The 144,179-nt window shown below is 36.1% G+C and overlaps 4 protein-coding genes across 4 annotated transcripts; 1 reads left to right on the top strand and 3 right to left on the bottom strand.

Annotated features, from left to right (window-relative positions):
* Positions 1–11,420: 11,420 nt before the first annotated feature.
* On the top strand, positions 11,421–12,490 carry LOC128988829 (aggrecan core protein-like). Its single transcript, XM_054410512.1, has one exon. It carries the CDS (start codon positions 11,421–11,423, stop codon positions 12,333–12,335), a length of 915 nt encoding a protein of 304 aa, XP_054266487.1. The 3' UTR covers positions 12,336–12,490.
* A 6,139-nt stretch (positions 12,491–18,629) lies between these two features.
* On the bottom strand, positions 18,630–56,904 carry LOC128989158 (uncharacterized). Its single transcript, XM_054411026.1, has 16 exons — positions 56,040–56,904; positions 39,670–39,785; positions 38,458–38,646; positions 35,732–36,016; positions 34,750–34,924; positions 33,509–34,430; positions 32,981–33,210; positions 31,774–31,944; positions 29,471–29,633; positions 28,338–28,448; positions 27,550–27,623; positions 26,848–26,981; positions 26,399–26,590; positions 23,479–23,628; positions 22,256–22,370; positions 18,630–21,764 (listed from the first exon to the last, which is right to left on the bottom strand). Exons 1-16 carry the CDS (start codon positions 56,902–56,904, stop codon positions 18,778–18,780), a joined length of 6,879 nt encoding a protein of 2,292 aa, XP_054267001.1. The 3' UTR covers positions 18,630–18,777.
* A 10,350-nt stretch (positions 56,905–67,254) lies between these two features.
* LOC128988595 (telomere-associated protein RIF1) lies at positions 67,255–128,988 on the bottom strand. The gene is made up of 21 exons (XM_054410016.1): positions 128,879–128,988; positions 127,305–127,344; positions 125,508–125,789; positions 124,179–124,326; positions 122,227–122,397; positions 121,121–121,400; positions 115,460–115,691; positions 114,041–114,154; positions 105,292–105,457; positions 104,582–104,783; positions 100,346–100,581; positions 97,419–97,543; positions 95,773–95,905; positions 95,009–95,148; positions 91,086–94,346; positions 83,625–83,769; positions 80,552–80,654; positions 79,854–80,013; positions 71,362–71,497; positions 70,499–70,583; positions 67,255–68,020 (listed from the first exon to the last, which is right to left on the bottom strand). Exons 2-21 carry the CDS (start codon positions 127,307–127,309, stop codon positions 67,644–67,646), a joined length of 6,501 nt encoding a protein of 2,166 aa, XP_054265991.1. The 5' UTR covers positions 127,310–127,344; positions 128,879–128,988; the 3' UTR covers positions 67,255–67,643.
* Positions 128,989–136,050: 7,062 nt separating this feature from the next.
* On the bottom strand, positions 136,051–137,271 carry LOC128989157 (uncharacterized). The gene has a single exon (XM_054411025.1). The coding sequence runs from the start codon at positions 137,269–137,271 to the stop codon at positions 136,051–136,053; it is 1,221 nt and encodes a 406-aa protein (XP_054267000.1).
* Positions 137,272–144,179: the final 6,908 nt, after the last annotated feature.

Below are 144,179 nucleotides of genomic sequence, written 5' to 3'. Positions count from 1 at the left end.
CACCTGGACCACACGCACCTCCCAAAACACTGCCCATCTCCCGCCCCAATACACAATAGCTCACTGAAGTAGCACAATCTAATTGCCCAAGTACACAGGGATTTGGCTGGATGTTAGCTTTCAAAATTATTTCCTTTTGGATCCTTGCAGACCATAAGAAAGCTGGACTATGAAGCCTAGAAATTGTTCATAGGTGGATACAGCATAAGTCAGTGCAAAAAGCTAGATTCAAAAACACTACCCGTTATGTCCTTCCATAATACACAATAGCTCACTGGAGGAATATAGCCGAGTCTAAATCTATTTGCTCAAGTACAAAAACGATTTTTTGTTTTTATTATGATTGTTTATCATTATATTGCTATACTACCCAAAATTATTTCATTCCAAATTATTTTCGCTATCTTTTGGAACCGTTATGATTAAGCTAAGAATAATTTACTTTGCATGTTGACTTTTGAGTTCTATGGGAAACATAGTTCAGTTGTATTTAAGGATAAAACGGTGGATTATTTCAACTGTCATAATGCCATAACTGATAGGCATGCATATACAATCTTTACTTATTTTAGTTATTCGTGGTGATTCGGTTTTGCAAACAAATTTGAATATTAAGAATAATACATGTGCTAAATGCTATTTGGCCTAGATGTCTGTCTGACAATGTATTGTGAGCAGTGACCATCGCCGGTACCGAAGGGTTGACATGGACGGTCAGCTCCAGTTACACCTCTGGCCACCCTAGAAGGACTACATTGGGCGGCAAAAAACTCGCCGGTGGCCGCGGGTGATTATGTCGTCAATGTAGTGAGAGAGACTGCAGTCTCCTCCAGTGGTCCAGAGTGACCTAGTCTCGACACTGTATCAGTTGTGATCTCTCCGGTGAGTTGTCCAGTGATCCTAGTCTCTAGACTGTATCACTTGTGATCTCTCCGGTGAGTTGTCCAGTGATCCTAGTCTCTGGACTGTATCACTTGTGATCTCTCCGGTGAGTTGTCCAGTGATCCTAGTCTCTAGACTGTATCACTTGTGATCTCTCCGGTGAGTTGTCCAGTGATCCTAGTCTCTAGACTGTATCACTTGTGATCTCTCCGGTGAGTTGTCCAGTGATCCTAGTCTCTAGACTGTATCACTTGTGATCTCTCCGGTGAGTTGTCCAGTGATCCTAGTCTCTAGACTGTATCACTTGTGATCTCTCCGGTGAGTTGTCCAGTGATCCTAGTCTCTGGACTGTATCACTTGTGATCTCTCCGGTGAGTTGTCCAGTGATCCTAGTCTCTAGACTGTATCACTTGTGATCCCTCCGGTGAGTTGTCCAGTGATCCTAGTCTCTGGACTGTATCACTTGTGATCTCTCCGGTGAGTTGTCCAGTGATCCTAGTCTCTAGACTGTATCAGTTGTGATCTCTCCGGTGAGTTGTCCAGTGATCCTAGTCTCTAGACTGTATCACTTGTGATCTCTCCGGTGAGTTGTCCAGTGATCCTAGTCTCTAGACTGTGTCACTTGTGATCTCTCCTGTGAGTTGTCCAGTGATCCTAGTCTCTAGACTGCGTCACTTCCAATGATAACTACGTAGTAACGACTTCTCCAGTGAGTCGTCTCTTATGACGAGGATCAGAATGATCCTTGCTCCTCTTGGTACTGTGTCATTTCATGTGCCTTTTGATAATTTCACCATCTAAATTTACAAGCTACGTAGTCTCTAGTCTTGTGGAACTGTCACACATCCTCTGAAATTGTCTTACCTATGGAGTGTAGGACTTTCGGCCTGGGGTGATTATGAGGAACTTACCCTCCGCAAAAAACAATATAGAGCATGGGTAGCTCTGAGTCTGTTGTCCCCGAAAGATTCCCTATAGGTTAATTTAAAAGGTTTTGTGGGTATAAGGAAGTAGGGAAGGGGACACCGTCACAGGATCCAGTGCTGCAGATTCTTTAGCTACCGGTATGTGTAATTAGATCACTTATTGCTTAACCTTCTCACAAGGGATAGTGCCTCCGTTCTTCTTTCTTGAGCGACTCCTACCTTGTGGAAATTGTGTCATTCACTGTTAGCCTGTCACATGTGTGATGTCTTTACCCATACTTCAGATTGATCGAGAGTCGAATCTCATGTAGCTGTGCCATAGTATCAGAATGGAAAATAACTCTTTGGATTTTCTCACTTGGGATGATGTCTCCACCTGTGGTTCAGAGTGATCTTTGCCTATTTTATGTTACAAAACTGGGTCGTTTACTGTAAGACCGTCTCACTTGTGTTTAACAATACAAACTCTAGTATTGTTAAACTTCGTTATGATATTATTAATTTTTAACATTGTCTTCACCTTTGGTTCAAAGTGATCCTAGACTCACTTGTCTTGTAGGACTTTGTCATTTAGGTACTTTTTAGACTGTCTCATTTCTGATAACCTCTCCAACGATAGTACAAAGTTATCCAGTCAGTAGTTTTAAAACTGTGTGGCTTGTTTCACCTCGCCTCGGGTGTTTTCAACTAAAGACAATAACAACTTAATCTCTAGTGATATGGAACTGAGTCACTTAATCCGTGAGTATGATAATTCTGAATCCACGAGGTACATATATGAAAGCTTTCCGTCTGAGACAGCTTGACAAGCTTTTCGAAAAGAAACAGAATTGTTTAGGTAAGAGGAGGGTTTGATAGTTCAAACATTTTTGCTTATTTTTCTAAGAACCAATAATTGATATGTTTTTCACATTTTCCCTACAGTGTCAATACCAAGACAGTAGACAGGGCGAGTGTACGGTGCGCGGCGGCGTTGACACCTAAGACGATGTGACTGCCCAGCCGGCCGGCAAACGGTCGTGCACAGTAGACGAATTCCCCCTCCTGAAATTAGTAAGACGATACTTCACGAAAAAACAAAAAGTTAATCCAGTTTTTCCTCTGGCGTGTCTGTTGACTAAAGATCTCAATTTACACCCTTGATCACATTGGGACTCGGGGACAAGCTCTTACACTGGTCATCTCACAGGTTTTAGATAACACTCTCTTTGTACCACTTGTGTCACCTAGGTGTAACATGAAAACAGCACTTATGAGAGACCCGTCAAGACTCTCGATTATGTTTGCTAAGGTGTAAAATGTTGAATATACGTAAGAACATACTATAGTCTTCACAAGTGGTCCATAGTAGCCTAGTTCCTAGTCTTGTGGAACTGTGTCATTTTCTATAAAACATCAATTTTGATTATGTTTCCGGAATGGTCACTAAGTGATAATGGGTCAAACTCAGTGATAGTTTCGTTTGCATTATGAAACTGTGCCATTCATGACAGTTTCGCCCTTTTTCTAAACCACTGGTGTAACCCAAGCCACACATAAAAACTACGTAAGCTCATGATAAAATCGTCAAAAACCTTAGGTCCATTTTTTTTCAAAATCTTTTGTGAAAAGAGGAATATACCTATGCAAATATAATAGTCTTCACGAGAGTAACCTAGTTTCTAGTCTGGTGGATCCCTGACACATTCTACGAAACTGTATCACTTTTGATAACTCTGGGGTAGTTTCTTGTGATGAGGGGTCCAGAGTTGACCCATCTCTTTTGCATTGTGGAACTGTTTAATCTCTGACATTTTCGAACTTTTGATCAAGGCTCCACCATTTCCTAAAGTGTACCACTTGAGTCACCTAAGTGCTATAAATAAGTCTGATGATGATAAAACTACGGATCGCGTCAACTTCCGCAAGGACATGAAAAATTAATATAGCAGCAAAAAAACACCGTAACAGAAACGAAAAAAGTTCTACATTCATCCGTCATAAGATTGACTGACGGTTCTGTATTTTAATCTGTGTATTATTCCACATCGCCCTCAATTTGATCAGATCCCTGCAGTGAACTGTTACGACGACGGGGTTGCCATCATCCCCTACAATGACACCGTTATTCATCCTTCATCCCCCAAACGCATTCCTTCCTTGTTTTCATTTCCAGAGAATTCCTCTTGTCAGAGGGTGTATTTATTCTGGCGGGAGCTCGTCACAGACTAATCCCATTAGCCCGACGTCACAACAGTCAGTCAGCTGATGTCTGGCTGAGCTCATTTGTCAAACCCTTCAACAGTCTTGTGGGTAGCACGAGACATGATCATTTCCTAGTTTGTTCTGGACGAGTCTTCATTTGCAGTTATGGTCACGTGTTTTTGTAGGAGTTGAGTACACTTGTCAAACAACGTTGCTGGTCTTGTGTTTAAAGTAATCGAACCTCTTTACTTCACTCTCTTTGCAGAAAATCCATTTGTAGTTGATAGGAGTCTATAAGCCTACATCTTTCCGGAGTGGAAGTCATTAACGGAAGTCCTTCAATAGAAAGTAGTGGCTCCTTGCCTACGTTTGAAGATAATTCCAGAAATCTCCATGAACAAAATACAGTATTAAACTTTTAAGTTTATTTCAATGTCTTGTAGTTGATTTTAATTGTGTTTTCTTAATTCGATGCAACCTGAAAGTGGTGCTGCAGGTTAATGATTTTATTGTAATCCTGTATTGTGATTTTACAGGAAATTTGCACTGCGAAATTTACTCCCAATCTGAGGTCTGCTCTCTACAATCCTGTCTTTCTAACTGTATTTTAATTGTGTGCTTATAAATAAACAATTAGAGCCAGACAGAAAAGTTCAAGTCTAATTCCCTTGAGCTTAACTATCATAACGCCCTAAAACTGTCCGGGGTTGGATTGAATTGTTATTCAATCTGTATTTGCCTGTCTGTTTACTTGCCTATATAATTTTTACTAGATAGTGGTGAGCAGTTAGGTGGTGACATGGAAGGGAGTCACTTAAATTCATGGTGAGGGTTAATATGAATTGTTGTTATTAATCTTTAATACACATCTCACAAAAAAAATATTTTGCTTAAATAATGTGACCTTTCAATTACGTTCTATAGTGGTTTTAAATTCCATATAATGTTATTTTAATCCGTTAAGAAATTTATCTGGATCTTAATATTTTTAACATTTTCTAGAGTCTTCACATAAATCAAAATGTACTCCCCTCTGAAATCTTACTGTTTTACACCTGATCACCCCCAGACTGTTGAAGGTCCTCATCCCGATGGGTGTCAATACAAGGCATAAATCAAGGGTTGTCCCCTCGGCCGGAAACTTATTCACGGAGGACAATCGTGGCTAGGGGTGGTTGTGACACACCACTGATTGTCTGACAATCTCAACAATCACACGAAAAGCTGCTAATGATTGTAACATATCGCACAATGACGTTGCGCACCTGTATTGTGCCACCTGACAAATGCCGTGGCGCCTTCAATGTACTTTTTATTGAGACATGAAATTATTTTCTGATTCGATTGTCGATTCTGAAGATCCATCGAGGGAAAGTCCTTCAAAGGAGGGTGGCTTCTGAAGTAGTGGCAATAAATCAGTTGCAGTGGTCTTGGATATTGAGACTTGATAAAACTATTTAGGATTGTTAATCCTGGAGATTTATCGAGGTATAGAAAGTTCTTCAGGGTGGCTTCTAAAGTACTGTAGTGACGATAAATCAGAATGAATGACAAGATTCGATAGTTTTTTTATAATATAGCTGAAGAGAAAAGTGACAACATTAAAAATATCTTCCTCGAAATATCAATTTGACTCGTTCAAATGTTAAATTGGCTTATACATTTTTTTCTCAAGAAAAGAACATTCTTCTTTTTCATGTAACATTATTTACCTAGACGTCATCTCATATGTGGAAGTATTCTAGTTGAAAAGGCCTTTAATAAGTATAAATTGTGCTTTTACCAATTTTACGCATACTTGTCTTGATTTAAAAACAAAAACAATTATTTGGTACTTTTTCAATTTCAATACCGAAAATTAAATTATTAAGAATATTCAATGATCAAAGTATTGACGCGATTATGAATTTTAAACATGTTTCACAACCATCCTTCAAATTTCGTATAATTTCTTATCTAGATAAATAATAATGGTGATTAACAAATAAATTTTGTGACCATATACCACTGATATTGTTTCTTACTGCGATATTTGCCATGTTTCAAAGAGTTTATGCTACCGTTGAACACTAATCGTAAAACAATACTTTCACCACATAATAACGTATTGTAATTCAGTTTCCTAGAATTTTAGAACTCAAACATCGAAAGGTAATTGGGTAAGTACTTTACCCAACTGTATCAGCTTTGAAACTCCACTCGATACAACAATGTAAACATTATTGTTGAGCTCTTGGCGAGACAGCTGATCCTTTGTCAACTATGCCACTAGGTCACAACAATGTGGTCGGTTGTAAGTATTCTTGTGCATTGTTTCTACCCCGTACAACATCCCCTCTATCACAACACCCTAACACTCCCACTATTAAAGTACTATTGATGTCATTGATATACAAAGCCTATTTTACAGCTAATGCCGAAAGTGCCTCAAACGTTTTGAAGAGTATTTTTTTGTCTTCTACATTAGCTTGCTGATACTGAAAAGACCCAGTTTTGCTGATAATCTTGGATTATACTATAGTCTGTATGCAGGAAGGTGTCTCCTGACCCTACGTCTGCCTATGGCTGGTCCGGGCCTTAAACTATTAACCAGTCCCCAAGTAGGGTCAGGAGACAGGTTCCATCATACTGAGTATAAAGTTTGGTACTCGCCATTGCGTAAGTACCTTCGAATATTTATATGAGTAGACCTTATATTCCAAAGTTAAAGCTGTATCCAATTTTAGAATACAAATTTACGTGGTTGAGTTGTGCCTCAAAAAGCGCTGATGTCGACTACGGAGTTTTCAGCTTCTTCAACGTCTCAACAAGTTAAACTGAAAAGACAAACTATTTGTAAACTATATCAACTATCATTGTTACAGAATCAAAGGAGAAAACGACATTTTAACAATAGTAGACTCCCTTACACAAAGATCTTTCCATTATGTTCTGTTATAATAAAAAATGGTTACAGCTTTCCCATATTGATATCCACGCTTAGTATTCAAATTGAATTATTTTCCCACCAGTGACACAAATACAGCTATAGTCCGTATGATGGGACTTGTCTCTTGGCCCTCCGTCTACCTGGGACTGACCTGGACCTCCACTAACCAGTCCGCAGGTAGACGGAGGGTCAGGAGACATGTTCCACCATACAGACTATAGCTACACTTACTGAGAGCTTACATCTCAGCTCTATCCTTACACCAATCAAACATCAAACCGTGAAACTTATCAATAACTTTGGTCAAGGTGGCTACTGAATTAGCGTTGATCTGTTCAGTAATTATAAGGGCGGCATCTCTCAGACGCAAGGGATGGTACAAGCCCGTACTGACAAATCGGAGCCTACCCCACCCTGTTATTAAAACTTCCATCCTGCATAAAGGGTGTTCCTTTACTGACTTGCAAAATTCAATTTCTCCCAAAGTTAATAAAAACCCAACTCATCTGTGGTAATCGATAGTTCGATCGGTAAGAGAATTTATCAAACTCGCACTGCTTGTCCGCCCATAAGCCTTTTCTCATGCGTTTGAATGAATGCAACCAATAACACTCAACATATATTGGTTTTTGTATTTTTTATCGTTGGCGGCTTCTTTATAAGCCAAGCTTTATTCATGATCTGATCTAAGTTGGTATGATTTTTTTTTATAATTTTTTTCGTCATACTGCAGCTTAAAGCTGTTTTCAATACTTAAGTTGAACCGCATTTTGAAGTACCTAGTTGTTGTTATCAAAGGTAAAAAAACCATCTAGAATAGGTGTAATATGTTTGGATTTCTGAAGAAAATTGTCTAGATTGATAATAGTATAGCTCATCACTAGAGCATCTGCAGAGCGCCAGTTTAGCTGGTAGCAATTTATCGTAAACTATGGATGAAAGTGTTGTTTTGTAAGTCAAATTTTCTTAAGAATGGTGCAGTGTGAAAATAGTGTTCGTCGCACGAGTAAAGATGTTTTTTTCTACCTCTGTGTCATTCATTTAGTTAAACTCTTCTTCCAGAAACGATTCACATTAATCCTTAGATTCAAGATAAACAATTTCACGCGATTACAAGTGTTACATAAATTACTTCATAGTACAAAAGACTATGGTAAGCGGGGTAAAATGTAAAAGCCAACTAAAGCTCGTGTTGCGTAAGCCTAAGAATGCTTTTCTAAAAATAAAGTAGACTGTATGAGGGGGATATTGAGATTAAATTTTGGTCACAGAATTGTTATGGAATTTTGGTTTTTAACACCAATTGAGTTAATTATATTGCCACAAAAATGCAGTTCTTGGATTGGAGCTTGGAGGAAGACTCGTTTCGGCTTTCTTAGGCTATAAAAAGTAAACATAACCAAAAACTGCATGAGAGTATGTGTAAATATGGCCGTGTCTCTTCTGATGAATGATAGCTTCTTCAAACAGTTTTCACAGTTCAAAGTTTCACACATACACATAAAACAAAATAAGAGGAGAAAAGAATTAAACTGTTACACAAAACGACAAATATAAGGAAGATAAAAGCACCGTTTTTTAAAGTGAATGTTTACGTTTATAAATTTGTATTGTTGTATTGTTGGGCCCGGAATCGTGTAATCTACCTCCCTCACTCTGTCACACTGATGTGAGCTGACTAAATAAACTCAATTGTATTATTTTTGTCCATTGTCTTTTAGTATGTTGTTAAGATCATAGGTGTAAAATTTGTATTCTGGATTTATCTACTGCAGTGGTTTCAATGTATACCTGTTGATATAAGCAAATATAATTATTATGTATGCACATGACATAAACATCTTCAGTTTCTATGATTTATGCCCAATATTACGTCCTGAGTTGGCTTTCATTCTTTTGACATTAGGAGCCCCAAATAGCCAAAACTCAAGATCGTGAGGTGGTCCAAGTGAATGCCTCAAATTTCCACAGTTTTGTCCAATAATTGTTTTTAAATTGGTCAAAACTCGAACTGGGGAGGTCCGGGAATTGTTCGCAGCTTTGATTGGCTCATTTCGATCAGCGGAAGTGATTCCAAAATCTCAAGAGATGCCCGTCACTTATCACCTGAAGAGGCCTGAGCCCCCACAGGAGCTGGTGTTTCACCAAACACGTGGTTCTAAATGTTCTCTAAACTTGTAAAAACATACAGAGGTAATAGTTGAACCAAACATTCTTAAGATTAAAACAATAGCTATACTTTTATCATTTTCATATGTGCTTTAAGTTCACATTGGCATTTTTACGATTTTTCCTAGGGAATGGTCCAAACCCTGGTTACAGAGCATCATCAATTGGTAGCCCAATGACAAATTACATCTGGTCCAGAATTGGCTTGAAGTCAAACTAGTGACTTTCAGATTTTGTAATAATAAAATTGTGCAATACTCCTGAAACACATTTTTCATTTTGCATCAATGTATATTTACCAACTGATCACGTTGAACAAGAACTAAACAATGTGTCAATCTACTGAGTTTACTATGAATAGATTTCAAGACGCCCACGTTTAAAATACAAACTCCAATCCACCTGATGCATTTAGATTTATAACACTGTGACGAATTCCCATTTCATATTTCTAAACCTCAACTCTTGGGCTATTAACAATATTAATCCAATTAAAAACCATTTTGGGTCTATAGATCTGGATCGATCTGTTTTTCTAATGATCCGCCCATCGAATCAAAGCGTAGCGAGATTTGATCAAATGATCAATATCATCTCGATCAATCAGGCGGCGCGGTTCTCGCACAATAGCCTGCAGTTGTGGGAAACCGGGTTTTTACTTTTGCTTTTATAATCGGACAAATCTATTTGAGCTCCGCCACACACGGAGAAGATTGTCGCCGAAAATCATTAAAGCGTGTCGCGAAATGGCGGATTAGAAGGGGTGCAATCTTGTAGAATTGCTTGAACCCTCCCGGCGAAAAAGGTTTTTTTACCGTTTGCGAGCCGTCTGCTGCGTGAGTATCAAAACTATTACTGAATATAATTTTGGATTATTACACCAAATACTATGTGACAGATTTATCGTAATTAGTAGGAACTGTATTTTTTACATTGCTTTGATTCGTTCTGACCACAGCACAGTTTTTACACTTTAAGTTTTTTCTGTGGATCTTAAGTTTTACAAAAGGTCTCTACTTAACTTGTTCGAATGATTTATAGCCATGACCAACTTACCTAATGATAAAAAATACAAAGGACGCCTATGTAAAATTTTAAGGAGATAAAAATAAGAGCATTTTCTATTTTACGGGTTCACTATCTGCAATTAAAATAGTTTTACCCTGTTGCACAATACAAAAACTACATGTATTTTCTAATATTTTTCATGGTTTGTCATTGATTAAACTTTGTAGTTTTTTTACAGCCATCCTGTTATATTTTTAACCCTTAAATTTTAATATCTACAAAATTTTCTGATTCAAAACTCTTTAAAAAATATTGATTCAAAGGGGCCGTTTTAAGCTTTGAAAAATGTTTACCCTGAAGTAAACATTTTATATTACCATTTTAAAATCCCCCTGTTTTAATGAATTCAATAGATTGAAACACTGTTCAGATTGAGACTTGACACACGACCGACGCGCGTCTACATGTCTCTAGTCAAAAATTAAAGTAGGTCTACCGCGCATTTATGTGTTTTAATTGTCGATTTGTAAGTGTAACGTTTGTGTATGTCTCAAAAACGTCATGAGGCACCTGTAATGGGGATGTTCAAGAATTTATATTAGGATTGTAGATGGCGATATGATTTCGCCGAAAGGATAAAACAAGATTGACCGGTTGACACAGGTGATTTAACCTTTTATTATTGTCACACCGATCCGTAACAACAAAAAACACCAACAATTAAAATCGAAAATATGTTGTAAAGTAAAGCAATTAAACCCACTTAACTAACGATATTTATCATAAACTTCCCTGTTCTAGTTCCTAAACTACACTATAAAACGTCCCCGCGGGTGATGAGGACCCAAGACCCCAGGCGGTGGTCAACTGATGACAGGACCCGTGGCGACGACGGCCATCAACAGTGCGTTACTACCGATAAAGCCGCTCCTTCTTTGAAAATGGCTCCCTTTAAGTTGTAATGTCTATTCTTCCACTCTAACATAAAGGACGGTAAAGATCGTTCCAAAGAGTGTATTCTTGCTGTAGGTGAATAAAATACACACTTTGAAACGGTTTTTGAAATCGTTGTTTTATTTGCAAATCGTTCATTTATCAAAGAGACGAATCAAAGAGATTTTTTTAAGGAGATTAACCCACAAACTAGTATATGTAACACGACTATCATTCAAAGCAACGAGGCGTGGCGATGGATTACACCGGTATGGGATCAGGAAGCGCCTGCATTGCATTGACCAACATACAGAGTTATGTGACTGAAACTGTATAAAACCCACCAGACTCTAGATACCAGACACACTCGTCTGTAGACATCAGCGGAGATGAAGCGTCTTCTAGTCTTGTTGTTGGTGACTGCTGTCTTCGCCGAGGAGAAGAAGATAGAAGACAAGAAAGAAGAGAAGAAACATGACAAGAGAGGAATAGAAGACTTCGGTGGACACGAGTTCAGTGTTGGAGACTTGGGTGGTCATGGTTTTGGAGGTCATGGTTTTGGGGGACATGACTTTGGGGGCCATGACTTCGGGGGCCATGACTTTGGGGGCCATGACTTCAGCGACCATCACCACCACGAGGTGAAGACCATCACGATAGAGAAGGAGGTGAAGGTGCCATACCCGGTCCACGTGGAGAAGAAGGTACCTTACCCTGTCAAGGTGCACGTCGAGAGGCCGGTCCCCTACCCTGTGGAGAAACCTTACCCTGTGACTGTGGAGAAGAAAGTGCCTTACCCGGTCAAGGAGTACATCCCTAAGCCATACCCAGTCGAGAAGAAGATTCCTTACCCCGTCAAGGTGCCAGTTGAAAAGCCAGTCCCCTATCCTGTGGAGAAGCCTTACCCCGTCTACGTGGAGAAGAAGGTGCCCTACCCTGTAGAGAAACACATCCCTTACCCGGTCAAGGTGCATGTCCCCCGGCCTGTCCCCTATCACGTTCCTGTTGTCAAACACGTGCCTTACCCCGTCGAGAAGAAAGTTCCTTATCCCGTCAAGGTGCCAGTCGAGAAGCCAGTCCCCTACCCTGTGGAGAAGCCTTACCCCGTCTACGTAGAGAAGAAGGTTCCCTACCCGGTGGAGAAGGAGGTGCCGTATCCAGTCAAGGTTCCGGTTCATATCCCAGTCCATGTCCACGAGCATCATGAGCATTTGGGACATCACTTCGGAGGACATAATTTTGAAGGTCACCAGGAGGAACATAAACATCACTTCGGGGAAGATCTCCATAGTCATGGGTTCTAATTTTGTTAACCCATTCTATACAAATTGAACATATTGATAAGTCTAGTGATTTATTTGCCAGGAAATAAATCGTATAGGCTACAGTTCTCTTTGTTGTACATTATACTTTTGTTACATAGTTTGTATCATAAATGTAAATCACTGTACAAATAAACATTCGCTTTTAAAATCGATATGCATTTTTTTACTCAGCCTTACGTTTAAGTAGTAATACTTTTGAAACGATTAAAAAAATACTCGATCTTTCCAGGATTTGAACATTGTTAAACACACACGTTTTAAAGTTTTCTCTGACATCTTTGTACAGTCAAAGAACGAAAGATTTGGTCACTCATGGCCGTTGTTTTGAAATGAAATGAAATGGCTGTTGTTTTGTTTAAAATACAGTGGAACCTCGATAACAAGACTCTCATGAGGATTATTGAATAGTACTTGTTATTAAGATTAACTTCTTATCGAGGTTTGCAATAACATGTGATTAGGGCTCAATAAGTTCAAGATAATTTGAAAATGACACTTGTTATCAAGTTATCAAGGGTGGTTTGTTATTGAGGGTCTTGTTAGCAAACTCCACTGTACTACACTTCCCATCAAAAAATTGAAAAACTACGGTATCTCCAAGGGGGTTTTTCGCCACTTGGTTTAGCTCACGTTTACTAACCTACCTCTAAGAGGAAACATAAGTTGGGGTAATGAGTGGTGGTGACAAGGATGGGTTATTTACTGCTAGGCTTGTTTGTCCTTTGGCCGTTTCCGTCGGTTGATTGAATTTAAGTTATTGCAGTTCTTTTGGGCAAACAGTGATCGCGTGAGAGGCCCACCCAGCTTGGGTGATTTGTCCACATAAAAACATTGTTCCTCGCGCCGGCGCCGCCCACATAACAAGATGTGTCTTCCCACAGTAGCGATTTAGGGGTTGGAGAAAGTACGGAGAGTTTGCAGATAGGATATTTATTTGTTTTGTGTATGTTCTTGTGGAAGGGAGGTAACAATAGAAAGTACAGTTGTTTCAGGGACAGATCTTGTTGGTACAAAAGGTTTTACAAAAAAAGGAGCCTTACTTTCAAAAACGAGATCTGGTTGTTTAAAAGTATGTTTGGTTTGTTATTTATTATCTTAAAGACAGTTTGGTTTGAGAACAACAGGTATACAAACGAATTTATCAAATACAAATGTCCAGTGGATATTCGCCGTTTTGGTGTCATGTCTTTTTACGTTGTTATGATGTAAGTTTTACGCTCGTTAAATGTTCTAAAAAAAGGATTAGTAAATCATGTATTAGGCCCTAATATACGTGTATTATTCCCGTGGTATTTGCTTATCATAATCTTTTACTAGAATATTTTTAGTCATGTGGACATTTTTATGTTCAATCAATAGCAAATCCAACTTAGCAATTATTCAAAGATTTCAGTCAAAGGCGCTGCGAAGAATAGTTGATGCTTCGTGGTTTGTCTCGAATCAAACAATCCATAAAGATTTAAAAATACCTACAGTGATTGAAGAAATAACGAGAATTAGCAAGAAATATCAAGAAAAACTCGAAACCCACCAGAACAATTCAGCCGTTAACTTGCTGGACAATAGTGAATTTCCCAACAGACTAAAAATTGTGAAAGTTCTTTAACTCCCATACCGATTTGCATAGTTTTAGTTACATGATATGACTATTTATTTTTCCAAGATCTTTCACTGGGGAGATTCTTGGTCAAGTAATTTACTTATATTATGCCTTTTAGTAATTGTTCACAGTTGTACTGAACAGATTGTAAAATAAAATAAAGTTAAAAAAAGTCATGTGGACAAATATTTTGTTACTATATGTACGCTACTTTAAAGACCGTATGAAGGGTTTTATCTTCTACAAATCAAATGCCATATACTACAGAGTATGATTTTTCAAAACGAGGACGCATGGTGCATCTCTTAGAAGATTGTAAAACTCTTTCATTGATGTAATGCCCGACAGTTTAACAATCGTTGTTGTTGCTATGACCACAATAGTTAGAAGAACAATGACCTCATACTTATCTTAGTTTACTTTTAATTTAGCCCTACTATTAGTACTATTGTAGTACAACAATATAACTACCGTTAAGAATATACTAGTCACAACTTGCTATTTTTGTTACATAGCATAATAAATAAATCCTAAATCACTGTACAAATGAACATCTACTTCATTGAACTCATTGCATTTTTAAAGATTTTAGCTCTCGTGTGAAACTGAATCCAAAACAAAGTTTTAATTTCAAATTAGAGGTCAAAAATAAAATATGTGCTCATAATCAAAATGTTTGCTTTACAGCATCAAAAATCAACAATAACACAATCTATAAGAGTCGTTTTCCCCGTTTAAGAAATTTATATAATTTAAAACTAATAATTGTATTTCCTATTGTGTGCCTAATTTTTATTTCTTTGGTGTTGATTCCGTTTGATCCTGCCGCTGAAGAGAAGGGTTGTTGTTGGATTGTTTATCTTATCTAGGCTGTTTAAAGCGCACTACCCTAATTGGGGGCTGAGCACCTGCAAGGGTAGAGTGGTCAGTCGGGATCAGAGGGACGATGGTATCTCCTGTAATAACACATCCTCCAGCATAATTACTATTGAGGTATCAGTTGTGTTTACCGTTTACTAATTGGGTGTGAAAAGCTTCGTGATCATCAACACCTAACATTCCATCTAGGGAAGTTCGTTTGGGTAAAAATGGTTCTGATAAAGTATGAATGTAGGTAAAGTAGACATCTCTCTACGGGCCCTACTATTGATTAGTATACTCCTTTTTTCATATAATATATCACCATCTTGGATTGTGTTGTTGTTTGAAGACGATTTTAAGGTTAGTTCTGTTCAGTTTATGTTGTGTGTGATCATACATATGTAATGCTATGTTTCCTAAATGCTCGAGGCCTGTGATTTGTTAAATGATTACTGTGCATTTTTTTGTAGATTGCAATGTAATGCAATAGGAATACCCAGGATTAGAATTAAGTTACTTGGAACTTGTATTATTTTGTGTCCAGATTCAGGTCAATTCTTAATAATAAAGAAATATTATTGAATATCCGCTTTGATTTCTCATTCTCATCTACAGTAAAAGATGTTTCTTCTGGAACTGTAGCATTACTTCAGGCTAGACATAGAGGGCTGAGGCATTAACACATATATAAAATCCAAGGGCAGTCTAGACCTATATTCTGGGGGGGTCACCAGGCCTGGGAGATATGGAATAACCCCCCCCCCCCCAGCAAAGGAGTGGGGTTATACAATATTTGGGGGGGTCATGCCTCCCCCTAGGACCACCCTTGATAAAATCCATTGGTGAATAGTGACTGACCTTTGAAATTGAAGTCCCAAACTTAGCACAAGACCAGCTCACTCCCCCACTGTGAAACATGTAGAGTTCTGTTTCCTATTAAAGTCTACATTTTTTTTTTACTTTTTCAATTTTTCTACAAAATATAACATTCTAATTGAAAACTACCTAATGATTGTCTTGATTATAGCCTTTCTTCAAAAAAGTAATGGCTGTTCTTGAAGTAATAATTGAAGTTTTACCTAAGTCTTCAAGTCAGAAGTTTAAATTTGCCAAGGTCAATTATAAAACTTCAGTTCATCCCTAATAATTAAGTTGTATACAGGATTCCCAAAAATTCCAGGAACTGCAGTTTATTTACTGAACCATTGCATGTAATAGTGCAGTAGAAATAATCGAAAATATAGCTTAAGGTGGAACTAATTGCAACACAAATGATTCTTGCTGTGAATGGTAGGTAGTATGCCTCTAATCAACATACTAAAAATATACATCCGTACTGTGGCGCAAAATACGTTTTTTGACCGCCATCTTGAAAAAAGTGTCAAAATTTTAATATTCGTAAAAATAACTTTTTGGGTATCAAATTATAGGAAATTTAATGCTGAAAGATGTTATAATAGTGGTTATAAGCACTATTTAGAAATACGATCGTAGTACAAAACACCCCCGCCACAGCAAACCTGCAGACTAAACGAATTTCCATTTGTCTTAATTGATTTTCAATTAAATCTAGTAATTCAGTTTTAAAAATCTTTGTACAACTAAATCTAGAGTTCTATTGGACCGATTTTATAACCTAATGGGTCATTGGAAAGGAATTCGTGTAGATTTTCAAATAATTATTAAAGTTTGATTTTTTAAGATTTGCTAGGTGAAACCCGTCAACGTCGACAATTATCTTAGGTACTGTTGAGTTTGCAAGTAAGATCTTTTAACTATAAATCGATGATAGATAACTCCATTTTTAAACAATTTGGGTCGTTTATAATTTAGCAGTGTGCTTTAGGTACGTCCAATCTCAATAATCAATAATTCTAATGGAATCTGGTACTTCACTGAAGATTTTTAGATAAAAACATATAGGATAATGTAACTGCTGGAATACATTTTTAATTTAAGTAAAAATTGAAAAAAATCCAATTTAATTGTTTTCGTAGGGTTATACATTTGATAGATTAATTATGACAAATATGTGCTTGCATAGCTTTGAGACCAAAATTATGAAAATCGGTCTGGTAGAAGAGCCAAACGAACTCGAAAAACACAAATTTAACTCCCGTAAGTAATGTACAGGGAGGCAGTTTGTGCATAGCTCAAAATATACGTCAAAATGAGTGCTGATGCTTAATAGCAAATCTATGGTGTGTCTATAGCTTTAGTTTAAAGCCGAATTTACACTATGTAGCAAAACCTGCAATATAACTTTTGCTATATAAATTGCTTTATAACTTTTGCTGTATGAAAAATTTACAAACAATTTTAGTGATTCTGGTGCTCGTGCTATATGTTATATGTAGCACAACCTCATTCGCATTCCGTATCGAAATGTGCGCTGAAGAGACATTGTTCGTGGCAGCTATCGTGGTGATCTTGGAAGTCAGAGAGAGAGACAGACAGGAGCGAAGATTTTAGCAAGTTTTAGGTTTGACCGCTTCTTGCTTCGAGAAATAAGTACAGTGTAGCAGATTTATTACGGGACCTTAATGATTATGAATACCCTGACAATCCATAATAAAACGCTAAATAAGGCGACGGTAACTTCAAAAACGTTTTACGTATGATCACAACGCCGGTTGTCCACGGAACAGTTTAATTAAGTTTATAATATCAATAGCCCCGATAATATCATCCCGATCCTAGGCATTGCCACTTTCCGTTTCCAGTCCATCCATTGTAAACAAAGATCGCTGAGCAAAACCGTTCAGCGCTACATATAGCAGATGCTAGACGAAAAATATATGTATATCATTGCTACATATGGCAGTGTTAGATGTAGCACGTATTTCTTTTGATATTTACCGACTCCCGATGGATAGCACAATTTTAGCTATATATATCAGGATCTGCTACATATAGCAGTGTTATATAGCACTTTTGTAAAGTTACTTTTTCTACTTCTAGCAAATGTTATATAACATTGCTAGATGTTACACAAATCTGCAATGTAGCAGGTTTAGCTACATAGTGTCAAAATTATTAACTTAGTGGCAAATTAAAAACTTTTCCTAAAAAATAGCTCTCATTTCACATAGACATATTTCCATGCTTAAAATTCTGAGGGTCTGATAGGGTAAATGGTGGGATGCAAAATCCCTTGTGATTGTATCACAAAACAACTTATCTAAATGAAGAGTAACATGGCATTTTGATTATATGAGGGGACAATGCATAGCAAGCCCACTCTTTATAAAACCCTTTCAAAACTCAATACCTACTCCTATAAAACCTTATAATTTAGATTATAAAAGGTATAATGTTACCTGGATCTGCCAGAGTAATCCAAAGGCTGTCTGTCGAGACTACGCGTTTCGAAGCATTAATAGCTTCATCATCAGGTCTTCAAGAACACTTATCACTCATCAGAGGTTGTAAAATAAATATAATTTTTACAAACATACATACGAAAAATAGTAGGCCTACGAACCGCGTGTGCGCATGTCATGAAAAACCTGTCTAAGTGCGCGCACGCGGTTCGTAGGCCTACTATTTTTCGTATGTATGTTTGTAAAAATTATATTTATTTGACAACCTCTGATGAGTGATAAGTGTTCTTGAAGACCTGATGATGAAGCTATTAATGCTTCGAAACGCGTAGTCTCGACAGACAGCCTTTGGATTACTCTGGCAGATCCAGGTAACATTATACCTTTTATAATCTAAAAACAGTAATCCTGAGACAAGAAACAACATGAAGTTATAATTTAGTACTGTAGACTAAGACAATTCACAACAAGGTAAACATATACAGTGTATATTAATAAATTAATTCTTTACTTACTAAAACTGCTATATAAAATAGTTGGTTACACACTTATTCCCTGTATAAAACAACAATTAATCTCAAATATACACATATTGAATCAACATTAAACATTATCATTCCATCCATACAATTACTAATCACTTAGGCTTAAATATCCTTTTAGGATTCCTTATCCAACTTCCTGAAGTTGTCTGGTCCTTCTTGTGAAGAACTGGAGATGAAGGACAACTCTTACTGGAGGACGGCAACGTATCCGAATTTTTATTTCTTTTATTTATATCGACGACCAAACTTTGCCGGCATAGTGTTGAAACAGTATTGAGCTTAGCATTTTCTTTGTCTTTGTGTCTTTTTAACCGAGCTTTCCTAAACCTTGATAATATCCCGGACTTTGATTTGGGTATGGCACCTTGATCACTATTGTCTACATCACTTCCGCCAAAAACTCTTGTGCTTGCAGCAGAGTCTATGTTGATCATGCCGGCGCTGGCACTCTTCACCAGCAAAGCGCCTTCTTGATCGCGTGACTGGTCTTTACCACTGACCAATATCATCGGTACATTCTCGTAGCTTGACTCACTTCCACAACTTATCTGACTTAACCTACTTTTAGAATCTGTCCAAGGCATTCGATCACTTTGCGATGAAGTGTCCGGAGTACTTGGTGCAGATTGTCCGGGTTGTTTTGATCGAACACAACCTCTCGATAAAAATTCCTCTTTTGCTTTCTTAATTTTTAAGGCTCTTAGTCTAGTTGATTCAGGACTACTGTCCAAAGGATATATCGTGTTATCATCAAGAAGTGTTGTAGGTATAGGAGGTATATGTGGTAATTTCATTTTTTCACGTTCAAAATCAACATTTTTACAACTACCCTTACCATGTTTCTCTGGATCGTTCTGTTCAAGAGGTCTCGGTTGTGTTTTATTTTGCAATACTGTAGAAATTGAGTAATCTTTTTGTAAACTTACATCAGAGTTGTTTATATTGCGTTTAGGAGGTAGAGGGGACATGGATTTTATAGCCCCTACACTTGAAGATTTTAAAATACCGTGAGTAACTTGAGATGAGCCTTTAGCTTCTGATCTATCGTTTATGCTATCGTTAGAACATTCTTTCTCAAAAGGCCTTATGTAACCGGCACTTGCTGACTTCTGCACTTGCCCTAAAGCAGCATAAGGATAGAAATCTGCTTTTGAACTTGATTGAAAAGCTTTCTTCACTTCTTCTTGGTACCTTTCCATTTGAGATCGTATTCTACGTTCTGCAATCGGAGATCTCCAGGCTACAGGGGATTGGCCTCCACTATCTGGTGATTTTGTACCCGTAAGCTCTTGACTCTCGTGCACCTTTTGATTGTATTTTGCTATCATCATTCGTATACTGGGTGCCGTTTCTTTCATGACTTTCATTTCTCTCCTGACAGTCAATGGAGAAATTGGAGGAAACCCTGCTTCGGATCGAAGTTTTAAACTCGAAGGTATTGTACCTTCCTTACGTATAGATCTGCTGTTTTCTACAGATTCACTTGAAGAGCTGTTCTTCCTACATTGCTCTCTCAGTGAAAACGTGTCTAATGAGTTATTATCAGCTTTTTCTTCAGTATTAGAATTTAATGCTGAATCGTTTGGCTTATTTGTTCTACTGGTACTGAGATCCTCCGCTTTACTTTGTAAAACGTTTTGTTTTTGTTCCTGTGGTTTAGAATCTTGCTTACTCTCGCTGGTTTCTAATTTATCAACATTCTCCTTTTCTGCCACTTTTTCTTTGCTGCGAAGTTGAATCGCCCTTCTCTGAAGAGCAGGAGATGCTGACTGTGCTCTAACTTGTTTAATGATCCAACATGGTGGCATTATAAAATCAAACTTGGGTTTGTCTTCGTTCTTATTTTTATTGTCACATTGTTTCTCTTTATTACTTTCTTCAGAGTCAGGTTTATTACTTGTACTATCTCTTCTGCATTTACTCCTTTCAATACTATCTTGATTTTCACTGCCAATTTTTACTTCATCGTTGTTTTTTTTAATACCTTCGTGATTATCAGATACATTTATCGATGTGATGTCAAGAGAAGTACTTGGAACTGGATCTTCAACGACATAGCTAATAACAGAGGAAGCTTCTCCTTTACTGTCTTTCCGAACTGGGGAAAATATTTTTCTCGTTGTAGGCACAAACACATTCACCGCCATTTCTTGATTGGGAACTAAATCTTCACTTTCAGCATTGCAGCAAAAGTTGTATGTTAAACACTTACTATCATTTAGGTTCTTACTCTCCTTTGGATTCTTTGTGCTTTTTTTTAATCTACGTGAAACACACTTTGGGCTGTGTAATGGTTTTATACTTCCTTCTGCGGTATCCTCCATACCTACATTAATACTTAATTCTTCTTTATTTCCTAAAGAATTATTCACATTTTCAGTTTCTTTTGGTAATGATTTCCCTTTTACAGTAGATTTTCTGTAACGTTCTTCATAATTGATGCACTTTTTACTTGCACATGAATCAAAGAGTCCTGTGCCACTTACTTCATCTTCATCGCTGTTTTCCTCTTTACTATCCGTTCTGCTTCTTCTTCGTTCAAGTAATCCAGAATTATGCCTACTTCTCTTGTACTTTTTCACAGTGGTATTTTCTTGAACATTTTCTGATTCAAGATTCTCGATAGGTTTACAAGTGGAAGGTGCCCCTTTCTTTGTGGAATCAATGTCAGAATCTGTATCATCAGAATCAGATAAAACATATCCAGACTTTTTCTTAAATCGTTTCTCTCTAGAATCTTCCCTAAAATAAGTCTTCAGAGGGTAAGTAAACTCAACCACACTCTCAGTAACATGAGGTTTTTTTAATTCCTCACCATCTTTGTCGTCATTTTTAGTAGCTTCAACGTCACACTCGCCTTTAGTTAGTGTTTCAAGACTTAATGGCTGTTCTTCAACTGGGGGTGCTTCATTTCCTTCTTCTTCAGAAACTTTTGATTTTGAGGATTCACCAATAATCACACCATCAGATGTACTTTTCTTTCTAATACTGAAGACAAATGTTGTCTCTACTTCAGGACTTTCTGGGCTGATGACATTCAAGATTTTCTTCCGCGCAAATACAGGTTGAGTGTTCATCTCTAAAACAAAAAGGAAAGTAAAATGATAATGGAGATTAAATATAGATTCGTTTATAGTAAACTAGTAATAAATAAGCAATGACTAACCAAACTAGAATATATTCAGGACAAAATAAATCATAAGTTATTGTCAACCAAACATTTTTTGCTTAGCTACAGAATTGTTGTTGTTTTTGGGGTTAAACCATTTTGTATTACAGTATTATGTATTGATAACTAGAGCTAGTAGAACACTCACAATAGCACTCACTCAGCAATAGTTCTTCCACCTTTGGCTCATCAATGTTAATATGTCTAATATTACAACAAGCAAAATTATTAAAAATTGATTACTCTTCAATAAATGAATGGATTTTGATGAATATTGGTGCTCAGGGGCTTTACAAAAAGAAAATTTAAAGAAAAATCATAGCCCCAAGTATCTTACACAATCAAATGGAATTACAATAACACCTTCTATTCCCCCAATCGGTTTACTCATGTTAGTTTACCTGGGGTGGGCGTAAGAGAACCCAGACAAGACTTGAGCTCCTGTAGTTTGTTAGTCAGGATGACAGGCAGTTCAGTCAAATCTTCAGAGTTGGTACAGGGAAATACTTCTGGTACCTAGAAATAGAGTAAGCTAATAATACAAATATTATAAACATTAGAAACTTCAAATGACGGTCTGTGAAGTGTAAAAAACATGATAAATATGAAGCCAATATTTAATTACCAACACAAAAGGCATATATCATTCACATGGATGCCTGTAAGATGGTCATGCCCCCCAATGAGAAAACTATATTTTAAATCCACTAAGGTCTGTAAGGTTACAAACAGACTGTGGTGACAAATAAGCTTGTTCCAAATCTTTTTAAGGATTATTGAGGGCTTTTAGACAGCCAAAACTCATTTTTAATGTGTTTTTCATAAACCTTTTAGTGGAGGAGGGCCTTTTCTTTAAACCCCTGACACTGATACTGGTTCACTTCAAACACGATACCGGTTTTCCTTCCTGATGAAAATTCCTGTTGGTGCCCATGATATTGTACATGTGTATTGTGTCTCTGTGTGTTTGTTTTTAGTTCCATCTTGTATATTAGAATCGTCAATGTTAGGTGGTATGGCACCAAGTAGTCGGTTCATAACGTCGGTAAAAACAAGCTGAAAACAATTGAGTGAAACTTTAACTATGGATGCCGGATGGTACTAGATATTCCAGCCATTCCCAGATGTACGGTAGTCAGCTTTAAAATAACATGGACTTTGTTGAATTGAACCATTGACAGAGTGTGCTGATGAAGGTTATTGGTTTCTGTCAAATCCTTCAACTTTTAGCGGATCAAACTAAAAGGGCAAATTATTGAAAGCTATAGCAATGTTTATATCTCATCAACTATCAAAGTAAGCCCAATTTTCTTAGGTTAAGCGTGTGTAATGGACCAGGTGTGGGTGTAGGGGCTATTAAGCGTTGACTTTAGTCAAAACTAGACATTCAACCCCCATGTTTTTGTAGTTAGTTTTAGAATTGTAATGGGGGTAGTAACAAAAATCAGGGAGGCCATAGACTTTTAGGCTATAGCACAGTCTGTGAGTGGTTCATTCATCTATGGTCTTGTTCATTTAAGATTCCTTGTCAATAGTTTTAACTTATCATTAACTATTATCATATTATGAGAACACTATTGATACATTGTTGAGCACTAGTGATGTATACTTGACGCAGACTTACCCCAACGGCTGCTACAGAGTCTGTGGAGAACCAGTGCTGATGCAGCCGCAGCTTCTGCATGCTAGGAGCTCGGCTGCTGGAGTTGAGTGCCTTCCTGAGCAGAGATATCTCTTGGTTCCTCTCACCAACTGCATGTTCCAGCTTCTCTGCCTAGGACAATCATGCATCTTTGTACAGGTTTGTAGAAAGTGGTTTGTTAAAAACAGTGAATTGTTATGTTTGAAACAAATATATTAGTACGGTAGACTTTACCGCTCTTTTGTTATCTGGACCATGTTGACGATCAAGTGCCAAGATGCTGTGTGTCATTCTGTGTGGTATAATCATGCGCATCAGCAGGTAAGTGCTGCACCAGTCTCTACTTGGAAGATATGTGCCAGACTTAAGACATCTGAACTTCTATGTACTATCTGATTGTCTCAGCGGTCTACCACACATTTTTTCAATAATAAACCAAACCTAATAATCTCTCTGTGTGGTTGCAAAGTTTAAAATCTGCGATTTCAATGAAAAACAAACTTAAAACTATGAATAGGTTTGACAATTGAGTGGAGCGAGCGAAGCTCTTATACGTCGACTCTTATGCATTTTGTAATACGCAAACTCCTCCTAGACGGCTGAATCAATCGTTTTCAAATTTTGCATGGTGAAAAAGACCATATCGGTGAGTGCCAACATCTATATGTCGTTAAAAAAGTGTCTCAGGAATCTGCCCCACTGGGTCTCAAAGTTTCAATGTAATCCTTATGAAAGCAGTATTTGACACATAAACAAAGACATATGATCAGCTGTTGACTTTTGAATGCTGTAGATAAAGAAATAGCTGATAGCATTATTCCACAGATATTAGAACAGAAACGGTATGGATCATAAATATAATCAAATGACGGCACTAGCTTGAGGTCCGTGACGTAGGAAGTGGTGAAGAAAGTAGTGAAGGTGAGCAGTCTGGAGTGTGGAAACTGTTTATGACGATAAGATTTAGGTATCTGCATTCCTAAAATTCTATGGGAAGGGAGGAAAACAGGTCCGCAGTGTAGTAAGTGGTGAAGGAAGTAGTCAAGGCGAGCTGTCCGGAGTGTGGAAACTGTTTATGACGATTAGATTAAGGTATCTACAATCCTAAAATGCTATGAGAAGGGAGGGAAACAGGTCCGCGATGTAGGAAGTGGTGAAGGAAGTAGTCAAGGCGAGCTGTCCGGAGTGTGGGAACTGTTTATGACAATTGGATTAAGGTATCTGCAATCCTAAAATGCTATGGGATGGGAGGTAAACAGATCCATGACGTAGGAAGTGGTGAAGGAAGTAGTAAATGCGAGCAGTCCAGAGTGTGGGAACTTTTTATGACGATTGGATTAAGGTATCTGCAATCCTAAAGTGCCGGAGTGTGGGAACTGTTTATGGCGATTAGATTAATGTATCTAAAATACTAAAATGCTATGGAAAGTGATGAAAACAGGTCCACGATGTAGGAAGTGGCTTAGGAAGTAGTAAAGTATGAGCATAGTGTGAGAATCGTCTGTGGCAGTTAGATTAACGTATCTTTAATCCTAAAATGCTTTGAGAAGGGAAGGAAACAGGCCCCACGACGTAGGAAATGGTGAAGGAAGTAGTAAAGGCTGGCAGTGCAGAGGGGGGGAACCGTTTGGGCAGTTAGATAAATGTATCTAATACTTAAATGCTTTAAGAAGAGAAGAAAACAGGTCTATGACGTAGGAAATCGTGAAGGAAGTAGTAAGGCTTGAAGTGCAGAGTGTGGGAACTGTCTTTGGCAATTACATTACTGTATCTGCAATCCTAAAATGCTATGGGAAGAGAGGGAAACAGGTCCACAACGTAGGGGGTGGTGAAGGAAGTAGTAAAGGTGGGCAGTGTTGAGTTTGGGAATGGATTAATATATCTGCAATGTTAAAATGCTATGGGAAGAGACTGTAGACTGTAGGTTAAAATGATTACGAAGCACGAATCGATACATATTTTCGATACATGCAATCGTTTACAATAGAAATTTACAACTGAGTCGACAACAGCTGATTTTTACTTCATAGAGGCTAAAAACGATTTTTACTCCCTAAAGACGGAGAAAACATACTGCTATAGTACAGTAGTATGTTTTCTGTGCTAAAGAGTAAAAATGCTACTTTAGACCCGCAACGCATGCATTAAAAACCACTAGTTTTTACTGCAATATGACAAAAACAATATAATATGAACCCTTGATGACTCCACTGAATTTTGTGGATGCCTCTGCGAACGCCATCTAGTTTTTAAACACAATTGCAATACTGTAGATTTGTTTTCAAATTTTCTGCGTTTTGACCTTTTTGTTTATCCAACCTTGCCGAGGCCGATTCCAGTTGGATAGTAGGGATTTTTTAAATAATAAAAACTGTGATTAAAAAAATAGCATTTGACAAGATAGGGACATGCAATCTAATAGGGAGGAACCATCCTCAGAAAATTTCACTTTTTGAATTTTTTGACGGAAGTATTTAGGGTTCAAACATCAAAAGAGAAAAGACACAACATTGTTTTATCCAAGGTTTCAAAATTAGAAGCATAAATTAAAAAAATATTCTCTGAGAGCTCTTTCCTAGTAGACTAGCCAGTATGTGCTTAAATATAAGCAAAGTCAGGCTGCAATTGCTTTTTGGCAACTTAAATATATCCCTGTTAAAGGATCTCTTTGTGTTTCCTTTTTTTTACTAATAACAAGTTTACTTTCTCAAACAATAAAACAAACGTTGACAATTTGAAGACTGTAATTTTTTTATAATTTTAATACTTGGTCGACTACCACTCTTTCTTTATAGTGACAACTCCAGACTAATTTCATATGATGAGAGAAAAATTCAGGAAACCCAGTTTTTAATTTAAAACCAAAAAAATATTGAGTTCTCAATAGTTATAATATAATCACCAGTTGTATCAGTTGACTTGTCAACTCCTGCACATGAGAGTATGAGTCCGGTTGTCCGTCAGAGTTGTCTTGCGGTTGTTTGTTGTCAGTCTCGGTTGTCCCTGTCGCAATGTTGTCTTGCAGTTGCTTCACTTTGCCCACCAGATCTTGTGCTATCAGGGCTTGTTGCTCACTGTGCTCTACAAAAGAGTGCTAAAATCAAAGAAAAAAGTTATTTCATAGCATCACTCTTTTAGGAGATCAATACCTATCTAGAGTTAACATATGTTAAGTTTAGGTGGTCCAAAAAATGTATTGAAAAACTCCAACATTATTTGCAAAATAAAAATGGAAATTTATGCTCCTGAACTTATAACTCCTATTACTTTTGCTGGATGAAGATCAACAATCTAATCAAGAATTTTTGAAGTTATCAAGACCTTTTCTTCGTCTTATATAGCATCACTCACCTGTAGAGTTACCTCTTCTTCAAGTAGTTCCTTTTGTTGTGACTCCAGTTCTAGTAGTTTCTCTTTTATATTGTCCACATTGTGTTCTTGTTCTGGGGTTATTCCCTCTTGAGCCTCATCACTGACCAATGTTCCTAAGAGAAAAAATTATCAATGTTTCTTTATCAGTACAGCTTGATTACAGTTGTTCTTAAAATTTAATTCCAACAGGAAAATTATGATTTTGTTTAAATCCAAAAGAAGAAAACAATAATTTACCACAACCATTCATTTTGGTTATTTCCTTGCTTTTGTTTGCATTGCCTACATGAACAGGCCTGAGACCCATGTAGGTAGGGAAGTGTAAGGTTGAAGGCTGAAGGAGTTGATCTATGTCTCAAGCAAGGGACACATGCAAGTCTTGGCTGTTGGTTAAACCGGTAAAAATGCATTTTTTTCAGTGCTATTGAGTTAGACAGTCAATAAGTAAAACTTCCAAGAAGATAACACTCTGAAACTAACTTCTCATAATAATGTGTCTAATCAAGGTTTGTTATACTTTGTGCAGTTAAAGAATCCACTGTGGGATTAAAATGGAATTTGATTTGGAAAGTACTTTAGTCAAGGGGCTCTGTCATCTTTAATTTAATTTAGGATCTACTGGATGAACTGTTTTTCATTTTTGTTTACTATTTGTCTATGGTCTAATTATAGAGAACTCACCTAGATGTTGTCTATGGATTCTTTCAGTAGTATGAAGTTTGTCTTCTACATCATCTATTTTATTCTCCAATTCTCTGTAAAAGAAATAATGTAAGAAGAACAGAGATTTTATTTAGACTGGGATATTACAAGAAGTTTATATTGACACCTAGATCCAAATTCACTGTAGCTTTTGTATTGCAGGCCACAAAGCTTATAACAATCCGTGGATGTTTGATGTAAGCATCAGAAGAAGATGTGATGTACACAAAACATTCGTTTTTTACTTTTTTTGATCGGTTGAAAAATATTTGTACCTATTCTTATTACCTTATAACCGGTTCTTCTTCTTTTACCCCACGTGGGATTGATGGCGTCATTAAAAACATGAAAACACTTGACTATTCTATTATAGATAGATAGGTTCTATTGACACTTCTATTAGATTACTCATTAAACAAAAAAAATTATACATTATATATTATTTTATGTCTATTGATTTTTTTATACTCAAGTGCTCATACTAAACACAGAACTCGGTTTTTCATGTCGTCCTTGAAGAGGAATAAATTAAATTGCTTTGGATTACAACTTAAGAACATTTGATTTACAATTTTGTTAATGGTACAAACCATATTATTGAATCATTCCCATAAATGTAATCTTCATATAAAAAATACTACACATTTAATAGCTTTGGTTCCATACCACTCATAAACTCGAGAGCTGACATTTATTCTGATAACATGATAAAGCTCTTACTAACATATATTGTAATTTATTATTGTTTACTCTATGTAAGAACACACCTGCATATATCCTCCTTCCTCTGCAGTTTGTCCAGGAGGGATATGTTCTCATGGAGCAGTTCTATGCTGGACTGAGTAGGAACTCCAAATCTGAGGTCTCGGTCACTGTCACTGCCACAACACTACCGATCACGCATACATCTCAAACCACACTGAGCTATTGTATCAGTCCAATAGTGTTGATAGTTAAGAGAGTTATACATAAATTAAGGTCTCCAAAAAGGGCTTCTGTTAAGACCAAGTGAGCTATTTCAAATTTGACGCCAGTGCTGTAAACTAAAAACCTGACTTAATCCTACTACTCTATGCCAGTTTCCCACCCCTGTGGTACTTAGCTTTCCGTAGTAGCCAAAAACGATGTGAAGTAAAATCAACATATTGCCAAGAGTGAATCTTGTTGCGAGGTTAGTTTTCACAGACGAGATTCATACTTGAGGGTTGTGCTAATTATCCCTAAAGCCGCGTTTACACAAGGCTAGTTGGCGGGCAGGTTACCTGCCTCAAGTAACTTGAAATCAGAGGCATGTAACCTGCTCCATAACCTGCCTGCTCTACTGGCCTCGTGTAACTGCGGCTCTAAGTTGTTTTCGGCTTCTATGTCAAGAATCGTTGCAAACAGGTGAAAACCGGCTGGAGTAACCGTGGATGAGGTAAAGAACATGATGTTCTTCTCAGATTTAAAATGGCCTTCTAGGTTGCAGCGAGCGGTTCAATAGAGGCCCTTACAGACAACCCTCGTACAAAGAGTGTAAACAAAAATTGAGGTTTAGGGAATGCTTGCAAAATAAATTTTCCTCTTCAAAAGAAAACTCTACCAACCTTTAACCCTTCTTACAAAGTCTTCATTAAGTTATCCTGTTTTAAACATGGTGGCTTATAACCCACACTCTGTTTTCTAAAGATGTTTAAGCTAGCCATAACCTAACATATTTCTGATATTGATGCATAAGGGTTGGATATTAAAATGAATGCATCTTAAGAGGTATCATCATTCATTGTTTTACTCTTTGATGTTTCTGTTTTCAACCAGGTGTTTTGTTTTTAACCTTGAATGTGTAAAGTTTAAAAGTAACAATGAATGTTACTGATTTAGTGGTACCTAACTAAATGAAATATGATTACTATGACAATACCTGCCACTGGAGTCTATAAGACGAGTGACTTCTGACGGAGCGTAGCAGTACACCGGAGTTTGACACTCCACAGCTGGAGTATAAGGTAGCGGAGCAGCTGTCTCTTCCACTACATCCTCAATATCCACAATAACTGCTTGCGGTTCTCCCATCTCCAATGAATCTAGGTAGATAGGTTTGACAGATAAAATATGTGAGTCTAAATGATTGCATGGTCTATAGTTCGGCCGCTTAGAAAACAACCTGCGCGCTAATGCTAAACCAATGCTGGAGGAGGTCGCTTTCTAAGCGGCCGAACTATAGTAATTTCATGACTGTTTTTTTCTGAATTTTTCAAATTTATCGACAGTTATCTATAAGTTTATCTATAGCTGAAGATGTTTTGCATTCAGGAAATTAACTTATTTAATTTATTTATCAGACATTCAACTCTTTAAGGATTGATGGACCATACCCATTCCCTACTTACCGGTAAACTGATATTATTGAGTCTTTACCGTCAAATTTGCAAATGGGTATGTTAAAGCATTGACTTTTGGATTCCAAGGTAGACGCATCTCTTTGGATCAGGTGTTCCATTTTACGATCAAGTAGGACGCAGTTGAATGAGCCAGAAAATGAGTTACTATCGCGACAGTAATAGTTTTTCTCTTAGTTTTTGATACTAAAAGCTTATATGATATCAAATATGCTATAGGTTAGTGAGTTTACCTATTAGTCCTGGTTTTGGCCAGAAAGTTGGTGTATACAATTTAAAGCGGTAATTGGCCTGTAGTAGTTCTGTTTGGCCTGTTTATTAATGACTTCCCAGAATACCTTGAGGAGTACATCAGCAAGATGGTCATGTATGCAGACAACACTGTGCTGCTTACAGCAAATAGAAACATAGATCAACTAGAGGTAAATACCTATATAGCTTTCAATATGACACAGGACTACTGTATGAAAAATGACTTAGTCCTCAATGAAAGTAAGACCAAGCAAATTACTTTTGTAAAAAAAAGTCTACAGTATCTGAAATGCCCAACCTGACAGCAGCTGAAGAAATTAAACATCTAGGTGTCATAATTGATGAAAATTTATCCTGGGATCGTCATGTAGCTTTTGTCTATGCCAAAAACTCGGGCCAGCTCGCTTTGCCATAAAACGAATCAAAGAGACTAGTACCCCTGAGGCAACGAGGACTGCATTCCATACATTGTTTGAAAGCCATATACGCTATGGTATCACTGTCTGGGGTGGATCCACTATGGACAATCTTAACCGGGTCCTGGTTATGCAAAAAAGGGCTATCAGAATAATAGCAGGCATAAGTAAAGAACAAAGCTGTAGAGATGCCTTCAAAAACCTGAACATCCTGACGGTGACTTCCATCTACATCCTAGAAACTGTTTTTACTGTGTAACCAAAGACCCGCCTAAACAAAGAGATATACATGAATACAACACCAGATATGCAGGAAACTACGTGCTGCCTGGCCACAGAACAGCAATGTTTGAAAAGAAACCACTGTATGCAGGAGTGAAGATGCTTAACAAATTACCAGACCACTTGAAAATTGGAGGCCCGTTGCTGATGAAGAGGAAGCTACGGAGATGGCTGGTAAACAAAGCTTTCTACACCCTAAATGAGTTCTTTCCATGGCAAGACCACACACAACACCAAAGAGGCTTTTCCATTTCACTTTGTATCTGTAAAATTTGACGCTGTAACATTTCTTGATGAAATTGTAATAAAGAAATTGTCTATTGTCTATTGTCTATTGACAGGAGAGCTCTACACTCGATCCTAGGCTAAATTAAACTACCGTACAGTCATACAACCCTAAGAAGACACTTTGCAGATGGGGTCAAAACGCTGTACAAGCCACAAAGTAAACGTTGGGTCTGCCTTATACTCGACCACTCTCCTGGCACTAATCGACTTAGTGGGGCCATGCACACAGAAGGTTACTGTCAGGGGTGCAAGAAGAGTAAGTCTCCGGTAGCTGGTGATTAGGTGGCAAAACCAATGTTTTGGAAAGGCTCTTTTCTGCCATAATCAACCCTTTTCTCTATCATCCTGCACCGGGAACAAGTAGGTTTGTTTGATTGTAGGTTTGTTGATCGGTGCTGTAGTTGTAAATTTTCAAGTGTGGAAGCTCACAATTGTTGAGAAAAAACACGGGTCACCTTTTGATGTATAGGTTCTTTCTTTCCGCTCCACTACACCACTAACTACATAACTTTTATTCGGCCACAGCTTCAATGTGCTAATGGAATGTCTCGTTCTATCTATGCTTAATGATAAACGAGTCTACTTACTTCTAAGTGTGCAATTCAGCTGGTTGTTCTCCAGTTGTTCCATATGATTCAGTGACAGACTGGATGGCTGATGAGTTAATGTACTTTGGTTTGCGGTCATTGCTACAATGTCCACAACACTACCCATGGACTTAGACCTAGTCAGGAGTGAGCCGATGCTTGCCATTCCATCTAGACAAAGTGTAGAATAAGTCAGGGCTGCTTTAGTAAATGGACTCAGAGAGTAAATATATTCGGTTTTAGGTTTGTGTGGGGCGCAATGAAGAGAAAACTTCCCTGAGAGGGAGGCGTAGAGGGACGAAACTATCTCTTGGGCCCATAGCACATCTCATGCAAACTGCTGGCCTGGATCAAGTTTAAAATAGAATATAATATAGAATTAAACTTGAAAGATTGTACAAATGGCCAAAGCAGTTAAGAGTAAGTAAGTACTTGGGAGATTGCATTGTTGTAAATTACTTTTATGAGTTTAACTAAAATATTACTAGCTACTGTGACTCAGTAAATGTAAAGTTGAACTTTTACAAATTAAGTTTGTTTTTTACAGAAATTAATTTACAGTGATCCATGGATTTTGCCATATTCAATCACTTCTCCCCTAACTTCTATGGTGTAAAAAAGGCCTACAATGTACACTAATACCAAAAATTAAAAACGTCTTCACTAATGCACTGATGTATAAAACACTGGTTTCCTAAACTCAATGAATTAAATTAAGGTGCATGTGGTTGATGAATCTGTTATTGAAATTGGATACTCCGGCATCTCAACTGTCGTTAACCTGATAGAACATCTACAATCATAAATCAACTATACTGCATGTACTTTATCTTAGACACAAGTGTTATCAGATAATTCCCATTTTATAAAAATTACAATAGACAAAAGATCACAATTTATGTTGTCATGATTCAAATCTAGGTATGTGTAAGTCTACAAATTGTTTACATTGCATCCCCCTTGTGCTTGGTGAAATTCTTAGCCATGTAGATAAAAATTATTCTTATAACACAAATTGGGTGTTTTGCTAGCCTAGTGGTTAGCGAGTTCGATGCAGGAGGGACTTGTTCAATTCCCAGTACATCCACAAACCTTTAATTGGTTTGGACCACTTTCCGTTAAAAGTGTTAATGTTAATACTTAACTAGTTGTGACTTAAAATAAAAATGCCACTGGTGTGGAAAAAATACTAAAAGTCAATACTTGCCTATGCTAGATTCTTGCGTGCTGGTTGCTGAGCCGGGGGGTTGATATCCAGGATCTAGGAGTGCAAAAGTTGACGCCTCTGGACCAATGCCTTTGGCCTTCTCCCACTCATACAACTTGCGAGTAAACTTTTGTGAGATTCCTTCGAACCTAAATAAGCCAGTGGATGTCGGAATTAGGATCTCTTGCTTCTTCAAGTTCGCGCCTATTGCTTTTCTTAGTGTTTCTAGTCTGAAACAGAGGAATATTCTACTAGAGATCGGGAGATAAAGTACTTTTAGCAGCCTAAAGCTTAAAGTATGGCATGTTAAAATTATTTAAAGCTTTAAATCCTTTTATCTATCAACTGGTAGCCCCTCTATATATTCACATAAACCTAAAGAACTTACAGAAATTATCAGGATAAAGTATTGAAGGAATTATATGTCTCATTATTTAATAAATATGTTAAGAACGGATCCATAGAAAGGTATGGTTAGGTACTGTTAACACAAACATATAACAACAATTCATATAAATATATTCTTACCTTGCCTCTCTCTCCAAATATTTGTCCCTTTCTCTCTCCAACCGTTGTTTCTCCCGCTCTATCTTGTGAAGCTCCTTCTCCAACCAAGCGAGTTCTTTGACTTCATGATGTGATTTTGATTTTTGAATTTTCAGTTGAAAGCCAAAGTCAGAACCCTTCTTGCTGATTGGGCTGGTTTGTGATTTTCCACTTTTGTGCTCGCTGCAGTCTCTTCTAGATGAAGCTGGGCTTGGAGTTTTATTCCCTGCACAGTCTGTTTCTATATGTCCTTGCTTCAGTCGCTCCCATTCTTGTAGTTTCTTGTAGAAATCATCAGGAAGATCAGCTGGTGGAGTAGCAATACTGGAGATTCCCACATCACTTTTAGAAGATACAACTCCTGGCCGCCAAAGCTGCCATTCTGTGATCTTCTTTTTGAACTGAGGTTGTGAAATATTAACAATGTCGGGCGTTTGAGGAACTTGAGTAGATTTAATCTTTTCCCATTCCTCTAGCTTTTTCTTGAAGTCTGGGCTGAGATTTTCTTCGCCAAGTTGCTGCAAAGTAACAGATTCTCTGTGCTTGGATGTGCTCGGGCTTTTCATCTTCTCCCACTCTTCCATCTTCTTCCGGAACCCTTTGTCATGAGGAGAATCGTCCCCGACGCTGGAAGTTCCGCTGGAGAATCCACTTCCTCCAACTCTGGTACTGCAAGGAGGAGTTCCGGGACTGCCACTGCTCTTCATTCTCTCCCACTCACATAGCTTCTTGTGGAACTCCTGACTGAGCTTCAACTGCAATTCCTCATAGTTTCTCTGGATCTCTGCCTGAATGTTGTCGTGTTTCATGTATGCTTCGCCGACCTCCTCAGATGCATCTGGGAACACATCGTCGTCCCTAGTGCTGTCGTCCATGAACTCCCCACTGCTTAGTTCATCAGACTCTGAAAACAAAATAATTTGTACCCTCCTATAATTAACTATCCTTCAACTAATAATGGATTTGAATACATACGCTGTTTTTAAATTAGTCAAACTTTAGCCATCCTTGAATCCAACAAGGTTTAGTAAAAATGACATGATGCTAAGCTACTCTAGCTTTTCTATAACTATACAATATGAGTACCTTCATTATCTTGGCTTTCAAAACAAAACGAGTATTCAGTTAATATAGTAAATTTTACTAACTTAAGGTAAGTCAACTGTAGAGGTTATTGTTAATCGACTACCGTACATTTTATTGATTTTATAAAGTCGTCTTACCAATGTCGTAAGTGAAGTTAGCAGACTTAACAGGACTGGATGGAACTGAGCTACTTCCCCTCAGAAGACAGTCCTCACTTTGAGCTCCTGATGTTAGAAATGCATTTTTCACTTTTGACCATTTAGACAATCTCCGTGGAGTGGGAGGCGAGGTGCCTGCACTGCCGCCAGATATCTGTAAATATTTTTTTGAAACTTGAGAACATTCTTTTGCCATCTTTATCATCAAAATCTACTCATTTTAATCTGCCTCATTGGGGGAAAAAATATTAGAGTGAAGGATGGGTGTAGAATGTCGTGAGATGATCTTTGTAGCTTTGTTACTGACTTATCATCATATTAGTTGTTACATTAGCCAACATAGTTTGTTAAAGTCCAATGATGGATGAGTCCAGTTTTCAACCATCAAAAAGCTATTGACTTTTCTCAGGATCAATACGGGAACCTCAGGAGACTGTAATTGACAAGTACTGTATTATATCGGTTTGTTTCTCCCCGAAGAAAATGAAAGTCAATAATGGACTGTTGCATGTGATCCGTGTAAAACATCTTAGATTTACAACATTCAATAACAATTTTTTTCAGCATGGGAAGGTGTTCTTCATTGTTATATACAAAGGTATAAACAAGGCCACATTTTAAAACTCTGTTCCCTATAACCTATTGCTAAAATAACTTCAATAACTGAATCTTTAAGACAGTGGTTCAAAATGTTGAGCTAAATAGTAATAAAAAATTAAGATAGTAAGATAATATTCATTAAGATATTATCGATTGAAATACCAAGCATTTCTTTAGTTGTTGCTGACTAAAACATGTTGATTTCTTATCCAGAACCATTGAAATGATAAATCATATTGACTTTGATAGAATATGATGTTCAGTAGACTCGTAGGGACAAAACTTTTTTCGCCATCATATGAAAGAAATATACCCCAATATTTCATGAAAATATCAACCACAAACTCAATACACAAAGTACCTTTCTAGGCACATGATCACTCTTATCCCGCAGCCCGCCTTCTTCAGGTCTTCCTTTCACTGAGGTTTTAAGATGTCTCTCGTCTGTCTGAGGACTAGGAGGAGGTTTAGTCGAGACTTTGGTCGCTGTCGATGCCACACTCTCCGGTTCATTTCCACTGTGCAACTCCTCCGTTGATGGCAGGGTGATTGTCAGCATAGGAGCAAGCTTCCGCTTCAATGTTTTGTCATAAGTCCTTCCTAGAACGTCTGTCTCGGTCCCCTCTAAGCTGTGGTCACATGTTATCTGAGGGATGAATAAGATTTTGTAATAAATAGTTTGTAGGCATTTATCAAATATTACTAATTTTTTAAAAATCATGGTAAATTATAAGGATCTTTCTCCACTCTGTATGGGATGTTTTTAAATGTTTTAGAAGTATACCGGGGAACTGAGCAATGGCTAAGTATAGTTTATTTATTTTGATTGTAAAAGCTATATAAAGAAAACTCACGTTTTTCATTTACTACTAATTTTGGCTTTTTTTATTTAAGTTTCAGTGGAATTTTAATTTATAATGATGGAAATTTTAACCTGGCAATCCACAACACATTAATTTATTTTACAGTCGATGGTTTAGATTCTAATGTACATCAAATAAATATAATATTATTAAATATTTATTTCAATGTTAAACCAAAGTTTGCTAACAATTGCCTCAGTACTTGAAGAATTAAATTTTGGTAGGAAAGAGCCAAGTAAAATAATCAGTATTTGATCAGAACTATTTTCCTTTTTTATATTGATGGATGTTAGCCTCCGGATTACTGTATAATACTTAAAGTTGTTTAGATACTTGTATTTAAGTAATCCAATTCATGCTTTATGGTGCAACCGGTTTCAACTCTGCCGAGTCATCAGGCTTGCAAGGATATAAAGTTGTCACTTATTTGAAGGTAGTCATAGTTTTTTTTTTTTTTTTTTTTTTTTTTTTACGAATAAACACTTATCACAAACATTGAACACTGACATTTAACATTTAAAAAACACACACAAAATTACTGAGAACACAGTCTAGGCTTCACATCCGGCCAGTACGTATCGCTCACCTTCTCAGTAATTTTGTGTGTGATTTTTAAATGTTAAACGTCAGTGCTCAAGTTTCAATGTTCGTAATAAGTGTTTATTAGTTTTTTTTTTTTTACTATGACGACCTTCAAATGAAGTGACAACTTATATCCTTGCAAGCCTGAATATGACTCCAGGGAGTTGAAACCGGTTGCACCATAAAGCAATGCATTGGATTACTTAAATGCAGGTATCTAAACCACTTTAAGTATTTTCCTTTATGTCTAGTTATCTTCAGAGTAATCTTTGCTCAATAGTAACAACTGATTTTTCCCCTTTGTACTGTATATTGTAATTTGCTAGTAAACTGTGGGTGGCTTTATTGTTTTAAACACATGTTACAAGTCTTTTGTTTACAATTTTCTTGTTATTTTGTTCAACCAACATAATTACTTGGCAACTTATAAGGCCAATGTTAAATTTTTTTATTTGAAATGACTTGTGTATTGAAATATGATTACGAATTTTCCTGACGTAGTGGCTGTTGCCAATCTCCGTTATAAGCCAATCTAGGGCTATAAGTCCCTAATAAGTCAAAATCCTTCCACTGGATTTTGAGATAGACAGACAGACATACAGACATAAAGACATCAGAAAAACAGACATAGCTGGTATTAGAGTATAGGATTGGCTTAAAACATTACTTAATGTCATTATAGTTATGTGTCATTAATTTATCAATATTAAATGCCTTTTGAATGCTATTTTCATGAATAAAGTCTCTAAAATACCACAAAGACTGCATTGACCAATAGTTTTTACTTACCTAGCATCAAATAACAACAAACCTATTTGATTTAATTCATATGAAACATGTACATGTCTAAACTGCACAGTATACTGACCAGAGCATGACTTTTCAAACAAAACCAAATAATGGACCAGTGTTTATAGGTTAACAGATAAGCTTATCTGTATTTGTGCAATTTTCTCTGATGGCAGGCAACTCTTCATCGTTGGCCTTGCTTTCAACAAATGACTCTGGCCAGAGGAACAGCTGATCTTGGCTGACTGAGCCAATATGAAAGTTATCATGTCATCATTGTACTTCGCAATCTGCTGTGTTAATAGTGAATTGAATCAAAATCAAATGAGCAGCCTGTTCCAGGTTTTTTTGCTCTTTTATATGGTACCTTTATTTTATAATATCCAAATGTTTATTTATTGTTAGATTAGTAACAGTGTTACTATAAAAATGTACAAAAAAATTGTTATAGCCTGACATTGACATTGACACTATTTGTGTATGTACATGCAATATGAATAAAGATTTTTGATTCTGATTATAAAACAACAATGAATGTAAAATCTTAAAAGCAAAATGATATTCACCTAAACAATTAGTATTCCAAAGTCAATGACTTTTGGAATTAGATGGAAAAATCCCATTGCTGTTTTTACCTGGAGCACATGTGCCAGGCCAGGATATTTCAATTTTGGTAAAACTCAAAGCACTACTCCCCAAAAACCCCATCCCAAAAATCTCACAAGGGATAAGGGATTTTGTCAAAGAAAAAAGAACATTTAAAAAACTAAAATCTCAACCTTAAATCATGAACACGCTGTTGTTTCCGCATCCTATAGGCCTAAATCTAATTTAATCTCTTGTGCTTCTTTACCTCAGAATCATGGTACAGTGCATCTTGAGTGTGCATCTCCCCAGCTGATATACCACTTTTTGTATCCTCTTCCACATCACTATCTCCCTTCTTTTTCTTCACACTTCCTGTCCGTGTTTGTATGATATCCTTCATCTTTCCCCATGGAGTTTTCATTCCTTTGTGCCCTGATTGGCCACTTTTATGCTCCTGAAAGTGTAAAACTAAGCTAATCAAAGTAATCCACTTGATTTAATATGCAACTAGTCATGTTTTTTTTATTTTTTTAAGTTTTTTTCTTTCAATTATTATACCCATGAAATTTTTTTATAGGTCAATTTTAAAAGTTTGAGTTTGATAAAGACCTTTTTGGAGCATTTATATTTTGTATGACTTCTTCATCAAACCACCAGAAATAAAGCTGTAAAACAAAATCTTCTATAAGAGTAACCACAACTTTTTTGTTAATATTAATATACAGTCAAAAATAGAACCACAAATGTGAAGATCTCCTCTTCACATAGCTCAATCTAACAAGCTTAACCTTTGAATTTCAGCTTTTCCCATGATCTGAAGTTTGTACAATCGACTTGGAAGAGCCCTCAAAGGGCATACATTGACTAGAAGATTCATAGTCTGATTCACAAAGACTGATGATGACTATCGATTGATGTTGTCTTTAAGGTACTGCACATGTGTTTCCTGAGTTGTGCCAAATAAATGACAATTGTCAGTGATTCGACTAGCACTCTTGTCAGTGGTAGTTCCAAGGGGGGAAGGGCAGCTAAAGCCCTCCTTGCTTAAAAAAATAAACTTAAACATATATTTCGTCCAAAAAACGTAACGATAGGTTTTTGGATACATTTCTAGACATTAAAAAAATGGCTTTTAGAAAGTCACCAAATGGCTTCAGAAAGTCTACAAATGGCTTTAAAAATGCCAAACTTTCCTAGGGAGGACACCCGGACCACCCTCCTTTATTGGGGGGTTTCTCACAATCCTAAGCCCTCGGTAGCCCCTCCTCTTGACAAGGTCTAAAGCCACCACTGACTCGTGTTATCTCTAAGCTATTTTAACTGTCTAGCAAGAGTAAAAATGTTTACTAAAAATAAATAAATTTAATATTCATTCTAAAGATGGGCGAAGACTTTAGCTTTAAAAAGCACTATATACTGCAACTATTCAACTCTGTGAACTATTTACCTTCAATAAACATCTACAAAATATAATTACCTTTCCTGCCTCACTGTGATCCAGAAGTTCCCCTGTCATCATATGAGCCTCGCCATCCAAAGATTTACTCCTCTTAGTGTCCAAAAACTCTCTCTGGAATGTACACTCTTGCAGCCCTGAACAAACAGAACCGATAACATTACTTCCACTCTATGAGCATAAGTCAGTGGTTTAGATTAGAAGTTTGTTATAATGGGAGACTGTGTTTAAATATTTAACTCTAAGGCTTAGCATTGAGTTAATATGCTGAACAGGATTTTCGCTGTATGTTTTAGCGAATTTCCCATATAGGGAATAAGCTATTACCGTAGTACTCATGGTAATACCTGGACGCGGGACCGATTTTTTTTTTCGTTTTGAGGTCCCTAGAGGCCAAAAACACCATTCGTTCAAATTCATATATATATATATATTTATATATTTATATATATATATATATATGTGTCCGTTAGCACGATAACTCAAGCAAAAATGATCCGATTTTGATGAAATTTGGTACAAACGTGTAAACCTATGTTTATTCGAACGAGTTCGCGATCCAGCATGATCGGATCATGGGAACGGGGGTTTATGGGGGGTTTTATGGGGTAAAAATAGGTTTTTCCCATTTTTGACCCAAAAAACATAAAATTTTGCAATTTCTTTCCAAACCATTTTGTAGAGCTTAAAAAAACAAATAATTTAGTATATTGAAGCGTTATTATGCGCCTAATGGTAACGGAGAAAATTCCAAAAAATTGTAAATTTAAAATTCCCATGTTATTCTTATGGAGAATAAGTAAACTGTTGTAGTTTGCTTGTTTATGAAGATATTTTGATCAAATTTGGAAAATGTTTTTATTTCTTACTAACTATTAACATTTTACAAAAAAAAACAGTTTTACCCTCCCTGATGCAGCAAACCTAAGTACTTGTTAAACTAATTCTATTTAAATCGGGAATAAATGTTATATTTTTAAGTAGACATTTCAGTGTACATCCAATCAGTCAAATGGAAATTCGCTTAGTCTGCAGGTTTGCTGCGGCGGGGGTATTTAATATTTCTGTCTAGCTAAAAGTTATACTACTACATGTAGCTTCTGGCCGATAAAGTCTGCATTTTTCTGTACTCTTTGAACTTCATCTGTTATCCCATTAGGTAATTGACATTTGTTATCATAAATAAGCAAAAGACTAATTTTCAGTATCTTAATGAAATCATTTGTCTTAAACTACTCATAGTAGATCAAATTCCTTTTCTGTACTCCTTTGCTATGAAGAGCTGACTCAGTTTGGTAACCATGTGGCTGCATTGCTTAATTTTGTAGTTTTTTATATTTTTTTATGTCCACTTTTTAGCTAAAATATTTTCCCTGGCCCAGATCAATTTGAATGCATTACCCTTCTATAGTGGCAAAATGGATAATGTGAAACTTCCTATTAATCTTAAATACAAAAATGTTTTTTTTTTTTAATAACTAGCTACCTTACTCTCTGTTCGCTATACCATTAGGAATATGGAAGTGTCCCTGAACATTAGGTTGAACCTGATTTTTGGAGGAACGCAGCAGAATGGCGTTTTAGTACCTCTCTTTCAGAAAAATAAAAATATGGCATAAATAGGTACTAATCACATTAAATAGGTTATAGTTTTGGCACCTCATTTTTTACAAATCGAGCACTGGGTGCAACACATTATGATCAGGGGCTCTCCCATATTTCTATACTCTGCTCACCAAATTAAGACGGTTTAAAGGAAGGTATCCTGGCTTTCCCACCACTTTTTATATTATCGTACTTATCAGCTGTCGGCTGTTATTAAAAGCAAAGGTGAGGTGGAGGGGATGCAATTAATTGCTTCCCCTCAAACCACCTAAATTTTGCGAACGGAGTACAAGGGCATACAAGTCTGAAATGTATAGTTTTTAAATAAAGATAACTGAGTACATATCATCAATTTTAAATTGATTGTTTAAATCTTCCTACTGTGTGTTTTAGGACACTAAGATTCAAAACCATGCTTTTTATTTTTTTCTGCCACTGTAGCCTGTAAACACTACTCTAACACTACATCAGTCCAGCCTGTATTTCCAACACTACACTAAAAATAACACTAACAAGATCCCTCTCAACACTAAACACTAATCCGTTAGTGTTGAACTTTTGTTTGTTTGGCTTAGACAACCGACAATATCTGTGTAATGGGCCTGAAAGGTTGAGTTGTGTTTACAGAATTCTACCACCTCACATGCTGTACAGCTGTAGCATGTAACCGCATGTATGCTGTGGAATGGGTACACAATGTTGCTCACAAAAATTGATACTGATAAACTTTCATTAGTTTCACAAAAGGGCACACAATTTCGGGACTTAGTGTTAAAATGTTGCTATGAAGAATCAACCGTATCATTTGGTCTAAGAATCTGTACTCGCACCACCTTAAAAATTACATAGATGCACACAATTTGCTGTAATTAGAAAAGCTCATGGCCATAGTGTCATGTGGTATGACAAACCTACTAATTAGTCTATACAATTTGAAGATAAAACTCTTTTATATAGGTAGTTCTATACTAATAATGTTGTAGGTAATATTTTTTTGGGAAGTGTCCCATCAAGACATTTCGTTCAAGTATGTGGTTGATAGGTGTGCAGCTTATGGTTTTCTCAAAAGTTCATGTTGCTTAGCTTTACAGAGAGTGACTGTATCATAGCACTGAAAAATTGTAAAGTCATGATTCATCAATGATAAGGTAACCGATCAATTAAACATACCTTTGTCAGGTGTACTGCACAGTTTTGTTGTTTTTGCAATGTCTGTGTCAATCTTTCACGCGGTCATTGTCGGTATAACACAAACCTCTTTCACCACCCTAAAAACCCCATTGTTGTTTGTAAAAAATTTTACTAAGTTAACACTTATTTGTCGCCTCACAATTTGTTTGCTTAATGAATAATTTCTGACTTCAGTGAGAAAAATTGTGGTTCTATCCCTGGCACATCCACAAAAAATTGAGATGTTTGAACTCTTTTCCCTTGAAATAATTTGTGATTATTTAAATCGAACTAGCATACACAATAAAGAGAAAAGGTTGAATAATTATTTTCTTCCACCCGTACAAGGTATTGTTATAATATGCTTGATTAATTATATGTCTCATTTAATGTTCTCTACACATGTTCTTAACAGTCTCACTATTGTACAGTTTCATTATTGGGTGCGGATTGTACACAATTCACCTCAAGTTAGAGTTTCAATGTATTGTTTTACTGACATTTGGAATGTGTAGAGTGCCCTAGTTGGAAGTTCAGTCCAAATCTATTTTAAAACGTAAACAGTTTATCTTTGGCAGTGCTCATTCCTCCCAAAAGATATCTTGAAATTACATTCTTTACTGTAAAATCAATTTCATTTAAGTTTGACTTCACAAACAATCAAAATATCATGATTTTAAACACTTTTTTTCTTCAGCTACAAAGCATTGTTCATGAGAAAACATGATACTAGTCTTGCATCTTCATTGTTCTTTGCTCTCTCCTCTCTCTTTTCCATTCATACTTGGTCATTTTCATATTAAATTGCAAGAGCTCAAATTACACAAATTACCGTACACAAATTGGCACAATTCTTTTAGAGAATTACCAAATGTATTGGAAATAAGCTATTAATTTAGGTCTCATAGTAAGACCTGGACCTGGGACCGATTTGCTTTTTGTTTTGGGATCCTCAGAGGCCAAAAACACCATCCGTTCAGATTCAAATATGCTGGATGCAACCAGGACCAATCTTTACAGCAAATATATAAACACAAGTAGAGTAAATTGCATGGAAATTGGCTGGTAGAGATTGTAACATCTGATTACAACACCTATTTTATTCAAATGAAATTTGGCAACATATCATCGGACAATTACATTAAATAGGTTCACGCTAACACTTTTGTTCAGCTTCCCATTCCGGGGGTTAAAAAATGGAGAAAAATTTTACATAGAGATGGAATGTTTGGTACCAATAGTCAAGAGGGTATTAGTGCAGAGAATGACATTTTGACAGTATCACACTATTGAGAGGTTCTTCAACTATTTCCTATTTCAATAAATAAACAGCTTCAGCTGTTCTATAGAGATGATATGTCTACTTCAATATCCCAAAGACAATAGTACGACACATACCTCGACACAATTCTCGGTCAAAAATATTATGGTCAATGGTTAAACCATACAACAATGTATGTCAATTACACATGTTGCTGCACACTCCCACGTGCTAGTAACTAGTAGCGACTTGTGACGGCGCTGTCACTTCTCGGAAGACAGCGAGGCACATTTTGAGCAGTTTTTATCACCTCGTGCCAGTAAATATGTTACCCACGGAGCTTGTAGTTCTGGCACTCGTCTTGCACACCTCTCGGACAGATATAAACGCAACCTTGCGGACATTAGCATAGAGCATTAGCACCGCCACTTAGAGACACTTCTGTGAATTGTGAATTAAATCTTCTTCGAACCAGTTAAATTAATTGGAATCCACAGTGTTGTCATTGTGGAAACTCAGCTATGGAGTCAAAGTTCTATCAACTGTTTTGGCCTGATTAAGGCTGTTATCCTACTAATATTATAAATGAGAAAGTTTGGATGTATGGATGTATGGATGTATGTTTGTGACAAGTGAACGCGAAAAATACTGGTCGGATTGGGCTGAAATTTGGCATGATGATAGCTCACATTCCCGATTAACATATAGGCATATTCTTATTTCAAAAATCCTTTCGGGCTCCGCCCCAGTGGCTCTGGAGTTTCCCAGGTTAACCTTATGAGAAATGGAATTATTGAATCTTAACAGCTGTTTCAATTAAACAAGTTGGTTCTGTCATAGACTAATCAACACAAGGGAGTATAAGGGAGTACAACTAAGGGAGTATGTTTTATCTATGGTTCTGTTCTATGATGTTCAATAGCATTAAAGTTACTAGGATTACCAACAGGGTGCAGCACTATTATTTCTTTTACATTTATGACAACAGCTAATTTGCAACCAAAAGGTGAGTGAGCGTAGCGAACGAACTTCAACCTGGAGGCGAGTTAGCGTAGCGAACGAGCTAACCTGAAGGCAAGTGAGCGTAGCGAACGAGCTCCAACCTAAAGGTGAGTGAGCGTAGCGAACGAGCTCCAACCCAAAGGTGAGTGAGCGTAGCGAACAAACTTCAACCAGGACGTGATTGAGCCATGCGAATGAGATAATCTTGAAAATTAAGAAGTTAAACGGGGCAAAGCCCTCGGGTTACAGCTAGTTTATTATATGTTTGACACCAATGGTTTTTAAGAAGAAAGTGTGTTATTTTGAGAATGCTTCAAATCATTTTAGCTATGCCTCTAATACTCGAATATTTGTTGGTCAAATATTATAAACCAACCTTTATACCAAGCCAAACAGAAAGGGCAACATTATGTAAACTATTGCACCTTTTGCGTTGCGCATGAATAGAATGAGATTTTAATACTCATCAATTTATTGAAATACACCACCTTAGGTGGTACTTTAACTCAAATATGAGTGAAGGATGAGTGTAGAATAGTGTGTGATCTGTGTAGCTTTGTTACTGACTAAAATCAGCGGTTTCATCAGTCAGAATCATTTATTTAAAGCAAAAAATTATCACGTACATTTGGGTCCAGTGTGGAACCATCAAAAAGCTACTATGACTTAATTGTCGAACCGGCAACCTTTTGACGAGCTACCCAGCCATCATAGAATGAAAAACCAAAAGATATAGAAGGTCTGTGAAAAAGCTCATTCTATGAGACGTGAATTCAATTTAAAAACTCATAGTAACTTTTATACGACTTCAACTATCTCCTGAGTACAAAAATAGGGTATAAAAAAGAATTTTTGACTGTTGCATACTCTGTGACCGGCTCATTCATCCACGTTAAGATTCTTTCATAGCATCTCCACGTTTTTTTTTTTATTTTTTTAATTTTTTAAAATTTGAATTGTGATTTTCTCATATAAAGCCCACAAAACAATAGAATAATTGGATTTTAACGAACTGGCTCAAACGACCTTTGATTAAAATGTTGCATACCTATCATGGTCCTTTTGAGTCTTATCAGAATGGTACAACCTCCAAAAATTTGTTAATTACGATTAAAAAAAAAACAGCTTTAACATTTTCATATAGGTACTGCAGATTGGATATCAACTTGAGTATCCAAAATTACATATTCAGCCTCGGTATATACAATGTTGAAGTTTCACACACCAATCTTCAGAGATTAAGCAACAGAAATACTAGGCCATTTCTGCGAAGGCCACAAACAATATAATCCAAACAAATGTGTGAACTCTGCATGAAAATAGTAGCAGTCTAAATAACCGGGCATCTGGTCAAACGAGAATATTCATATATAAATAGATAGAGTCAATAGCCAAACCACTGCTTGTAATCACTAGCATAAACAAAAACAAAACTTTCTTCTGATTCAAGTTCTACCACTTATCAAGAAATTTGTGGATTGTAAACATACAGGTTTTATGGAAACAAACTTTTGTTGGCTCAAAGTTTACTCATTACCAGACTTAATCTTAGAATACATGATACCATCATGAAGTGTGCATTAATAACCTTTATTGACATTAAAGTAGGATTTTTTTAGATACAATTTTCTACTAGAAGAATATACATGAAGGAAATCCAATTGGGATTTTTTACTGGCAACCCGAAGAGACTTAAGCTAAGCATTTAATTAACCTGATGACAATATATAACACAAATTATAATAGCCTTAGTTTAATTAGAAACTAGCGTCCAGTGGTCGAAAACTCGACCAAAAATATGTAAATATGACTTCTCTATTTTCACCCAACGCTGTAAATAAAACATGTGATTCAAATTCCTTCCATTTGTTTTTATTTTTATTTTTCTGTTTCAATTTTGTTTGTTATTCCGTCAACAGCATGGCAACCCATAAGGCCGATGTTAAGTGTTTTTAATCTTAAATTCATTTTTGTGCTTATTTTTGAGCATATTTTAATTTCATTTATAAAGGGATTCTACGCATCTACAGGAAAATATCCTTCTACAGGCAGTTAGTTTTAGTTACACAGTTTAAAATTGGGGTAATAAACCAACATTAATGGTAACTTTTAGTGTAGATAAAATAAAATAATGTTTAAAGATTTTTCATATAACTCTTTGGTACTTCAGTATTAAACGGAGGCCACATTTTGTCAGCGCGCTGCGGCGGTTATGTTAGGTTGGGTTATCATAATAGAAAGTATCGTTCGATTCATAACGAAGCGAGGAAAGTCCTACACACATAATATTTACGATAACCCAATCTAACATAACCGCCGCAGCGCGCTGACAAAATGTGGCCTCCGTTTAATACTGAAGTACCAATTCTTTTATATTTCTTGAATAAAGTTTATTTTGATTGATTGAATACCTTGATCCTATTTTTTACATTCTTACTAAAGTTTTAAAGTATGTAGGCCTACATAAAGTATTAAGTAAGTACCAACAGTTTTGTTAAATTATGAGGTAGGTATGAAACATATCTAGGTTCAGGTCTTGTTTTAAAGACACCAAAGGCATGATTACCGATGTAGGCCTACTCAGCCCAACCTCAAATTTCGTAGGTAATATAAAATATAAAAAGCAATGATGACCATTTTAAAAGATTTTACTTAAACGCTTTATATAAATTAGCACTGACATAAATACGTTTCTACACATTAGAGAGCGTGAGGTTGAGTGAACTGGAGATGAAATGAGCCAAAGTGGAGAGGAAACAACAGAAGAGTTTATAGTTAGGAATAGAACTGGACTCAAACATCAACTGACTGGACAGTGGAACAATAACTATGAAACAGCCACTGACAATGGGAATAGCGGACTGAACATACTTCTGTTATTAGTACAAGAACATTTAAGCAGGTCAACAGGTGAATGATATTGCGCAAACCTTAACTTGCACAAAACTAAACTACATAATTTATGCATATGAATAAGGCTCCTCCTAAAGCAGCACCAGTACCACAAAGCATAGAAGAAGCTTAAGGATTTGAAACATTTTTGCTATACAATGAATGATGAATAATACTCATGAATGCCTCTTCAATAAAATGTTGAATAAACTCATCCCATTTTTATGAGGATGTTGGTAAGTCAGTCAATAAGCATACGTTTGGTTTATTGGCTGTAAAAAAGTGTAAGTCACCCACTATCAAATGTACTAAACTGTATTACGTATCTAGAAATATTGAAATATACCCATTAGATTTTCAATGAATGGAAAACAACTGAATTTCACTCCGTCTAAGAAAATTAAGATTTTTGCAAAGGAGGTGTTTAGTCAGCTGTGTGTTAATTTCATTTAGTTGTTGAAGCAGTTCTGCTAAAATAGTTACAGGGGGTTTTTGGACATGTTTTAGCTGCCGTTTTTCAAGTTTTAAGTTTTTCTCAATATAATTGTTTCTGTATAACATATTGATATAAAAAAAGTTAGTTGACTAACGAATTTTTTATCGGAGCAACCAGAAAATTTGTAACTTTTTTAATATTTCTTTTATTCTTTAACTTTTGGACATAAAAACATTAAATAGGCCTATGGTCAGTTGTTGTTTGTCACATTTCATCAAGTTCAATAAACGTGTAATATTTCTCAATGAATGAGGCCAGATAAAATGAAGTAACAAACGCGGTTTATAAAAACATCCAACCAAATCTCATATCAATCTAAAAGAGTAACCTGTTTTCAATTGCTCTTCATTTTTTCAAACAAAGAACTTTTTAAAAACTTATCTGTAAATACTTTTGAATATCTCAAAATTTTGGTAAAAAAGAAATATGCCTGTAGCTTGTTGTTGTTTTGTCACCTCGTGTCAAGTTCAAAAACCATTTATTATCAATCTAATATCAATCTAAAAGAGTAACCTGTTTTCAATTGCTCTTCGTTTTTTTCAAACAAAAAACTTTTTAAAAATTTAACTTTAAATATTTTTGAATATCTCAAAATTTTGGTAAAAAAGAAATATGCCTGTAGCTTGTTGTTGTTTTGTCACCTTGTGCAAAGTTCAAAAACCATTTAATAGTCGTCAATGAATGAGGCCACAAGTATCTACTGTTGATTTGCCGCATGTTGGCCTCTCGCCACGGACCTTCTTCTCCGCCACCTCCTGCTATTTATCACCGTTCCCCTTAATTCTATTCTCCCCCCGACCAAGACTGATGTATGATAACAGAGCCAAGAGATGAATGAACCATACCATATGGACTACACAGCATTTTCTTTGTGTAAAAGATATTATGTGTGGGCTAAATCAAAATTTCGTGAGAGCCAGAGAATTGAGTACAACAGAAAATGAGCCAAAGTGTGTAAGTTGAGTCAGTTCCCGACTACCTTTCGATATTTTAAAGTTAATTACTAAATATATAATTTCTGACAACTATTTAAAAAATCGTGACAGAAAATATTTTTTGCTTTCATACAAATATAGCATAGCATCAATATGGTAGTTCTAGACTTAAATCCACAAATACAGTTTCAGTGTATGTAATATTATACCCCCGTCGCAACAAACCGGTTGACTATTATTACTAGGCTACACTTAATGTTAAATTCCCTCCTTTAGTTGAATAAAACGTCTTAGTTTCCTTTGACTATGACCGTGTTTGGAATGTTAGCCTATACATATATACTTACACCTTTCGAAAGTCATAGCCGGTTGGTAAAAACACTGTTTAGGTTTGAACAATTATTTTTCGGAAAATTTGGATCTGAAAAAATATCAGGCATCGCATACTCTGATTCTACTTCGGTAACATTTTCGTGCATTATTTTCATAACGGTATCGTTATTGGTTATGCATTTCTTACCTTATTATTTTAAAATGTTCACGTACCCAAAACAATTCTGCCAAGTGGTCATCAACTTCGCTATACAAGGAGAACATGTTTAAACGTGTAATATTTCGTTAAGCAAACTTTCTGTTTTATAAAGATAAAGTCTCGACTGTCTTGTCACAGTTCGTTCTCGCCAATTACTGATGTGTTTATTTATAAAAACTCGAACATGAGGTTCTCTCAGCTCGTCTCGCTACTCCAATGTTCTGCATTGCGGAACTGAAGGCTACAAAATATTCTATTTATGCTAAAATAGTATTTTGCCCGGGTTTTATTGGGGGTTTTAGGCTATTCATTGCCTGAGTGAATTTATTGTTTCCTAATGCTTCGTCTTAAAATTGAACTCACTAATCGAGTTTAACCAGTTTGACTGGCTTTCTATAAATCCTGTAAATATTTCGATAATTTATACGTTGGGCAGGCTGTAAATTTTACCTCAAAATACAATAACTACGTCATCACGTATAAAAAAACTAAAATGTTAAACAATTATTGTGATTATAGGTGTTGAGGGTATTTTGATTCTCCACGCCCCTATTGGACCTGAATTGGTGGTCGAATTACTATAGAAATTGATGTGTGTTTACCGTCGTGTAATGTTTACAGTATAGTGTGATCATGTAGAAGTGTTAAAAGAAGTACTATTTGTTCGATTCCTTGTAACAATAACGGTGCGCTGGTGCGCAGCATCGCTACAAAAGGCCAGGCAAGGTGTCGAAAAGTAAGTAAGTGGAAGGCACTGTTCCGAAAATAATTCAACTATAAGGCACTACTCTGAAAAGTGTGCTACTCTAAGGCACTGTTCCGAAATGAATGCGACTCTAAGGTCTGCTCTGAAGGGCACTGCTACATAAATATTGCGACTTAATTTCACTATTCCTAAAAACTGTGACACTTGGACATTGCTTCGAAAAGAATGCGACTCTAGGATCGATATTGTTCCGAAAATAATGAAACTCTAGGACTTTATTTTATACATGTTTCGAAAAGAACGTGACTCTAGGACATTGTTTCGAATGGAATGCAACTCCGAACTCTAGGACATTGTTCCGAAAATAATGCAACTTTAGGGCATTGTCCCGAAAAGAACGTGACTCTAAAGCCCTATTCCGATAATGTACTAGGACACTGCTATGAAAGAACGTACATGGTCAGGCTCTTCTCCGAAAGTTACCGAAACTATGCAACAACGGAAAGTGTCGTTTGGTAGAGGCCGACGCCGACGCGCCACCTGTGCTATATAAATCTCACATCTGCAGCGAACGACGATCTCACCTACAGATAGATGCCGTTAATCGCACCATTACACTCTCAGGATGTATAACTCTTAAACATTGAAACTTTATCAGGTGTTTATCAACTTTGCTAATTTTAGGTTTTAACGGTGCTTCAGAGGTTACATCATGAATCAGGTTAAAGTACAGTGTAGTTTAGACTACGACCTAAGGTTGTGACAAGGTGGGATAACACGAGTAAAACTATTGTAAATAATTAGAGAATCATTAAACACATTAACCTGTCAAACCTATGCACCACTTTTAACCCAGTAACCTTGTTATAAAAATCAGGGTCTACCTTTCATGAAATGGGGTAGTAGGTTTCTTTTTTTAAGTTGTGAGTAATATTACCAAGATGTTAAATATAAATTTTCGACCTCGGCGACCTTCCGACCTCCAAAAAGCTAAAAAATCTGTGGAATTTCGCACTATTTGTACGTTTGTGTGATTTTGACCCTGAAGCATCAATTTTTCATAAAGAACAAAATTATATAATCATTTTTGAAGTACATTAAATTACCTACCGTTTAAGACCAAAATAGTTATTACAGGCCTAATAGTTTTCAAGATACGACTCAGCAAACAACGGCTAAAATTATACAATTTTGAACTTTCCTAAAGTTTGGCTAAAGTTAACCTTAAAGCATACTTTTTTTCATTATTTTTCATTAAAACAACCATAATTACTTTAAAAATACATTAAACTACTCACAATTTAAGAATAAAATGGTGATTATAGGCCTAACACATTGAGAAATATGCCTCTTCAAGGTTCCTAAAATCTTCCATAAATGCTTGTATTTTAAGATTCAAGCTATTTAATTTGGTCAAACTTTATAAAAGAACCATAATAAGAAATAAACAAATTCATATCATTTCAACATTAGATTGTTTTATAAAAAAACTGTTAAAATGGAAACAAATATATTGTATCTATCTACATAAACACACACGCACACTGTTACACTAAATGGTTCTCGTGGATAGAACCTTTGTTTCCCTTGTCTGTGATAGAACACAGGCCTGTGTAGAACGGTATTTATTGTATTTTTATTGTCGCGGGAGCCGGTTGGAGAACACTGAGGGTGATCGCATCTGTGATTTAGATGATCCTTGTACCATTGGAATGGCCTCTCTCGTTTTGCGAAGTGGGAAATCGCGACCGCAGCAAACCATCACGAATACAGGACGTCACCGCAATCACAAGAAATCATCACGGCTATTGCCGCGATATGGAAGTCATCACGAATCTCGCCACGATTGAGATACGATCAGAGATATGGCCACAATCACAAATAGGCCTATAGTCATGGATGCTGAGATAATCGCAGGAGATTATCGCGGATGTTGCCGCGATTGTGTAAGACGCGAATAACGTGAGTGCAATTATTATGGCATTGCCACCACCGCAAGTAACGATCACACACGGCTATATATATATTTTTTGTTTTTAAGAGGTTGGTGGCCTTGTAGTGAATTTTCCATATAGGGAATAAGCTATTACCGTAGTACGAACGGGTAAGACGTACTCATGGTAAGACCTGGACAACCCACGACGCGAGTTAGGACGAACCCACGGATGGATTTGAGCAAGGGCCTTTCATACGCCTTGGCCACACACCACCTTGTATTATAGCCTAAGTCCTCGCCACCCTAGGTTGAGGCAGCCCAAGGCCGCACGGCGTATATCTAGTGTGGCCTTTGGCTGCCTCAACTTGGGTGGCGAGGACGAGAGGATGCTATGAGAGGAGTTATGGTAGAGAAAACTCTCGAGTACGAACCCATTTCAGATATCCCACCAAAATCGTAAACCTTCCATAATTCCCTTACAAAAACATTTTGTAACACAGTTCTTTGACGACTTCTGTAGACATTTTGAACTAGTCAAAGCAACATAAAAATGTATCCTAGTGCAAAAATTAAAAGTGACACATTTTAAATAAATAACGTAAGTGGAAACATGCCTAGTGTATATTAAAAATTTTATGATTGAAATATAAAATGTATCCTCGCTACTTATGAAATGCATAGCAAATACCATGTTATTCTATCAGTTCTTCTTGTCGTGTATCTGTTATAAAGGTACTTGACGGAATTTTTGTGAGCGCCCCAGGAAATAATTCTCGTGTTCTAACCATTAGATCACACCCCCACGTACGATAAATTTATGCACAAACTAACTAAAATCTAAATACCTCTGTGGAGAAAACTAGAAATGAACGTTTTGCCACATTGACCCCTCGAAAGGGTTGTACACCGTCAGCCTCGCAAGGCTATCGTGGACGTAGAGCCTCGCAAGGCCGGTCTGGAGTATTAATAAACCTGGTACTGTGTCTGAATTCTGCTTTATGCTGCAATAAATCATCGTGTACTTTGCTACAGATCTGCTCTTTAATTTAGAACGCAATTATTGTGCAAAAGCCATGGCAAAACATCGGGAAAGAGTTGAAACGTGTTTAAAGACATACGAGAACCATTACTGTTTATTTATTTGCGTGTGTAATTTATTGGATACAAGATTTGTCTTTGAGTGATGGTGGTATTTCCATTGTTAGTACTTCAGTACTAATTACTATGTAGGTTTTAAATTTCTTATATTCGACGCCTGCACTCCAGAGTGAGCATTTTTTAAATATTAAAAGTAAAGATTACTGAATGAAAGAAATGAGAGCTTTGTTAATGACCAAAATTTGCTGGTTTTTTAGTAAGTGCCAAATATTTAGACCATGTAACTTCAACCTGGATGCGAGTTAGCGTAGCGAACGAGCAAACCTGAAGACAAATGAGCGCAGCGAACGAGCTCCAACCTAAAGGTGAGTAAGCGTAGCAAACATTAGGACAGGACGACGTCTGTTGGGCCAGCTAGTGAAGAAATACATATTCATTCTTCAGTTTGTGGTGAATTCTCCATAAACTGAAAGCTATTTGGATAAATTGCAGGATGTAACTTAAGGGGGTTCCCTACCTCGAACTGTTTTCAATTTTCTGCGACCCTGGTAAGTTTAGTTGGAACTACAAGACGACAAAATATTCCCTAGGATTGCTGTCTGCTGGTCCATTTAACATTATTGTGGTCCCTCCGCGAGACAGTAGTTTCGATAAAGGCCGCTAGAGTCCGTCAGAATCATAGCACTTTTCGCCGTGCAAGGTTTTACGCGGTTTCATTTTGCACATACAAAAAATAATCTTTTCTTGAAACTAAAAGTGACTTGATATTTTTAGTTAAATTTCGCACTAATATTGCTTTATTAAAAATCGATAATTTCATAAAAAGATATTATTATTTAACTGTAAAGTTCACTAACTTTGACAAGTCGTTGCCCTTGATTGCGTAAGCATAGACATTTTTTAAAAAGCAAACTTAGTAGAACCACTCTTTATGTACAAAATGGTGTTTGGTTCACAATTTAAATGTTAAAACTAGAATCGCTATATGATACCGCGCGAAGCGGTTTTCTGACGTTTTTCGGCGGGGGTAGGGAACCCTCTTAAGGTCTAAAAAACTTCGTTTGATAGGTAAGCTGCAATTGGTGGAGGCTTTTGAAATCCACTAAATATTACTGTATCTGTCATAGAACACTGGTTATTTAATCTTAATTAGGAAAGAGGGGCTAGGGGCTTAATATGTTTAGGTTGGCGGCCACTTTTCACTCGTACACATAGGTTACAGGTCTCCTCGTGAGCGTAGCAAGCAGAGTCGATGCCGTACACCGTGGCAAGGCCCTGCAGCATTGCTACCTTAGACGGTAATGGCATAAGACGTGATTTTGTGTGGATATTTCTTGACACCCTACTTTCTAAACAACAGCAACTAAACAACATAACAACACAACAACCCAAAAACAACAAAACGTTATTTTTTGTGCATAATAAGCATAATGAATAAGAATATTGTATTCCTTGAAGAGATGCTTGCAAGAAGTACGGCGGGATATTCTTAAGGCTGCTCTTAGGGCTTTTTTTCTGTAGACGGGAGACGTACTTTATTAAATATGGAATTAGAGCATTTTTGTCTTATTGCAGTTTAGATGGAATTTGAAATTGATGAAAAGGTAGAAAAAGAAAAGCTGAATTTATTTTATATTTAAACTGATGAAATAGGGCTGTAGTAAACCCGGTTAACTATAGTTTGTGTTCGGTATACCCAACAGTATTAAGGCACAGTTATAAATTAGAATAAGAATACGAATAGTTTATTGTCATTGACCATGTATAGAAGGAATAGGCATTGTCAAGTTACATCAGAGTAAAAACAAGTATAAAATTGACCTACATAGCGTAAGCTACTGTTGTCACAAATTAAAATCCGTGTAAAGATATTTGTCTGGTACGGGATTTGGATCGCTGACAAACATTCGTTTTTGGTACATGCATTCAATTGGTGTATTGTGCCAATACAAATTGCTTGAATAAAAATTAAAATTGCGTTTCAAAGAATTTTGGCCGTCGTTGCGTTCCTACCGAGTTCTGGCATTGCATTTGATGGAGCTGATTTCATTTCAACATATTTGTAGTACAAAACTTATCATGTAAGCAGTGCACGACTGAATATTCTTCGACCTAACATTATCTAAGATGCCATCTAGTTTATTTACTTGTTTGAAAAAATATATTTTTCAAATCTAGCTCAATTAATTCGTGTTGACACATCATTAATTAATTCACATTACATAGTTTACGTCCTTTAAGCAATGTCTGTTTCAAAATAATGTCCAGAATGTTTTTAGATCGCGATCGCAGCTAGAAAAATGATGAGAAGAAAAACAACCAAACGAAGTGTTTTGTATAAATGTAGACTCGTGGCGTTTAAGGTAAAAACTGCAACATAAGCGAGCAGGGTGTCGTGAATGTTTTATTTATTATGGCAAGCGCTTTGTTACTCAGTAAACATAGGTTGATTATATTTCCAGATGAAACAACCACCCAAAATATAAACTAGAAAGCATTAATCGTGCATCACAGTTAAATATGTCGTTTTCTTGTTAGTTGCCCTCTGTTCTTGGTAGGTTAAGTATTTTGGTACTGATGGGAATTGGACAAGTATCTCGGTAGGTACCACATTCGTAGCGAAATGCCTAACAGTGACTAAAATACAAAAACCCTCAAGAAACAGCTAAAAAGGTTACTCAGTATAAAAGACCTCCAAACTAAATTAAAATGTAAATCGTCCAAGTAGGCCTAATTTAAAAGTTACGTTGCGTCTAACCTGCGTCCTCCAGGTCCTCGTCCGAGGTTGACGCCGAGGACATGAGCTGCGCGGAGTCTGCGGGGCTGGATGAGTCGCTGAAGGTCTGTGGAACCCTGAGGAACCTCACGTCGTCCGCCGTGCCTAGGCCGCTGTCCTGGGACTTTGCCTCTGGAAGGACTCCGTTGGACGCCTTCTCCCAGCGGAACGCTTCTTTCACTTTGGTCCACTTGGACACTTTAGACTTGGATGATCGGGGATCGAACTCGTGAGCGCGGTACTGACCCGTCGTCTTGAGCAGTTCCTCGACACCAACCGACCTACTTCTCTCCCTTGTGCTCTTCATGAACGTTTGTCGGATCCCATAATGCGACGATTTGCACTTCGTGCTCCTTTTGCTTCTGTGTTTCTCCTCAATTTCCTCATGTTCCTTCTGAGGCATATCTTCGTGAGCGATGTTTTCTAGATATTTCACTCTTTCTTGCAGCTTTGAGTTTTGTATCCTCAACTGCCCCAGGTGTTCCATGAGGCGGTACAGGTTATCCAGATGTTCAAGTCCACCGGACGCCTCTGACGTTGATCTTTTCAACGCATATCTTGATTTGTTATACTCTTCAACTTTCTCGTTAGACATCGCCGGGAGACTTTTGATGTAGTCTAAAAACGCGTCTTCTTCCTCGATCGCCTTGCTTATTCTTTGATCCGCCGACTTTTCTTCCGTGATTTTGCTCTCTTTCGATCTTCTTCTCGCTCCTCTGCGCACATCTGTGTCCAGCTCTGAGGAAGAGCTAGCTCGAGACTCGACTGATTTGGAACGTTTTCGCTCATCTTTTGTATTTTTTTGTTCGGGAGGAATCTCTTTGTCCGTATCAACCACACCATCCATCTCAAAAATATAAATTAATCTGAGATTGTGAAAATACTTCTAGTATTCATCGCAACCAACACTGCTAATAAAGGGCAGAAAATCGCAACTTTTTAACACTTCACATAGCTAAACAAATGGCCTAATGGATTGGTGATTTCGAAACTTTTCTAACTTGAAACTTATGTAACACCAACGATCGCGCACTCGTCTAGTATTCCACACAAGATTGACACAGTGGCACCGATGATGTATAAACACGGCACGGAAACGACGACGCGGCGCAACGACGCTGTTCAGAATAGTCCGGTCGCCGCCCCTCCACCTTGGCAAGCGTCCCGACGCTGTCCGAGACGTCCACTAAACTCGCGCACGCGCACACACCCACACACACAGACCGAGAAAAACTCACGGAAGGATGGGCGGGTCAAATTTTCTGACTATACCAGTAGGAATGAAAACTGAAAACGGCCCTCGATTCTTGCTTAACACAATTTGTTTGTCTAAATTTGTGTTCGTTTTAAGACTTAATCTCCCTCCTGTACGTTAAAACACCCGTCTATGTCTGCGGGTATGCAAAAAGGCTTTAGAATTTCGATTCAAGCCATAACCCTTCAAAAACAGAATAGGTTATTTCTTCACTAGGGGGTAGAGTCACTTTTTCGACCCGAGCGCAAGTTTTGACGACGGTGGTGAAGCCGAGGTCGGAAAATGAGCTAAGGTTTAAGACTTTTTTTGCTAGTGTGATGAACTATCTATATATTAATTTGAAACTGTTTTTCTTTGTGACAGCTAATTTGAGAGAACGGCTGGGCGTAGAAACTCGGTAGAGGTGTCTAAAGAAAGGGCTTGGTCTGTAGATGAGCCATCAAAAGAGAAACGAGGTAAATTCCCTTGGGGCCCTGCCCCAGTGGCCTTTAAATTCCCATCCCATATTATTCTTATGGGGGGAAAACGGGGTTTTGTCACAGCTAATTTGAGAGAACGGCTGGGCGTAGAAACTCGGTAGAGGTCTCTAAAAAAAGGTCTTGGTCTGTTTCCCTTGGGGCTCTGCCCCAGAGGCATATAAAGTCACCTCAGCAGATTTGTTTACATTATGACCATATGTATAATTTTACACTATTTTTAGTCAACTTTAGGCTGCCTTTATTGAGTATATTCAAGAAATTCACAATAGTAGTTTGTAGGAAATTTTATTCTCTTTCAGAATACCACCTTCCACTTTGGTCGATTTCCTCGCCGTTTCAAAGTTATTTGCAAAAACGTTAAGCAACCTCCAGGTTTATAGTAGTGAGAAAATACTGAATTAAAGATGTTGTTGTTAAATTTTGTACAATTAAATCTACAGTTCTACTGAACCGATTTTATTAATTAATAGGTCATTGGATAGCCTAATTTGTGAATATTTGCAAATAATTATGAAAGTACTGTTGAGGTTGCAAGCAAGATCGTTTGGCTATAAATCAATGATAAATAACTCAATTTTTTGAACAATTTGTGTTCGTCGTGATTTAGCTGCGTGCTTTAATGAAATGGAAGCTGGTATTTCAATGAGGATTCTTAGGTTAAAACAAATAGAATAACGTAATTAGAATTAAGTAAATGTATCTAAAACTAAATTCCAAATCCAAGATATAATCAAATTTATATTTTCTGATTGAGCGATACAGTATCTTGAACTTAACTGATTAAAACTATCAATATCTCAAGTGAAAGCCTTTGAAGTATTTTAAGACCAAGACATATAAAATAACTTAAATAAAAATAGAGTTAAGTATCATTGATTGCAGATAGGTACTAAAACTATTGTATTTATTGTTGATTCGTGATTCAGCAGTGTGCTTTAGGTAGTCCGATCTTAATCAATAGCTCAAATGAAGGCTGGTATTTCACTTAAGGTGTTTAGACCAAAATGTATAATGTAATTAGAACTGCTGGAATACATCTTTCATTGAAGAGAAAACAAATTCTTTCGTCGATTAATACATTAGATAAATTAATGATGACGCTTGATGACAAATATGTGCTTGCATAGCATTATTTTAAGACCAAAATTATGAAAATCGGGCAGGTAGAAGAGCCCTACTGTAAACCATCGCCCGCTTGCGAAACATTGAACTCGGAAAAACCAAAATTTAACTCCCATAAGAAATGTACAGGGAGGCAGTTTGTTCATAACTCGAATCATACGTCAAAATGAATGCCGATGCTTGATGGTAAATCTGCGCAACGTCCATACCTTTAGTTTAAGGCCAAAATTGTGAAAATCGGTCGGGTAGAAGAGCTAAACCGCCTCGGAAAAGAAAAACCAATTATTTTTATAGATGGCAATAATTGGTTTACCAGTATGCATAATCTAATCATACGAAACATGTGTTAATAATTCAACAGCTTATTGTTATCTAATTAATTTTTCTTTGATTAAATGTTGTTGTTAACAATTTGCATCTATGTTTAAAGTGTGTTCCTTATGATAAATGTGTGATTCTAATGTTATGCGCTTAAACTGTACCATTAATATTAGTGAGTAAAGTGGTGTATGGATTTCATAACCATTACTTTACTAGAGACCGTTGTATTTAACCACAACGGGCACTGTTGCAAGTTTGAGATATTTGAAATCTGTTTGCGGCAACCTTCTTAGATATGAGGACAACAATTATTATGCTCAATTTGGAAAATTTTGCCCTTAGGGGCAGCGGGTGTAAGGGGTAGCTCTAAAATTTCAAATGACAAAAATAGTGAAGTTTTGTATCATTTTACAGGTCTTGACGAAACATAACAATTGACATAAAGAAAACCAAAATCAGCCCACTAATAACAAAATGGTGCCTTAAAACGTTTCAAATAAATGATACTGGCTAGTGAAACAGCTGATCTTTAGTCAGTAACAAAGCTACACAGATCATCTCACACCATTCTAGGCCTACACTCATACTTCATTCATATTTGGGTTAAAATTCATACGCACCTAGGTGGCGTCCCCATCTCAATGATTGATAATTGATAATTGAATTGAAATCCAAATTCAACTCGATTTCAGAAACCATGGGGATGGATGAAAAATTAACTTGCACCCCCTTTAACTTTTTAATTATTTGAGATATTTGAAATTGGTTTGCGGCAACTTGTTTGGATATGTAGGGATACAAAAAGTATGGTCAATTTTAAAAATTTTGCCATTAAGGATAGCAGGGGTAGGGGGTAGCTCAAATAGCAAATTTTCAAATAGCAAGTATGGTCGAGTTTGGTATCATTTTACAGGTCTTGACAAAACATAACAGTTAATATAAAGAAAATAGAAATCGAAATATTATTAACAAAATGGCAGCTAAAAATGATTAAGACAATGTTTATTAAAAGTTATTTTGAACAGCCATTTTGTTATCAATGATCCGATTTCTATTTTCTTTATTTTAATAGTTATGTTTCGTCAAGACCTATAAAATAATACCAAACTCGACTGTACTTGCTGTTTGAAAATTTTGAGCTACTCCTTACCTCCGCTAACCCTAAGGGCAACATTTTTAAAACTGGCCATAATTATCGCATCCCTTCATATCTAAGAAGGTTGCCGCAAACAGATTTCAAATACCCCGAATGGTTGAAAAGTTAAGGGGGGGGGGGGGTGTAAGTTACTTTTCAGCCACCCTGTATATACTTGTATACTGATTACCATATTTTTAATTAAATTTTTTCAACTTAATAAATGCTACCGCTTAGAGACGGCGAAATAGAGGAAAAGGAAAAATAATTAAGTTGCCTTCATTATCTGCTACACAACCCACATACACCACTGTCTAGCACGAAGTATTGGATTGATGCAGGCGTTTTTGGACCATACAACATACAACGATATACAACACTCCCAACATATAGGTGTCCCCGACCTCTCTGTATCAAAGACTACCTAACTAAAGTATAATGTTCAAAATTCTTGTTAGGAGATACTTAGTACAGAGCAATTAGCCAAAAAACTTCCTAACCTCAACATCTAAAGTGAAAGCTTTCCGCGCTATTGTTCAATGAATAGTGCCCGCTGCCCATACTGTACCGGTGTGTACCGTATTGTAAAATAAGCACCATTTTTTAAGCGTTGGGTTTGTGGGCGAGGGAAGAGGGTTAAAGTATAAGATTATCTGTAGTTTTTGTTTTGTATTAAATATTTTGATAGCCATGTGGTCTTAGGACAAAAATAATAGAGGATTAATTTTAAAGAAGATTGATATTATAAGTGAAGGTTCCAGAGTTCGTTTAAACATGAACATTTGTAATGCTTTTTAAGTCCCGGGACAGCCACATATCTTGGAACAAAGTCACAATACATAAACAAATCATTAAACTATGTTCTCGTTTCGTGGCTAGCAACACATACAATTGGTTTGTGCTATTCCTAAATAGGTCTTCTAATTAAGAAAATATGAATAGGTTTTATTTAAATATTGAAAGTTTTAAAACTTACTATGGTAGGTAATCATTGAATTACAAATTCTGTTATTACAAATTCCTAACGTTTTACTCAGATTTAAGGATTTATTCAACTACCTTTCAAGCAACTACATATTGATAAAACCTCTTTGATGCTATTCTTTATCCAATAGCCAATTCAAGTTTTCAAGAAAGCGTCCATCGTCTGCCGATCTTCCCTACTTTTCACAACATATAAAAAATTGGCAAACTCCAACGATCCCATGTTTCAGGTTAGAGTTATAATTAGTCCTATCATTTATCGATACAAGTGTATAGACAACAATGAATTTGGTTGAATGATTTGCAATAACAATCAATTATTAAATTTCCCCTGGTATAATATTTTGACGCCCCCCTGGGACCACCCTTTGCGATCAAGAAAATACTTTGTTTAACATTTTACTTCACCTTGGTTACAACAAAATATAGCAGAAACAGAAAACTTTTTGAACAAAGAATGATAAATAAGTTACCTAGCAACAAAATTCATATTTGAAATGAACTTCAAACAAGTCAAAAGCTCTCTGTATCGTGAGTAATATAATAAGAAATTGAAGAGTAAAACTGTAATTAGAAACATGTAGATTAGTTTTATCACGTTTTATCATATCCTAAGCTTTGCATGAATTAATTATGATGCCAACAGATACGGAAGTCTACCCCTCATACCATTTTTAGTGTAGTTTGATTAGCCATATAAGTTTCATGTTCAAGATTTCAAATGTTTTTTCTTTCTGATTGAGATAGGCAAATCCTAAAATTATTGAATGAGTTTAAATGCAATTTAAAAAATGTACAATACGTCAAATTGATTCATAAGGAAAAACAATTACCTTCTGATTCATTTTAGGTTTATTACTGAACACTTTTGGTTGTTTCATGACTTGATAGTTCCAAGCTCTAAAATTCACTAAACTTGCAAACATGAACACGTTTCAAAATTACATGAAGGAATGTAGTTTGCATTTAATCAATAAGTTTTGAAAACTACTATACATAAGTAAATCTGAAGTTGACTATTATTATATTGAATCAAACATTTGAGTTTGAAATTGTTTATACACTAAAGTTATCAATAGCTAAATAATTGTATTTACTATTTTGGAAAACCATATGTTTATTTGTTGTTAATTTACATAGGGTACACTTCCATATCACTTTACATAAAATCAGTACTTTAGACTTTAGCCTATACTAATTAATTGGCAGATTCGATTTTGAATGGACAGTTATAGATTTAACCTCCAGTATCCAATAATCAATGATTTAACTGAGATCCGATGAGAAATGTTTTGCTAATACAAAACCAAATTTTAAACTTCTTTAATAATGATTTATATATATCCTAAATAAAAATGATTTTGAATGAAATTAACACAATGTTACAAGTTTTTAATACGTGCTAAGTATTTTTTAAGTAGCTCAGTGTCTCTGATGAAATAAAAACAGCAATAAGACCAAGGTAAGTCTGTTTAATTATTTATAGGCCAATTTTATGATGCAAAAAATATTAGAAGGTACCAAATATTATTACTTCGTTGTTTTAAAGCTAATGTGCCTAACATAAAATAACAATTTTAAGAATCATTTACTTGAAGTGGTTGAAGTGTAAATGTTATTTGTATATTGATTAGGATGGTCCTCATGTTTTGTATATGCTCAAATACTTTTTTCACAAGCAATAACAAAATTAAAAGAGACAAACTTTGAAAAATAATCCAGAAATAAACAAAATATTGCCAGTAAATGTTGGTTATGAGGTTTAACCTTACAAAATACTGGTAGTCAGAATTTAAATAACTGCAAACAAAGGAACACTAACTTTAAACTACATTGGGTTAAAATATGTACATAAGGTGGCATCCCCATATCAATTATTGATAATACAAGATTACACACATCAAGATGTATTAAAATTACACAGGGATATCTGATGGAGCATGTTGTAAAATTGGAATCTAGGATCTCTATTCAACAAAAAATATTTTTAAATCTTATATTTTATTGAAGATAAAACAAAAGAATAAAGTATATAATATTACTGCTTTTGATTGTTCAATAGCACAAAATCCTATGAAGGAGCAGTAACCAGAGTGATCATGTAAATAACAATATTTCTCACACATGTTTCCGTTCTGGTACGTCATATATTACCAATCAACCTATTAAAACACATTTATCAATTTAACGCATGGTTTAATTGAAACTGTATCCTTTTCACAACATTAGCTTATGCAAGTGGCAGAAATTTTGTTACGAAATCCCTTATTTATAAGGAAAATACTTTAAAATATTCGTAACTACTTAATCATACTCGTTAGGTACTTTTATTGACACAGCCTAATACTTTGAAATAAAATAAGTACCTAGTGTTATCTTATTGAAAACAATATTCTCATGTTTATTTTTATCTTGTGTTTCAGATTGTTTGAGAGGAGAGTAAACCTACAACTTATAGCCATGTTATCTACCTTTTAGCAACTGTTCAATAATCTTCAAAAGACTCTCAACACACACACACAAACTACACCAGGGTGGTCCAAAGGACATTTTGCCGGTTTCCTCTCAGAGTCTTTTACAGGACTCATTGGAGACTTGTGACGTGTCAGCCTGTCCCATGCTGTTACTTAATTTGACAAATCCTAAATGTTTTCAATGCAATCATCTCATATCCCTAAAAACTTCAGACCTTGTTACTCAATGAATATTCTCAGATTTTCTTCACATGTTATTTTGCGACTCGCTTGTCTTGACCCGTAGTCTTCAGATCACCTTGCAACCTCCCTGTGACATCTGTCACCGAGACAAACTACACATAGTTGGGTGAAGGAGTTACCCTGGGCTTACGAGCCTGGTCAACATACTTCAAGACCCATTACACCTCAGAATAGTAGTTTGTTCACTCCTCGTGTGTGGACCAGAAATGTTCTAGGTGTCAGACGAGGCAACTCAACACAGTTCACACTCCGCTTTAACAAAGTATTAATGTCGACATGGCTGCAGATTTATAAAGGCCTTATCACTCTGAATTGAGTCAGAAGAGTGGATAGAAAACTTTGGACACGACCCTACAACAGGTAGCTTTCCATGGTTATTTTGGTAGTGCTGGTGTTTAAGAAATAATGTTGTTATATTTCTAGGGAGAAATAAAAATGATAATAAAAAAATGTTGTTGTTTATGTAAAACACTGTCAATGACTAATTGTAAATATTTTTTTACTGTATTTTTTGGAGAAAATAAAATATTCTTATTCTTATTCTTATTCTTAAAAATGTTAAAAAGTAAAAACTTACAGATAATCAGTAAAAATTTATGAAATGTCTTTCTACATCTCACAGTAGTGTAATTAAAAATACAGCCATCAATAGTGAATGGGTGAAACCAAATGCAATGTTCTTTCAAGAAATGATTACTCATTTATTGTAAAGACAAGTAAAATTGAATTTGTCAATAAGAATGGTATCAATAGGAAAATATCCCTATAGTCCCTACAATAACAACTCTTATACTAATTGATAAAACATAATCCTCACTTAAACATGTTTTTTTTTCTTCTAGACAAGCAACAAGAATCAACTTTCAAATTTCTTGCAGCTTCTGAGCAAACTGTCAGAGAACAACTCATCCAGTTCACCATTCTCCATAGGATTCCCAAATTAAATCAGGTAAATACTCTACATAAAAATACCTTAGTTTGGTAATGTATCAGTCTCTATTTCTTTCTGTGGTGATGGGTAAGTGGCAACATTTCTAATATTTAGTTAACCAGCATAAAAACTTGTAACATTGTGATGATTCATCTTAAAGAATATATTTGTATTATCTAAATTGTCCTATTAGTCAAAGGCACAGTGTTAATACTAAACAAGATTTAAGTTTGTTAATAATTGTAATGGAGAAGAAAAGTATGATAAGCAGGAACGCAACCTGAGGTGATAAATACTGACCACCTGCAGTCTGGACTTAAACTCCTCGGTTTAGTGGCAACTGTTACTGACCAATTCCACAAGTCTCTTAAGCACTCATTTTCAATTTTTTCAGGGGGGGAACCCCAGATCACCCTCCTCTTCTGGGGGGGGGGGTATGGAACCCCCCAGCCCCCCCCCCCCCCCAGGAATACAGGTCTAGGACCGCCCTTGTATCTGCGTTTTTAATTGATACCCAATGAGCTCAAATATGGTTGTACTGTAGTACCTTTGACCAATGACAGTACCTTAAAATAGGATTTCTCCCTCGCACGTACAGTAAATAAAATGATTATTTTTACAATTTGGTATGTTAGTATTTTTAATGAAACCGTCTAATCAAAATATTACAACAGTAGATGTTAATTACCAACTTAAGTTTTACTTTAGATGCCCTCATAACTAGAAATTTAACAAAACAGGCTAAAACTTTTTGTCATATTATAATTATTTGCAGCACTAAGTTACAGTATTTACAAAATATCAATTCATAACAAGCCGTTAACAAATATCCCCGACGCAGCAAACCTGCACACTTTTCCATTTCCATTTGCCTGATTATATTTTCAATTAAATCTAATTCAATAACATTAGGTTTAACGAGTACCTATGTTTGCAGGTACAGGGTAGGTAACCAAGTGTGTTTTTTAGTAAAATATTAATAGCTTAGTATAAAATAAATAAATTTGCCAAGTGTGATCAAAATCTTACTAATATTATATTTGTGTTATGACTCTATACAAATTGTACATTTCTGTAAAGGGAATTAAATTTAAATCCTTTTTGTCTCTTATAGCTATTTTATAAATCCTATAGTTTTTGAGTTAGTAAGCTTTGAAAAATTAAAATGGCCACCATTTTGAAATTAATTATACAAAGTAGAAACATGATGCTTTGCAAAAGAATAGTTCCGATCAGTCATCATACCAAGTTTGAAGTGTGTGCCTCAAGTTGTTCCAAAGTTATGGGAAGTTATGTAAAAAATAAATACACACCGACAGACGAAAAACAAAGCGTAATAGGGCATATGTTTATATGATATTTTTTGTTTGGTTTTGACCTAAGACATGTGACCACAGAGTTTCGGGAGAGAGTTTTGAAACACCCTTTATATAAATTTGAACATTGGTGTTTTTGGCCTCTGGGCCAGAGGCCAAAAACACCATATGTTCAAATTCATATAAAGGGTGTTTCAAAACTCTCTGGTCACATGTCTTAGGTCAAAACCAAACACTGGGGACATCAAAACAAAAAGTTAATCATTCCCGGGTCCAGGTCTTACCATGAAACATACAGTAATAGCTTATTCCCAACATTTGAAATTCACTAATAAAAATATTTTTTTGAAAAATCAAAATGAACAGGTAATTTTTGAGTTATTTTTAAGTGATATTTTAGTTTTCTTTGGTCCAAGGATTTTACCGTTAAGGCACAGTACTCGATAGTGTGTTCGGTGACACTCTGTATAACACTCCACTTCTCTCATGACAGAGTGGTGAGCAATACAAAGTTTATACCAACATCATATTTAATTTTTTTTTTTTTGACAGGTGGTTTCATGTTATTTTAAAACTAGTTTAACCAAATAAGGATCTTATTATCCAGCACACCTCTAAAGATTACCCAAAGCAAAATAGGAAAATAGGATAAGCCTAAAATATCAATTTTCAGGTTGGTTACATCAACACTTATTTTCAGTTTTATTAATTTTGAAATCATAGCTCTACAAATTTATTTCTATAAAACTGTCCCTAAACCTTTTTTAGACATGATCAAGGTTTAACAACCTTTGTAAGAGTTAAAATTCTCTCCGATTCCTTTCCCTCCATAAATTACAATTAGATTATCCTCAAACAGCAAATAGTTTATGATAATCTATGACTTTCTTATACAAATATTAAATAAAATATGGGGATAACAACAGATAAAACGGTATGAAATTCTTGACAACTTTATTAATCCAACCTTGATTTTCAATAAAGTCTAAGTCTACAACTAAGAGGAAATATCCAACATGACAATAAAATTCAAGAGTTCAAATAGGTAAAATTAAATGGAAACACTTAAAATTTGTAATATTTAGAATGTAGTTTAGATTATAGAAAACCATAAAATAGGTTAAAGTCAAGTAAAATATTTAACCGAGAAGGAAAAAAAATATGTAGAAAAAAAACCAAAGTTGTGTAAAAATACAAAAAAATAAGTTATACAATTACCGTACCATAAAATATATTTACATTATTGTAATTAAAGCCTATACAATTCTATATACATCAACAATGTAAAAACCCTGGCAGTGGTAAATGTTTGTTTGATAAACATTGTTAACTTTTATCGATTTGTTTTTTCATTTTAGCAACTGCAACATCTAACAGTTTCATTACGACATCAATTTCCAACAAGTTTCCGAGCTCATGAACGAGTTCAGGATGTTGGTGTAGTTGTTCTCTGATGTGTTCAGCAATTGAAGCAACATCCTCTTGAGATTCCAGCCGATCACATTCTTTATTTTCAGGTTGGGGTTTTTCCGCAGTCTTTTTAGGTGATAAGGCTGGATGCTGCTCAATCATTTGCTTAATCTTTTCTGCACTTGAAACAACATCTTCTGGTGATCCTAGCTCAGTGTTTTCTTCGCTTTGAGATTGTATATCTTCTACGTTCTTTTTAGGTGATGATACCTCGACTTTGGAGCTCTTTTTACCTGCAATAAGAAAACCATTAGTATTTTTAGCGAATATCCCCTATAAAAAATAAGCTATTACTTTAAATGGCACAGTAACACCAAAACCTGGGTCCGATTCACTTTCTTGCTTTTATAGCCCCAGAGAAAAAAAAATAGTATTCATTATAGTAGTATCCAAGATAGTATTCATTCTATTTTTCACATTCTGAATATAAATAGGGGTAAGTGTACACTATAACTGTAGTAACTAATTGTGGTCTGATTTTGATGAAATTCTGCATGAATGTGATTATATTAACTTTAATGAGTTTTCAAACCAGCAAGATCCGATAATAAGAAGGGATGTTAAATAGAATTTTCATTTTTCAAACTTAAGGTTTTTTGATTATTTTCCCCCTTAAAATATGAAAATTCCCAATTTTTATTCCAGTCTTTATGAGGTGGTTAAAAAAAACAAAGAATTTATTATGTTACCTAACTATTCTACTAGGCTACTATTAGCTACTGACCGTCCATTTCTAGCATGAAGACCCGTCCCTCTCTTATTATTAGAAAATATGGTGAATATCAGATTTGAAAATTTTTGGTACGAATACAAAATCCACGCATATTCCCAGTTTTCCCGGTCAGTGGACACCCTGTTAAGTGCTATATTCTGTATGATGGATCATGTCTCCTTAACCTTTGTCTACCTGGGACTGGCCCGGACCTTAAACCATTGGCCAGAACCCAGGTATAAGGAGGGTCAGGAGACAGGTTCCATCATACAGAGTATAACACAGTATATTTTATCCCATGAATATCCTTATAGAATCAATTGTGACAGTTTACAAATGCAAATGGATGCACAAATATGTCTGTATCATTTGATAAATTTATTTACAGTAGACTCCCTCTAGTTCGGCCACCTCAAGACCGTACTACTGGCCGGACTAACCGAATGTAGTAGAACCTCAATTATTTGGGGTAATAAGCGAGATAGAGACCACGGATAACTGAAAACCACGGTTATTCCAACATGAAATAAACATTTTATATTACATACCCATAAAAACGCATAATACTGTATAAAATGCATGTTTTAAAGTGATGATTGATTTGCATTTTACATCATCAAACTAAAATATTACTGTATTGTGCAATCGTGATATGTTAAGAAATAACCTTGGTTTAGTAATAAAAACTGTAACGTTTAAAATCACGCTTACTCAAGCAAAAAAATTACATCACTGTACAGCAATAAATCACATAAAGAACAAAACGGTAAAAAGTGTAGTAAGTTAAACATGAACTCAAGCCAGCTCAAGTCAAATCATTCGCAACTCGTACCAAGGATTTGTTGTACTATATCTGATGACTAAATACCTACTGACTTGTAATATAAATATGAATAAAATACCCCCGCCGCAGCAAACCTGCAGACTAAGCGAATTTCCATTTGACTGATTGGATTTACACTGAAATGTCTACTTAAAAATATAACATTTATTCTTGATTTAAATAGAATTAGTTTAACAAGTACTTAGGTTTGCTGCATCAGGGAGGGTAAAACTTTTTTTTTTGTAAAATGTGAATAGGTAGTGAGAAATAAAAACATTTTCCAAATTTGATCAAAATATGTTCACAAACAAGCAAACTACAACAGTTTACTTATTCTCCATAAGAATAACATGGGAATTTTAAATTTACAATTTTTTAGAGTTTTCTCCGTAACTATTAGGCGCATAATAACGCTTCAATATACTAAATTATTTGTTTTTTTAAGCTCTACAAAATGGTTTGGAAAGAAATTGCTAAATTTTATGTTTTTTGGGTCAAAAATAGGAAAAACCTATTTTTACCCCATAAAACCCCCCGTAAACCCCCGTTCCCATGGTCCGATCATGCTGGATCGCGAACTCGTTCGAATAAACGTACGTTTACACGTTTGTACCAAATTTCATCCAAATCGGATCATTTTTGCTCGAGTTATCGTGCTGACGGACACATATATATATATATAAATATATAAATATATATATATATATATATGAATTTAAACGGATGGTGTTTTTGGCCTCTAGGGACCTCAAAACGAAAAAAAAAATCGGTCCCGCGTCCAGGTCTTACCATGAGTACTACGGTAATAGCTTATTCCCTATATGGGAAATTCGCTAAAAGGTGGTTAAAAAGCTTAAAAATTGTACTGTTCTTATTTTTGCCCCTAGTTCCCGATAACCCGGCCCATTTCACAAACTAGGCACCCTTCCAGTCCACATTACGCCGAGTTTGCGGGACTCTACTGTACTACATGTTGTTTCAGAACAGAAGAATGTCGATAAAAACATGAAATGTCTCATAAAACAGCTTAAAATCATAGTACTTAGTCTTAAAGACAATAACAACAGTCGTAAAATAAGAACATGGAGTTTAAAATTACCATTTCCATCTTTTTTACTGGTTTCTTCTGATACTTTAAAAAAGATACCTAAAAATTAAATAGTTATAAATACATACCTGAACTAAGGCACTCCATTCTGTTTGCTTCGGAACCTATGTGTCTTTTTTCCACAGGCTTCTCATTGATTTCATTGTAGTAGTTCTAAAAAGATAAAATGTAAAAATTAAAGTAAAATGAGTTAGCTTATACTGTTCAACCTTATTCATATTATATTATTGTGAGTACACAAACATTATTATACTTAACTGTACATGTAATCATACTAATTAATTTGTAGACTATATCATACTAATTAATTTGTAGACTACTGTACAGATGAACTTACACCACTTGCACCCACTATGGAAATTGTTTTCACTTTCTCACCTGAGGTCCGATTTTGGTGGTTTTTAACAATTATGAGGTGGGTCCTTATATATAGTAAATCCAAGTGTTGTTTTTTGTTTTAGCGAATTTCCAGAGAAGTAGCTATAACCGTAGGTGGCATGGTAAGAAGTAGGCCTAGGACCGATTTACTTTACATTTAGATGTCTCCAGAGGCTAAAAACACTAATTAATTCAAATTGTTATACCTATATACTGTATATAGGGTGTTCAGAAAAGGTGGTAACATAATTTACGTAGTGATTTCTTGGGTCAAAATAAAGAGATAGTTAAGAATAAAACATTTTCCAAAATCGCTTCCTTAACTAGATATCCGACATTTTGTATTTTTTACATAAACATTTATATTTTTAGATTGTTTCAACCGATCTTCATGAAACCTGGTATGTATGCTAAGGTAGAAGAGACCCATTTTAAAAAAAAGTTAGCTTGAATATACTTAAAATTTTTAAAATGTGGCCATAAATAATGGTATTTATTTTTGGCTACAACAGGAAATCTACTTCAATTTCCCAAAGTCAAAGATACAACATACCTGCAATATTTTGCGTAGCCTATCCAGCTTGGGAGGAATGAATGGCAACCTTTGCACGGTTTCTTCAGGGAGAGAGCTTAGTTGTCCAATTGTCGTAACTCCAAGTCTCTCCAATTGTGCTTCCAACTCTGACATCCTGTGGCAAAAGAGATAAAAGCCTGAAGTCTTTAAAATATGGAAACTTTATAAGCCACTGGGACAGAGCCCAAGGGAATTTTTCAAAAATGTCATGTCAGTGTGCAAATCTACACACCTAGACAAACATTTTGGTATAATATGTGGGGTTAAATCTAAAAATAATCTTTATTGTTCAAAAAGTGTCATGTAGCGTATTAATAATATAGATAGTCCACGATCACGAGAACACTGTGATTGTCTTGTGTGATTACGGAAATATCCTGATCATTTCCCACTATCACAGTAACAATAAAATGAAAATAACCTTTACCTCTGATAGAGGGATCGAAACACCAAACATCAAGGCCCAGCGCACACGGTGTGACTGTTTTACAACTTTCGTTGCAAACTAGTTGCGAGTGCAACTGTTTTGTGACCTCGGCAATGTATTGCAGTGGGGAAGCGCACACGACGCAACTGGTTGTATGTGATTTCAAAAAACATTTGAAACCAGTTGCATACAACCGTGGGCCCGACGTTGCAGTTGCGTTGCAGACTTCAGTTGCACGAGACCACGGGGTGTTTTGTGGTGTTTGGTGGTATTTTGGTGGTATTTTGACGGCCGTATAGTGTTTTTAGTGTTTATAATTTCCTATCCAACTAGCGTCTCCGAACCCTTATCTCTTATTATAAATAAGTGTTTAAAGAATGGTATTTTTCCGGATAAACTCAAGTACTCCCAAATTTCTCCCGTTTTTAAGAAAGGTTCAAAATCAGATAATAATAACTACCGTCCAGTATCAGTATTAACCTCTTGGAGTCCACGCTCGCATATATGCGAGCAGACGACTGTCGCGCCAGCGGTCCACGCCCGCACATATGCGAGCTGACGTCAACTTGTTATTTTCGTGCTCTTTTTTGCTGTCAGCTGTTACACTAATACGTTGTGTTTAGTATTGATCTGTTCAGGGGAATCCAGGGAATCATGGGATATTTTGTTTTGTTCTATTAGTCTTGCATCACTGCTAGTTCTGAATCGTTTTCGTTCCGCTCCCAGCTGTCACTAGTGTTACTCAATAATACGTACGCGAGTTGTTTGTTTTTGTTTGTGTTTTGGTAAACATTGTGTAATGGATTCGCGATCTAACAAACTTCGGGACAATGAAATATCAGAATATTTGTCTCGAGATGATTTTAGTGATTTATCGGACGGTGAAAGTGACAGTGAAGAGGGGTTTATTTATTCTCATCAACGATCTACGGCGACAAGTGTTCCTGGACCTGCAGGAGATGCATCGAGTTCAACTAACCTCTACGACGATTCCATTCCTGGCCCGAGTTGTTTTGACCCAAATGATGTAAATAGTGTAAATAATGTAAGTAACAATGATTATGATTTAGGCCTACCTGAGGACAACTACATGCTTAGTACCATAGAGAATATTTTTGAAGAAAATAGTGTTAGGCCTATTTCTGAGAATGAAAATGATGCAAACTTAGGGTTAGTTGTTGATGAAGAAGACCTTGTATATATGGATGTAGATGAAAATGAGAGTGAAACAACAATGCCAGGACTAGTTGCTGACCAAGAAAATTATGAGGCTGAAGATGATGCAATGATAGGCTTAGACTCACTTACTGCTGAGGAACATAGGCATAACACTACAGATAGGCCTGTGACTAATATTAGAGTTAGGCCTAGGCGTAATAATAAACGAACAGGTAGACCTGCTAGGCCTGTGCTTGCAGCTAAAAAAAAGAGAAATAAAGGGAATAAGAAGCCAGAAATAACATTCCCGTGGAAGTCAAACCAGACATTCTCTCCCACATTGTTTGAATTTGACAACACAACATCCGGAATCGATAATGACATACCTAAAGGATCGTCGTATTTAGAAATGTTTTTACAGCTTTTTACCATGGAACTGATAACTCATATTGTATCAGAAACTAATTCTTATTTTACAGATGTAATTACCAAACTCCCAAATTATGCTTCTGTTGACGAGCTAAGTACATGGAAACCGGTTGACGAGGATGAGATTCTCTGCTTCCTCGCCTTGTGTATTCTAATGTCTCAGGTCCGAAAAAATAAAATAAATGATTATTGGTCTACAGATTCACTACTGGAAACAAAGATCTTTGGGCAGGTTATGAGTAGGAATCGTTTCAAAAATATATTGAAAACCCTTCATTTCAACCAATTTTTTGTGCCCAATCCTAAATCAATTGGCAGGATTCACAAAATTCGACCAATTTTATGTACGTTGAACAAAATGTTTGCATCTAAATTCAAGCCCTTTGAAAAACTGGCGATAGATGAGACGCTATTTCTCTATAAGGGTAAGTTAGCCTTTAGACAGTACATTCCTTCAAAGCGAGCACGATTTGGAATCAAAATGTTTGTGATCTCAGACTGTCTAACAGGCTATGTTTTGAACATCCTTCCCTATTTAGGATCAGAAACGGAACTTGAGTTTGCAGAATTAAAAGAAAAAGTAGGCATGACGGGGCAAGTGGTGCTAACACTAACAGAACCCTACTTCGATAAGGGGCATAAATTGTTTTTGGATAATTGGTACGTTTCACCGTCACTAGCTCAGGAACTGATGAAGCGCAACACAAACATGTGTGGAACAGTCAATCCCAATCGACAGGGTTTACCAAAAAAACTAGCCCCCTTAGATGTAGGTAAAACAGATGTACATTGTACAGAAAATATGATGTACCTACGTTGGCAAGACAAAAGAGAGGTTAGGATGCTAAGTACGATGCATACCAGCGACATGATTGGCATAGGGAAAAACAACTGGGAAACTGGGGAGGAAATCAAAAAGCCCTTGTCAGTGGTGGACTACAACAAAAACATGGGGGCTATCGATATTGGTGATATGCAACTGTCCTTCAACTGTTCTGCAAGAAAAAGTATCAAGTGGTACAAGAAACTTTTTTTCCACTTCTTGGACGTAACAATCAGAAATTCATATATTCTGCACAATGAAGTCCAAAAAAGAAACAAGAATTTGCAGCTATCAGATTATCGCAGGGAGCTCGTCAGGCAGATTTTAGAACATCACTGTGTGATGAGAACCAATATTCAAGGTGGGCGACCATCAAAAGGCGAGATTCCGCTCCGTCTCACCCAACGACATTTCCTCACACCAATCCCACCAACTGATAAAAAGTTGAAACCTCGTCGCTACTGCCATGTTTGTTCAAACACTAAGCTTAGGCCCCAGAAAAGGAAGGACACACCGTACATGTGTACTGAATGCGGCGTTCCTCTTTGTGTGTACCCTTGCATGAAGGACTACCACACACTCCAACAATTTTAGAAAGTAAGTTGAATGTCTCTTTCTTGGGTTTTATTTATTTTACATATGATTTTGTAGTAGGCTTGGTACAAATTAGGCTTCAGCCTAACATAATTTTATATCAAAGCTGCTGTTCCCACCTTGACATTGCAAACATATAGCCTACTATATATATATATATTATATATATATGTGTGTTTATGTGCTTTACACGATTTATAAGTTAAATTATAACATTAGATTACAAAATGTAACTTTCTACCAGCTTTTATAAATTTTCAAAATTATTTTTCTAAATTACAATAAATGGCGTGCAAAGTCACATTTTTGCGATTTACGCTTTTTCGTTTTTTTGAACATAGCTCGTGTAAAATATAGTATTCTTTAGTTGTTGTATATATTTCTATGTAAGGAATTAAATTGTCTAACAGATGTATATAATAGATTTTTAATATCAAATAATTTGTACTTTTACAGAACCATTACTTTTGAAATTTATGTTCGATTTTTTGGTTTTTTTTTTGTTTTAAAAAAAAAACAAAAAAAACTCTAAAACTTTTAATTTTTTATGTTATTTTCTGATTTCTCTCTTCATTGCAAACAAAATAAATATATATATTGATATGTTTACACTATTTACTGATTTTATACAAATTTTTAAAAAAGTATCTACATTTTCATCGAAAAAAACCCGGACTGCAGTAAATCACTGACATAGCTAAAACCGGACTCCAAGAGGTTAAGTAATTTTTCTAAAATATTTGAAAAAGTAATAAGCTATAGACTAGTTAATTATTTCGAAAGTAATAATTTATTTTACAATAAACAATTTGGTTTCCGAAAAAACTTAAGCACAGTTTCTGCTCTTACTCAGGTTGTTATGAGATTGCAGAGGCCTTGGACAGGTCTCAGGCCACAGCAGGTGTTTTCTGTGACCTGTCTAAGGCTTTTGATTGTGTGGATCACTCACTCCTGTTGCTGAAACTTATTGATTATGGGATTGGGGGAAGTTGCTTTTCTTTAATACAATCTTACCTTTCTGAAAGAGAACAAAGAACTTTAATTTTAGAAGATAACAACAAACATCATTCACCATGGGAAATTATATCCACAGGTGTTCCCCAAGGCTCAGTATTGGGCCCACTTTTTTTTCTTATTTACATTAATGATCTTCCAAAAGCTATTAATAAAGAACTAATTCTTTTTGCCGATGACACCACTGCTTTGATCAAAAATAATAATACAACTGAAATGTTTTCTTCTCTGCAAAGTGTGGTAAAGGACATGGAGCAATGGTTTTTAGAAAATGGGTTAAAACTTAATGTTGAAAAAACAAATATTATTAAATTTTCTACTAGACACAAAAATATGGAAAACTGTTCCTTTAATTTAGTTGAAGCTCATAAATTCTTAGGGGTTTACGTAGATGACGCAGTTAAATGGGATTCACATTTGAATTATTTACGTAACAAAATTAGGTCGATATCATCTTTATTCATACATTTAAGGGACTGTGTTTCTATTGAGACACTTAAAGTAGTTTATCATGCTTATGTGGAGTCAGAGTTAAGATATGGCATAATTTTATGGGGTCAAGCTATTGGTATTAAAACTTTATTCAGGTAACAAAAACGTATTATTCGTATTATTACCAACTCTCATCCACGCAGTTCTTGTAAGAAACATTTTCAAAATTTAAGAATTCATACATTAACGGGGTTGTATATTCTAGAATTATTAAATTACATACATTCAGTTAAAAATGAGCTACCAGAAACAATACATTTTAATCACAGGTATGAAACCCGAAATGAAAATATTTTTAGACTCCCCAGACACCGTTTGACCCTATATGAAAAATCTCCATTGTACGCTGGGCTGAGATTGTACAATGTGCTTCCGCCATGCTATGAGTCATTAAGCAGAACCAAATTTAAAGATACAATAGATAATTTTCTTATTGACAAGGCTTTTTACTTAATTGAAGATTTTTACAGAACTACAATTTAGAATATTTTTTTTAAGTGTTTGATTTGAAGTTAAAAGTTTTAATGTTAAATATTTTATGTATGGATTTAATTTTGACAATGCACCTATTCTAAATGTTATGACATGTATGGAATGTTTTGTGCAAATAAAGTCTATGTCTATGTCTACAAACAGCCTAGTACTAACATTCTTGCTCAAATAAGGGTGAACCCAATGCTCTCTCAGTACCCTTCGCTGTCTTCGGTATTGATAATAGCTAATAACGTCTTCTTCGTCTGAGACTGACATAGTAAGCGCACTTAAGGCCTTAAAACAACGTAACAACACTAAATTGACACTCCACTGATTGTACAATAGACGCAACTGTAGTTGTAAAACAGTCACACCGTGTGCGGACAGAAGTTTTGTTTCAGTTGCAAACTGGTTTCAGGTGCAACTTGTTTGCAACAGTTGTTGTAAAACAGTCACACCGTGTGCGCTGGGCCTTAATGATGTTATTTAACATAACATTTAACATCAGTTAACATTTAACATTTAACAAATTAATTTCACTACTATTTAATAATCTTATATATTAAACAAATTTGGTTTTTCTTTTCCGAGTTCGTTTGGCTATTCTACCCGACCGATTTTCATGATTGAGGTCTCAAATTGAAGGTATGCACGCACAGATTCGCCATAAAGCATCGGCATATAATTATCTACAGTATTACTCGGTTTATACATAAACGAAATTTGCTCCTCATGTATTTCTTATGGGAGTTAAATTTGGTTTTTCTTTGCCGAGTTCGTTAGGCTCTTCTACCCGACCGATTCTCATGATTGAGGTCTCAAATTAAAGGTATGCACGCACAGATTTGCCATCAAGCATCGGCATATAATTATCTATAGTATTGCTCGGTTTATACGTCAATGAAATTTGCTCCCCATGTATTTCTTATAGGAGTTAAATTTGGCGTTTGTTTGCCGAGTTCGTTTGGCTCTTCTACCCGACCGATTTTCATGATTGAGGTCTCAAATTGAAGGTATGCACGCACAGATTTGCCATCAAGCATCGGCATATATTTATCCATAATCCCACTCGGCCTATACGTAAACGAAATTTGCTCCACATGTATTTCTTATGGGAGTTAAATTTGGTGTTTCTTTGCCGAGTTCGTTGGGCTCGTCTACCCGACCCATTTTCATGATTGAGGTCTCAAATTGAAGGTATGCACGCTCAGATTTGCAATCAAGCAGCGTCATATATTTCTCTATAATCCCACTCGGTGTATACGCAAATGAAATTTGTTCCCCATGTATTTCTTATGAAAGTTAAATTTGGTTTTTCTGTGCCGAGTTCGTTTGCCTCTTCTGCCCGACCGATTTTGATGATTGAGGTCTCAAATTGAAGGTATGCACGCACAGATTTGCCATAAAGCATTGGTATATATTTATCTATTATTGCACTCGGTGTATACACAAACGAAATTCGCTTCCCATGTATTTCTTATGGAAGTTAAATTTGGTTTTTCTTTGCCAAGTTCGTTTGACTCTTCTACCAGACCGATTTTCATGATTGAGGTCTCGAATTGAAGGTATGCATTGAAGGTATTTGCCATCAATCATCTACAAATATTTACCTTCATAATTACACGACCAGAACACATAATTTGATTTATTCCATAATTCTTATTTCAATTTAAGATGTACCTTGACCAGTTATACATTTATAATCCTATATATTTTACTTTTTCATTTAAGCCATTAGCTATTCAAATCGGACGAGTTTCAAGCAAACGCAAGGTGAATAACCAATATAAAAATTATATTTCATAAGGTTTTAATATGGTTAAAAATCAATAGCTCCAGTATTGTTAATGTTTTTCTATATTTTTTAGACACAAAATAATCAGTAAATTAGGCTTTAATTTGATATAATGATAGTTTGAATCAGTTAAGCTCAAGATACTGTATTATTCAATCAAAAATTATAAATTTGATTATTTCTCGGATATAATAATTATTTTAACGCAGCGGAGCAGCATGGGTCATCTAGTAGTATTATTAAATCCTTTCTTATATATTTTTATTTTCACCTTATTTATCCTTTTTAACTGTTAATTTTTCATCATGAGGTTTTAAGTTATGTTATCTGCTGTAGCCCCCTGGTGAAAGTGTTTTTCCTTTTTAATTATGTATCGGTATATAGAGTAGTATAAAGTATTGTAAATTTATTATAAGTTGAATGGACATCAAATATTCTGTAGTAAATTGACTGATACAACTAGTTCCCCACGCACATGTTTTGCCTATGTGGGTACCATCCTTTATATGTATATTATAATTTTTGTAACATATTTTTTGTGTGGAATAAATTATTTTTGATTTGATTTGATCATATGACATGTTCCAGACTATTTAAATCTATAAAAAAAAAAAACTCAAAGCATGTGTCCCTAGGCCATGCACTCACACAAAAGGTTTTGTTTTTGTCCTATTGGAAATTAACTTTATTAGCATTTATAATGTGTATTATGGAATTTCTTTAAGGGCTAGATTCAAATTTAAGGATTTCACAGACAGCCAATGAATTATTCATTTGTAGGTACGTGGAGTGATTGTTAATTATAGTTTAGATTTGTTCAGAACAAGCAACAGCTAGAGGTTCTGCAGTACAAGAAATCTTTTAATAGCAACTCAACTAGCAACTATTGAATTGCATAGTTCATAGAAATGACACATCTCAATCGGCCTTATTCATCATAAAAATGTCCTTATCTTATTTTAATCCAATGAAGTAATAAAACAAATTAATTTCATATCCATATCTCACACTGCTGTTGCTGATTACTTTCCACGGAATCTAAATGTAACTATTAACATTTATTTTATTTTACTGGAGCAATGAATTACACATCCTTTATCCTGTTAGATGTTTTTACAACTAAAAACAAGATCAATTGACAACATTCAATCCAAATTCCTCTTCAGTGTTCACCTTCAGTTTAACCTCAAAATCAGAGTAAAACACAAATTAGCCATGCTTCTGATTCCAAATATAAAGATCTAAGATTTGCCAAGTTCACTTACCACTGTTGGTTGGCTATCCTCTCCAGAATATCGGTGAGAGGACTACTACACTGCTTCAAGGGTGAGAAGACCTCAGCCTCTGACTTTGAGAATTCTGGCACCTCCACTTCTAGGGAGCCTTGAGTAGGAACATCCTCACTTTCAAAATCCATCAACCCATCTGAAATTAATATGAGGTTGGTGAAACTAAAACAAAAATATATGGAAATATTTAATCAACTGGAAACGTTTCAATGAATTGCAGTGTCAAAAGCAAATGTCCACGACATTCTTTTTTTAATTAGGTGTTTTTAAGATTTTTGGTGGTTTTACATTTTATCAACTTGAATAAAAGAAAGCATAGATACAATTTCTTGACTCATCTGTTGAAAAAATATTTAAAAGAGAGTTTATTTCAGTCTAGAATTGTAGCATATTTCCAGAACTTACAATCTTACTTAGCAGGGTTAGTGTATTTAGTTTTTTGATGATAGATTTTATTTAATTAGTGTTTACTGCTTAACCAAAAATTAAAATTAAAAAATACAAGTAACTTCCAAGTTTTAAGCAGTATAAAGGAATAAACACATAAATTGTGGAGTGTAATAAAAGTATTGTAGTGCAATTACTGAAATCAAAAGTAAAGCAGTACACAAATATGTTTTTAAACTTTTTTTTAGAAGAGTTTACAAATGTTTTAAGGATTTTAAATAACTTGCCTTGTCTTGACTCTGTTCTCTGGACATGACCTATTCCAGGATTGACTTTACTGAACAACAGGCTCTCCGATACAGGAGGATCCAGAAAACTGACTCGTTTTTTCTGCAAAAACAAAAAAATACAAACACTTCAGATTGGTTATTTAAATCTACTATAGAGAATACTAACCCACCAACACATATAACAAACAAGATCTATTAACATGATTCTCTTCAATGTTTTCACCTTAATTTTCAATTTCAAAATCAGGACATAACACAAAAATTATAGGATTTAATTATAGAAAAAAAATTAGCAGAAACACTTTAATGAAAATCTCTATGTGACAGAAGAGAAGACTTTTTTTTATTTAAACTGAGAAGAAGAAATACAGTATTGCAAATGTAAACACTGTTTATTTGACTTATTCTTCTTTTATACAGAACAATGAATACTTCCAACACAAAACTTGGGATGTCAAGGTATGGCTAGATTATTAAGACATGAATAAACCTATGGGTTGGTCATGTGCAACCTCTGAGTGAAATTTCGACCCAGTCGGCTCTGTAGCTGATCGTTTACCCTGAAAATACAAGCACAGGGTGTCCAGCAAATGGGCTCGGCCAAACTCCCAAATATTTCCCGAGTAACTTTCATTTTTCTCGAGGCATTTTGTTTAGGGTAAATTTAGCAAAAGTTTATCAAATTGAATATATTTTATATGCAATACGAACAAAAAGGGTGCACATATCACGCAAGCACGCAAATCGCAAAACCACTTATGCGCACATCACCACTAGACAAAGCCCATCTATGTGGTAGAAGAGGTAAGGCCTCTAGCTGGGGTAGCGATTAGGTGGCCGTTGGGAAAGGGTGACCTCGAGTGACAAATTATGAGTTGCGGTAGTTGCTATTAGTAGGTATTAGTGGTGCAAATAGGAGGGGGTCCCCTTCCTCCTGGCTTTGATGGCGGGTCTTGGCCTGTCAGGGATTGGATAGGTCCCGAGTGTTGCTTGCACTAAATGTGTCAGGGCGCTCCATTGCGATTCTTCAGGGTTTCGTACCAGGTGAATTCTAGGTGGAGTGACGCTTAAACAAGTAGCCGGTATCCCTGGTTAGGATTGAGGGGAAACCCTCTCTCCGAAGGGTTGCTTCGGCAGCCGGTGAGCCTGATGACCTTCAGTCATCCTCCCATGATGTGCCAAAGGTTGGTGCATGTGCTTCGGCCTACATCATGGGGCCCGGGTATGATTAGTTATAGGTACCGTGTTTGAAATCGAAGGGTTTCTGGCTCTTACGATAAAACGAATCGAATCGAAGTTGCTATTAGTGCCTTAGCGCGTAGCAGTTAACCCTGCGAGAGGCGAATACCAGGCTTGCCAGGTTTTATTATGTCAACATCAACATCACACGCAAAACAGATCATGACACACAAAACTTTAATTAAATCAATGCTGGTATTTAAATTAAATATTAACACAATTGATATCACAAATTCCACAGAAAACTACACTGTTAAGCTGTTAAGCAATAACACCTTTTTTCCAACCTTAGTGGACAGTTGTAGCAATTTAAACATTTTTTCTATCTTTATAACCTGTTCAGTACGAGCAAAATTCTTGTATGATGTGAGAAATTAGTAAAATACCATTTTAATGACATAAACAACACTGTTTGTACATGTAGGTATGTTAAAGAATTTTCAAGGGTCAGTGACGAGGGTACAAAGGTATTTAGGCATGTTAGGCCAGGGACACACTTACCGGCGAAACCGCCAGACGCCGGATCCGGCGGCGCCGGAGCAAGTTGAGATACACAGGAAGGCATTAGGCAGGCCACACTTCTCCGGTTCGGCGAATCTGCCGATCCGGCGGGGAAATGCTCCGGCGAAACCGCCGGATATTCTCTACCTCGCCGGGGTTTCGCCGAAGCAGTGGGTAGCGGGGCATTGTGCCTTATGGAGATGAACACACTTACCGGCGAAACAGCCGGAATGCCACTACCCCTACTCCTCAGTCGTGGTTCAACCCTCGAGAGTGGTGGTTGTTTATGATTTTAATGCAGTGTCCAAGTGGTGTATTTAGTTTTGTTTTGCTATTTAGTTAATTTAGTTTTTATTTTTAGTCTGTTTAGTTTTCTATATCATCATGGTAGATGTTGATATGGATTTACACACATGGTTCATAGTTTGGTTCATGAGAAACCAGAACTTTGTGATAGGTCTTTGGAAGTTTGCAAAGACAAAAACAAAACGAGAAACAGCGGCAGCTAGCGACAAATTTGTGCCGCACTGAATCCAGCCTTTCCAGCGTCCCATGTATGTGTTTTGTCTTTGTATTTGCACTGTAATCTTCAATAGTACCTCGTCCAATGAGACAGACATTCGAAAATAATTAAAAAAACGTATTTACTTCATTTCTCAACTGAAAAATAGAGTGTAAAAAGCTCCATGTAGCTTTCTGTTCTCCAGAATAGTATGTACCCAAACAGTTCGGTGGTGTTTTCTCTTCCTTCTGCTGTGGATCAAACACAGCAAGGCCAACGTTTGAGGTCTTGACAGCACCATTTCTAAGACTAAACTGTACTAGAACTGTACTAGTGTAAGACAAATCTCATTCAGAGTTCATCACAGTCTATTTATTGTCGCCGGCTCCGGCAAAATAGTTTTCGCCGGAACACGTGTGTTCTGACCCTCAACTTTTACTCTCAATAATTGTTGAATATTTCAAATAAAAAATCGATCCCAGAAAATTCCCGCACATTAGTGCCTTAATTACAGAATTTCCGTATTATACCCGCATAGTTCCCAGGTCATACTATTCCCGTATAATTCCCGCTTTTTACGGTTTTCTTGGTTGCCGGACACCCTGAAGCACCAAACAAATAATCTCTTGTTTCCACTTCCTTTGGAATAAGATTTTAGGGACCTCTTATAGCCTTACATTTGCCTGTCCAAATAGAGGTTCAATACAAGAATGGACTATAATGACAAATGTCCGTCACGCTACTAACTGAGCCACCAACTTACCACTAAGTAACATTATATAATTTTTGTATAGATTGTCTGTTATAATTTCCTTAAAGGATTTCTACCTTGGACGAGGGGGGTGAAGAGTCTGGGCTGACTAGCTGTGGAGTCTGATGAGTTCGTTTCAGGATACTACTGTTCGGACTAGCTGTCGGAGAGTATGTGCGTCGCACCCACTCTTCACTGGGCCCACTGTGTGTTCGCTGAATGCTGAAAAAAACCCATCCAAATCCTCATTTAAGCCTGTCAAACTCCAAGTAAAGTTATTAGGTCAAGTTTCTCCGTAGGATGAAAAAATATGATTATGTTTTAAAAGTGTACAAGTACGTCTGAATTGGGTATTATTACCCAATGTTTTGTACTATTTACAGAGTCCATAAAGTTATGACAGCCAGTAAGCCTGGATGTTTGAGGGAGCTGATCCTGATTCAAGGTTGCGATCCTGTACTACAAGACAATACTGTAATGGAGGGTAGGCTAGGCAAGCAGGAAAGCGTGCTGGAGATAGTTACAACACTGAGGGCTTTGCACTCAGTAGCAGTCTAGTTCAATAAACAAACAGGCCACCCGAGGTAAGGAATGGGGTCACCCAGCCAGGGCAGGAGGTTCAGTGAGTATTTGTTACTCTCTCTTAAGGTAAGGCCCTTTTGCGGGGAGTTTGTACGGGGCAAGCTCTGTTAAAAGGGATTTGGAGTAAAAGAGTTAAGTGTAGGGATGGTCTACTCAAAATTCCGGGAAATTTTAAACCTCGTTATATGAGACGAGATTTCTTTTTGATCGAGACGACTTGTTAGTTCAAGACAAAAAAAAAATTAAAACACATGCAGAAAGTCAATGCAATACCCGCAACACAGGAGCACGTAGTTGCGTTTCCTTTGCGAAGGCGTTCTTATTTAATTAATTCTTTACATGTAAATATTACTTTAATTGTTTTATCATTTGAGAGGTTTTGTTAAGTGTAAGCAGTGTGAGGCATGTTTTACTACTATAAAAAAGCCAAAACATGTAATTATAATATACGTATTATTATTGCTTTTATTTTATGATTTATTTTATTTTAGGATAAGTTTTAACTCTATCCTAACTGATATCACCATGATCCTAATCGTAAGCATAAGTTATGTGTAATTAATGTACATTTTTTTATGTTGATGTTTTTTAATAAAATATTTTAAATATTCTTGCCTATTATTATGATTTCTGTATTTAAACAGTCATCTAACAATGTTACAAAATCAGGTAAAAATGTTGAACGTGCATTTCCCGTTGTGTATGAGAAGGGAAATCCCGTCTCGATCTCGTCTCAAAATGAATTAAAAATCCAATCTCGTCCATCCCTAGTTAAGTTTGTAGAATCTGATCAAAGAAATTTTAATTGTATATGATTGTTCTTAATACCGTGTGATAGAATAAATTACTTTTGGGAATAATTAAGTTGAGAGTCTGAGCTGCCTCCAGGAGGTTTTACATTAGCCACTTGAATTCAGTTTTGTGACACTAGAGAGATTGGATTTAATGGAGTGTCAGTTTACCGAGAAAAACATTGTGGTCTCAACCAGCAGTTGTTCGTCTGAAAATAGTAGGGATGGTTTCTTGTAGCCTACCTATATCACAATACTGTGCTCTCTTTTGATTTTGCTTTTGTCCGTCTAAATTGGCATCAGGTCTGTATCAAGAAAAGTAATGGATTAGTCTGTAGAACAAAAGAATAAGCAATGCTGATATTCAATTGTGGCACTAGGAAGTGAACATACATCATTGCAAGGATTTCAAGTCTATGTAACTGGCTCACAAACATGTTTTTAAGATAACATCAGGGTTTTAGACTTTGGTGTAGAATGATTAAATAATTTTATTATTAACAAGAACATAAATAATATGATTGAAACCACTCTTGCTATGTGGTTAGACTTTACCATAATTTCTTTATTTAAGTCATATGTTTTCTAATTATTAAAATGTTAGTGTTTACTTTCAAAAATGTAAATAAATATTGAGTTGAGTGAGTAAATGAATGAGAAAACCATGTCCACTTTTCTGAGTAAATATCTATAATTTCTTTATGGTCCTTCTACGCCACGCAATATGAGCCAGCAAAGAGTAACAACATTATTAAAACAGAGGAGTACAGTGAAATCATCCCTTACCAGAATCAATACCTACCTAGAAAATGTGAGTATTACCAGTACAGATAGGGCAAACCTGATTGTAAGGCAAGAAAAGCTTGATAAACTATTTGATCTGTATCTTCAAATTCATGAAGAAATTAGCAGTATAGATGAGGAACAAGCTAATGATGACATTTTAGGAGCTTTTGAAAATGATTATTTTGCAACTAAAGCTAAATTATTAAATTTACTAAGTGAATATCAAACTAATGTCCCTAATCTAGTTCCTGTTCCTTCGGTTAATTCTATTCAACAAAGTGTTTCAGTTGACCCTATTTCTCAAGTCAAATTACCTAATTTACATCTACCATCATTTAATGGGAATATTGAGGAATGGCCTTCATTCAGCGAGTTATTTATATCTATTGTCCATGACAACCAGTCGCTTCCAAACATCCAAAAGCTATTTTATCTAAAATCTTGTCTAAAAGGGGAGGCACACCAACTATTGCAGTCACTTCCGTCTACAGATCAAAACTATTTTGAGGCCTGGGACATTCTAAAGCTCAGGTATGACAACAAAAGGCTGATTGTAAATTCTCACCTAAAAGGATTATTCAGTCAAGTACCTTTACAAAATGAGTCTTCACAAGGACTTAGAAAATTAGTTGATGAATCTGAAACCCATATTAGGGCTCTAAAGTCGTTAGGTGAAAATGTAGGTGAATGGAATAGCATACTTGTGTACATTCTAACTAGCAAATTAGATAGTGAGACTAGAAAACAATGGGAAATGTCCTTAACTACACAGGATAGTCCTAATTTTGAGCAGCTAAAATCGTTTCTTATCCAAAGAACTAATGCCTTGGCATCCTCAAGCATATCTAAGACATCTGCATCTAACATTAGTCATTCTAATAATAGAGGTATGCAAAGTAAAGGGTCGTTTAACCAAGCAAGGGGAAAGTCTTCTTTTACTCATGTTTGTGTAATCTGTGAAAAACCTAATCATGCAATTTATCAGTGTGACGAATTTAGTAGCATGAGTGTATCTGACAGAATAGATCTTGTCAAAAAGCGTAAATTATGTTTTAATTGTTTAAAACCCAATCATTCTGCTACTGATTGCAATGGTTCTACTTGCAAACTGTGTAACCGAAACCATCACACAATGATTCATATTGAATTGAAAAAGGAAATTGGCAAAACATGTGACAAGAATAAAGTAACATCTATCTCGGCTAGTCATAATGCGTCTGAACAAGGGTTTGCATCTAAATCTGTTGATCTAAGTAATGCAGAGGAACCAATGTCATCATCACAAGTTTTGCTGTCGAATGCTATAGTCCTAATCGAGAATAATAAAGGAGAACATGTAAGAGTGCGTGCACTACTTGATTCAGGTGCACAATCTAACTTTATAACTAAGTCATGCGCTGATCGACTTGGCTTAAAACTTTTAAACTCTTCAATAACTATTAATGGTATAGGGCAATCGAAAACAAGAGCATCAAAACGAGTATCATTAAATCTTTTTTCAAGAGTTAGCGAGTATTTTACCAACATTTCAGCAGTAGTTTTGCCAACCATCTCCACTAAACTACCCGCTGAGACTATTAACCACACCAACTGGTCTCATCACATCTCTACACTTGTCCTGGCAGACCCGGAGTTCTACAACCCAGGTGAAGTCGATATGCTATTGGGAGCAGAAGTTTACTTCGACCTTATCATTGAAGGAAAGATATCAGGTACCAAACAAACACCTACTCTTCACAATAGTGTTTTGGGCTGGATTGTTGCTGGTAGGTGTGGGCAGTGCCCAAATGAGACTGAGTCAACTTGCAATTTGACTATTGAGAGTCAACTTAAGCGATTCTGGGAAATCGAGCAAGTTGTTACTGATCCTGTTCTCACTAAAGAGGAACAATATTGTGAGCAACATTTCAAGGAAAATGTCAAACGAGATGAATCTGGACGCTTTGTTGTAAAACTACCATTCAATGAACGTCTAAATGAGTTAGGAAAATCACAACACATAGCTTTGGGTAGTTTCAAAAAAGTTGAACAAAGATTGTCATTAAATTCCGAGAGAAAACATCAGTATAATAGTTTCTTACAGGAGTATCTGAAACTAGGACACATGGAACTAACAGGGAAGCTAAATTTCAGTGAATCAGTAACCACCACAGGTAACGTAACAATTTGTTTCTTACCTCATCACGAAGTAATAAAGGAGTCAAGCTCTTCAACCAAACTGAGAGTGGTTTTTAATGCATCCTGTCCTACAAGCACAAGGGTATCTTTGAATGATACACTTATGGTAGGTCCAAACGTCCAGCAGGACTTGTTTTCCATCCTAACACGTTTCCGACTACATGAAATACTTATGGTTGCTGACTGTGAGAAAATGTATCGCCAGGTGTTAGTTGATGAAAATTATTGTAAGTTTCAACAAATATTGTGGAGGACAAACAGTTATGAGCCTGTCAAAATATATAAACTGAAAACAGTAACATATGGCACCTCTAGTGCTCCCTTCTTAGCTACTAGGTGTTTGAAACAGTTATCAGAAGACGAGAAGACACGATTCCCTACAGCTTGCGCTGCTGCAGGAACGGATTTCTATGTGAACGACTTACTAACCGGGTGTCATGATGACAAGACTGCTCTACAGTTACAGGAAGAACTTGATCAACTTTTACGTTCAGGAGGTTTCAAACTACGTAAGTGGTGTTCCAATAGTTCTGCTGTACTAGACAGGATACCAAAAGAGGACAAAGAGGTTGGTGCTATGAACTTAGATTTAGAAGAGAGTAAACCTATTAAAACTTTAGGAGTTGCGTGGGAACCCAAATCAGACATGTTTCAAATAAACATCAATGTCACAACTCAAAATAAATCTAGTTTAAACAAACGAGAAATTCTGAGGGCTATTTCAAGTGTATTTGATCCACTGGGACTAATAAGTCCTTTAGTAATAGTTTCAAAAATCATGCTACAACAACTGTGGTTAACTGGACTAACTTGGGATGAGCCGGTGAGTAAAGACATAGCAAAACAATGGGATCAAATCAAAGGTGAGCTGTTAACTATCAATAAATTGTGCATTCCAAGACAAGTCACAACTCACAATTACTTACGTGAAAGTATTGAAATTATTGGATTTTGTGATGCATCCGAGAAAGCTTATGCTAGCTGCGTGTATGTGCGATCTAATTCAACCAATCATGAGGTAAATGTTAATTTGCTTTGTTCCAAAACAAGAGTTGCCCCAACCAAACAAATTTCCTTACCACGATTAGAACTTTGTGGTGCCTTGCTTCTTTCTCAATTAATAAGTAAGGTTGCCTTTTCTCTGAATATTGATGTAAATAAGTGTTGTGCTTGGTCTGATTCCACAATTGTTTTGTGTTGGTTGTCTCAGTTGCCAAATAAATGGAAGACGTTTGTTGCTAACAGGGTGTCAGAAATACAAGACACTATTCCGCCTTCAAATTGGAATCATGTTAGTTCGTTTGAAAACCCAGCTGATTTGGCTACTAGAGGCATTTCTGGTTCTCATCTGAAGCAATCTAGTCTTTGGTGGCATGGGCCGGAATGGCTAAAGGAAGAGAAATCAAGTTGGCCTCGAAATAACATGAATGTTAACTTAAAAGAAATCCCAGAGTTACGAAAAACATCCACTCAAATTTTGTTTTCCCAAGAAAAGTCAACTTTGCTTAAGAAATTGATGAACTTCTCAAGCTATTTTAAGATCATATGTATTGTTGCTTATATCTTGAGATTTACAAATAACACAAGAAAACCTGAAGAAGAAAGAGAAAAGGAGTCTTTAAACAGCAGTGAAATTGAGAAGTCTACAAAAACAATTGTCAAACTTATCCAGGAAGAATGTTTTCAGGATGAAATAAAGCAACTGAAAAAACATGGACATGTCAAAAACAAGAGTAAACTGAAAAATCTATTCCCATTTTTGGACGAGGAGGGTCTCTTGCGAGTTGGAGGCAGATTGGCAAATGCAAATATACCGTTTGACATGAAACATCAATTGTTATTGCCAGGAAAGCATCATTTTTCAAAACTGATTAGAAATGAACATATCAGACATCTACATGCTGGCACTCAATTGGTTCAGAATGTAATACGACAAAAATATTGGATTATTAACATCAAGAATGAAATAAAGTCAGTTATTCGGAGTTGTACAACATGTATCAGGTACAAATCGTCAACAGCTTCCAATATAATGGGTAATTTACCAATCTCCAGAGTCAATGTTGGAAGAGCCTTTAGTAAAACAGGAATAGACTTTGCCGGTCCTATTACTACAAAAAGGATGGGAGGAAGAGTAAAAGTATTCTTAAAGAGTTATGTTGCACTATTTGTTTGTTTGATTACCAAAGCTGTCCACATTGAATTAGTTTCCGATTTAACTTCAGATGCCTTTTTGAGCGCTTTCAAAAGATTTGTTGGTCGAAGAGGATTTCCTAACGACATGTATTCTGACAACGCAACCAATTTTAAAGGTGCCTATAACCAACTACACCGTGAAATTGTCAAGTCCGATTCAATTTCGAGATTTTCTCAAGGACGAAGTATCAACTGGCACTTCATTCCTCCATCATCACCACACTTTGGTGGATTGTGGGAGTCAGCAATTAAATCTATGAAGATTCACCTAACTCGAGTAATGGGCGATCAAGTGTTAAACTTTGAAGAACTTTCCACTTTACTGGTTGAAATCGAAGCTTGCCTTAATTCAAGACCATTATCCCCTATGTCTAATGACCCAAGAGACTTAAATGTTATTACACCTGGGCATTTTCTTATTTTTGCTCCTTTAACCTCAGTTCCTAACCGAGATTTGACTGGTGATAAAATTAATCACGTAAAAAGATGGACACTTGTAACACAAATGAATCAACATTTCTGGAAGAGGTGGTCTCTAGAATATTTAAATAACTTACAACAAAGAAGCAAATGGACGGAGGTAACAAAGAATTTAAAGGTCGGAGATCTAGTCATCATCAAGGAAGAAAATATTCCTCCATGTAAGTGGCACACTGCCAGAGTAGAAGAAGTACATCCAGGAACTGATGGAATAGTACGTGTGGTCACCTTAAAAACGACAAGTGGAATAATCAAACGATCCATCTCAAAACTGATTGTCATTCCAACGGACTGATCTTGAGATACAGGGTATCTCAAGGGGCGGAGAATGGTTAGACTTTACCATAATTTCTTTATTTAAGTCATATGTTTTCTAATTATTAAAATGTTAGTGTTTACTTTCAAAAATGTAAATAAATATTGAGTTGAGTGAGTAAATGAATGAGAAAACCATGTCCACTTTTCTGAGTAAATATCTATAATTTCTTTACTATGTATGCAATAAAAGTGAAACTAAAATCTTACCTCGCTTGTCTTGCTGCTGGCCCAACTCTGATGGGAAGGACTCTACGCTTCTTAGTGCTAATAGGTGAGGAAACTGTTCTGTCTTGCTTAGCTAACTCCATCATTTGACTTGTTCGAGAGGTTGGTGATGATACAGGACTACTATTGTTTTCAAATCTGAGTGATCCTATAGTCCTCTTGGGAGATCCGATGTTACCTTCCAATTCTACAAAAATCCGTTTTCGATTTGGACTTTTGTGTGACTTGGGAGAGCAGTTTATAGCATCCTGAACATCATCTGAAGCGATAGCCACTTCCAACTCTCTATTTGATGGTAAACCATTTTCTGTGGTTTTCTGATTGCCATAGTCTCCATTGAGTAGTCTAAAGTCATCTGATAACTGTTCCTCCAAATTTACACTAGCAGAGGATTTTGTTTTGATGGTAGAAGTCAAACAAGCCAAATCATCATATTCTGGTGATTCTTCAATTTCAACATCCAATCTGCGGCACACTGACTTTTTAACAGGAGTTACCGTAGACCGTGTGTTCTCTGCCTTTGAAGGAGATGATCTTAAAACTCTCTCACTGTTTACGATGGACTGTGATGAACTATCACACTTCTTTGGACTCTTACTTAAAAGCTTCAATGAACCGCTCGAGTTCCTACAAGACAAGATGCTTTGTGTTGTTACATCATTCTCTTGTGAACTAGCAATTATGTCTTCCGATTCAGTTGTTTTACAAGGTGAGTCTGGTCTGGCCGGAACTCTGGCATCGTCACATTTTTGCAAACAAATACTAACATTTTTTGAAGTATTTGCTTTTTCAGGAGTTCTTTGAACTTCTTGCTCAGTTGACCCTTTAATGCTGTTTGTGGGAATCACATCATCTGCTGACTTGCATTCAACAGTTTTCCTTTCTTCTATTTTAATAAGAGACTTATTGGTTTCCACGCTCATTGTTTCAACATTGGAAATAATCTTATTTTCAGTTTTAGATTTTGAACTTTCCAAAGCTTTGGTTGTCTCAGATGTTTCAATTTTTTTAAGAACTAATAAAGGTGACTTTCCATCTACTTCTTCCAATTTTGATGGCACAGTTTGTTCTTCTTCTACAGGTAGTTTGGTTTTGCGTATTGGCGTGAAAGGAAGTTGTGTTTGCTTCAACTGCTTCTGACCGCTCTTCACGGGTGTGCATTCAGTTGACTTTGGCTTTGATAAGATGGAAGGTGAGATATTTGTTTCAATTGTTTTGGATGTGGATTCACTTGACATTTTCTCAGCAGTAGAACTTTTAAGGTCAGCATCATCCTCATCAATAGGCTTTTTCTCTGAAGTAGTTTCACTGTCTATTATATCTTTAGGAGTAATTAGAGAGGGTTTTTCGACTGTACCAATTGACCTCGTTTTTCTACAGTGTCCTAAAATTTTTATTTCAGATTCAGCTTCTTCTGTAGTTTTATTCTTCTTGTTAGAACCATCTTTTTGACTTTCTTCATTTGTAGTGATGTCAGTATTATCTCTTTGCAATTCAATATGAGTTTCTTCCTTCCGTGTTTCATCTAGTATATCTTTAGGAGTAATTGGGGAGGGGTTTTCAACTGTACCAATTGACCTTGTTTTTCTACAGTTTCCTAATGTTTTTATTTCTGAGTCAACTTCTTCTGTAGTGTTTTTCTTCTTGCTAGGTGTACTGTCTTCGTTTGAAGTGATGTCAATATTATCTCTTTGCAATTCAATACGAGTTTCTTCCTTCCGTGTTTCATCTAGCTCCAGAACAAATGTAGACTGATATTTTTCATCCTCAATATTTGCTTTGATTTCTGATTGAACCGACTTACAGCTTACATCCAAGGTGCCACAGTTCAGATTGTGGTTACTTGCAGACAAGGATGACAAAATGTTTCGTACAGCGGTTGTCTGCTTTTCTGTGTCAGTTTTTAATACTGTAGAGTCTCTCTTTTCTTGGTTTTCAAACTTAGAACTGAGTCCCATCTCTGGAAGACGTTCAACCACCACTTTGACAGGAGAGCAGGTTAAGTCAAGGCAGGAAACATCAGTTTTAGATGAACCTAGGTTTTTCAATAATAAGTCTCTAGAAAATGAACCTTTTTTATTTTGACTAACATTTAATTTGTCCTTATCTTTTTTGATTACTGCAATAATTTCAATGTCGTTAGTCTCATTTTCATTAATATGGTTTTCCGCGTTTTTAGCTACAGATTTTGAAGCACAATCTTCCTTGTTGGTGTTAGAAGTTACTTTGATCTTTTCAGCTTTATTATCAGGATCGCACTGACCTTGATCGTCAAATCTTTTGATGTCGGATGTAATATCATCCCTATTATTTTGTTTTTCTTCTTCAACTTGAATAATTTCTTTGCAATTTTTGTTTTCAATGCATGTATCACTTTTGGTACTGACAGGGGTGTTGTTTTTTGTATTTTTGTTTGTCGGTGTATCTTTAGGACTTTGTGTTTTGCCCCTCGTCTTTTTTATCAATCCCCCTCCACTAAGTACTGGGGTTACACCGGATTTGCGGTTCCTCAATCTTCTAGGAGAAATCTTTGGTGTGGTATTGCTATTCAGTGATTTGTTCGTACTACTTGATGAAGTAGATTTATCTTTCTCAGTCTCTTCTTTTTGTATACTTCTTTTACCACTTCTCTGGCCACTCTTTTCTATTGAAATACTAAGCTTAGTTTTTCTTAAGCTTCTCTTGGGTGTTTTATCTTCAACTGAATGTTTTGGAGTTGAAAGATTTTGTTCGGTGTCCTTCAATTTGTTCTCATTGCTACTAGCAGTTTCCTCAAGTTGAATATGTTCACGGTCCAGAACACTGTCAGCATCTTTAACTTTATCGTCATTTTTAGCATCCTCTTCAGCACCATTTATGATCTGGTTGCTTACTGAATCATTACTCAAACTTTTCCTCAGTCTCATTTGTGGATATGTTGCTGTTAGTTTTGAAACAGCCAAATCTTCCGACACATCATCCTGCACTTTCTTCTGATCCTCCTGTAAAACTTTCAGTGGGATCTCTTCAGTTACTCCAGAAAGTTTGGATTCCTTTGTCTTAACCGGCGATTTGGTATTATTATTTAAACAGTCATTTTCTTTATTATTTTGAAGTTTTGTCGGAGATTTTAGGTTTGCAGCTTGGGATTTCCTTGGTGACATTCTTGTAAAGTTTATGTCTTTAAAATTCTGAGGAGAGTGTGACACTGGTTCCTTTTCTGTCTTCTGTTCCTTTTCCACGACATGAGCAGGTGTGATTATACTGAAACATAATCAAGATTTTATTTCAATATACATGTAAAATATATAAAAAAATACTTCTAAACTTGATGAATACATTGATAACCATGCCTCTTTTATCTAGTTATAGCATTTGATATTATTTGTTGAATACAAGTTTCAGGTCAACCTCAAGGCCATATTTTAAGGATTCTTCGGTAAATAGGGTTAACAGCTGACTTGTGAAAATGGTTGAAAGAAGGCTACATGTAACCATATAAAATGTACAATTGTCAAAAAATAGAGCTACAGCAAAAACGAGCCTATAATTGAAGTAGGAGCTACCAATTCCAAAATGTTAAAGATTTGCTTGATTTACCATAAATTTGTTTAGGGTTCACACATATGACCTAAACAATGAAAAACCTTTGCTTTTGCAAAACAATCAAGTCATTCGCTAACAGCCTTATTTAATGAATCAATTCATGCTGAAACACTTTTATAAAAAATTTGTTTTTACTGTCTGAACTGAACCAAAAGATAAGACATTTAAATAAATAAATTCTCTGATTCAATCTGATTTGACATCTTTGATTATATATCTTAATATGTTTACTACCGGTACCCTGATATCAATGTTTACTGAAATTGTGTAAAAACAAGTAAGAAACTTAAATTTCTAGATACTAAAAACAGTTTACTGACCTTTCAAAAGCAGACTGTGAACTATCTTGGGACAAATCTTGATACAATGCAGGGATGTCATGTTTCCTTGTCGTCAGGCTTTCTTTCTGATGTTCAGTCAACAGTATTTTTCGAGGTTTTGGTGGCACAAACACAAAATCCTGCAATAAATTGATAATAGAAATTGTTTAGAAGTTTTTTAATCAAAATCATTGTAGTTGATGTGAGCCACCGACCGATGGTGCTGACCTAAATTACAGATTTTTGTCAAATACATGAACTTTTTTACCAAGTCAAACTGATGGAATGACTTAATGTGAGCTGAAGCAACTGTTATGATCATAAACTATGTCACCAACCAAAAATAATGTCACAAAAAGAATTTTAGACATTAGCGCATTCTGTGACTGGCTCAAAAAAATTATGTTCTTTTTAATAAAAAACTAAGTGACAGCTGGTCTATATTATAGATGGGATGTGTCTATTTCAGTATCCAATAGTCAATTTAAATTGCAACCATTGATTAACCAGAGTCTAAATAGGTTACCAAACGGCCTCTCCCCTTTTATATGGGTTATTTTTGTTTTTTTGAAAAGCTTACATGTGTTCAATGTGAGCACCAAATTGTAATATCACAGAATGTCTCTAGAATAATCTTTACAGAAATTGCCTTATCATTAAAGGATTACACCCAATATTAATTTTGTAACTTACGTTAGGTCCAAAAGTATTTATTATTTTTTTATGAAAGTAACCTGTTTTAATTAATTTTTTTTAAGTATTACCTCAGATTTCATATCACAAAATGGAGAAGCGCTTTTCTTGGAATTAGGAGTGTGATTTGGTGAAGAAATGTCAGAAGATTGAGAAGGTGTGGGTGAACTGATCTTGGATTTTGTTTCTTTTGATTTTGCCAACCTGCAAATACAATAGATTAGATTCAATTCACAGTTCCATACACCATGTGGACATTATATGAGATTCAAACACAAGTTTAATAAAAGTGGTTTTATACAAGTTCTTTATTCACGCCCCATTTTTACACCACAGATAAGTAAGATACAGAGGATACATTCAATGGTACACTTAAGTGGTGTCTAGCACCAGTCGCAGGTGTCTAGAGCAAATTTTATTTGTCGTCCTCTTCCGCTCTCCTTTTGCCCTTTGCCATCACGTACTAAAGCGCTCACCCTGTAGGAAGACCCTGTACGCTACAACTGCTGTACAAAAATGCTATGTGGCTATTGACGTTCAAGCTCTTCCTTGCTCGTTACAAGTCCATTTCCACCCCAAACATAAAAGCACATGGTTGTCCCGTAAGAATGTATACACTGTATTTTACTTCTTTGTACTTACACTTAAATGAGTCTTTCCTTCAGATCACTTCACAGGAAAACATTCTCATTATTTAGTTACAAAAATAAGTAAGAGCCCATTTGACATACAGAAAATCAAAATAGTCAAAACAGAGACCAAAGCACATAAAAAATTATACTTCCTTGTTCAAATGGTGTGTTTATATACAGGGAGTTTTTTTTTTAACTTGCATCTTTATTTATGTAAAATCGCAATAGATAGAAATATTCAGTTTGCGGGAATCATTTATTGACGTAGGGGGCACAATTTTTTTGAATTCAACGTTACATTTACATTCCCCCCCTTTCCCCCTCAGCCCCCAACTTATTTTTTTTTTAAATAGCAAGGTACCCCTTGTGACATATCAAATGAAAGAGCATGAAAAAAGAAAATGTTTGATGAAAAAAAATTGAAAATCGGTTCATAAACTTGTGAGATTTGTTTATGCTCTTTTATTTGATATGTTACAAGGGGTACCTTGCTATTTAAAAAAAATAAGTTGGGGACAGGGGGGGGAATGTGAATGTAACGTTGAATTCAAAAAAATTGTGCCCCCTACGTTAATAGATGATTCCCGCAAACTGCATATTTCTATCTATTGCGGTTTTTACATAAAAAAAGATGCAAGTTTTAAAAAAACACCCTGTATATAAATTCCCAGGTAAAATTGTGTTTACCAAATAAAGCAAAATTACTTACAAATTTAATACCTTCTACTTATTGCTGAATTTTATTCTTTTGTCAGAATTGAACTTACAAAACCTTTAAAGGGCTGCCAGTCAATTATATCCAACCTCTTAAAAAATAAATTTAAGAAAAATACACAGACTTATGAATTAATGTGCAACACTTTGCCTCACGTGGGCTAAATGTGTTTCACACTCTCACCCTTTTTCTGCAAAGACCGAAAAGAGTCACTTTAGTACCTAGGCAGTCAAAACTCCCAAATCTTTTGTGGATCAAAACTGTCTTTCTCATACTGAATTTCAAGACGCTAACCACTAGGCTACAACACACCAGATATTTAAGTAATGAGGTTTTTGCTTTACTTTTTACTAGCAAATCTAAATTGTACCTGTGCAGAAAGCTAGTCATGGTGGGGGAGGTGACGGGGGAAGCGTGGTTTGTTGACGGAGACTCTGATCTATCTTGACTTCTGCACGGCTTCAGCCCATTCAGCTGGATCTGTACCTTCATTATCTGCACAGATACAGTTGTATGATATAACTGGAGGCAATATTGAATACCCTTTAAATGTATCAAGTTTTGGGTAAACCTAAAGTTTAATTAAACACTAGATTTTTTAAATATTATTATTATTAAATCAAGTAAGTTATCTTACAAGGATACTTACTATCTTACAAGGAGGTCTTAGGCACTGTAAAAGTTAGGCATGTTGCAAATATTATATTTTGCCAAGCAGCAAGTTTACCTTGGAAAAAAGGTACTGTATATCCTATTCTTAGTATAACTTGAAGACTATTTAAAAAAAACAATCCTTAAAAAGAAGTTTTCCGTGTTGTGTTATGTGTTTTAAGTGTGTTACCAAGGCTTATCTGGACCCTGTCTACCAGGTAAGCTAGCTGATCCCTATCCTTGTACATAATAATCCTAATCCTAAATAAGAGTGAAATTTAACAATATACCACTTACACAACTAAATGGACTATTTACAAAGGAACCGTTTGAGGCGACAAGATTCTGATAAAGAAACAAAAACCATTCTAAAGACGTTTCAACCCACAATACAGATGAAGTTTTTTTTTAACAAAGTGTTCAATATTATATGAATATTTATGTGTAAGCATTTATAATTAAGTATAGTTGTAAATGGTGTTTTTAGTGGTTTAATGATTTTTGCAGAGTGAAACTTAAGTCACAAATCAGAAAACCAGTGCCTGACTTACAGGGACCGATCAAGACTCACAAAGATGTTATTTAAGAAGTTAACTTATGTTAACACTTTTGACATTAACATAAATTTAAATTTCATCCAGATTTGTTGGGATAAGAGGCTTAGCTGAATGTGATAAGAGCCCATCTTGTCATAAGAAAGATTTTTTCAACATAGACAAAATCCGAGGGGGTGAAAATGCTGTAAGTGACAGTGAAATTATGTTATTTAATTGTACTCAAATACAGTATTATATTTTATTTTGTTTAATTTTTGCCAACATTTACTTTTTGCAATTAAAATAAGTCACGTAAAAGTAATTAAGTTTGTTGCTGAGCCATTGTCCATAATCATCAATCAGACTTTAACCAATAGCACTTTCCCTAATCATTTGAAGTATGCAGAGGTGAAGCCATTATTTAAAAAAGGTTCTAAGAGTAATTCAGATAACTACCGACCTGTTTCTGTCCTGCCTTCTTTTTCAAAGATATTTGAAAAAATTGCATTCAATCAAATGTCCTATTTTCTGGAATCTAATAACTTATTAGCTGATGAACAGTTTGGTTTTAGGAAAAATCGAAGTACCACTTCCACTGTGGCTCATTTTGTAAATTCAATAACACAGAGCTTGGATGGGTCACAGAGCACTATTGGCGTGTTCTGTGATCTATCCAAAGCCTTTGATAGTGTACACCATCAAATTCTTCTTGATAAATTATCCTCCTATAGATTCTCAGAGTCAGTTATTTTGTGGTTGAAATCATATTTAAACGATCGCTTTCAAAGAACAGTTATTATTAAAGAAAACATTAAGTATGCTTCTGAATGGGAAAAGATTGTTATGGGGGTGCCTCAGGGCTCTATATTAGGACCGTTATTGTTTTTGATGTACATAAATGATCTACCTAAGAATGTTAAACCTAGTTTGTTGTTATATGCTGACGATACGACAGCCATCATTAAATCAAAAGACAGTCATGAACTAAGTTTAGCCTTGAATCAAGCTCTTCAAGATCTGTCAAAATGGTTTAAAGTAAACGGTTTAAAAATGAACCACATTAAAACACAAATAGTAAAATTTCAAACTGCACAGTGTAGGGAAGATCTTGAAGGCTTTGTTTATTTTGATAATGAAAAAATTAATCTTAGCAACACAGCTAAATTTTTAGGAATTGATGTAGATAGTTTATTGAATTGGAAGAATCACATTCATAACACCTCTAAAAAGTTAAATTCAGTATGTTTTCAAATTTTGGTCTTAAGAAATGTTGTTGATTTAAACACTAGACTAATGATTTATCACGCTTTATTTTCGTCAATTTTACAGTATGGAATAGAGCTTTGGGGCGTCACATCTGATTCGTATCAACTTTTTAAACTTCAAAAAAGAATACTTAAAATTATGACTTTTAAACCCGTAAAACATTCTTGCAAACAACTTTTTAAAGAACTGAAGATTCTAACCGTCCCTAATTTGTATGTTCTTACGTTTATTGTATGTGAAATCAAATTTTGAAAAACTCCACAGTGAAAATAATCAGCACAATTATAACACTAGATATCATACAGATTTTCAATATCCTATACACAGATTAAATCTTGTGGAAAGGACACCTTCTTATATGGGTAAAAGATTTTTTAACAATTTGCCTGGGTACTACAAATCTATAATAGGATTAGTATCTTTTAAAGAAAAAATTTTTGAATTTTTATTGGAAAAGGATTATTATAGTATTGGTCAGTTTCTTGAAGATAAATCAATGTGAATTGTTGTTTTGTTACCTACTATGTATTTATTTTTACCAATATAAGCTAGTTTATTTTAGTATAGTTTGACAATGTCACCTGTTTTGTCTGGCTGTGCCAGAGCATAAAAAAAAACGTTTTGTGACAATAAAGATGACTTTGACTTTGACTTTGTACCAAAACAACAAACATCAATACCTAGTCCTTTGTTCCCTCATTGAGTGGTAATAGTTTACAATACAAGACTGTATTTCGTGATTCTAGATTGTCGCATTATTCACTTAAATATCATATATAATCAGGAATATTCCAGTAAGTAAACAATTAGTTCAATACGTTATCTGTAAATGTGCATTTCTTACCGCATTTCTAGTTTTTTCCAAGTACGTCTCAGCCAAAGGAAAATCATCTAGTAACGTTAACATCTTGTCCACCACGGTCAAAATGTCATTGACCAGTGCTGTCTCCGTTCTAGCGGCTACGACTATGATCTTGAGATACTGACTGAGCAACGCATATGCGCCAACTGTATCCGTTTGGAAGGAATTCATCGTACCAACGGCCACCTCCATCATCAAAGGCAATACACTTGATTCATCTGAAATCCAGATTTAAAAGTCTTAAAACGTTGTTATTTCATTGAGATTAATTTTGGAGGAAAGATCTCTGGGCTTTTTATTATCAATTTAGATGAGGACGACACCTTGATGGGTATTTTAACCCAAGTATGAGTGAAGGCTGAGTGTAGAATGGAGTGAAATGCCTTTTGTAGCTTTGTTCCACTAAGACCAGCTGTTTCATTAGTCAGGACCGTTTATTTTTGCCAATGATCAGGGACAGCTGGGTCCAGTTTCGAATCATCAAAAAGCTACACTTTTCTCAGGATCAAACCAGAGACGTGGTGTTGAGAGGGAGGGTAAGGGAGAATGAGAGGACAACAAATTTGGGGTTGAGGGGACAGAAAGGGAGGGGGGAGTGAGCGCAAGGGGGAAAGGAGAGAGAGAGAAAGAGATGTCATTCCACTCACTGCTGGGAAACAACCATAAGGACAACAAGCAATGGGCTTTTTTATATGGTGATTAAAAAAGCAAGAATGGAATAGGAAGCATAAAAAAAAATATTACACTAACCATAAATGAAAAGTTAGTGCTACATTAACTGTTAAGTAACTGTGTTTAACTGTGAGTATGTTTTTACATTCGCTCTTTGCAATGAAAAGTTACGTAACTACTTTTGACACACGGAAAAATAACAGACGACCAATCGGTTACATATTTTAAAACCTAAATCGAACGGTCGGTATACTTTATTTAGACGGCAAATGTTCATTATTGGTTATTTATGGTTGTTCTAGGTGGGTCTGACTTAGGGGAGGTACGATTGAGGCATTAGTTCAAAATTCCTCCGTGAACAGCGCTGTAGTAGAGAGCATTTTGGCAATGAAGGTTTACTAATCGCAAAAATAGTTCTGTTCATAAAATAAAATTATAAATGCCTCAAATTCAATTTTATAATTTGTTTATTATAAAATTACTATCATAACCTAACCGAACTAACCAAACTTGCTGATAATGAAATAATATAAAAAAAGTTTATTAATAGAAAAAATAATTCTGTTCATTAAATAAAACTAGAAATTGCTCAATTAAAATTTTATAATGACTTAATAATCAAATTAAACTGTCATACCAAACCAAACTTGCTGATAATGAAAAAATCTTAGTCAAAAAGTTAGTGCCACCAGCGGGATTCGAACCCGGGACTCTCAGCATATCAGCCCGGCACGCTAACCACTAGACCACCGAGGCCGTTGGCTGCAAACCGTATTGTTACGGTAATGGTGTTCCCTCAGCTAATGAGAAGCCCACAGCTGTCATCGTAAGCTCATCTATACCTACCCTGAGTAAATACCGTTCTAGGTACATTTGTAATTTTAAAATTGTTGATCAATAGTATACTCTGTTAATAAAATATTAAATAACATATTAAATAACATATTAAATACCAACCATCAATTCAATCCACAGTCGAGCGTCGATTGGAAATCGTATTGTGTAAACCGTACGTTGTCTGTCTAGTGTTTGCAATACAGTAAAGTTCCGCCATTGCTTGCTAAACGAACGCAGACAAATACTTATTGCGGTCAAGTCAAGGTAAAGTCGATACCGGCAATGGCGGCAATAGTTGCTCGCACTGAACTAGAGCTACAACTAGGGATGGACGGGATTGAATTTTTAGTTCGGGACGGGACGGGACGGGATTTTTATTTCCTTCCCGATTTTCGGGACGGGACGGGACGGGATTTTTTCTGTGCATAAAAAGAAAGTCTTGAGTATTGCAGTTACCAAAAAAAGACATACAAAATCAATTTTTACCGTTTGTGGTACTGATCTATAAAAACCAAAAAAATGGGTAACTATATACAGGTACCTATAGAAACTTGTGACTCACGGTCACGGTGCGATCGTCGGTATGGCTCGCGGTCACGGGATGATCGTCGGTATGACTCACGGTCACGGGATGATCGTCGGTATGACTCGCGGTCACGGCATGATCGACAGTATGACTCACGGTCACGGCGCGATCGTTGGCATGACTCTGCGGTCACGGCGCGATCGTCGGTAGGACTCCGCGGTCACGGCGCGATCGTCGGTACGGTCACGTCTTGATCGTCGGTATGACTCCGCAGTCACGGCGCGATCGTCGGTAGGACTCCGCGGTCATGGCGCGATCGTCGGTATGACTCACGGTCACGGCGCGATCATCGGTAGGACTCCGCGGTCATGGCGCGATCGTCGGTATGACTCGCGGTCACGGCGCGATCATCGGTATGACTCGCGGTCACGGCGCGATCGTCGGTAGGACTCCGCGGTCATGGCGCGATCGTCGGTATGACTCCGCAGTCACGGCGCGATCGTCGGTAGGACTCCGCGGTCACGGCGCGATCGTCGGTATGACTCCCGGTCACGGCGCGATCATCGGTATGACTCGCGGTCACGGCGCGATCGTCGGTAGGACTCCACGGTCACGTCTTGATCGTCGGTATGACTCCGCAGTCACGGCGCGATCGTCGGTAGGACTCCGCGGTCATGGCGCGATCGTCGGTATGACTCGCGGTCACGGCGCGATCATCGGTATGACTCGCGGTCACGGCGCGATCGTCGGTAGGACTCCGCGGTCATGGCGCGATCGTCGGTATGACTCGCGGTCACGGCGCGATCATCGGTATGACTCGCGGTCACGGCGCGATCGTCGAAATGACTTCGTCTCCTGCGTTCGCGGACCTATTGCTCGCAATAGCGGCGTCATCGGCACTCGCGAAGCGGCAACATCGCCGACGATCGGACCAAATCCCGTCCCGAAAAATTCCCGAATCAAATGTAATCCCGTCCCGATAATCGGGATTATTTTTTTCCCGAAAAATTCCCGAAATTTCGGGACCCGTCCATCCCTAGCTACAACCGAAGGTAACACTGAATGCGAGAATGCCAAGAGTTGCGAGACCTTTGCCATTATTTGTACAAGGGGAATAGTACTTCGGAACTAGGGGATTGTGGGATTGCAATTAAGCCAACAGCTGGTTGATTCTTTTAGTGGTACCAACATAACAATAACATTTTACAGCGTCTCGATTTTCTAGCAGAGTTGCCGAGACAGTGCTACCTCAATTTGGATGTTTTCAGTCTACGACTATTTCGTTTCGTAAAAAGCAAGAGCGGTTCCCTGATTCCGTTTACTTATCAGACTTGGATAGGCTACAATATTTAACTGAGAGCGCACGATAATTTTGGGCCGGCATGAACTACGCCGGTTGTCTGATTCAGAATCATTGTGAAGTTTAAATCATATTAAGCTTCAAATACCCTGTTTTAATGAACAACAAAACATTGAACACTCACACACACAACAATCTCGTTTCTCGATATCACTGCATTCAGTTTCACATGACTCGCCCCTTGTTTCGTCTCCCAGCGGCATGGGGTTTTAAGGTTTCAAAAACAAATTCACGGCTAAATCAAGGTTTTTTCACGGTTGACCTAATTCACGGTTTTAAGGTTTTCACGGTTGTTTGGAAACCCTGATGGTGTTTCAATGCTATCTTTTTATCACACTGATTTTCTTGTTACACCACATCCTTCCCATTCTCCGTTCACAATATTTGGGCGGTTGGAGGGGAAGTTCCACATTTTTCTGCTTAATGTTTGTTGCAGCTGATTGACGTTTTGAAAAATTTCATCGGTTGAGCTCTATGTTTTAATGTTAGGATCCAGATGTGGAGAGAATAGATTTCTTTCCCTAAAACCGCCAAAATTTTGTGAACGGAGTATAGTTATTTTTCCATAGATATTTTCTAAAAGTTGAACCATGCGAAATAGAGTTCTGATCACCTATGTTTTTTCTACACTTGATTATGGTAATTCTAAGTATTAAGAAAATATTTGAATCAATGAAAGTTATTCAATCAGGCATGTTACACCAAACTTTATGACGGGACATCCACTTTTGTTGCACAACTCAGTCAGCAACAGTTGCTGTCCTTTTATGACTCTAATAATGACCATCACATACACCATTCAAAACTTAAGTCAAAGTCATACCTTTAGCAAGGTGATATTCAAGGACTATAGACACCAGATCCAACGCAATGTGAAGTGGGATTTTCTTGTCTCTCACACCCTCTAAAAGAAGCTCTACCAAATCCCCAACAAACTTTTCACATTTTACTTCGGTCGACAGTGAAAAGTACTTCACACACTCGCTGTAAAGCGTCTTCCAAGACTTCATTTGAAGTTTGTTCCACTGGGAAAAAATTAAACATTTGTTAAAATATTGACAAGTTTACCTAACAAATAAGTATTAAATAATTATATAACTTACTAAATAATATTACTTCTGTTCCATCTAAATTTCCAATTGTCGGATCAAACTCAAACCATTTATGGTATTATTATAATTTACAATAATTATTTTATCATTTCATTAAAACAGGGACATAATTTTGCTCACCGGTATTTGAAGCTTAATATGATTTGAACTTCACAATGATAATGAAAACTAAACACATCCAATGAATTGTTGATAAACACCTTCTTGAACTTTTGCTAGGCCTATCTTAAATTTAATCTTACTTAAACCAAATTGGAAAACTTTATTTAGATAAAAAGCAAATTGTAATTCTGAAATTATTAATACTACCTATCTGAAAATGATTACTTGAATAATGTGTTTTTAGCAGCGCATAAGAAAATTTACTCGTGTGCTAGGATATTTCACATACAAAACCAAAAATATTTTTATTTCAATTTACCGTTGAAGAAAGCGGAGCGGCACCAAAAAACAGAAGCTGGTGAATGTCTTGCAGATCGGTTTCTGCGTTTCCGTTCTTACCTATCTGACCACCATCGGACATCCACTTGCAAATTATGTTTGTCATTAAAATCCACATGCCTCTGAGAAACTTGAGCTTTTCATCCCTGTGAAAATCAGATTGTAGTTGTAAGGTTGCATGAATTGTTATGAAATATTAAGTGGTATTCTAACTAATTGGAGGGTAAGGGTGTAACATAGAGCTCAAAGATCAAGGTTGTAAAAAAATTTTGAGGATAGCAGGCTACCTGAATGGGAAAAAGTCCATTCCGTCACAAGAAACTCACACTTTTACTACACACAAAAATCAAAAATATAAGCATATACTGTCAGTAAAAACATTTTAAACTAAATAAGGTTAGTGACGGGAGAAAGAGTATAACTGTATGAAAGAGGTCTCTCTCTCAAACTTAAGCCTTCCCTAATTGATTGCTGTCAGTCAGAGCCACAAACCTCCTTAGGCACAAGCGAAAGGTGCAAGCGCACAGGGACCCGCACCTCGAAGCAGTGGCGGATCCAAGGGAGAAGGGTGGGGCAAAGGGGCCAATTGCCCTCCCCCAAGATAAAAATATATCTAATTAAAAATTGAAAATCTTAATTAATCTAATTAAAAATTTAAAATACTATAGATTTAAATTGAAAACACACTCATGTTTTGTCTCTAGATAGTCTTAAAACACAAGTTTTCAAATCAAATTTTCAAAAGTTTCCAGGGGGTACCCCTCTTCCTTCGTATGGAATACCCCCCCTGGACTACTACCCCCTTGGAAGGTTACCCTCATAATCCAACTTGCCCCCCCCCCCCCCCAATCATACTCTGGATCCGCCACTGCCTTGGAGGGCCTCGTTCTTGGTGCAAAATACAATACAAAGAATTCTTTGAAGTCTGTGAATTATCTATTATTTATTTATTTATTTATTTATTTATTTCCCCAACGGATTGCACCTTTTTGCAAAATATGTGTATACAATATGAGATGGCATTTGCAATAGTACTAACTAGAAAAGTAATAACAATGGTAATAACAAAGTGATAATAAATAGTAATAACAAATAGTGATAACAATAGTAATAACAAAGTAATAACAAATATTAATAACAGAAGAATAAACTAAAAGAGTAACAACAAAGAATATGAACAGCAGGTTTCAACGATGACAAGACAAATATGCAGATGTGCTGGAGTGTGGTTACTCAAGTGATCAGGGAGACCTTCTTTTTGAACGGGAGGGGCTTCTCACCGAAGAAATCCATTTGAGCAGCCGCCGTGCTACCAGCCTTGAGTAGACGGCAAATTCCGCTGTTGTAAGAATAGTAGGCTGGGAGAAAGTGTCTGCTGAATATAGTCTTGGAGCGTGTGCCTCTGGGCGTGGTAATGTCGATACCACTCAGGATGTTGGGGCAATCAACAAACCCGTTAACCAGCTTGTAAAGCATGAATATGTCGGCATGATGACGTCGGAGTGACAAAGGCAGAAGATCGAAGGACTTCTCCACATCGTCAACCGGGGTAGTGCGGTAGGTAAAACCAAGTTTCGGTCCAAGCATCCGTATGAAGCGGGTTTGTATGCTCTCCAGTTGGCTGACGTGGTTCTTCTGGAAGGGAGACCAGATGATAGACCCATACTCCAGCAGCAGGCGTACCAGGGACTTGTAGAGCGTGATCAAGGTGAAAGGTGAGTTGAAATTCCTAGTTGATCTGAATATGAAACCAAGCAGGGAGCTAGCTTTGGTTGTAATGTAGTATAGTATTAGTATTAGACTTTGTGACAAATCACCTGTCAAGAGAATTGATGTAATGTGATGATGTTTAATAAATAAATGTGGGCAATGTGCTCATGAGGGTTGAGCGAAGGGGTCATTGTCACTCCGAGATCTCGTACCCTGCCCACTCTCTTCAGTGTGGATCCATTGAGGACATAGTCATATTGGACTGGGGCTGCACCACGTTTGTAGGAGATGACGACACATTTCAAGACGTTGAGCTCCATGAAGTTTTCCTTGCACCAGGCGTCGATGTTAGTGAGAGAAAGTTGGAGGCGCTCAAAGTCAGAAGCCAATGACACCGAGCCAAATACCTTAATATCATCGGCGAACATGAGAAATTTGGTGAGTATGACGTTGCCAATGTCATTCATGAACAGATTAAACAGCAAGGGACCGAGGTGGGACCCTTGCGGGACTCCAGATAGGACACTGAATGGCATAGAAGGATATTTTTAATTAATTATTTGAGGGTAATGTTAGGTAGTATCATCACCACACATACAATGTGATATTGTTTAAGAAAAGAAGAAAATAAAACTACGTAACGATGGTATATAAGCCTTTTGGTCCCATCCCGTACATGTACTCCCATTGAATTCTTACACTTATAAGTATTAACAGAAATGCAACAGAATGACAAGTCCCGAGAGGTTGTAGTGCTGAACTTCAAATCTTGATTGCTGATTAGGCCCAGGGCTAGAGATATACAAGGGCTAGGCCACGCGAGCTCAGAAAGTGATGCCAGGTGGCTCCCCACCACTCCGCCGCTGTGACGTCACGGCGATACCTCGGCAGGCTCCCGGCACCGGCACCGTATATCTTTGCCTGTGTGAGCGCTGGTATTACCGCACATTTAGCGTTTATTAAGCTCTATGTTGGACATTTTTTATTAGGTATTAATGTATTTTATAAAAGTAATTTATTTTCAAATAGGATTACGTATAACATCAATTTTAATAAGTAAAAAATTAACTTTAGTAGACATTTAAGGATGGGAGTGGAATGTAAAGCGATGGCTAAGATTACTGTAGTTATTGATCCAATGCATTAAAGTTACTGTGTAATATCTGTGTTCGTATTGCTCGAATGTATCTTAATGTATGGGTTATTAATTGTATTTTTATTATTTATTCGTACCTTTTAGGATTCATTGAGGTTATATAAAATACATTGAGGTTGTATAAAAATACATTACCTATACTTAGTATTTTGAAACTTTAACAGGAAGGAAAAGAATTTCAATTAGGGTGAAGTGGGGTAAGTGTAACCACGTTTTGGCATAGTTCAGCTTTGACCTCAAATTGCCATCTTGTTATACATGATATAGTTCTGAAATTTGTTATGCATAAACATTGACTAATGGGCTTTAAAACAATATGCATTGTTATTAAAAAATAAAATCTTTTTGGTAATAAAAAATGACTAAAAATTTTGCGTTTTGTGGTTACACTTGCACCAGGGTTCGGGGCAAGTGTAACCCCTGCCTGTTAAAAATATGTAAAGCATTGAAAAAGAGACATGGGGCAAGTGGCCAGATTCCAAATCTTTTGCTGATTCCAAGACTTTTTGACTTATTAAAATATCTTAATTTTTACTCAAGTCACGAACTTTTTCGTGAACCTCTTCTCGCGTTTTGTGAAAAACGCAAAACATGCAAAACGGAAAGATTACTGTTAAAACATAAAAAACACAACATTAATTGGTACTTACATGGTTTTTAATGTTGTTTAACATGTGTAGAATAAATCTCACAGTAATATTGTTTTTTTATTTACATTTGGGCAAGAAAATCCTAAATTATAAAACGGGGTAAGTTTAACGTAAAAGTTATATAATCACTTAAGCAGTTCACTCACAAACAATTATGTTTTTCTTCAAACCAACTTAACTCAGTAACAATATGTGTAAAATTTTACCTTATCTTCTGAATTCCAAATTTTATATTTACAACAAAGTTTTTTTTTCTTTATACTGAATATTATATGAGTTACACCCTGGTTACACTTGCCCCGAATCCAAAAAGCCACTTGCCCCGACTGCAAAATTTCAGGGGTAAGTGTAACCACGCTTGTAAAATCTAAACAATAGGAAATAGCACAGATCTGAAATTATATTCAGATTCTACATGCAAAAATTAGTTTGTAAACCAAAAACTGTCAAATTTACATTAAAAATGTGAGTATGAAAAATTGTCAAAGTTTGAGGTCGGCACTTGCCGATGGAGTGGAAATGTAAGCCTTTTTTAAACATTCTAAAACTATTACTTGCACATATTTTATATGCATTCTTAAGGCTAAATATAACAAAGGAAGGTCCAAATAACAAGATATGATAGTATTTAGGTCATAAAATTATCTTATTAGTTGAGTGATAAGCCGTGGTTACACTAGCCCCCCGGTTACTCTTACCCCACTTCACCCTAATCAATTACATTTTATTATAGGCCCTACATATTTCAATACATTAAAATAACATATAGTTGCAAAAATACATTAAGTTGCCTGACTAAACCTCAATCTCTGTTGACCAATAACTAAAAAGTCGAGTTTTGGTGTGATTTTACTTTATCAGTTTACATCGTGATTAAACGTTGTAAATGTTTAGTTACGATATTATTTATTGTGCCTCGACTGTAATGTGACATTACTTTTAGAAACTTGAGACACTATTTTTTAGCCAGTTTTTGTGAACTTGAACTTCATTGACTGTTTACCAACAACGAATATCGCGGGTTTGACTTTATCACTTTAATCATATTTATTAGTTGTAAAAATTGTACTTATTTAGTTTATAAACTGTTTTATGTGGATATACTTACTTAATTTAAGGTCTGGGACATTACATTTAGCCCGTTTTTGAAACATTTTGTCATAATTAACAAACGATTTAATCGCCAAATGAAAAAGGCACATCAGCATTTTATAGAAAAAACTATAAAATATTTATTTTTGTATATTTGCCTATGTATCCTATACTCTAATACGAGCAATGTTTGTATGTATGTATGCTTGCTTGTACCAAGATCTCGAAAACGGCTCCGACGATTTTCTTCAAATGTTGTAAATAGTTTATTTCTGGCCTAAAAACGAGTTTACTGCAGTTATAACTGCCAACAAAAATCTAAATACGTAGAAAAATGAAACTAAAAATCACATTTTTTTAACATTAGTCTTATGGGTTGCTTGGTAACCATGTTGGCTGAATTAAATAACAAGAAAAAAGTAAACAAAAGACTTGTAATTTGTCTATCCACAGTACACTAGCAAAACAAAATACAGTACAAAAGGAAAAACATCAGTTGTTACTATTGAGCAAAGATTATACTGAAGATTACTAGATTCTATAGTCAAGGGTAGCAGTGTGGAGTGTGGGATCTGTTTATGACGATTAGATTACGGTATCTGCAATCCTTAAATGCTATGGAAAGGGAGGAAAACAGGTCCACGACATAGGAAGTGGTGAAGGAAGTAGTAAAGGCGAGCAGTCTGGAGTGTGGGAACTGCTTATGACGATTAAATTAAGGTATCTGCAATCCTAAAATGTAATGGTAGGGAGGAAAACAGGTCCATGACGTAGGAAATGGGAAAGGAAGTTGTAAGGCTAGCAGTGCAGAGTGTGGGGACCGTCTGTGGCATTTATGTATCTGCAATTCTAAAATAGTATAAAAAAGGAGGGCAAACAGGTCTACGACATAGGGAGTGGTGAAGGAAGAAGTAAGGGTGAGCAGTCCGGAGTGTGGGAATTGTTAATAACGATTAGATGAAGTTATCTACAATCCTAAAATGCTATGGGAAGGGAGGGAATCAGGTCCGCGACGTAGGAAGTGGTGACTTAAGTAGTAAAGGCGAGCAGTCTGGAGTGTGGAAACTGTTTATGACGATTAGATTAAGGAATCTGCAATCCTAAAATCCTATGGGAAGGGATGGAAAGAGGTCCGCGACGTAGGAAGTGGTAAAGGAAGTAGTAAAGGCGAGCAGTCTGGAGTGTGAAAACTGTTTATGACCATTAGATTAAGGAATCTGCAATCCTAAAATGCTATGGGAATGGAGGGAAACAGGTCCGCGACGTAGGAAGTGATGGAGGAAGTAGTAAAGGCGAGTAGTCTGGAGTGTGAAAACTGTTTATGACGATTAGATTAAGGAATCTAGAATCCTAAAATGCTATGGGAATGGAGGGAAACAGGTCTGCGATGTAGGAAGTGGTGAAGGAAGTAGTAAAGGTGAGCAGTCTGGAGTCTGGGAACTGTTTATGGGAATTACATTAAGGTATCTACAATCCTAAAATGCTACAAGAAGGGAGGAAAACAGGTCCATGACGTAGGAAATTGTGTAGGAAGTAGTAATGCTAGCAGTGCAGAGTGTGGGAACTGTCTGTGGCATTTATGTATCTGCAATTCTAAAATGGTATAGTGAAGGAGGGCAAACAGGTCCACGACGTAGGAAGTGATGAAGGAAGTAGTAAAGGCGAGCAGTCTGGAGTGTGAAAACTGTTTATGACGATTAGATTAAGGAATCTGCAATGCTAAAATGCTATGGGAAGGGAGGGAAACAGGTTCACGACGTAGGAAGTGGTGAAGGAAGTAGTAAAAGGTGAGCAGTCCGGAGTGTGGGAACTGTTAATAATGATTAGATCAAGTTATCTACAATCCTAAAATGCTATGGGAAGGGAGGGAATCAGGTTCGCGACGTAAGAAGTGGTGAAGGAAGTAGTAAAGGTGAGCAGTCCGGAGTGTGGGAAATGTTTATGACGATTAGATTAAGGTATCTACAATCCTAAAATGCTATGGGAACGGAGGGAAACAGGTCTGCGACGTAGGAAGAGGTGAAGGAAGTAGTAAAGGCAAGCAGCCCGGAGTTTTGGAACTGTTAATGACGATTAGATTAGGGTATCTGCAATCCTAAAATGCCATTGGAAGGGAGAGAAACAGGTCCGCGACGTAGGAAGTGGTGAAGGAAGTAGTAAAGGTGAGCAGTCTGGAGTCTGGGAACTGTTTATGGGAATTACATTAAGGTATCTACAATCCTAAAATGCTACGAGAAGGGAGTAAAACATGTCCATGACGTAGGAAATGGTGTAGGAAGTAGTAATGCTAGCAGTGCAGAGTGTGGGAACTGTCTGTGGCATTTATGTATCTGCAATTCTAAAATGGTATAGGGAAGGAGGGCAAACAGGTCCACGACGTAGGGAGTGGTGAAGTAAGTAGTGAAGGTTAGCAGTTTGGAGATGGGGAGTGGATTAATGTATCTGCAATACTTTTCAGAGTAAACTAATAATTTCCCCCGAGCAAAGCTCGGTCCCCAGGTACTACTATGTATATTCATGTAGGGGTTTACTTTCATTTTATATAGTTGGTTTAGGTTTTAAAAATAATATATACGTGTGAATAACAAAATGTTTTTCTAGACAAATATAAACATTTATTAAAAGTCATAAACATCTATTGAAATGATCAGTATCCAATTCTTACTTCACAATTGCCTAAAAATGTTTGTTTACTTTTACTTTATCTCTTGATAATACATTTATTTGGTTTTTATTTGAAATTTGTTGTGCAAAATCGTGAAACTTGTTATTTTATTGTTTTTGGGCCATAACTTTGTATAGATGGTAATTGGAATCTTTTTACATTTCCATGTAGGGAAATAAATTCCAAACAATTTGTATATCTTATGAAACATTTTTGGTTCATGCAGCAATTTTTCTACCTACTGACAATATTTTCTAAAATATTTTTAATATTTATTTCGTTTCCATTTTAAAATTCTTCATTTCATTACGAACACTTCAAGTTGGAAATAATAAATACGGTTCATAGGTTTGATCTGTTGGTTTAGCTTATATGAATTTTCGAAAATATGACTGCAAAATCGCCAAAAATGCCTTGCCATTACAGAGTTCGCCCATTGAAAGTTGGAGGGTTAACAAAACCCACTTTAAAAATCACACTATAAAACTAAATTATTATAAACACAATTATTAATATGCGCGTAGATGCCGGGCGACATATGCACTGCCGTGCTAGGCTACCGTCGCGCCTCGCGCAGATGTATCTCCGCTACGTCACTGAGGAGGGGCGGGGGAGGGGAAGTAGGATCAGGCGGCGACCGCTAACATCAAAGGAGTGAGCCAGCCATCTCTAGCCCTGGATTAGGCCTACAACTAGATGCCATTTATCACTGAGGTTTGTCAATCAATGATAAAAATCATTATTGGATGATAAAATTACTAGTTTGGTTTACGTTACCTTGAAAAAAAAAACTTAAAATCTAGTAAAATATTCTTACAAGTCTAAGAACCAAGATGATTTTTTGTAGAAATACAAGTACAGTAGAACTCCAATTATTCTAATCAATTGGGACCAGACCTCATTTGGTAATAATCATTTATATAATTGGATTTTTACCAAAATTCAGGGTATTTTAAAGAAAATAGGTCGAGTCATGCCGAGCGTTTACTATTGCAATCGCAGAAGACATCTGTGACAATTTCACAATCGGAAAATTTATGCTTTCACCGCGATTGCGGAGTACGAGTATGACTTTCCATAACCACAGGACAATGATGGTATCTACAAGACCATGGAAGATGTTTAAAATTTTTCCGCGATCGCGGGAAAACGATGACAATGTTTCCATGATTGCAGGAGACGATGATGATGTCTGTACGACCGTGGAGTGGGATGTATTTATCATTTTGTCACGATCACAAAAAACTATGACGATTTTTCCGTAACCCCGGAAGAAGATGATGATGTCAACACAATCGCGAGAGAGGTTTTGGATTTTGCTGTGATGACGGCTTCTTCCTTCTTATATAACGATTCTTATTACTGTGGTTTTAAATTTTTTTATTATTTCTCTAGCGATTCGGACGAGTTTGGATAGTTGGAGTTTTACTGTGGTTAAAATTAGTTTTCAACATACCTAAATTGTTCAGAGACAGCGAGTACATTTAACTTGGAAATGATGTCTCCAATAATACTTTGAGGTAGTTGAATATGGTCTGTTTCTGCAACTATGTTCAGTAGTTCGTTATACCTGAAAAAAAGTTTGTATTAACAAAAATAACATTCCAAAGTGCAAGTTTGCTGAATTGTTAAAAATATAAACTTTGTATAATTGAATTTTGAATTGAATTTATTGCACAGTGTTAATAATTAAACTACAATTTAAGTATAGGACTTTAAGTAAGAACTATGCTACACACTTATTTATGGGGTGAAGACGCTTTGCTCTTCACTGAAGGTTTCTTTTAATTATGAAACAAAAGAATCATTGTATATTTTTTAAGTTAAGATAATTATAGTCAAGATTCTTTTATGAATAGTCAGTATAGGACTTTAAATGTATCTAACCCAAATCTCAAAACCAACAAAGCTTTGGAAAGATTTCAGTTTTGAGATTCAAAACTCAAAACTAAAACTGCCAACATGTTTTGGTCATAAATATTGGACATAAATAATGAGTATTTTAAAATATTAAAATTTATCTCATATTCAAGTTATCATGACTGTGACAGGAGTTTAATTTAATTAAGTAATTTTTATTTATCAACATCATTGATGTGTTTTTAGGTTTAAAGTGCATTAGTAACATATTCATGTTTTTAAGTCTAATTTCTTTCGATATTGATTGCTTAATAAACATTTTATTATTATCAGTATATTTTTGTAAACTTAAAACCAGGCAAGAAAAAGGCTTCGTATTTAAGTTTCGGGATTTAATTTCTAATATCTATGTTAATTTTTAATTTCTATGTTTCGGTTTTGATATTCAAAATGTCTGGTTTCGACCATCCCTAATAGTCAGGAACAAATTCTAACAGCTAATGCCTGCAAAATGTGGCTCTGGGTTTTTTTAGACTATGTATGGCTTATTTCTGATTTAATAAAACACAAGTCAACTAATCTGGTTTGGAATATTTGTAATGGTCTTCTCCAGGAAACAAGAGAAAAAATGTATTTTACTTTATTACGCAACGCATACTACCAAGGCCCCACTAGAAAAGAGGCCATGCTGCAGCGCGGGCAGCGTAACACCACGTCACAGTGGTGGATAGTTGTACTAAAATCTTACCCTTCAAATCTGACAAACAGACAGCTTATTTACCTAAAATATATTGCAGTGAATCTATGAACAAATCTATCCACTAGTGTGACGTCATGGATCCTGCAGCATGGCCTGTTTTTATAATGGGGCCTTAATACTACCATGATAAAAACAATGTTTTACCTTTGTTTTACACATTTTACATTCTATTCCTGTCACTTTTTTGTGTTTTAAAAACGGAGAAACTTTATTTGGCTTATATATAATTTTCATTGTAGATTCTACTAGACTCACCAGTCTTCTGCATAGTTGACCAGTACATGCGGCTCCAGCGCCACGGCCATGATGGTCTTGAGATGTTTGACCTGTGTGCCTAAAGGTAATTGGTGTTTGCCACTATAAAGCGACCGCACCATGTGTGCAAAAGTCTTGCTCTTGCCTAACTTGTCGGTCTTGCTGGCGTTGGTCAAACATGTCAACAACTCTGTCACATGACTCTCCGACCACTGGTTGTGCTTCATGTTTTCTGTAACAATTAAAAATAGGTTTCTTGATGGATATTTTTACATGGTTGTCGCTTAGACTATGAATTTATTATGGAATAAATTTCTTCTGCATCAAGGGCACTGCCATGGGAACAAGAATGGCCCCATCTTATGCTAATCTCTACATGGGGAATTATGAAGAAAAGTTTTTGTCTTGATCTGTAGGAAGTGTTTGTCCTGAAATTGGAAATAGTTCTTTTCCAGAATGAATTTTATCAGTTGAGTTATAAACGAAGTGGTGGGTAGGGATCCTTTGGGTCTGTTTTGAAGGTAGTTTTCTGTTGCTGTTAGGCCGTGGACATGAGGTATGTTTGTGTAGAGTGAGGTGACATCAATGGTGGCCATGAGAGTGTTAGCGGGGAGTGGTTGTTTGACATTGTTAAGTTTTTGCAGAACAATACCAAACCCAACTTCAAAAAGCCTTCGAAAACCGAGGCTATCCTGGCACTCTCGTAAAATCTCAGATCCAAGCAGCTCAGAATCCACGTCCTACTACAAAGAAAAACACCAGCCATCTTCAAGTAAATTTGATAACCACTTACCACCCTGGCCTGCAACAACTAAACAACCTCCTCAAAACAGGTTTCAAAATCCTAGAGTCCTCCAGCCAAACCAAAAACCTCCTTTCAAGAGCCCCTTCCATAATTTATAGGCAACCCCCAAATTTGAGGAATATGCTAGTCCACCCAAAACTCCCAAATCCATCAAAAATACCATCTGAGAAACCAAGACCGGGCTCATACCCATGCAATGAAAACCGGTGTAAATCTTGCCAGATACACCATCCTACAGAAATTTTTACCAGCACATACCATAATAAAAATTACAGAATCCAAGGCCATCATACCTGCAGCTCAGAGAACCTTATCTACCAGCTTCAATGTTCACATTGTCCAGCCCAGTACATAGGCCTAACAACCGAGACTCTCCGAAAACGCATGAACGGCCATCGACATGATGTTAAAACTAGCAAAGAAAAACCAGTTGCACAACATGCCTTATCCCACCAACTTCTATTTGATGAATGTTTCACCATAAAAGCTCTAAAATCATTGCCAAAGAACCAATGCAATAGTTCAATGCTCAGAAGATGGGAATTAGCTTACCAGTTTGTGACCAACTCCAGAACCCCACCTAACCTCAACATTAGATAATATCCTATATCCTCACCCTCACAGCTAACTCTTAAGTATTTATTTCCATGGAAAAAACTAATTTACTTTTCAATATACATATTATATGTAAATACAATATTGCAATGTGACTGTATTTAGTGCTTTGTGTAGTATCAGTTGGACAACCTGTCAGACATTTTGAATTCAAACTGTGTCATCCTATTTTAAACTGTTGTTCTTGTAACTACCATCTAGGCCTACTTCTGAAGAAGCCTCTGAAAGAGGCGAAATATTAAGTATTATTATGTGTGTGATTTTATGTGTTCTTTGACTCGTCTGCAACCTTTCATCAGGTGAGTTAGCTGTGTCCTCTCCATCCTATATATTTATAGTTCAAAATTGTCATTTAAGTTTATTTACACAGCTTTACATTGTTTTATAGGTTAAAAATACATATGCAGCTTATTATTAACCGCGCCGAACTATCCGAATCCGAAAATATCCGAATCCGAACCTCCCAATATCCGATCCGAACCGAGCCTCAACTATCCGATCCGAAATGAAATTTCACTATCCGCACACCTCTAATTCACATTGAACTTCAGTGCTTTGAAGTAAAAGACGTCTTCTAACACTGCTCGATAAATTCATACTCATATGCCTGATGATGAGTGGTGTAGTGGGATGGGTCAAAATCAATAATTTAACAAGTTTTATTTTATTTACTGTATTTTTAGAAGTAGGCCTACTAAGTTGAGCAGTATGATAAATTTTGCAATCTATAATATTAAAACGAAACAGGGGTTTTTTATTTCACGATTCTGAATCAACCACTTGGCCGATTTTCATGATTTTTGTGTTGAAAGAAAGATAATTTTGAGAACTAGGGAATGTCGAAGCCATAAATTTAGTTTAGGGTCTCAGTTTTTTAGAAATTAAGTTTTAATTTTTAAAAAGTCTAGCAGCCGACGCTAAGATTCTAAACTAGCTTTTGGCATAAAATAATTTGCTTAACATAACAGCTGTAAACATTCAGCTTTTGTGTCACAAATTCAGCATTTGGATAAAAATGTAAAGACATACTTAGGGTTGACTTATTTATACTATGTGTAATGCAAATCATTGATACGTTCAATTCTTCTGTAAGAGGATGACAGATTAATTAAATTATACATAGTAAAATACTAGGATGTTCAAATTATTTTTTTAAAGCAATCTTTGTAATCTTCGATTTGTTTTAGAGCAATATAATTTGTTTTAACTAACAGCTGGTTAAATATAAAATATGGAACTATGAGGTTATTTTATTTACTCTTATTTTGTCATTGATTAAAGGAAATAAGTGAGATTAGTAAAGATAATTAGACCACAGTTTAAAATAGTATAGACCAAAATTAATTAAACCACAGTACAAATCGAGGCTCTGTACACGAGTCTTAATAAAAAAGGATAAATGCAAATTATTTTACTACTCCACTTTTCAAGGAAAGAATAGATAAATAACAATGTTTACATGTTTTAGTTCTTCATGGTAGCTTTTTGTTTACAATTAATGTTTGTCTGCTTTAACTTTGTTTGGATATGGCCCGGAAATATTGATGTCATAAAAAGAAGATCAAGAATAATCAGGAATCACGATTTTAAATTACCACCACAACCTCAGCCGGGTTTTATAAAAAGATAAACAGATGGATGACATAGATGAACACAACTTCAACATTGACCTAGGATACTGCAATTAGAGAAACCATCCTTTTATGAAATCGTGTTCAGTTCTGGTTACGTTTGGGGGTGCCTATATCAGCGCCCCCAAACGTGAAAATATCACTTTTATTTCAACTATGAATATATTGTAGTTTAAATTAACTAATATGGGAAATTACTATGTACATTTATTCAATGAGGGTGGGTAATTATCAAGGATATAACGGATAACGGTATGGATAATAAACATTGACCATTACGTCATTAGCTTTACTAGCGTGTTTACTTTTTATATTCCTGCTACATGTGACCTGTTCTTTTTTTCAAATGAATGTTATTTGAACCAAACAGCTGTTTCAAAACAAACTGTTATTGTTTTTACTTTTCTTTGTTTACACTTATTTATTTAGCAATTAATGCAGTGAAATTGATTTAAAGGATAGGTGTGACGATTAGTTTTGATTTTAGGACACCAAACTTAAATTATGTGTACTGTGAATTTTATTGGATATTATCGTTTTATTTTAGGTCGTTTCTATTCAGACCTACTGGAAATTGTGTATAGTAGTTGTATTGTGGTGATAATAATTATGGAAGAGGCAGGTATGCTATGGAAGGCGGTATCGTTGACTAGGTTTATACACTTCTCGATTGACTATTACTCTCTCTACTGTAGGCTACTTATAATCAGTGTGCGTCTGTGTGAATCGGCTGCAAATCTCACTTCAACGCTTTTCACATAGTAAAAATTGCAGAATTGCTGTTTTATTGTAAAATTATCGGATTTAAAATGCATATCGTATAGGCCTATGATGGAATAAAAACATATTTGGTCACACAACATTTGTTTACAAGATGATTTTTCACATAAAAACTGCAAGAAACTTTGTCTTTATATGTGTAAACTAGCTGATCTGAATTGTACACGGTTTTAACTGACTACTGAATTCCCGTACGTAGGACGGGCTAACACCTCGTATCTATATAAAATCAATTTTTTAAAATTAGTCCACTGGAATAAATTGTTTAGACTTTAGAACAAATCTTTGAACTGATGTAAGAGAAAATATGTTGGAATACATTATAAAAATATTGTTAACAAACTGGTAGCAACATTAAATTTGGACAAGGAATAAATGTTGTATATCGTCAACAGGACAAAGAGAGTAGGTTTGTGAGCATATAGAACCATCATGAGTCAAGCACCTTATTTTCATCATAAAATGTATGGTAAGTAAAATAAAATATTTATTTTCCTATAAAATAAGTGTGTAGACGGCATTTCCACAGTTGTATTTCTCATTATAAATTTCATTTGTATCTTTATAAGATACAACATGACGACTACATTAAAAGTATTTCCACCCATGTTCAAACAAACAACAAACAAAGCAGATTACACAGCTAACATTGATCAAGAATATTCAAAAATCATTTAAAGGTTATGTTTTTAGGAAAAAGCATTTAGCTTGGATTAAATAAATAAATATAGGATGAAGAGGACACAGCTAACTCACCTGATGAAAGGTTGCAGACGAGTCAAAGAACACATAAAATCACACACATAATATACTTAATATTTCGCCTCTTTCAGAGGCTTCTTCAGAAGTAGGCCTAGATGGTAGTTACAAAACAACTTCTGAAGAAGCCTCTGAAAGAGGTGAAATATTAAGTATATTATGTGTGTGATTTTATGTGTTCTTTGACTCGTCTGCAACCTTTCATCAGGTGAGTTAGCTGTGTCCTCTCCATCCTATATTTATTTATTTAATTCAAAAATCATTTAGGAATTCTAAAAATTTAATACACCTCTTCTATCTATTCTTAGCTCTAGTTAAGTTCATTAGAATTTGGAAGCAAATAAAAATGTACATAACAAAATCTTTTACATTTAGGCCTAACATTAGAGGTGGGTGATACTAATCGAAATAGGACGAATAGCACAGTAGCAGAAGTGTCACCTTTTAAATACCCTCGTATGATTACTGAGAATAGGCCTACCCTATTATTTTAGTAACATCATTTACGCTGTTTAAACGAACAAATGAAATATTTATCCCGCTGATTATGGCTTACTATTAACAGCGAGCATTACAAAATAATAGTACTTTGGTAGTACGATGGTACCTTGGTAGTACCTTGGGAATATGATTTTTTTGTTACATCTTCTGAACTGTACAATAAGCGAGTGAGGTAATTTTGATCATGTCTTCCTATTAACAGTGAGCATCACAAATTAATATAGTATTTTGGAAACAAAATTATTTTTTTTTTAATGTCGACTGAACTGTTGGAACGAGCAAGTGAAATAATGCGGATCCTGTCTTCAAACAACAACAGATTCGACAGATTTAAAAAAAAAACTCTTTTAAATTCTCTAAAAGAGATTTTGACAATAGTTTTAATTGTTTATCCTATTAACAGCAACCAGCTGTAACGTTTTTGATGAGGAATTAATAAGGTGACAACAGTAATAGTATTATTTCACCTACTACTGAAAAGCTAGAGAACGTTCCTGGCAATTATTGCAAAATAACTGTGCTTTCCATCTCTAATTTACGATAAAATAAGTATAAAAGTTTATCACTCACCGAGTACGCTTTCCCATATGTTCATACAGAGAGTTAAATCCCTGTGGACGTGTTCAATGCACACAAACGAGTATCTGATGAAGAGGTCAGGAACAATACGGAAGGGAAGCGGTGTCTGCAGCATCTGTGAGAACACACTGGCGCATTCTGTGTTGAGAGTCTTACAGGCCGGCGCAATGGAGCCGACCCCACGGAACATGAATTCCAAGAAGTGAGTTATCAACAAATCAACTGTCATCTCACTGTGCTGGTCCAGCTTGGAGAGTATATGCTTCCATGTCTACAAAATCAATACCTCTTTATTTCACATTTGTACATTAGTCCATAGAATGGTTTATCTAAAACTTAACCGAGCAAGGTGATCTAAAATCTGGTCTAAAGCATGTTACATATCTAAAGTCTCTGTATACCACTATACAATAGAGTTAGTTGAACATGCATATTTTATTCTATTTCTAATCAGACTACTTAACTACCTAATGTAGTGCAAAATATGTGGGTAAGACTAATAAATATTAATTCAAATAAATAACTAGGTAAGAATCCTAAAAGAAAGAAAGGTAACAAGGGTTTAGCTCTTTTCGGTTGGATAGAGAAATATCAGAGAAGAAGAAAATAATCAATCAAGTGGTTCTGGATCAGAGGTGAGGGACGTTAAGCAAAATAAAGAAATGTTGTTGGCAACAGAAATGGATGTGCTCAGTAGGAGTAGGTAGTAAGAAAACCAGATTAAATCATGCAAGGAATAATGAAAAAAACAATGGAAGGGGTAGAGGGAAATAAAGAGGGTGAATTTCAGAATAGGCGACAAGTGCAGATTGACTATATAAAAAGATTGGACGAGGACCAACAAATTGTTTTGGAATGATCCTGCCAGAAAAGAGGAAAAGAGAATTACCTGGATGCAGTTAGCAAGGAAATATAAGAGGCAATGACGACGAGGGGACTTAACAGTTGGCTAGTTGACAGATACACAAGATCTGAATGTGAAGAGACAACACAAGGTGCAGAAATTCACCAATGTAATAGGTAAAGCAAATAGTTAACATTATCTCTTAACTAATTTCATAATTACTTAATATCTTAACTGGATTTCTTTTATTTACCTTCATTTTTGCAGCACACAATCTCGGAGTATTGTGATTGTTGGCTTTGAGAGGAATTATCAGAAGGCCAAGTCGTCTTTTATTGTTTATTTCTTGCTTGTTGATAGAAAAGTTGTCAATAAGCTTACACCAGCACTCGAACCCCTGGTAACGTATATTCTCATCGTTCATCTGAAATTTTATGTTGATTGTTAATAAAATATGTTTTTCCTATTGGTTAGAAATATATTATGATTTCAGAAAAGTGTGGTTCTTAAAAAATCGATGTATATTTAATATTTGTTATTTACGTAGTTTAATTTTGTAACATTCCAAATTAAAAGGAATATTTTAAATTTGAATAAAAAGTTTGTTAGAAAGGGGAACACAAAGTGCTAACCTAGTCATCCACGGCTGGCAAGGGACTCGAAAGTTTGATTTAAACCTATTTGAACCTTGAGTATCAAGCTCAAGGAATAGCTTCAAACTAAAAATTAATAATTAATTAAATAGAGAGAATTCAGATTCTATCAAAATACACAGAAACATTTTACATAGATACACAGTAGTATGTTACTAATCGAGTTAATCATCAAGTTAATCATGCAAATTGCAAATATACCTTTTATCAGAGAAGATCTTAAAAATTAAGAGAATACATCAAATTAGAAAATCAATTTAATTTTTTAACAGAAACGGAAACCCTACCTGACAGCAGTAAAATTACCTTCAAATTTAACCTTCCAAATTTTTGTATGTACCGTACTGAAATTGTTAGAATGATTTTTTTGTAGGCTATGCATTTGTTTTAGTGTACGGTAATCAACTTAAATTAAAGGTCTACCATATTTATTAGGCTAATTCTTAATATTTTTAATTACAAGATGTTGTGTATATACATTGCTAAAAAAAATACCCCCGCACCGGCAAACCTGCAGACTAAGTGAATTTCCATTTGCCTGAATTGATATACAATTATAGTCGGGACCACATAAGTTTGCAGTTGAGGGATGAGCCTATTTACCATATGGGTTTGAATGAACCAATGAGAACCGTTCGGTGTTGCCAAATCTAATAATACCAGCTGAGTTGAAAATATTGCTTAGTATATTTTAATTAGTCTTGTCAACGGGTGATGTGGCAACGTCGCACTAGCCTTGTATTGTGATTGGCTGCCACCAACTGCAAACTTACGTGGTCCTGACTTTAAATCTATTTAAATAACATTAGGTTAAATGAGTACCTAGGTTTGCTGCTACAGGGAGGCTAATAGTGTGTGTTTTTTTTAGTAAAATATTAATAGCTTAGTATTAAATAAATAAATTTGATAAGTTTGATCAATATATATTCATGAACAAGAAAACTACAACATTTTACAAAATTCTCTGTAAGAATAACATTGGAATTTAAATTTTTTTTTTATTTTTCTCTGTTACCAATAACAACACAAAAACATTTCAATATACTAAATTATTTGTCTTTTTACGCTCTTTAAAATCGTCTAAAGAGAAATTGGGAAATTTTGTGTTTTGATGGTCAAAAATGAGAAAACCCATTTTTTACCCAATAAAACCCCATTCCCATCATCCGATCATGTTGGTTCAAGAACTCATCCAAGTTTATCCTGCCTTACACCTTCAAACCAAATGTCATCAAAATCGAACACAAATTACTCAAGTTAATTAATTGGTTATTCACAGACACACTGAAAACATTACAAAAAACATTAGGCCCTAGTACCCTTTTAACTAATTTCAATTATCTATATGGTATGGATATATATATGTACACATATAAAAAGTTTAAAAGAATAGTTTTTTTGGCCTCTGGGGACATCAAAATGCAAAAGTAAATCGGTCCCGGGCTCAAGTCTCAACACGCTAATAGCTACTTCCCTATAAGGAAATTCGCTAATATACAGCAAACAACAAATATTGACAAACCCTATCCATAATCTATAAATTGTTTCGAACCTTGAATGCTTTCTCCACAACTTTGAGTAGTCGGTTAAGCAAAGTAAGTTCGGCCCTCAGGTCTGATCCAAGAATCATGACGATCGTCATCCACAACTCCGCCCATTGGTCATCCCCAGTGGTCACTAGGTTCATCAGTACGTCCACACTGTAAATATATACACACCTTATGCCACTTATCCTGCTTCATCGTAATAGCAATAATTATTTTAGATTCATAATACTAGGTGGATTTTTTTATGTGCCACTTTCACATCCTAGGACACTAGGAAGCCTGGAACCATTTACACATCACCTCAGACTAGTCCTTGAGGATCATGGCATTATCACATAGGTAATATTCTTTGGTGATTGGCAGGATTTGAATGATCGAGAACCTCATGCACCAAAGTCATGATCCCTACCACATCACAGCTTCGCAGCTTGCTCCCCAGGTTTATTAACCATAAATAGATTTGAGGCCTTTGGGCAACAACTGTGTCTAAATAAATGAGTTTATGTTTTATTTATTTTACTCATTCGTCATCAGAGGGCCGAAATTCTAGACTAGAGTATGTGGCCATGGAAGCCTATCCATGAAGATAAGATATTTTTTTTATATTTATTATTAACTTTGTTTTAGAGAAATTCTTGTAGACATTCACACTATCAATCTATCTATCACATTTCATTAGTAACCAACAATCAGTTTATATTTGGTTAGCAACTCTTGAACTAATAGTTTTACTTGTGTTAGAAATCACTAAGCATCATTTGTCATCCAAACGTTCAAAAGACCACAACTTAGTGTGAACAATATTGAAATATAAAATATTCACCATGTATTAGATTAAGATTTAATTCATATTAATCATATAGGCTATATCAGTGAATTCATTAGTTATTTTAAGGCATAGATGAATGAAGAATGAATGTTGAATAAATAATATGAAGGCTTTTTTCATTGATTGAGATCAGCTGGTTTTTAGGCACGCCCATTTATTAAGCCAAAATGATCAAGTTGCGTCTAGTTTGTATACCATCAAAAAGCTAATTGCTGCCCTAATTGGTCTTTCTATAATATCTTTTCATTGAATAAGCCAAATGGAACTATGTGTAGGCCTAAACATAAAAAAAGACATCGGTTGTATTTCCTAGCCTACTGATTAGTGTCTTGGAGTTTGATGTGAAAGAGACACACTCTCTGGCATAACCCTAAAGGTAATCAAGGGGTTCGAACTGTTATATTATTATTTATAATTTATTAATTCTAAATGCTACGGTTTTTTAGACGAGTAAAGTTAAACTTACCGCTAACAACACTGGTACGAGGTGAGGAATATAAGTTACCTTGTCAAAATAGCATCTTTTGTTTCTGTCCACCAAGGCATCTCCTTGAGGTGTTTGTTCAGGTCCAGTAGGCTGCCAAGCTCATTAAGCGCCGGCAGAGCTGCCTCACGGAACGCCTTGTCTTGGTGTACCGCATACTTCAGCACAGCAGGTAGCAGCTTAGTCAAGTCATTCACGACTGAAGTGTTAGTCGTCTCTTCGGTCAACTTTGCACTCAACTGCTTTAAATGATTTGCACTAACGTTCTTGTTTCCACATATAACTTTTTTCAATTTATCGATCCTGAAATTTCATTTTGTGATTTTAAAATTAAAGGATAAAATAGCCTATTTTTTATCTTTAATAAAAAAAGAAGGTCTTTTACTGAATTGTATTCTTCTGTAGGCCTAAAGTTTTGTAGGCTGCCTACTTTTAACAGACTGGAAGTAAAAAGGGGGATGTCATTAGCATTAACATCTTAGTTCAATAATTGTTAAGCATTCAAATGGAAGAGAATAAATCAAATCAAAATCTCTTTTATTTCCAAAATTGTTTACACAGTATATGAATACAAAATAGGCCTACGAAACAATAGTCCCGCATAGGCCGTACAAGACCTGTGCGCGGGACGAGCTCTATTACAAATTTGAAACAATCTAAAAATTAAAACGAAATTAATCAAAATACTATTTACAACTAAGCTATGAGACAGCTACAGGAACAGTTAATGCTAAGTAACAAGTAGTCGAGTGAATGGAGTTGCAGTTACTGATGTCTGTACGCTAAATATTGTTTGGTGAACTTGTGTATTAAGTATCGTTAGGTATTGTATAGGCCTACTGAACTGATAAGTGTCTCAGACTGATCAAGCCCAATCTCCAACAGCCAACTGCTTACCGAACGTTTATAAACTGGAAGAGATACCTACCTGTAGATTTCTAATCTCTGATGGTATATTTCTAAACAAAAAATTCACAATATAAAAAGCATTGGTAAGGTTTGCAGACTTGAAAACTCGGGGTACCTGCATACCTACATTTACAGTTCCATAACGCAATAATGTATCTAAATAATGCATTCAGCTGTATCCAGGGTTGCCAGGGAAAAATCGGTACATGGCCCCCCTTCCTCCGGATTAAAATAGGCTTAAATACAGGCATAAGGAACCAAAATCGGGACTGTTCTGACAGAATCGGGACAGGTGGCAAACCTGGGTGTATCTGACCCATGCATAGCAATTAGGCAATGCTCTATATCCCAGCAGAGACACATGATGAGAAGTGTATTTAAAGACGGCTCCAGACATGCACCAGTCGCAAGGTCGAAATATTTGACATTTGGCAATCTAGTTGTCTTGATATTCGCTGCTAAACAAGAAGACGTCTACATCGTGTTGTTTTCCAAGCAACTATTGTTTTTTGGCAATAGCAGACAAAAATGTTTGCCTACAATGAACGGGAAAATATGAACATGAATGTTTGCTGCTTGCAAAATAGACAAACACCAGTCCTATCCACACTAATCACGTTTCGGAGAGTTGCTACTCGGTGTTTGGAAAATGGTACATATCTGGAGCCACCTGAACGTAGATCCAAAAGACCACATCTCTTAAAACAACCTAAAAATTGTCTTTCAAATCTCAAAGAAGGGCACGTAACCTAGGCCTATACATAGAGCCCAGCAAAAATAAGTCACGCCTGTTTTTAAATCGGAAAAACACGAGTAGGAAAAAATATTTTATGACGATTGCAGGTTTTTAACTTTGATTAATACTCTCCTAACTAACTAGCTAGGGTAATTAACTTAGGCCATACTTACTCCATTTTGTTGTTGAAATGACGCTATGCTTTCACCGAGCCTAAAACACAGACAATTGTATGAATGAGTGAAATATTTAGGTAGCCTATATATGGCAAAGTAAACCTTGCTGGTAGTAGGCCTATACATGTAGGCTACACTATGAATTCTTAGATTTTACAATTAATTAACTTAGGCTAAGCCTATAGGGAAATGTATAGGCCTACCTTTCCAGTGGACACATCACGCTGAGTTTGTAGGCTATTACTAAGAGTAATAAGCGGGTAGTAGTAAGCGGGTGAAGATAGACATGTGGGCTTGAAATCGAGGTATCATATAAAATACTAGGGAGGAACCGGAATTTGAACCTAGGCCAGGCCTACAGCGTGTAAAGCGGGAGCGTTAGCCACATTGGGCTACAACGTCAGTTAATAGGTTAAAAGTCTGAGGTGGTATAATAGATGCCGGTCATGGGGGTGGTAGTTTTGATTTTGACCACCAGGTGACGTAGATCCGATTTTAACCGCTAGGTGACACAATTTAGTTAGCCTATGATTTTGACCGCTAGGTGACTCAGTGTAGTTCTGATTTTGACCACTAGGTGACACAGTCTAGTTCTGATTTTGACCGCTAGGTGCAGTGTTAAAATCCCGCTTCATCCCGCATCCTGTTATAATCCCGTAGTCTATTAAGACAGTAGCCTATAGTTTTACCTACCACAAGGCCTATACCGTCTTTAACTACCCTTTTGATAGAACTAGACATTTCATCCCAATGTTAAAGTTGTTGCCGGTTTTTTATTAGAAATGGATGTACCGTAGTTAATGTGAGCCACCGAGAGACTGCAATGATCCAATGATGTAAATTACTGATTTTGACCAATATGCGGATTGTTTAACCAAGTCAAACTGAATTATTTAACTTATTGTGTTATATAGCCAGAACTTAGTGTTATGCCCCATCAACTAACTTATGTCAGTAACAAGGAATAATAAGTAAGGGTGAAAATGGATTTAAGGCACTATTGCAATCTGTGACTGGCTCACACAATGACATTCTTTTTTAGTAACTAGGCCCTCCCTAACTGCAAATGACAAGTTAATCTTACCTTATAGGTATGTAGCCTAAATTAAGTTAATTAGGCCTAGACCTTACAAACCAAGCCTTAGACAGGCTTAACACACAAATCGTGAACTCTTAGCCAGAAATGCTAAAATTCCTTGCCTATTGTGTGAATGCTGGGTACAGTTCTCAACTTTAAACCATCCATAAGATAATTAAGTTAGCTAAAACAGAACAAATTATAATTGTTGGGCCTACAATCTATGCCTAACCTAGGCTAGGCTAAGTAGGTAGGTAGCTCAGGACACTTAATTACAATAGGCTATTTTTTTTGGGCCTGGGTCTTGTTCCATAAATAAAATAAATAAGTAATAAATGTTATGTGAGAAATAATTAAAATGTTCTGTGTAAAAGGTCTTACAGTGCAGTCGAGGCCTGCCATTGTTAGCATAGATACCTAGGCTGTGCTGAGAATGTAAGACCTACCGTACTAATTTACGCGGCTAATAATTAATTATTTAAATGCTACTTACAATTTGAAGTTGAACAACATCAATACTACACCAATAAAAATCTTTATTTATTAAAATACTAGATAAGTGTTAGTAAATAAATAACAGCATTTACAATAAAGGAGGGAATTAGTGAGAGTTCAATGCAATATGCAATCCAATCCAATCCCAATGGCTGGCAGTGCGTTTTTTTTGTGAGTTTGTTGTTTTGGCGCTAAAGAGGGAAAATTTACATCTCACACCTGTGGTGCTGGTTACCAACTGTAAGGTTGAAATTTATTGTAAATGAGTACTATATAAACAGCCAGCTTTAAATTATTGCATAAGTTTTTCTCGTAATTATTGTACTGTTATTGAAGATTTTTGTATAGGTCTAGGAAACATGCACTAAACGGCGGGCGTTGTGTTACACAATTCATCCGCTGAGATGTTATCATGCAAAATCTCATATCTATGATATTAAAATTGAGATAGTTAAAATATCATTTAAAAATATGTACTAAACCAAGGCAAGAGTGTGGTTCGGATTCCACAGTTAACTGTAGGTCCCTTTTAGTTAGGTTTTTTAGTTGGCCACTCCAGTCGCGCACCCTCGCTACTAGTCGCGAGCTCACGCGACTGTCGCGCCACCAGCGGGCCATGTTATCATATGCTGTTTATTACCATTGACTATATAACAACGCAGAGGATACGCGTCCGGTAACCGAACGTCGATTAGGCGTACGGTAATGGCGTCACCATGTTGTGGAGGCGAAGTATGACGTCACTAGGTTCCGGAAGCTTGTTAGACGTACGGTAACTGGCGTGACGTGACGGACGCCTGTTAAACGTACGGTAACTGGTGCGGCGTGACGGACACCTGTTAAACGTACGGTAACTGGCGCGGCGTGACGGACGCCTGTTAGACGTACGGCAACTACCGCGACGTGAACCCCCAAAAACCCATAAAATAACGGAACAATTGTGGCACGAACGATTTTGATAAAAATTTAGTATGTTGTAGCCCTTTAAATTTTAAACAAAATGGTATGACTCCCATTTCTGTAAAAATTACGGTTCAAAAGTTATTGTAAATTATGTTATTTTCCCTTAAAATCTCTATAAAATAACGAAAAATAGGATTTTAGGGAAAAGCCGGTTTTGATTCAATTTAACTTAGTATGTCATGCATGACCCTTAAAATTTTGAACGTTTTTTAAATTTTGATTTTTAATGGGTAATTTTCCACAAAACCTCATGAAATAACGGAAAAATAGGAGTTTCTAAAAAATTACTCGAATGATACAGTCCTTTGAATTTTGAACAGATTGGTACAAATCCCATTTCCGTAAAAATTACGGTTAAAAACTTATTGTACCAAACACAAAATAACAACATAAAATCGGGTTTTCGGTGAAAAGATGGTTTTGATCAAAATTAATGTAATGGTCCTTATAATTCTAAAAAAATAGTACAACCCATTGCTGTAACAATTACGGTTTAGTAATTGTAACTTTTGTGGTTTTTAACTATAAAATGTCATATTTTACTCTCACCGCTTACCCATGATAAAGGTTGGTGCCGAGCTTATTGAAGAAAGTGTGTCAGAATGCTGATACCATTTATTATAAATAGGAATATCATGAATTCGTTGTTTTCGGACCATGTAATATTATAACAACAACAAAATTGAAAGCCTATCCATTAGTAGTTTATCACTGATTTATATCTGAATCGTTTAGCCTAGATAAATAATTACCTCATAGTAGTGTGAAATTAGGCTTTGTTATGTTGTAATTACAACAAGCACTAGGCAGTAGGTATGATTGCAGTACCTATAGAGAAGTGATAAGATAACTTTCTGATTACAAATAAAGCTTTGAAGATAAGTTTATCAGTATAATCTAATTTGCAAAAAGAGTCTAACTAGTTATAAGGTTTAGGAGTAACACAATTATTTCATTCAAGACTAATAACATGAACCTTTTTTAATGAACACATATATTATAAAATATAGGTAACAGCAACACAAATTAATAGCCTTCAATTAAACCACTCAACTGTTAAGGCACAACCAGTCTAATATCAGTCTAAATAGTTCTAATCAGTGTAGGCTATCATGAACATTTTTTAATAAACAAATATATTATACAATATAGGTAACAACAACAAAAATTAATAGCCTTCAATCAAACGACTCAACTGTTAAGGCTCAAACAGTCCAAATAGTTCTAAGGTTTAGGAATAACACAATTATTTAAATGTAGGCTAGTATTAACCCAGGGCCGGCTTGAGGGCGGGGCAGGGGGGCTAGTCCCGAGACATGATAGGTCTCCGAAGGGGGCCCGGCCCGGTCTAATGTAACATTTTAACTGTACATGGAATCTACTAATGTCAAAAATTTTAGGATAGTTTTTTTTAATTAAAGTAATTTTTAGACTTTGGATTGTGTAATTCAAGTCTTGACTTATTCTTTTTCTTTTTACTTGAATAAAGTTGCAACTGTGAGCACGTAGATTAATCAATCTAAAATTTATTTCAAACTAAAATTTTAACAAGCATTTAAGTTAAACAAAAAGGTGTTTTACATAGGTATTGTTTGTAACAAAATGCAACCCAGGAGCCCCTGACGGCTCTCGCCATGCCTGCATGAACCTTTTTTAAATAACACATATATTATAAAATATAGGTAACAGCAAACACAACTTAATAGCCTTCAATTAAACCACCTAACTGTTATGGCACGATCTACAAAACCAGTTTCTGGATTTGGGTCCAGTAGTACCAAGACCAGAACAGGTCATATGGTACCAAGATAGACAACTATTACAACATACACTATTAGTGGATGAGTCTTTTTTGCAAAGCGGACACAGCCAAATTGGGTCTTTTTTCTTTACACTCATTATATCTTCGATCAATTTCCAACCAGCACCATCAAAATATTTCCGAATACATAGAACGTCCGCTAGTGGGTCCACGCAGCTGGAAGAAACTTTATTAGGATTGGCCTCGATGTCAGTCTCTTGTAGCAGAGTCCCCTCCACAGCAAGCCTCGCCTTCTCAGGTTTAACAAACCACATCAACATTTGTAATTCTTTTTTATGAGATGGTTTTTTTTTTTAAAGGGAGAGTTCTGGTTGTTTTTGTTTTTTTTTAGGCAATCCAATTACTGTTAAATCACTCCCTTTAGGCCTTCCTCTCTTTTTGAATTTTGGGGGCATGATGGGAAATTTGTCAGGAAATAGTGTAGCAAGATTGGTGGGGTTTGGTGGGAGATTGGTGGGAGAATAATTGGCAGGATTGGTGGGACTAGTATTATTTTCTTCCACAACTGTGATGGTTTGAACTTCTTCCGTTTCTACTTCTTCCCATCCTACTTCTACTGTTTCTACTTCTACCGTTTCTACTTCTTCCGTTTCCACTTCTTCCGTTTCCACTTCTTCCGTTTCCACTCCTTCTATTTCTAGTTCTTCCCAACCTACTTCTACCGTTTCTACTTCTTTGGTTTCTACTTCTTTGGTTTCTACTTCTTTGGTTTCTACTTCTTCCGTTTCCACTTTTTCCGTTTCCACTTCTTCCATTTCTAGTTCTTCCCAACCTACTTCTACTGTTTCTACTTCTTTAGTGGTGTCTTCTTGAGACAATATCTGTAAAAATTACAGAATAATAATACATTTACATTTCCCTTTCAATATTAAGTAAAGCGGTCAAGTATGTACAGATGCACACTCTGAGGGTCTCTAGGATTATGAAAAGGTTGAGAGGGGCTTAAAATATAAAACTACAATTTTTGAAATAAGAATGTATAAAGATAACGGCAGATGATACGCGTCTGGTACCCGGACGTGGATTAGGCATCCGGCAGTTACTATAACCTAATCTAACCAAACTTGCTGATAATGAAAAAATCGAATAACGGTAAAATTGTATTCAAAATAAAATTATTAATCCCTCAAATTCAAACAAATTATGTACAATTAAGAAGAAATCGCATTCTAAGCAAAATCTAAACAAAAAGTTAGTGTCACCGAGGAGTCATACCTAGGTTCACCGCCGTAAATCTACCCCGCGCTATTTTACGCAAGGTCGTAGGCCTTGTTGGCCGCGGACTTTGGCACGTCCTCGTCACCGATGGGATTCGATATGGATACTTGTTAGATATAAGCCTACTACTCAATCAACTACACCACTAACATTGATGGCTGCACTGCGTATCGTTGCGGTAATGGTGTTACGGGCCCCCACAACCCAGTGACGTCACTGGACGCCTAATCCACGTCTGATTACTGGACGTGTATACTCTGCGAAAAACAAAAGTGTGCTACTTGATGCACATACCTCACCAACAAAGACTTCCTTGTTTGCTCCCCACAAACGAATTATACTATCCAGCACTTGAAGGCGTTGGGGAAAAAGCCTTGAAGGTACCTCAGAGGCTAAGGAAGCAATCTCCTTAAATTTATTAGACACCATTCTGTACTTTTCATGCTGCGACAGGACTTTCCTCACAGGCATAACATTCACTGATACAGATGCTTCATTGGTAACATCGGCTGTCAGCCTACTGTTATTTACATAATAAAACTTAGTCCAACGAGCCGGGACTAGGTGTTCAGCAAACAAATCCATATTTTTCAGTTTTCTAATGAACAGAACATGATGGCATGGCAATCTTACAGCTGTGCTGAATGGGCAAGGACATTTTTCAGTAGATACAGTCAAGATTCCAGAACTTGTTTCCACCTTCAGTTCTTCTTGAGCTGAATCTTGGTTGGGAACTAGCTTCACCTTACGCATTATTTTAAATTTTTCTGAGACAAGTCTATATGCATGAGGCGTCAGACAGTGAAAGTATTTTTCCTGGTCCTTGTGGACAAACTGTACATTAAGAGGCACCTTCAATTCAATTCTAGCAACCCTATCATCTCTTTCTGTCCTCAGACTTGCTAACAAAAAGTCTAGGCTTTTGAATAAGTCTGGTAGCCTGGAGTGGCGTTCTACTACCTGCATAACCTGAAACAAAGTAATCAGAATAAAGAAAACTGTAAACTGTAACATGAACATTTAACATATTCATTTTTAGGACACATAATCAACGGCTAAATCTGTAAGGGGTGGGGATCATTATAACTATAACATCAACTTACAAGTCTATCTGGTAGGCCCTCATCGAAATATGTAATTGTATAGTATAGTGATAATGTATTCAGAGAATTAAGCAGAGCACTGTATAATGGTGGCCTCCAGATAATATCAAAGTGCACTCGTTCAACCTAATGCTATTTAATAGTATTAATTGAAAATCAATTCAGACAAATGTAAATTTGCTTAGTTCGCAGGTTTGCTGTGGTGGGGGTATTAAAGTCTCGCTTAAGGTTAAGTATTATCTTACTAGGCCTACCTTTGAATTGATTGATTCCAAACGATTATTTGTTCGATTTCCGAGCGTCATAGTCGTTTGTAAGGCTGGAACCCATTCCTCTCTTATGGGATGCCAGTTTTTCTCAAAATATTCTATGAATGGGGTTATCTTTGTCTTTCTAATTTCCTCCAATATTTCCATATAATTTGATTTACTCTTTGCGTATGCTATTCTTTGGACCAGCTCTAGGCATATACTTCTCTGGCCTGAAGTAATCCCCATTTTTTCTACAGAGGTTTCCCGTCTAAATGATCGTAGCGAGTGAAATAAGCAAATCAGTAGCTGGGCGTTGGGGAATTCCTCCTTAAATGCTGTTCTTTCTACTAAGTCTTTGTCAGTCATGACTGACACAGTGTTAGGCCATGCAGAATTGTTTTCTTTGAATATTTCTACCATTTTCTTTAATGTGTCCCTGTCTTCTGATGCTGCCAAAAAAAATGCGACTATCTCTGTCTCACCGTTGCTATCTTCAATACAAAAAATATATAGTGGTATCCTTAAATTTGACACTTTGTAGATAGCATCTACAAATAGCATTTCTGGGTAGGCATGAAACAGCCTTTTCATTTCTGAGTCTTGGTAGAAAAGGCCTTTGAATATGTTATTTTCATCAGTGACTAACTGTATGGTGGCATCATCCTTGTTTGTTAGGTACTGCAGGGCTGTTTCGAGGTTGTCCTCATCATTTCTAGCATTTATGTTGTGCAAGTCCCTTAGAGTAACTCGTTGAGCTTTTTTAGTCATTAGTTCCGATTGCAGCAGCTTTTTATTTACCCTCAACGATAATAAATGTTTGGCCATTTCTCGTGTTGGGCCATCTAGTTTTCTTTGTCGAGGTAGTAAACGAAATGCCTCCTACAAAAATGAAAAGTTAAATTAACAATAAAAAGTTTAACCAATGACAATTATTGTAGCATAATATGCTGAAAGTGAAATAAAACCACGGCCGCCTTTAACTACAGGCCGCGGCCTGGTAGAATTGGCAACATGGCAAGTGGTGTTGTTCAGGGACAGAAGTCCCATAGCATGGCAGACAGGGGACATCAGCTCATTAATTCACACTTTATTTATTTATTTTTTAATTTATGAACATAAATTTTTTTAAATATTGAAAATAAAACATTCAGAATTGAAAATTGAAACAAGTAATGTGTAAAACAACCCCGGGCACGTGCCTAGCGTCCTAGGACAAAGAAAAACGAAGTGACTATTCGCACGTCAAAATGCCCCACAGCCCGTTCCCGTTCCAGTTTTCTGTTACTTTGTTACAGTTCCAGAATTACAAAATAATGCAACGGGAACTTTCAGAACGTTATCAGTTTCAGTTACTGTACTTCTAAGTTTTAACTCAGAGTAATGACTCTGAGGTTTTAAGGGGAGATGTACGCCGCCTATACCCGCAATGTTAAACATATACATGTATGTGACCCATTATCTCAAAAAGTGTAAGACATATGAAACTGAAATTTTTTTCCTAGTATATATATATTATACTAAAGACACCCTAGCATTTTTATTCGATTTCTTATATCCGTTGGTATTTTTTGAATTTTTTTTTAAATAAAAAAAAAGTTGACTTTTAATTTTATTAAAATATTTTCTATATTTTTTTGTTTTTGAGCTAGAAGCCTAAAACAGGTAGGGAGTGTGCATTTAGACCTGCTAAGTATATGGTAAAATTTTGAAATAATTTGACTTACTTCTTCCTGAGATAATGGGACTTTAATGCTAAAAAAGTGAATTTTTGAGAAATCGCAAAAAACGCAGAAAATAATAATTAACTTACATTTTAAAACATTCCAGCTGCATAATCCTGCTCCTTTTCTTTGTCAGCATCCCAGAGCTTCTTCCTAATCATCCTGGTTCTTTTCCTGGCTTGCTTTGTCTTCTCATCACATGAAATTTCTGATTTCATCATCCGGTATCGGTCGATGTCACTAAGAAATCTCGCACAATTTCTTCCAACTTTGACCCCAAGCTCTTTCAAAACCTCTAATCGTCCCCTGTTTCCTTCATTAAAAGTAATAACAGAGTCAAATGTGCCAAATCTCAGAGTTTGTCTTCCAACAAAATTATTTTTGGGAATCCTGGACCACACAACAGAGTTAAAACTTTCGTTGATGTTTTGTGTTCGGCCATGCAGACATTTCTCTAACAACTCAGTTTTCGCCAGATCCTCGAATATAGGTTTTATTTGGTCGATTATAACCTTGTCTAGTGAGTTATTGTGCTTGTATGTTTTATTTTCTTTTATAGCTTGTTTGTACTTGCACCATGCTTCGTCGCAATGTTGATGTTGTGGGGTGTCGTCTGTGGAAGCTTTATGGAAGAGGATTCCCAAAACGTCGCTTTTCATTTTTTCCAAATTATTTTTGTTGCGCCTAATAGCTAAGCCATAATAATTTTGTAAAGAGTCTATGACACTGTCTGTGAGCCTACCTTTTTTCCCCCCTATCTTCAGTCCATCACTCAACTTTTGTCCTTTCAAGTCTCTTCGCAACTTTCGAAGACGCCCACCCATTCGTTTCTGAACGTGGCCTACACATTCTAATTTTTCAATATTAAAAGTAGGCCCATATGGTTGGGATTCAACAACAGTGGAAAACCCCTTACAGTCTCCGTCCCCTAGGTAGTATTTGTACCTGACATTTCTTGTGGCCACAGAACGCGAAAATACACTCTTGGCTCCGGCAACCTCCATCGAACCACTACTGCCTTCAAAGTTCTTCTCACAAAAGTGGTGGCCTTTTTTTTGTTTATTTGATTTAGATGTACTGCATGTGTGACAATATTTTGTAAGGATTTCCACATCGAGGATTTTACTCGTGTCGAAACTTGAAACTGATACTATACCATTGAGCGAAGCAAAACCTCGCCGTTGCCATGTACCATCGATGCCTACACTGATATCTCTGGTAGTGGTACCATCATCACTAACATTCTTTTCTACGGCTTCTTCTATGGCCTTGATCATTGAATTGTGAGCAACAGTTCTCACAGATTCTACCATAAGACTGTTGTACCTTTCAAACCTAATTGGAGGTTTAGGCAAGTCGAGTAAAGCAAAAAGAGGCCTACTTGAAACCGAACCCTTACCTATTGCCCTCAACCCATAAACACACTTTAAGTTTACATCAAAAAAATTGTCTGTTTTGTGTGATGTCCAAAAAGGAAAAGAGTGAAAACATTTCTTACATTCAATTACTAGTTTACAAGCTAGTCCTTGTCGTGAACTTTCCTCTTCTGTCAAAGTTAGCGAGCTCTCAGATTTACATTGCTTACAAGCAGTGGCACATAACAAAGCCTGAGATAAGATGTTAATACTTAGTATTATATTGTTGTTACTAACACTAAAACTATCAAATGTATCTGGCACTGTCCCAATCTTTTTCGATGAAGCAGATGGAGGAGTAGGCCTACTTTCAATGCTAGGCACAGAATCATTTAGTCTTTGATTTTCAGGATCCAAACTTTGACTGTTTTCAGTTACAGGCGTAGGCCTATTTCCTTCATTTTGCACACAACTATTTACCTTTGCATACTGGTTACCTCGAAAGCTTCTTTTCTTCCACAACTTTTTAGTTTTTGTCATTTTGTAACATCACTTTTACACTCAGCACAAAACATAACCTTTGCTATAAAATTTGTAAACAATGCTGAACCTCAACACAAACATAAACATATGGATCAGACGACAATACAGACTAAGAGAAAAACAAACCAGGAGCCAGGTTAGCCAACACAACTTATCAAAATCAATAAAATTAGCTAAGATAAACAGGAGCATAATGTATGAAAGTAAGTTGTGTTTGGTTGCTAAGTAGCCGTGTGGAAATTTTTTCAAAATTTATTTTTTATATTTTATTAACTCAAAATAGGCATGTATTACATACCATTGCAATCAGAATAAAATAAACTATACAAATATTAAATAAAAAAATTTTTTTTTTTTTTTTATTTTCGGGCGTACTTCTCCCCTTAAGAAGCCTTGAATTGAAAAAGTTCAAGAACAATCGATGGAGCCAGAAAGAAAGGTGTTACAAGTAAAAAAAAAAAAAAAAACGCAAATGATAATTTGAAATATTATTAGTTGACTTACAGATGCATACTACACAGTGGTACAAGAAAGAAAGAAAAAGCTTGGGAAAGCGGCCAAATCAAAAATAATAAGATTTTAAGTAGGCCAATTAAGATTTTACTTGTAAGCTCTTACATCTAACACTGTAAAATGTTAAGCTTTAAGCCGATGACAGCCTGGTGATTGACTAATTTTATCCTAATGCCTAGCCTACTTCTGGGCTATCTAGGCCAACATAGGCCTACCAATATTAGGCCATACCTTTTATAGGCCTAGCCTTTGATATGGTAAAGGTAAAGTAGGCTAACATCAAGCCTGGCCTAGGTTTAAGTTATTTACGATTCCTATACGGTATTGAATCTTCTAATGTGTATTTCTAATACACATTTTATTATCGGCCAGCACCTATATTTTCGACTGCTTATAACCTCTTTAGCTCTGTTCAACTCTTTTACCTTTCTCTTTACGAAGTTTATCCCATCCATTTCGATTTCGGCTAATATGAGGTATTACCGTTACCGTTCCTAATACTAGGATATATTTGCGTCCAACCTGTTCCCAAACAGCTATAACAGTTACTAGATTAGGAACGTAATGTAACGTCATTTGGAGCAGACGTGCGTGGTAGCGGCGCACGTCTGACGTGCGAATAGCCACTGCAAAAAAAAAACTATAGTTGGGAAGATATAAGGTGAATTTTATGCCACAGGATGTTCAATATACCTCATTTCTCGGATGATTGTGATCATCAACCAATGTAATAACTTCCAGACTTTGTCCGTCCTGTGATGCTCTGAGGCGTAGTACAAATGGGCATTCCTTTCTAAATGTGCTAAAAACAAAATATAATGATTACATTAATGAACTGAAACTATAAAATATCTTTTATTTATAGAGCCCACCTATTGAATAAAAAACATTAACGCTTGTTATATCTGGAGTTGGAATACTGTACTGGGCTGGGGACAGCCTTAAAATCACTCCTGAACAGGAATACCCCAGGAATGTCCCAGGGATAATCCTATATCTCATGGGATATTGGGACGTTTTGGGAACTCTGTGGGATATCCTGAGGATAGTCTGTGCTATGTGGGGCCACTGAACTGATTGAGATAGGCCTAACTGATAAGGCATAGGTCTAGACCCATCTAGGCTATCTAACTTAGTCCAATGGTATCACACTTGAGGTCTGAAGAGATTAATTATTGAAAACAAGTACTCTATTGAACTTGATCTTTGAAGAAATAAGTTATAGCTATTTTATTCAACTAGAGAGGACTTCTGGCAGCTATCCTAACCCCTAAAATTATAGGCCTATCTACCTACATAAACCTACAACTATTCTGTTTAATTTTACAACTAACTTAGGCCTACATTGCCAGATACAACTCTTACCTGTGATTAGGTCTCGCACCAGTGGATTTACTTTTTCTAACACCACCGTGGATGCATCTATATGAAACTTCATAATACTTTAAATTCTCTCTGATGGGTCTTTTGACTCCCCTCTTGGCCGCTGCTTCAATTGTTCTGGAATCTTTTATAAAGAACTGAACAAAATCAGATTTTTCTTTTTGAACAATATACTCCTCTAACTCAGTAAACGACTCGAATTTTGTGATTAAACTTTGACTTGTCTCCGGTTCATCCATGATTTAAGCGCTATCGGTAAGGACTGACAGTCAAGTCTCCGACAATGGTGTCGCCATACACAAGTCACCGACAACGCCGTTACCGTACGTCTAACAAGCGTCCGGCACGTCGCGCCAGTTACCGTACGTCCAACAAGCGTCCGGAACCTAGTGACGTCATGCTTCGCCTCCACAAACCGGTGACGCCATTACCGTACGCCTAATCGACGTACGGTTACCGGACGCGTATCCTCTGCGATATAACAAATATAGTCAATGTTATTACGCGCAGCCACAGTCGCGAGCCACAGCGGACCCCTACTCTCTGCCCTCGCCTCAGTCCTGATTTTTGTTTCAACATTTTATTATATTAATTATACTCTCTGTATATTAATAAATATTGGGTTTCTTTTCCGAGTCGGTTCGGCTCTTCTACCTGACCGATTTTCATAATTTTGGTCTTAAATTAAAAGTATTCACGAACAGATTTGCCAACAAGCATCATCATTCATGAATCTACTGTATTACTCGACCAAAAAAAATAAATCCGATATTTTTTTTAATCCTTACTTCAATTAAAGCCGTATTTCGCCAGTTCTGATTACATTAGCCTATATGTTTTGGTCTAAGAACATTCAGTAAAATGCCAGCTTTAATTTTGAGCTATTAATTATTATGATCGGACGTACGTGAAGCACACTACTGAATCACGAATCAACAATAATAATTATTATTTTAACACTTATCTGCATAATCAATGATCCGTAACTCCATTTGAAGTTATTCTACATGTCTTAGTCTTAAAATATGACTACCCCTCAAAACAAAGGCTTTCATTTGAGATGTTGACCATTCGAATCGGTTAAGTTCAAGATAATGTTGTATTACTCAATTAATACCATATTATTGTGAATACTATGTTGGCCCGAGCAACGCTGAGTTTCGCTGCTGATATGGTATTAATATTTCATTTCATTCATTACTAGCTGTACCCACGGGCTTTGTCCCGTTTAACTTCATAAGTATTCGCATGGCTCAATCACGTCCCGGTTGAAGTTCGTTCGCTACGCTCACTCACCTTTAGCTTGGAGCTCGTTCGCCCAGGCCCGCCGAGAGGGGGGGGCCAGCGGGGGCATTGCCCAGGGGCCCGGGCCCGGGCCGGGCCTGGTCTAAAATGTAGTTGGGATGTAGGATGGGGGAGTGGAGTGGGCCCGCGGCAACGATTGCCCAGGGGCCCGAGATTTCTCTCTGCGGGCCTGTTCGCTGCGCTCATTTGTTTTCAGGTTAGCTCGTTCGCTACGCTAACTCGCCTCCAGGTTGATGTTCGTTCGCTACGCTCACTCACATTTTGGTTGCAAATTAGCTGTTTTCATAAATTTTAAAAAGTCATCCCTCTTTTATTGTTTATAATACTTTGATAAAGGATTTTATTATGATTTTTTATGTTTTAATATTTAACATTGGAGAATTTAAACGTTGTTAAGTGCACAGGTGTGCTGCGTTTAGGGTTTAATACATTTGGACTTATTCAAAAGTAAAATAGTTTTCTGTGCTGCACTCTGTAGAAACACTGTGGCACTATTTCAAATCATGACTAATGCTAATACAGAATGTTGTAATTATTAAAACTACAAAACAGTTGGTGAAAGTAAACATCTGCTTTTAAATTATATTTGTAAACATTGTAGATCAAAAAGTCTGACATTGGCCCACTTAAAACCCTCTGGGGCAGAGCCCTTTTGACAGATCTGCACCAAACTTCACTCGAACCATCCTTGAAAGATGCTTATAATGCCTGAAAGTTTTATTACAATCTGTCGGGCGGTTTTGGAGTCCATAACGTATACATATACACACACACATACATAGTTCCTCTTTTATAGATATAGATTTAGTATTAAGTTTCTTAAAATGTTAACTTCTGTTCATACACCTTTGTTATTAATCACTCCTCAGAAAGGCTGGCCTAGTATTCATTTTCCTAATTTATATAATTTCATTAATCTGTTCAATTATTCATTAATAATATTCATTCCATAGCCTATATATTTTTTTACAAAGCCCACAATAACTTAATTATTTATTAAATATGTAAGAGAATTGCAATACATCAAAATTTCTTATAATGTCATTTCAAAATTTACTCCTTAAGGAATCTAAATTCAAGAAGCAGTGAAACATCCCTGTGTTCAACAATGAATTAATTATGTGAACATTGAGATTGGAGAGAGAAGGAAGCCAGCTGCCAGAGTAGAGTGGAAGTTGAAACTGTTAGTTAGAAGGAGTCCAAATTTTATCTAAATTAAATTAAATAATATCATCAAGAAAACCAGTTTAATCAAGTTATCACAGTAAACCTCAAGAGGACTCAACCCCATCATTGTATTTCCGAAATTAAGTATAAACTTTTCTTTTAAACTCTTTTAAATTCAGTGCTAATGACTTACCTTTTGGACAACATCAAAATTAGATTTTTTCATTGTTGGGATTTTGTAAGTTTAAACACCTTAATTAGGCCTATTTGGCACTATTCAATTTATTAATTATTAGCATTCAAGCCAGCACGACACCCTACCCTGAGATATAGCACATCTAAATTATTTGAACCTTTATTTCAAACTTATCTTTTATTTCATTTTTAATTTCAACCCCCACACACTAGTCAGTCCTTTTATTATAAGGTTAAGCCTTTTAAATTTCATTGCATGTTTGTTCATTCGTTTCAATAAAACACCTTTTGTAATTCGTATATCTTTGTTAACTTATTAACTTTAAACTTTTATAGAACAGGCCTAGCCTAAAATGAATATTGTAAGGTGAGTTTACAATATTATGAGAAAATATTGATAGCCCAGTCAACATGTGTCGTAAAACACCAATTAAAGAAAAAAGATTGTAAAAAGCAGATTTTTTGCCCTGATTTGATTTGTAAGGGTTTCTTAAGTAACGTTTTTCTCGATTGTTAAATAAGATTGTAATGTGGAAATGAATAGTGACCTCTTGTCGGCAATTTTCAATTTTATATATTTGAATTCCTTATTAAATTCCAAATCACTTGGTGCAAGTCCCATGCATCTACGATTTTTTTGGTTGAAGTTATAGGACTTTGAAATTTTAGGCATAAAAACAGTTTTTTTTTTGTATTGTGAGTCAAATCATGGATTTTCTCTGAGAAACGTGGTATGAAATTTGCATAATAAGAGAACATGCCGGCGGAGGGATGAGGTGCCTTTTGGAATAGGGAGCTCTCTTAGTGGTTTCAAAAGATCAGGGTCTAGTTGAATTGTTCTGTTACTAATTTAACGGCAGGTGTATAAGTTTGCAATGAAAATCTGGATTTTTTTTTATATTTACAGTCAAGTTATATTTTAACACTACTTCCATATATCTCTTCAAATTCGTGTCATGTTCTTCTTGAGAGTTTCCACAGCCAGATGGTTGGTTATGTCGTCCAGGTAAACCTCGGAACCTTGAAGTTTTTGGTCATCGGATCAATTTTCTTCATTTTTCTTTGGAAAGTAGGAACGCCATTAGTAACTCCAATACCCCCGCCGCAGCAAACCTGCAGACTCAGCAAATTTCTATTTGGGTACCTGATTGGATTTACACTAAAATGTCTCCTTAAAAATATCAAATTTATTCCCTATTTAAATAGAATTAGTTTAACGAGTACTTAGGTTTGCTGCAACAAGGAGGGTAAAAAAGTGTTTTTTTTAATGTAAAATGTTAATAGGTAGCCTACTGTAGTTTAGTAATAAATTAATGTATTTTCCAAATTTGATCAAACATGTTTATAAATAAACAAGCAAACTACAACAGTTGACTTATTCCCCATAAGAATAACATGGGAATTTTAAAATTAAATTTTTTTTAAATTTTCTCCGCAACCATTAGGCGCATAATAACGCTTCAATATACTAAATTATTTGTTTTTTAAGCTCTACAAAATGGTTTAGAAATAAATTGTGAAATTTTGTGTTTTTAGGGTAAAAAATGGGAAAAACCTATTTTTACGCCATAAAACCCTGTTCCCATAGTCCGATCATGCAGGTTCACGAACTCATTCAAGTTTATCCCGCTTTACACCTTTAAACCAAATTTCATCAAAATCGGACAAAATTACTGAAGTTATCGCGTTCACGGACACACACATATATACTGTATATCTATATATATAGGCAAAGCCCTCACTGACTGACTGACTGACTC

The sequence above is a fragment of the Macrosteles quadrilineatus genome, unplaced genomic scaffold (genome assembly GCF_028750875.1).
Source record: "Macrosteles quadrilineatus isolate MER2022 unplaced genomic scaffold, UCM_ALF_1.0 Scaffold_3__2_contigs__length_128488019, whole genome shotgun sequence".
NCBI lineage: Eukaryota > Metazoa > Arthropoda > Insecta > Hemiptera > Cicadellidae > Macrosteles > Macrosteles quadrilineatus.
Note: the sequence above shows the minus strand (reverse complement) of the source record. Positions and strands in the feature narration are given on the sequence as shown.

Bases quoted from the DNA above. Each gene is read 5' to 3' on its own strand.
- LOC128988829 (XM_054410512.1), top strand. From the start codon at position 11,421: ATGAAGCGTCTTCTAGTCTTGTTGTTGGTGACTGCTGTCTTCGCCGAG.
- LOC128989158 (XM_054411026.1), bottom strand. From the start codon at position 56,904: ATGGATGGTGTGGTTGATACGGACAAAGAGATTCCTCCCGAACAAAAA. The intron at 34,925-35,731 runs GTACTTTGTGTA...AAATATTTACAG, and splicing joins GTGATCATGTGCCTAGAAAG to ATATCTGGCGGCAGTGCAGG. The intron at 31,945-32,980 runs GCAAGTATTGAC...CACTTTGTCTAG, and splicing joins CACGCAAGAATCTAGCATAG to ATGGAATGGCAAGCATCGGC.
- LOC128988595 (XM_054410016.1), bottom strand. The intron at 105,458-114,040 runs GTATGTTGAAAA...TGATTTTCACAG, and splicing joins GCTGTCTCTGAACAATTTAG to GGATGAAAAGCTCAAGTTTC. The intron at 80,655-83,624 runs GTAGAAATCCTT...TTGTTTTTGCAG, and splicing joins CTTCACCCCCCTCGTCCAAG to AAAAAACGAGTCAGTTTTCT.
- LOC128989157 (XM_054411025.1), bottom strand. From the start codon at position 137,271: ATGGTAGAATCTGTGAGAACTGTTGCTCACAATTCAATGATCAAGGCC.